At 40.8% G+C, this 144,179-nt stretch overlaps 3 protein-coding genes across 5 annotated transcripts; all 3 read left to right on the top strand.

Annotated features, from left to right (window-relative positions):
* The first annotated feature begins 7,473 nt into the window (after positions 1-7,473).
* LOC143411830 (acidic leucine-rich nuclear phosphoprotein 32 family member B-like) lies at positions 7,474-17,896 on the top strand. Its single transcript, XM_076872701.1, has 2 exons — positions 7,474-7,488; positions 17,321-17,896. The coding sequence occupies exons 1-2, from the start codon at positions 7,474-7,476 to the stop codon at positions 17,894-17,896; spliced, it is 591 nt and encodes a 196-aa protein (XP_076728816.1).
* A 32,432-nt stretch (positions 17,897-50,328) lies between these two features.
* Spata13 (spermatogenesis associated 13) lies at positions 50,329-130,651 on the top strand. 2 transcript variants are annotated; one of them, XM_077110675.1, is made up of 12 exons: positions 50,329-52,078; positions 69,815-70,180; positions 72,863-73,007; positions 108,369-108,505; positions 110,607-110,786; positions 111,146-111,331; positions 113,815-113,994; positions 115,970-116,202; positions 118,913-119,042; positions 120,491-120,863; positions 123,283-123,357; positions 126,718-127,027. In XM_077110675.1, exons 1-12 carry the CDS (start codon positions 50,387-50,389, stop codon positions 126,891-126,893), a joined length of 3,873 nt encoding a protein of 1,290 aa, XP_076966790.1. In that variant the 5' UTR covers positions 50,329-50,386; the 3' UTR covers positions 126,894-127,027. The 2 variants fall into 2 exon arrangements, with proteins under 2 accessions (XP_076966790.1, XP_076728249.1); XM_076872134.2 differs by lacking the exons at positions 50,329-52,078; positions 69,815-70,180; positions 72,863-73,007; positions 108,369-108,505 and having other exon boundaries at positions 110,604-110,786; positions 126,967-130,651.
* A 715-nt stretch (positions 130,652-131,366) lies between these two features.
* Positions 131,367-143,955, top strand: C1qtnf9 (C1q and TNF related 9). Of its 2 annotated transcripts, none has more exons than XM_076871932.2 (4): positions 131,367-131,604; positions 138,852-139,039; positions 140,813-140,875; positions 143,029-143,955. In XM_076871932.2, the coding sequence occupies exons 2-4, from the start codon at positions 138,874-138,876 to the stop codon at positions 143,799-143,801; spliced, it is 1,002 nt and encodes a 333-aa protein (XP_076728047.2). In that variant the 5' UTR covers positions 131,367-131,604; positions 138,852-138,873; the 3' UTR covers positions 143,802-143,955. The 2 variants fall into 2 exon arrangements, with proteins under 2 accessions (XP_076728047.2, XP_076728046.2); XM_076871931.2 differs by lacking the exon at positions 131,367-131,604 and adding an exon at positions 133,081-133,188.
* Positions 143,956-144,179: the final 224 nt, after the last annotated feature.

Genomic DNA, 144,179 nt, shown 5'->3' with positions numbered 1-144,179 from the left:
CTTTTGGAAAGTGCCACATGTAACATTTTGTTTTGTTTCTCCAGGGGACCTGCTTTGTAATTATATTTATTGCCAGTTAGGCTTTTCTCCCCTTTGTGTAGTTTAATATAAGCTTTTTCTAATGATGAAGATTGAAGTACACTCTGTGATATGTGTTTGTGGTACTCAGAAATGCTGGTTTGTATTATAGACCAGGCAGAAACTGCTATATTCTTGCCCAGCACATGTGACAGGCACTCAGTAAAGTTTATTGCTTGCTTTAAGAAGGATTTTCATCATTAGGCATTTTATACTGCTGTGAGCATAGGTGCCTATAATTTAAATTTTCCTGATTCAAGGATGTAATTTATTCTAAAGCTATCTGGAGATCCATTCAGTAAAAAGAAAGTCTTTGCAGAGAAATTAACGGATTGAAATTTGAAAGGTCCAAATTAAGGTATGACTTTTATATTACCTCTGGAAATAATTGCTCTCTTAACTTAAAATCCATTAATAGCCTTCTATAATTTTTTGACATCATGATTATTGGTAAGTCTTTTAATATGGTCTCATTTCAGAAACCTGAACAAATCATTGGTTTTAACATAAGAGGCTTGGTGTTTTAAATTTCTTACGATGTGTTTTATTGAAAGTTTCTAATTATCTGGATTTAAAAGAGTAGACAAATAAATGTTTTCTTTCTTGATCCCTGTATTAGAGTTCTACAGAGAAAAAGAAAAATAAGTTGTGTGTATGTACGTGTGTAACAGGTTGAATATCCTTTTCTGGGATTTTTAAAAAATTTGGAATATGTGCATATTCTAATGAGATATCTTAGGATGCAACCCAAGTCTGAACATGAAATACAGATAGGTGCATATATAACTTATATTCATAACATGAAGTTAATTTTATGCAATATTTTTAATAATTCTGTGCATGAAGCTGTTTGATGTGGAATTTTCACTTGTAGTACATGTTAGTTTTTCTGACTGAAGTCCAGTTTTCACGGTGAGAGGGCCTCTTTCCATTGACTTGTCACCTCGTGGTGGTTGCAATGTTGGGAGCAAAGAATCGGTCTCAGAACAGGAAGATGGAGTGGCTGGGTGGGGCTAGACTCAAGCTTGTATAATAGTCCTGTCAACAGAACTAACTAAATCCAGTGAGAAATACCTTATTCCTTCCGGAGGGCATGTCCCCAGTGATTTAAGGACCTCCTGTGAGCCCCACCTAAAAGCTCCACATCCACTTCCCAGCACACCTATCCTGGGGACCACACTCCCAACAAGTGAACCTTTGGTGAAATGCAGACCATGGCATGAGATCATGTCTATGCTCAAAATGATTCAGATTTTGGAACATTGTGGATTTCAGAGTCTCAGATTCTGGGTACTTGAGAGAGGGAAAGAGAGAGGGAGGAGATATTGCTGGATTTATAGAATTGACTCATGTGATGTTAGGGGCTGACAAATTCAGAATCAGCAGGGCAGAGGAGCAGGCTGGAAATTCTGACAGGAGTTGATATTTTAGTCTGGAAACTAAATATTTTTGAGGCTGAATTTCATTTTTTACTGAGGACCTCTGCCTTTTAAAGGATTCCACTAATTGGAAGAGGCACTCATATTATGCAGGGCCATCTGCTTTACTCAGTCTCTAGATTTAACTGCCAGTCACATCCAAAAAACACCTTTACAGTGATATCCATATTCATGTTTGACTAGAGAACTGGGTACCCTGGCCTGGCCAAGCTGACAGGTAAATATAGTCACCAAATAAGGAATGTGGATGTTTCTGCAAACATGATTTCATAGAGAAGTCATCTTTTCTTCATCTACTCACATGATGTAAAGTAAATTGCAAAGTTAAGGCAGAAAAGTAGGAAGTTTGGGAGAAGCTATAGGAAAATCTAATACTCCACCAGCAATTTGGAGTTCCTGCTATGGCCAAGGTCAGAAGTTTATCTCAGGGATACACAAAGTCCTGTGTCATATTTGCTGGGGGTTGATAACAGTCTTCAAAGAGAAAAGGTTCAGGGAAGGGGAACAATTGTAATGGCCTAGCAAAACTGATGACAGGGTACCCTAAATCCCAGAGCAGAATAAAAATAGGTGGCCAACAATGCTCTCTTGACTCAAGAGTCCCACTGAAATGGTTTCACAGTGTCCTCAGGGGATAAGTCTGTGCTAGGGCCAATAACTGAAGTGGCATTACTTACTTTTCAATATTTCTCAGCCTTCAGTTTCAGGAAGCCGAAGCGAAACATAGCAGTGTTGCAGGCTTATCAGGATTTTTGTTGTTGTTATTCAGATACAGGTTTTAGAGAGAAGGGCTCCACAGGGTAACTGTTTGGAACATAGCTATTGAAGTCATCAATCCAAATGAAAATAAAAAAGGAGGGAAGGGAATAAAGACCAAGAGGTAGATTGGAAATAGTAGTGCATTTAGATTTTGTATATCCTCAAGGAATGCTAATTGGCTCACTTATCAAGAAAATGGTTTCATTTCTATAAAGTCACACTTAATATGCTGTTTAGTTAAAAAGAGCCTTCATGTGGGTTAAATGTGTAGGTGTAGGTTTATGCAAACTGAGCAGAACCAACAAAGAGACTCTTATTAATCCGTTTCTTTGTAGAGGCTATTGCAGCTAACACTAGGTTGCATGTTGTGATACTTGGGCAAGAAAACACTTTTTTCACAGCAGTGTTCCCTGCTGACTTCTTCTTTGTAGACCTTGTACTGTCACTGCTGTGCACTACCAGACTTTTATAAACCATGAACTCCTCTGCCAACTGAAGAAAGGAGAAAGTCAAAGGCACAACTAGGTCTGTTTTTCTCTTGCAGTTGTTCTGGCCCAAAGTCATGCCTGAGTCATTGGAGCTTTTCAGTGAAGGAGGTATAGTTCCTGGTTGTCAGGTTGCTGATTTCTTTTCTTTCTTTTGAGTAGTCCTACCTATCTCCATTTCTCAGTTAGCCTTTAACACACAACCATTGCCCTATATGTCACCACTTTTCTCTTTCTAGCAGTTGAGTGGGGCACAGAATACAGCTACCTCTTTTTTACCAGGCATTTATTTCTGAAGCCCTTGCCTTTGAGGCATTCCTTATCAGGAATGCAAGCAAATTCTGAGCTACATAGTGATTTCATTTTTACATCATTGGGTATTTCTTGATTCTCTGCATCCCTTGACATTGTTAATATCTCTATCCTTCTTACAATTCTGTATGGGGACTGGGACAGCTGTTTCCCTAGTCTTCTGTCCGTCCTTCTGCCTCTGCACAGCTCCTTTTTTTCCTCCCTCCACTAAGTGTAGATGCCCCACAGGATACTCCCTCCAACATTCTCTTCTCACCTCCAGCCATTGCCAAGGCCACACCTTTCTGAAATCTTGTCTCCACTGATCCCTGAGTGTCTCTTTTGAGTCAAGGTCTGAAATTCTGTGAGAATGGAATAGTGTGAACAGAGTCAAGGGAGCAGAAGTCACTTTCAGAGACCAGCAGGCCTGACGGGTTGACTGAGGCCTGCAGCGTCTGGGCTGAAGTTATGTGCCATGAAATGATTCTTACACCAAGCATGGTGCCTTGCGTATTGTAAGCCCTCTCAGGAGTTTGAGAATCATTCAGAGTAAGGATGATGTGAATGATGAGGGCCCTGAAGGCAGGCTGAGATGATTGGCCTTTTATCTAGGAAGGACGGAGGGCCATTGAAGTCACTGATGAGGATGCTGACTATGACTGGGGGCCCCTCAGGAAGCCTCCCCTGGCTTTTGGGCACTGGATGGACTGGAGAGTAGAAAAGAAGAAAAATGAGAAGCTCTTGAGAAGTAACAAAGCCTCTGGGGAAGGAGAGAGAGAAGGGGAATAGACAGGATGGACCAACCGGTCAAACAGGGACAAACAGGTCCAAAGACCTCAAGGGGGACTTGAGTGGGAGGTAGGTGAGGATAGGGGGAAAAGATAAAGAATGCCAGTACAGACAGTTTCTGATTTACAGGGTTTGACCTAACATTTTTAACTTCATTGTGGTGTACATGTGATACCTATTCAGTGATAACCTGTATTTTTTTGGGGGGGCATACAAGGGGTTGAACTCAGAGGCACTTGACCTGTGAGCCACATCCACAGCCCTATTTTTTATTTTATTTAGAGATAGGATCTCACTGAGTTTCTTAACCCTTGCTTTTGCTGAGGTTGCCTTTGAACTTGAGATCCTCCTGCCTCAGCCTCCTGAACTGCTGGGATTACTGGTGTGTGCCATGGCATCCGCCTGATAATCTTGAATTTTTTTTTTTTTTTTTTTTTTAGAGAGAGAGAGAATTTTTTTTAATATTTATTTTTTTAGTTTTCGGCGGACACAACATCTTTGTTTTTTGTATGTGGTTCTGAGGATTGAACCCGGGACGCACGCATGCTAGGCGAGCCCGCTACTGTTTGAGCCACATCCCCAGCCCAGATAACCTTGAATTTTGAATATGGGTCTTTTCCCAAGCCAGCACTATTGAGATCTGATCCTCTTGATGCGAGGTTGCAATAGCAACCACTCTTCCCAGTTAGCCCCATGGTCAAGAGGGGAAATGACACCATGCAGTGTACTGTGCTGCTGAGCTAACATGTTTGCTAAGTTAGGTTGATTCAATGCATTCTTTTTTACTTGATATTTGCAACTTATGGTGGATTTACTAGGTTATAATCCTGTTGCAAGTCGTGGAGCTCTGTATTCCGGAGATTGTGTGGGGTGGGGGGCTACTACTGGTGGTGTTGACAGAAGATGGTGTGAGGTGTTGTTTTATTGGGAGGCTGGTAAGAACAGGACATCAGCTTGGTTGGGCTGGAGTGCAAGGGATGAATTCTGATAGGGATGCTCCCTGGCTGTTAAGAGCTGGAAGAATAGGTGACATTGGTTACTCAGGCACATCAAGTTACCTGGGGAAGCAAATTGAGTTTGGAACCTTGGGAATGGGCAGAGAAATTGAGGAGATCAGAAGGGACTGAAAAAGAACAACCAGGTAGGGAGGAACAAGAAGACTCCTGAGATTGGCATGCTCAGAAACCTAGAGACAATCAGTAGTTATACCATCAAAGGCTTCAGGCAAATTGAATTGGATTCTTTCTGAAGAGTCCTTTTGATCTGGCACTTAGCAGTGCATTAGCAGAATTAGCAAGCACAATTTTAAGAACATAGGGAGGCAGAAGCATGATTAGTGTGACAAGGTGAGTTCTACACATGTCAGACCTTGTGCTAGGTGATGGAGCCACAGTGATGAATGGGATAGATGTGAAGTCTGCAAGTGGTGCACAGCAAGAGAGGTAATCAGGGGACTCTTTATACATAGTGTAAGTAGAGAAATCCAGAAACACAAAGAGAAGCAAAAATTTGAGAAGAGTTTGCAGAGGAGACTGTACAGGTTCATAGCTATTCAGGTTCCAGGTCCATCTTACCATCTTTGCATCCATGGTTCAGTAGCAGAGTCCTTGGGGGTGCCTCACTGATCTCTGCTGCCTTACAGTTAATGAACTGCAATAGTATCACCCAAGGACATTGAGGGGCTTTATTGCAGTGCTACATAGAGTTGCTAAAATATAAACTCTGTAAGATAAGTGTTAATATATAAAATTATTTATGTTTGCAATAAAAAAAGTCCCAAACTTTGCATCCTTTAAAACATGTGATTGGAGAAGTTGTTCATGCAGTTAAATTATATTGAGATTTCTCTTTTACTTGGAGTCTATTGGAGTAGGACAGAAATTGGACAGGAGAATTCCCAGGCTCTTTGCAGGTTGAGTTGGAGAAACATGGAGAACCACCGAGAGAACAGGCAGCACTGTGACATACAAGAAACAAAGCAGGTAGTGAGGTAGGATGGGTACTATATTTGGTTCATGTGAACATTAACCCACTCATCATTCTTGAACAATTAATGGATATGGATTAATGATTCTCAGTAGTTCTATCCCCCAGGAAAAATCAAAAATAGTTATTTTACATCCTGTTAACCTGTAATGGTTTTAGAACTTGGGATCCATTATGCTATTGCTGGTAATTGCATAGTAAGCATGTTGTAGATTTTCACTCAGCACTTCCCAGCCTAACTGGATCTGCTCAACTCAAGAGGAAAGACAAGCATTTCTTCTTTTAAAACTCATCATTTTCTAATTCTGAGTTATTTGTGCACTATTTAATATTCTGTTTGAAGGTGTGTAGAATCTGGGCCTCATCTGCAGGAAATTAATCAACAGTTTCATTGGTATCTAGTGAGCTCCACCATGGTCTTTTTATCTGAAGGACAGTTGCAAAATGCTTGTTTATTGGAATAGTAGGAAAACAATTCATGTTGTATGGTTCAGTTATGACTAAATTCATGGGAAGTGAACAATATGCTTTTAATTTTATTTTATTTTTTGGGGGGGTGAGTGCCAAGGATTGAACTCAGGGACACTCAACTGCTGAGCCACATCCCAGCCCTATTTTGTATTTTATTTAGAGACAGGGTCTCACTGAGTTGCTTAGCAACTCACTTTTGCTGAGGCTGACTTTGATTGAGATCCTCCCCTGCCTCAGCCTCCCGAGCTGCTGGGATTACAGGTGTGCACTACTGCCCCCGGCTATAATATGCTTTTTAAAAAGAGCTTTCTTAAATATGATTTAAATACCATGAAGTTTATCCATTTATGAACCAACCTCACCTTATTTAATTCCAGAATATTTTTGTCACACCAAAAAGAAACCTGATACCTGTTTGCAGTTATTCCTCCCTTTTACTTCCCCCAGCCTCTGGCAACCACTAATCTACTTTCTGTCGGTCTCTATGTATTTCCCTATTCTGGACATTTCATATACATGGAATCTAATATGTGACCCTTTTTTATTTTATTGATTTTATTTTTTTATAGATACAAGACAGCAGTGGAATGCATTACAATTCTTATTACACATATAGAGCACAATTTTTCATATCTCTGAATATAAACCGCGTCCACGCCAATTTATGCCTTTATATATGTACTTTGTTTTTTTTTTTGCATTACAATTCTTAATACACATATATACCACAATTTTTCATATCTCTAATATGTGACCTTTTACAATTATTGTCTTTTATTTGGAATAAATCAAGCCTCATTGATGGTGTAGCATATATCAGTACTTCCTTTTTATGACTGAAGATTATTCAGTTATGTGGATATAACATATGTTTATCCATGCACCCGTTGATTGGTATTCGGTTTGATTTTACTTTTTGACTATTAAGAATGATATTGTTATAAACATTCATTCATGGGCAAATTTTTGTGCATACATATGTTTTCAGTTCTCTTGGGCACATCCCTATGAGTGGAATTACTGGGTCTTATAGTAACTGTTTAATATTTTGAGGAACTACCAAATTACATACCCACCACCAATGTGAGAGGTTTCTGGTTTCTCCACATCCCTGCCAACACTTGTAGTTGTTTGGAACAATACTGCATTATATCAGACTCTTAATTATTCAGGAGATGGTTATCTGTAAGGTGAGTTTTCTAGTAGGGTTTTTGTTTCTCTTGTCTCCAAAGATTCTGATTTGTTGGTTTCACTTTAATATCTAGTTTCACTTCCTTGGAGAGAGGAGGCTGAAGAGTACAAGGGAGAACTTAAATTGGTTAATGTAGCTACATATTAACACCTGTTAACAAGTTGGCTAGGAAGGCTTAAGAGGGAAAGGCTGAATTTATTAGCTTATGTGATGTTTTGGATTAATGGCGAGTGGACCTGTAGAACTGGAGATAGTCTTGGCTTTCATGATAATTAATATATTTGTGTTTTTGTTTATTAAAAAACTAAAAGTTTATGTAAATATGTTCCATATTATCTGGATGACCACCATATATGGACAGCTATAAATTTTTAGTGACTTTTTTTTTCTGTTGAGTTTAGTATCTTGATGCTAAGAAATTCAACTAATGTGACAATAACTAACTTAATGCAAAGTTTTCAGAACATCTTAGGGGATCTGGTATAATTTTTCTAAGAACTTCATATCTGACTCAAAACAAATTTTTTTTCTGACTCTGGTTTGGTGAGGAATATCAGTCAGTATTCAATGAGTGACCTTTTCCCACAAAGCGATTATCATTGTAAGAAAGTGGGCAGGTTCCCAGGGGCTAGAGACTTAGCATGAAGTGGCCTGTCACAAGTCAATATTGCTTTCAGTATCACACTCAATCTTTTAAATTTCACATGAATTTATAGTGTTTCATAAACTCTATTCATATGAATATTAATATTTTAATATTAAACTCTTAAATTGTATTAAAAAATAGCCACACTTTCCTCTGGCACACTGAAAACTGTTCTAATTCGTGTGGAATAGATTTTTACTATCCTTTTCACACCATCCATTCATCCAATAATTGTTTATTGATCCTTGCACTGGGGATATAAAAAATACAAGGATGTTGTCCATTCTTTTTAAGATTGTACAAAGCACATGAGGAAACAGTATGAAGTTATGATATAAGAAATCAAGCGCAAATCAAATATGAAATGAAAGACTCAAGGATGCTTTGGAAGAGATGTGAGGGCAGGATGGTTTATTATTGGTGAATCAGTTATTGAAGATGACAGTTTAACAGCTAGAAGGACCTGAGTTTATGTTCCATTTCTTAACACTCATTGTATGACTTCAGCCAAGGTACCCATTTACCCTTTCTGAGCATCCCTAAGGGATCATGCTTGGTATGTTCATATTGGTAACTTCAAGAACTAGATGAATGGGCTGGGGATATGGCTCAAACGGTAGTGCACTTGCCTGGCATGCGCGGGGTGCTGGGTTCGATCCTCAGCACCACATAAAAATAAAATAAAGATGTTGTGTCCATCGAAAACTAAAAAATAAATATTAAAAAATTCTCTCTCTCTCTCTCTCTTTAAAAAAAAATGAAAGAACTAGATGAGTTTTGAAAGTCAGTGTAGTGTGGTAGAGAAGAAATCAAATTGTTATCCCATGGCTGTCCAACTCAAACCCACTTTGTATGGCCTTGGGCCACTCTACAAATGTCTATGACTCAGTGACCTTGTATGTACAAGAAAGATTATTGAAGTTGCAGTTGGAGAGACAGAATAATTAGTCCCTTCCAGGTCTTTTTACATGTGTACCATTTGATATGGAATCTGGAGAATGAGTAGAACAAAGAGAACATAATAGAAGCTGTAGAAATAATAAATAAACAGGTCCATGTAGAAAATCAAAAGAGAAAAGATAAAACACACTTAGTGGGTGGAAAAATAGAGACAAAGAGAAAAGAGACTTTTGAAATGGGTTATGTTTTTAGAGCATCATGGAAAGATTGCACTTCATTTAAAAGTAATTTTGATAGAAGGAAGACCAATAGAAGAGAGAAAGGGGACTGGGGGGAAGGAAGAAGGGAGGTATTAGGTAACAAAATTGACCCAATTTTGTAATTCTGTTGTATGCATGTGTCAATATGTAACTGTGAATCCCACTACATGACTATAATGCACAGTTTAAAAATACCCAGTTTTAGTTGAGTATAGATAACACTTCTGATGGGTGTCCTAACAGTTCCTGTTTGATTATGTATTACTTCCTACCTCCAGTCCCCTTTTCGTAGGCCTCAGCCCACATATATTCTCAGGTAGTCCATAGATATTTCTAAACCCTATTGTCAGGGAGGCTGGGTTTGAGACTTGCTCTTCCATTTGTTGTCTTGTGAATAAAGTCTTTCAAGAAATTCTTCATTTTAGTGATCAGTATATTGCATGGTGGACAAAATGGGCCTATTTCGACAAAATGATTAACAAACAAGCCTTAGGAATAATATGCAGTTCTTGGAACAATATTTAATTCCTTGGAAAATGCCCTAGTTTGATCACACCACATTAATGTGATTCATCTCCTGGTTGTGAAGTTATGAGCAATTTTTGCTTTCTTATAGGTTTTATGTAATATATGTTTGATTTTATCGGTTAAAATATCTGTAGAAAGATCTATCTGCATGGAGCTGGTTGCATTGGGCAACTCTAGACTGTTGGCTGGGGTCAGGGTCAGAGTGAGACTGGGTCCTGTGTACCCCTTTGCAGTTTTGCATTTTTGAATCAAGTGAAAGTATTAGTTTTATTAAAAAAAAAACAGTTTAGGGCTGGGGTTATGGCTCAATAGTAGATCGCTCACCTGGTACATGTGAGGCCCTGGGTTCGATCCTCAGCACTACATAAAAATAAAATAAAGATATTGTATTCGTCTACAACTAAAAAATAAAATATTAAAAAAACAGTTTAAATTAAAAATTGGCAGCATAAAGAGAACAATTTTGGTTCTTTGTCTATTTGTTCACGTACACAAGTGGTCTGGTACAATATCTCAGGCTTAACGTTCAATACATATTGTACTTTTCTGAAAAAAATAGCAGATGAGTAGTATATTTCAAGAGAAAATGATTAGCATGATTTTTAAATTAGACTAGAAGTGAATTGACTAGAAAGAAATTACCCATTTGAGGAAAAATAAAGGATGAGAAAGTTTGAAATGAGCAACCAGCTTCTAACTCTAAGGTGAGGAGCGATTTCAAGTATATTGGGAAAGCAGAACTTAGTTCTTTGGAAACTAGCTTTATGGCAAAACTTTTGTTTCAGTTTTTTTCCCTCCAGTCTGTAGAAAAGACTTATTTTAGGGATGTTTTTGTTCTTTAAATCCTTCACAGGTGCTATAGTATCTGTAATATTTGTCTGATAAAGTAGTTAACAGCATAAAATAATAGTGACATAAGATTTTTGCCATCATATAGGCTGATGGGAAAAGTAACGAGTCAATACTGATTAAGTATAGAATAAGCATATCAGAGTGGAACTATCAAAATGTGAAAACATGACTCTCCTGTAAGTGTATCATGAACACATGTCAAAGATCTGCTTAGCTCTTTAATGAGGGAATCTACAAAATGTTGCAGCTGGCTTAAAAATTATTGAGGAGATTTATATATGCTGTTGGGAAAGACACACTGAAAGATTTGCTAAGTTAGAAATAAAACTAGTTAATGTTCTGTAGGGCAGTAAAACCATTACTTCTTCAGTGAATTTTTCTGAAAGGTGGAAATTAGTTGCGTCATTGCTGGACAAGAAGAAAAAAATAATCTATAAATTAACCTGTAACTTAACTAATCAGTAGTAAATAACAAGTTACAACAACATCCAACTTCTTAGAGAATGAAATAATCTTTGGGTAGATCTATTAGATCAGCTCTGGCATGGTTTTGAAAGGTCTTCTGGACATCTTTGCCTTATTTCCATGTTCTGGCTAATTTTAAAAGTATACTTTAGGATATTAGAGAGGGACCATTAATACCAACAGAATTGTTGGGCTACCTTGGACTCTCCATTGTGGGCCTCAGGTCTTCTAAGTGGGCATGGAGTTTCCTGAGACAGATTTTTCTCCTGGGCCAAAGTTCCCCCCCAAACTTGTGCAGTCAGCCCTCCATAATGGTGAGAATCATATCCTTAAATTCAACCAACTGTGCTGCAAATTTAGGAAAAAAAATTTGTCAGTACTGAGCACAAATAGATCATTTATTCTTTTAAAAATGTGGCATAACCGCTATTTACATGGCATTTACATTGCATTAAGTGTTATTGTGAATAATCCAGAGATGGTTTAAAGTATACAGGAGGAACATTTACAGTATACCTTATAAAGAACTTGAGTATCCATGGATTTTGGTATCCATGGGCAGGTGGGTAGGGAGGGGATCCTAGAACTAATCTCCTGCAGATACCCAAGTGGTAGAGTGCCTTCCTAGCTTGTGAAAGGCCCTGGGTTTGAACTCTAGTGCTGGGGAAAAACAACCCCCCCCAAAAAAAAGCCCACAAACAAGAAGAGCAGCTGTTATTCTTATAGCTCCTCACTTTCCCACTCTCCCTTGCCTCATTTTTTTTTTCCTAAATTCACTGGACTAAATAGCAATCCTTATTACCATTTTCCCCTTACTCTCATACAAACACAAACTCATAGGAAGTCACTTTATAATAAAGCAGAAAGCCCATTTCAGATACAAATTGCTTCTCTGAATGTCTCAGAAATGAGAAAAAAGAAGTCCAGAGATTTCTGAAACATCTTTCCATTAAATCCTTCAGACCTAGTTAACACAATTCACATATATGGCAAAGGCCTTGTTGAGTTTGGTTTGGGGTTACTCTAGAGGTATTCTTCTTTTTCATTCTGCTGGCAGTTCATATCACTTTCCTTAGTGAGTATCAATTGGAATTTAAAGCTGGGTGTATGGTCAAGCAAGGAGGTAAGTTTTGTTTTATAGTCTCTCTTTCTTGTCCTTGTTCTGCAAAACCTGGATATTGTATGAGCCTGTCTCATGTGTTGTCATTAGGATGCGGAAAGTTCAACAAGTGAGGTGAGTACCAGCAATAGCAAATTGTCAAATAATGATTAGATGGTACTTCCTACTAAAGAAGTGGAGAAGAATCTTTTCTGCTTCTGATATAAGGATTTAAAAATATGTTGTATGTTCTGAGAATGATAAAATCTTAACTCAGAGGAACTTGTATTCAAAATACAGAGGAAACCTCAGAGGTTTTGAATCCAGTCCCCATCCCATCTGCAATCCATGACCCCATTCTCTGAGCCCTTCTGGGGGTGGGGGTGGGGGTGGGGGTGGGAGTGGAGAGCCTGAATTTGCTAGACAGTATATTGTTTGTGAACAACTTTGATTCTTAGTGGATCCTCTGCCACAGGGTGAAAAAGTCTCATCTTGCATACTGATCTACCAGAGAGTGTCCATCTGAGTAAATGTCTAATCTTTCTTCCAAAGGAAAATTATTGTCATCTTCCTTGGAAGCTGTGGTTTTAAAGTTGGCTGCCTCAGGACCCTTCTACTGTATGCAAAAGGATATAGGTGGCAAAAGCATTGTGCAAACCAGTATGCACTTTGTGGTCCTTGGAACTGAATAAGGCACATTAGTGTATTTAGTGTGTGAATTTGGAGAGGGATGGGAAAGACTTGCCTCTTTTTTTTTCAGTATTTTTTTAGTTGTCAATGAACCTTTATTTGATTTATTTATATGCGGTGCTGAGAATCAAACCCAGTAACTCACACATGCTAGGCAAGTGCTCTGCCACTGAGCCATAATCCTAGCCCCAAGACTTGCCTTTTTTGATCTGAGTTCTACTTCTGTTGTTTGCCTGGACTAAGAATTCATTGGAGTTTTCAATAGGTACATGATAATATCAGATCACATTGGCCATCCAGGTCACCATATTTTGGGGTTCTTTTTCATATGAATTGCTTTCATGTCAAGCATTCCCATGATGGCCATGTATGGGTAATTTTAACCTAATCTTTTAACCTTAGCTATGAATACTTAATTATAACAACAGACAACACTTTTAATAACAATATTTGTCTTATCAGTGTGAAAGAATAGGATGGTGGTTAAGGGCTTAGACCTGGAATCAGCATATGAGTTGAAATCCCATTTCCTTTGCTTATTACTATGTGGCCTTAAAATGACATGATGATGCCTGTAAAGTTCTTTCCATGGCTCCTGGCAAATGGTAAATAATCAACAAAGAGAGCTGTGCTGTTATTTTCTTTGCCAGACTTGTACTAGAGGTCTTCAATAGGCATTTTCTTATTTAACCCAACTACAGCTTGATGAATACTATTGTTATTCCTCCTTTGTTTAAATGTGGGAATGGAAGCACAGAGTACTTATGCAACTTGTTCATTGATATGGAGTTACTGAGTGGTGTGGCAGGAATTTGAATACAAGTCTCTTTGATGCTGAATGATCTGACCCATCTTTAACATTTGTTTGTGTTTTAAAAGATGAATTTTACTAAGTATATAATTCATGCAAAGAATGTAACATGTGTAAGGGCAGAAGCTGAAATATAAAATGCACTACAGAAGCTGAAATATAAAATTCCATTGTTTTTGAATGTCTCAACTTGTCCTCAACCCTCTCTATACCAAGAGGTAACAGTCATTCTGATTTTGAGAATTGTTACTCCCTAATTCTTCTTTATTGGTTTTCCACATATAAATATACTCCTATATAATGTTTTTCTTTATGCAACTATTTATTAGAACAAACATAAGGTCATAAAGCATGAGCTATAAATACCAAGCAATTTCATTTTATTTTTTTCCCTTGTGGTCTTCTTAAGTTACCTATGTGTTTAATTCTCCTATTCTGGATGAAAACTCAAGCAGGCCCTATGATTCTTGTGGTCACTTTTAGATCATAAAAATTTTAGTCACTTCAAGTTAAAAAAAAATACAAAACCAGAAAACACTCATTTCTGCAATTAAAATGTTCAATTTTGTGTAACAATCAAAGCGATAATCTTGTTTTAAAATCATGTCTTTAATATTAACAGGGCATGTCTTATCTTCTTTTTCTTTTTTTCCTCTCTCAGAAGTATTATTGGTATTCCAAGCCTTCTGTTCTTCCACGTGAAATTTAAATTTAATGAAAGTCACATATACACACTAATGCACACACAGGATTTAGAGTTTGATTGGAGATACCATTGTCTCTCAGTATCTATGGGGAATTGGTTTCAGGATCCCTCCATAATGGATGCCAGAATCTATGGATGCTCAAGTGCCTCTCTTTTTAAAAAAAATTTGTTGTTGACATGATAGTCAAGTCTCTTATATAAAATGATATCATATTTACATAGAAACTACACAGTACTCCTGCAGACTGACTTTCATGCCTCCCTTCTGCCCTTTCTCCCTTCATTCCGCCCACCCACCCTCCCTCCCTTCCTCCCTCCCACTGGGGGATCAAACCCAGGGCCTTATGCATGAGAGGCAAGCACTATACCATTGAGCTAAAATTCCAAGCCCTCCCATATACTTTAAACCATCTCTGCATTATATATCTGATACAACATGCCTGCTATATAAATAGTTGTATTGTTTAAGGAATGATAATGGGGAAGAAAGTCCGTGCATATTTAGTACAGATGTATTTTGTTGTGATTGTTTTTGATCTGTGGTTGGTTGCATTTGTGGAAGCGGTACCATAGATATGGAGTGCCAGCTGTATTTTTGAGTCTTGATGGTATTAGTTTTTCATCTGTCTTAGTACAGTTAATATGCTTATTAACCCAAGGGATAAATTTCTGAGAATTTCCCTAGACAAGCTGGGACTCTTTGTGCTTTGTACAAAGTTCTAGATGGCCTGAAATTGCCACTCACTAATTAGCTGCTTGGTATTTAAATTAATAATCAGTATTTTTTAAGAACAGTTTTAGGTTTACAGAAAAAATTGGTCAGAAAGTACAGTTCCCAGTGATCCCTTTCCCTTGCACACACAGATTTCCCTATTGTGAACATCTTTTGAGTCAGTGTTAATAACATTGTTAACTAAAGTCCATAGTTGACATAAGGGTTCACTCTTGGTGTTGTTCATTCTGTGGATTTTGACATATATCTCTCATTACATTATCAAATAGTATTTTCACCCCCCATCCTCAGTACTCTGCCTATTCATCCCTCCCTGCTTCCAACCTCTGACACCACTGATTTTTCTGTTCTCTCCATAGTTCTGTGATTTTCAGAACGTCACCTAATTGGAATTATAGGATATGGGTGTTGAGAGCCACAGCCCAAGGGGCCCCAGCAAACTTTCAGACTTCCAGCTGATGACTGGCTCACGGCGGCCCCAGCAACATCTAGCTGATAGGCTCCTCTGCGGTGATGCTCATTGGAGATGCTCATTGAGCTGTTTCCCCGTCTTCTCGATCACAGCCATCCAGGTAGGTCAGCTGGGGCAGGAGCCTGAACACACTCTCTCGGTAATCATTCAGATTAGTGACTTCACAGTTAAATAGATCTAGGCTCTTCAGACAATCCAGCTTTTTCAAAGGTTCCAAGGTGCTGATGTCTTTCAGTTTATTTCCACTTAAATTTAGATGTGTGAGATTTGGAAGTTTTTCTGCTAACATATCCAGACCTCCATAGATTCTATTGTCACTGAGCAATGCCGCAATCTGGCTGGGCACAATTCAGGAGCCACTTGTCAAAAGAAACTAACTTTATTTTTAGAACCACACACGCCAAACAAAACAGCTCCTCAGGAAAAACCCTCAGAGCCCAACTGCCACCACCGGCTTCCCACAAGCCTCTCCCCCCACCACCAGCCTCTCCGCCTCCCACAATCCTCCTGCTCTTGAGGTCAATTGGCTGGGTCGCGTGGGCAGAGCCAAAAAAGTCCCCCAATGAGCAGCTCCGTGGCCTGAAAGGGCAGGGAAACAGTCCAATGAGCATCACCGCAGAGGAGCCAATCAGCTAGATGTTGCTGGGGCCACTGTGAGCCAGTCAGCAGCTGGCAGTCTGAAAGTTTGCTGGGGCCCCTTCGGCTGTGGCTCTCAACATCTCCCCCTCTCTGTTTAAACATCAAGCATGTGGCTTAGGGACCATGCCTGCCTTAGGTTGTCCAATAGTACATATGGTCCTTACCCGTTATTGGATGAGCTGACTTCAAGGCGTCAGCCTCCTGTCTTAGGTTGGTACCATTGCAAGTGGATCTTACCCGTCACTGACTACCGGTCCAGTATACAGCCACACCTGTGGATAGGTCTTTGTACCAGCTGGGGGGTGAGGTTCTTTGCCTCACCTCTGTTGGCCCCCAAATTTTAGCTGAACGATCATGACAAGCAGAAGGGAGGAAGATACACCAAGCCAGTTGACGGCTCCTTTTGGAAAAATTGTACCACCGATGACATCATCAGCAAAAATACCCCAACACTACCACAAGTCACTGCATCAACAGATAGTTCACAATGCATACAAGTGAGTTCACAATGCATACAAGTGATACATAGTCCAGGCAAGTTCTGCAAGCAGTTCAGTGATGGCTATCGCAGAAGCTGTAGATTGGTTTTATCTTCGTCTTCATCGGCACTGGGATGAAGATAGGAATTCTGGCAATAATGGCTAAGGAAAAAATTATGTAACATTCCAGAAGGCACTAAAAGAAAACAATTTTCTTAACAATTTACATTGTCTTGAAGAGAATTATTAAATATAATGAAAAGGAAAGGTGAAAGGAGGATTGTGGGAGTCGGAGAGGCTGGTGGTGGGGGGAGAGGCTTGTGGGAAGCCGGTGGTGGCAGTTGGGCTCTGAGGGTTTTTCCTGAGGAGCTGTTTTGTTTGGTGTGTGTGGTTCTAAAAATAAAGTTAGTTTCTTTTGACAAGTGGCTCCTGAATTGTGCCCAGTCAGACTGCGGCATTTGGTGGCCCGTACGGGGAATGAACCCGCGACCTTGGCGTTATCAGCACCAAGCTCTCCCGCTGCATGCCTCCCCGCCAGTGCTTGGTGTAGCTGCAGGGCCGAGCCGAGCAGTGCTGTGCAGGGCTGAGTGGAGCCGAGCAGCCGCTAGGCTGCGTCGCCGGTTTAAGCGCAGTGCAGGGCCGCTGCCGGGGGGCGGCGGTAGTGAGGCCAACGCTGCGCTCCAGCCCCCTTTTCCCTCCATGGTTTCTCTCCGAACTTGTCTTGGACAATTGCAAATCAAATGATGGAAAAATTGAGGTCTTAACTACTGAATTTGTGAACTTGGAGTTCCTCAGTTTAATAAATGTAGGCTTGATTTCAGTTTCAAATCTCCCCAAGCTACCTAAATTGAAAAAGCTTGAGCTCAGTGACAATAGAATCTATGGAGGTCTGGATATGTTAGCAGAAAAACTTCCAAATCTCACACATCTAAATTTAAGTGGAAATAAACTGAAAGACATCAGCACCTTGGAACCTTTGAAAAAGCTGGATTGTCTGAAGAGCCTAGATCTATTTAACTGTGAAGTCACTAATCTGAATGATTACCGAGAGAGTGTGTTCAGGCTCCTGCCCCAGCTGACCTACCTGGATGGCTGTGATCGAGAAGACGGGGAAACAGCTCAATGAGCATCTCCAATGAGCATCACCGCAGAGGAGCCAATCAGCTAGATGTTGCTGGGGCCGCCGTGAGCCAGTCATCAGCTGGAAGTCTGAAAGTTTGCTGGGGCCCCTTCGGCTGTGGCTCTCAACATATGGGTTTTTCAGATTTTTCCCCCCATTTAGCAGAATGCATTTCAGTTTCCTCCTTGTCTTTCTATGGCTTGATGGCTCATTTATCTTAGCACTGAATAATATTCCACTGTCTGGATGTACTATGGTTTATCCATTTGTCCTCTGGAGGACATCTAAGTGTGGACATCTGGTGGCTTCTACTAAGAGCAAGAGAATGAGGATAGGTAGCATTTTCAAGTTAGTTGTAAATGGCTCATAGAAAGGAGAAGAAGCCTGGGAAAGGAAAAGAGGGGAATAAAGGTGGGCATAAGGTGATAAAAGAGACATTAGGTCAGAAGAAACGCACAGAGGCAAGAACAGGAGGATAGGGATTGGGTTTCAAAACCCCAGACAAAATCAAGACTTCAGAAAGTCCCAGCTGGAGGTGCATGTCCGCCTGTGGGCTGTAAGTCAGAGTGAGAGGACGTGGGAAGGCATTCCACAGGGTTCAGTAATGGAATTCAGGACATCTGCCACGCAATTGCTGTGAATGGTATTTTTTTCCAAATCTGAACCACAGTGGTGTGCTTGGACTCACTTGCCCTGAGAGCCTGGTGTACATATGAGAAACCTGTCTGCCTTCTGGATCAACACTCAGGCTCTATCCAGGAAACTTTTTCTTTTTCAATGAGAGCTCTTTCTGTGGTTCTAATCATTTCAAGTCCAAGGAACGAGGTTTTCTCTCCTGTGTAACTTAAGGTTGTGCCATGGAGGAAAGTTGATATCAAATGGCAAATTGAAAGCTTCCTTTTAAACTCCCTAAAAAGAATAATAGAAAAAACATCAAAAGAGAATAAGACCATTTTTAGAGCTCACTGGTGATAAAGATAGCAGAGTTGTACAGTATGCTACAGAGTTTTTGAGTTGTACTGAAAATATTGAGGCAAAACAAGTTTGGCTTTTCTTCTTCTAGGCTCACCACATAGATCACTTTCAGGCCCCCCAAATCTGGGGATTTCTCCCCACCAGGAGGCAAGCCATCTATTTTATAGAGGCGCTCTCATTCAGTTCAAGTCTGATACTATTTGCCTGGAGGTAGCACCACATCCCACAGGTTGAGGGTCAGTTCTACCATACTTTCCCATTTCAAACCCAATTTTAGTCCAGGCCTCCAGAAGGTCTGGAGCTACAGATTGGGATTCCTATGTCCTTTTCAGCCTTTATAATTTTGCTACAGCATCTCATAAGAATTCAGGGAAACACTTCTATTTACCAGTTTATTTTGAAGAATAGTTTAGAGGATATAAATAAAGAGGCAGATAAAGAGACATATAAGGAGAGGATTAGATGGGTCCTGAGCTCAGGAGTCTCCAGCTCATCCCCGTGGCATTGGGTGTGCCACACTCCTATATTATGGGTGAGTTCTCATTCACCTTCCTGCAAGCCTCCACCAGTTCAGCTGTCCAGCAGCTCTCTGAACTCTGTCCTTTGGAGTTTTAATGGAGACTTCATCACATAATCATGATTAAAGCATGGCCAATGATGGAGAAATGTGACTGAACAAAAAGGATATGATTTAATGTTAATAGACTTGAGTGGGGAACCCAACCAGGCTTGTCGAGATTCTTCTTGGCCTCTCTGTGCAGCATTCTTCTGAATATGAGACAGGAGACCTTCTGAGAAGGAATTCTTATCATCTACTGTCAGACAAAGCAAGGTAGAGAATTTCTTTGTGACCAGCTTCAGGATGGAAAGGTGGGGTTAGGGAATAATGTATGACCTGCTATATCAATCAGGGTTCTCTAGAGGAACAGAACCAGTGGTATAGTTTGTATGTGAGGTGTCCCCCAAAACTCATATGTGACACAATGCAAGAAATTTTAGAGATGAAATAATTTGGTTATGAGATCTTTGACCTAATCAATGCATTAACCCACTGAAATTAATTAACTGACTAGAAACTGGCAGGCAGTAGTGGCTGGAGGAGGTACCTTACTGGAGGCTTGTCTTTAGGGTATATAATTTGTTGCTGGTGAGCAGAGTTCTCTCTCTCTGCTTCCTGTTTCCTAAGTCCTGAGCTACTTTTTTTCACCACATGCTTCCGCCATGATGTTCTGCCTCCTCTTGGGCCCAGAGCAATGGAGTTGGCTGTTTATAGACTGAGACTTCTGAAATTTTGAATCCAAATAAACGTTTCTTCCTCCACAATCATTCTTTTGGTCACAGCAGTGAAAAAGCTGATTCAAACAACCGTAGAATGTATGATAATTATAAAAGGGGATTTGTTACATTACTTACATGATCATAAGCTGGACAGTCTCACAGTGTTCTTCTGCACACTTGAAGAGCCAGAGAAACCATTCAGTCCAAGAAACTGAAACCTCAAAACAAGAGGGACTAATGATACATCACCAGTCCAAACCTGAAGGCCTAGAAACCCTATGGAATTGCTTCTGGGAATCCATGTAGAATGGCTGAAGAAACTGGGGTCTCATGTTCATGGGTGATGTTGGCAACAAAGGACACAACTGCTCAGGAAAAACTGGGCTTGCATGGCTGGCTGGCTGGCTTCCTCATCCTGCTTTTGTTCCATCCAGGTCCCCAACCTATTGGACAGTGCTGCCCACCCACGTTCAGCATATTCAGGGTGGGCCTTCGCCCTCAGTTCCATGACTCAATTATCTCTGGAAACAATATCACAGACACACATAGGTGTGCTTTACTAATTTCCTAGGCATCTGTCAATACGGTCAACAATCAAGATTAACCATCACACCTGACTTGGGGAAGAGACATTCTAATTTTGGGAGAGAAAAAGAAGCAGGTAGAGGGAGGGCAGGAGAAGGTCAGAGAGGGCAGTTTTGCTTTCTAATGCTGCTTCTGGGACCTAAAGTGGCCAGTGTTATAACCATTTGGCACTTTTATCATTCTGAAACTGTTTTAGGGACCAAGGACAGAAGACTGAATGCTTTAGCCTTACTAATCTATAGTCATTTAGAAAATGACAAGGACTATTATGGGAGTTATGAGCCAAGAACCAAAAAAAAAAAAAAAAGGAAATTATGTAATAACATCACAGCTATGGATTTGGGAAATATTACATTGTGACTCTTCTGCAGAAATCTGTTACTTGTATACTTAAAAACATGTTTTCCTTTGAATTATGTGATCTGTTGTCTAAATACTCATAATGTTTATCAGACTACTAATATGGTCATTATGATTAAGATTTAGTTTTTAATTTTTAACAGTTTAATGAGATGCAGTTTATATACCATGAAATATACTCACTTTAATTATACAATTCAGTGATTTTCAGTACTTTTCAGAGGTGTGCAATCATCCCTATAATCTAATTTGAGAATGTTTCCATCATTCCCCCCCTAAAAAGACTGGTGTCCATTTATATTTTTTGCCTGATTCCTCCTTCAGCCCCAAACAGCTTCTAATCTGCTTTGTGTCTCTGGGGACATGCTCTTTTTGAACATCTCAGTGTGTCTGGAATCATATGGCATGGGAGTCTTCATTCTTTCTCTTATTAGCCCAAAGCTTTTGAAGTTCATCCATGTCATGGCTGTATTTAATTTTATACAATAATAATAAGTTGTGTTTAAGAGAATTATTTTTTTTAATTCAGAAAGGTGTTAATCACCTCATTCCATAGAAGAGTTTCTTCTACCCTTGAACCCCCAAACCCACATTTGTTCACAGAGCTGTGCAACCACACTGAATAGGTAGCCCAGGAACAGTAGCTATTCTCTTTTGTCATGGGGGGTATTGGGAATTGAACCCAGGGGCCTTTGATCACTGAGCCATATCTCCAGGCTCCCCTGTTCTTTTTGAGATAGAATCCAGCTACTTTGCTTAGAGCCTTGCTAGGTTGCTGAGGCTGGCTTTGAACTTATGATCCTCCTGCCTGAGCCTTCAGAGTTGCTGGGATTATACTGCCTGGCCAGGAATAGTAACCATACTACTTATCAACATAAAGGGCAATTTGGGTCCTGCTTGAATGACACACTCTTGAATCTTACCTGTGGTCAAGTGCAGGGCTTGAATTTTCTGGTCCATGAGCAGGTCAGACACCCAGCACTGGCCTCAGTTCCTATTTTTTATTTTCACTTGTACTTTAAGATATAATATTAGAGAGCTCATGTGACTTTTTTTTAATCTGTAAATTGGGGAAGAAAATTAGAATAAAGGTTTAAAAACTGAAGGGAGTAGGAGGAAGGAATCTTGCAAAAATAATAGATAATAGATCCAGCATTCTGGAGACAGAAGAAAGAACTATCTCATTAGGCAAGGTTCTTCTTTTGTCCTTCATCTCTTTTTACATTTCTTATTTGAGGTAAGAAATTTCCATTAAGCAAAGGTAGCCAAGCACTCCTTGGAGATTAGAATAATGTGATGTGCACCATTTATTTTGTGTAATAAAAATGTTACAAAGCCCAAGCATTTCACTCACCTGCCCCATTGAGGGGTAAAAGTAGTTGAGAAGAAATAGTAAAATGCATCCTAGGAAGCGATTCAGAGCTCCCAGGTTTATGGTGGGTTTTTTTGTTGTCAAGATTTCTGAAGTTTGAAATTAAGTTTGCCTCTTTTTCCACATCTCCTCCCCCAAATCATAAAGGAACATTATGCAGAGGATGTGACGTAAATTAGCAGCAGGGTAATTATACTGATAAATACAGCATTTCAGCTTCTACACATCTCTTTTCCACAATCCAAAGGGATCTTGAAAAGCTAGTACATTTTATAAAGTCTGTTTTGGTAACTGGCTAGTTGGTCAAGTGTTTGATCAAGGAAAAGGGCAGAAGTCCTGTGACCTTTCACTTTTTTTTTTTAATTTGCTCTTGAGGGTTGACATGATTTGTAGTTCTCACTGCGCAGTGTCTAGGTGTCCAGTTGCATGTGTGTATTCTGGAGAACGTGACTTCAGTAATAGGGCCTTGCAGTCATTTCATAGCTGATTCTTAAAGGCAAAAAGTATGATAGGGTATTTTGGGGGGCTTAACTTATTTGGGCCTTCCAGTTCTCAAATGTGTTCTTTTTTTCTTATTGGTATATGGAGAAAATACTGGATGTATTTTTTTTTAATATTATAAAGTTCAGATAATTCAGAAGAATTTTTGTAGCCTCCCACAGAATGATGAGTTTACTTTGTAGACATTCAAACTTACTGTTTACAAAGAGGCCCTGGAAGTTACATCAAATATTTATCAAGCTGCTATTAGGTGCCAAACTCTGTGCTATATATATGTATGCTGTGACTAAAGATGACTAAGACAGGTCCTGTCTTTATGGAGTTTGTTTGGATCAGTCATGAAAAAGAGTAACTCGCCCCCACCCTCACTGCCCCAATACTGAATCCAGGGATGCTCTATGACGGAGCTGTATACCTAACTCTTTTTTTTCTTTTGAGACAGAGTCTTGCCAAGTTGCCAGACTGGCCTTGAAATTACAGTTTCCTGTCTCAGTTTTCCCAAGTTCCTGGGATTACGCATGTACCCCTGTGCCCAGCAAAAACATAACTTTATATCACATGTGTGTGATCCATGGATTGTGGCCCAACATCATGATTAATACTGGAGTTGTCAATGTCAGGAAGCCATTAGGGGAATTTCACTTCCTGAAGGTTCTCAAACTGAAGCTCATAGACAAGTTGAAATTGCCTATGGGAGATAACGCAGGAGGCAGATCACAGGGTCTTAAAATAACAATAAGAGATTGACAATAATAAATATTAATAACAACAATTATAACAATATTCTGTAATAATGTTATAAGAATGCGGTCTGTCTTATCTGTCTTTCTCAAAATATCTTAGTTGCCATCTCAGTTATCAGATAGATTGTTACTGTGACTAACGATGACTAAGACAGGTCCTGTCTTTATGGAGTTTGTTTGGATCAGTCACGAAAAAGAGTAACTCACCCCCACCCTCACTGCCCCAATTTCATTTAATCAAGTAACCCTATTTCATTTAATCATGGCCCCAAAGCACAAGAGCAGTGATGCTGACAATTTGGATATGCCAAAAAGAAGCCAAAGAGAAGATGTGTTTTCTTTTATATTTTTTAGTTGTAGATAAACACACAGTATCTTTATTTTTATGTAGTGCTAAGGATTGGACCCAGTGCCTCACACATGCGAGGAAGGCACTTTACAACACTGAGCTACAGCGCCAGCCCAGAAGATGTGTTTTCTTTAAGTGAAAAGGTGAAAGTCTTCTGCTTAATAAGAAAAAAAGAAAAATCATATTCTGAGGTTAAAAAGAAATCATATGTCCTATGGTAAGAGTGAATCTTCTATCTGTGAAATTGGGAAGATGAAAGAAATTCATGTTGTGTTTGGTGCCTAATTGACTGCAGGCTACTGAAAATAGAAAATGAAACCTCAGAATAAGTAGTGGGGAAAGCTGACTACTGTAGCCTGTCCATCTGTCTGTCTGACACACTCTTTATCACTGTCTATCCATCTCATCTATCTTTCTCAATCTCTGTCTATTCATCCATCTCCCCCTTCTCCCTCCCCTCACTCTCTGTCTATCTGTCTATCCATATATGAAATCTATTGTTATCAGGAGTCATGCAGAGGAAAAGTCTGATCAGCACTGTCGAGTAGGGAGCTGTGAAAGAACTTTCAGTAGAAAGGTGACACGCCTTGTTCTTGTCAAAATTGGCACAACAATTTGATTCTGAAATTGCTTTGTTGGCAGGCTGTAGGACGGCAGTTAATTCCATGTGAGGCTCAAAGTTGCTGAATGTGTTCAGAATCAAGCACCTGGTGGCCTCCCAGATTAGTGAGGGAACTGGGAAGGGTAACTTGATTCCAATGGTTACTGTAATTGGAGCATCCATTGTCAAGCAGGCTAGATTGACCTGTGCTCCGTATTTCTTTGGAATGGTGGTTCCCATTCCAGATCACGTGGTTGTGGAATCAAATATAGAATATGGTATGTTCCCCGGGAATTTTGAAGTTAAAGAGTATATAATTTCATTGTCCTCCCTTATTGCTGGAGTTCTAGGGGGTGAATGTAGGTGGAGCCCCAGTCTCAGCCATCATCCCTTCTCCTCTGGATGTTCATATTGACTTCTCCCCAGCTGGTTGGCTAGTCATGCAGGTGTGGAATTCCTCTGTGTGTGTGTGTGTGTGTGTGTGTGTGTGTGTGAGAGAGAGAGAGAGAGAGAGAGAGAGAGAGAGAGAGAGAGAGAGAGGGCTTTTTGACTGATCTTTAGCTGCCATAGGTGTAGCCCAACTTTAAGTCTTTGACAGAGCTTCTTTTTTTTTTTTTTTTTAAAGAGAGAGAGAGGAGAGAGAGAATTTTAATTTTCTTTTTTTTTAGTTTTTGGCAGACACAACATCTGTGTTTGTATGTGGTGCTGAGGATCAAACCTGGGCCGCACACATGCCAGGCGAGTGCGCTATTTGCTTGAGCCACATCCCCAGCCCCCAGAGCTTCTTTATCACAAGAAATACCTCACATTTCCATTTATTAACTAGTTATTTTAAAGTAATTTTAAAAATTTTTTAGTTGTAGTTGGAAACAATACCTTTATTTTATTTATTTATTTTTATGTGGTGCTGAGGATGGAATCCAGGGCCTCGCACATGCTAGGTGAGTGCTCTACTGCTGAGCCACAACCCCAGCCCCTTAACTAGTTTTACTCAGCTGTCTGGAAAAGATTGTTTGTAAGTATAAAGAGAAAGGAGAAAATTAAGAAAACTTCAGCTTCTTCAGAAATTATTGTGCTTGGTTTAATTTAAAGTCATTAGTCACTCCATTATTGAGAACTGGATGCCCACACTTTTCTTTTTTTAACCTGAAGTTTTCCAAAATTATGTGGATAATGCAAGGGTCCTGGAAAATAGAGATAGCTAACTATGATTTTGTTGTCATCATCTCCTGGAAAAAGATCCCTGGTGGTAGTGGCTTTCCAGGCCTTGACACTATGGTAAGCTCTTGGCATAGGAGTGGAGACTGTTATGACAGGTACTTAGGAACAGGCTGTCTTAGGAATTTAATTTGAAAGTGAAATCTTATCTTAAGCCTCTGCTAGGCTTTCAGTTGTCTTAGCTGAACTGAGGTGTAAGACTTTTAACTTCATTTCATTTTTAATTTTCAAGTGTCAGTGTTTTTGGTGAAAGTAGATTGCTACACTTATGGTAGTATGGGGTGGGGGAATTAGAAATGAAAATTTCTTGCCAAAGGTTATTTGATAAAGTTAAAAGAGGCTTTCTGGTGTATTTGCACCATGTTCTTGGAGTGCCCAGAGCACCTGAATAACAGGTATAAAGACAGGAATCCTGTAGGCTTCCCAGGAAATCCACCCTGTGTGGTTATTAACATTTGAATTCCCTCTCCTAAGTAGTTTGTGTCTATCTGCTGAGGTGTTTCTGGGGCCACTACACTGGCCTACCCCTTCTAGTTCTGATTATTGTCGAAAGTGACAGGATTACTTTGGATCTGTGTGTGATTGCCAGGCTTTTGGTCTACTCCAGACCCAGAATATATCTTAAGCTACCTCCTGGACATCTTCACTTGCAAAGACAATCTGTTTATCCGACTACCTACCTTCCTGCCTATGTGTCTGTCTATCCATCCATCTATCATTCCATCCATCTAGCTATCTAGATATGTTCAGGATATTTTTTTCCCTTAAAATTTGCCTAGTTTTATTAAACAGAGACATGAGGTGGGAGGGAAAGGGAGAGAAAAGGGGAATTGCATGGAAACGGAGGGAGACCCTCATTGTTATACTAAATTACATATAAGAGGTTGTAAGTGGAATGGGAAAATAAACAAGGTGAGAAATGAATTACAGTAGAAGGGGTAGAGAGAGAAGATGGGAGGGGAGGGGAGGGGGGATAGTAGAGGATAGGAAAGGTAGCAGAATACAACAGTTACTAGTATGGTATTATGTAAAAATGTGGATGTGTAACCCATGTGATTCTGCAGTCTGTACTTGGGGTAAAAAAGGGAGTTCATAACTCACTTGAAGCTAATGTATGCTAATGTATGAAATATGATATATCAAGAGCTTTGTAGGGTTTTGAACAACCAATAAAAAAAAAATAAAGTACAAAAAAAAATTTGCCTAGTTTCATTGGGGATAATTGACAAATAAAAATCATATATTCTCAAGACTGGGGATGTAGTTCAGTGGCAAAGTGCTTTCCTGATATGCACAAGGTCCTGGTTTCTATGCCCTGCAATATATAAACATGTGCAAAACAATTGTATATATTAAAAGTGAACACCTTATCTTTTTATATAAATACAGATTGACGATCACTAATTTATGTCAATCAGATATTGACATAAATTAGTCACCTTATAGATACCAATTTTTGGAATATTTAAGATCTTCTCAGCAGATTTCAGGCATACAGTACAGATTTATTAGCTGTAGTCACCATGCTCACATTAGATCTTTAGAACTTACTCAACTTAAAACAGAAACTGTACTCTTTGGCCAAGATCTCCATTTCTCTCACCACCCACCCCAGCCCCTCGCAACCATCATTCTACTTATTGCATATGTGTGAGGTCATGTAATATTTGTCTTTCTGTGCCTGGCTAATTTTACCTAGCCTAATATCCCCCATCTCCATCCCTGTTGTCACAGATGGCAAGATTTCCAGCAGCTTCTTCTTCTTCTTTTTTTTTAACAGCTGAATAACATTCCATTGTACACATACACAATATTTTCTGTATTCATTTGTCTGTTGAAGGACACTTCGGTTTCTTCCATATCTTGGCTCTTGTGAATAATGCAATGAACATGAGGGTGCAGATGTCTCTTCAACATCATTTCTTTTAAAATATGCCTGATAGTGGGCTTGGTGGATCCTCTGGTAGTACTGTTTTTATTTTTATTTTTTTGAGGAACCTGCATACTCTTTTGCATAATAACTGTGCAAGTGTACAACACTTCCTAGCATTGTACAAGGGTTTCTTTTCTCTATATCCTCACCTGCACTTGTTATCTCTTGCCTTTTTGATTATAGCCATTCTAAGGAGTGTGAGGTGATATCTCACTGTGGTTTTGATTTGCATTTCCTTGATGTACAGCGTTGAAGACCTGTCCACATACTTGCTGGCTATTTGCACGTCATCTTTACAAGACTGTTGAATCAAATTCTTTGCTCATTTCATAATGGGTTCATTTGCTTTTATTGTGGATGAATTGTTTGAATTCCTTATATATTTGGGGCATTAGTCCCCTGTAAAGGATATATAATTTGCAAATATTTTCTCCTATTCCAAAGGTTGCCTTTTTTTTTTTTTTTTTTTTTGCTGTACAGGACCTTAGTTGATATATAGTCCCATTTGTTCATTTTTCCTTTTGTTATCTATGCTTTTTATTGCATATCCAAATACTCATTGCTACAACCAGTGTCAAAGACCTTTCTCCCTATATTTTCTTCTAGGAATTTAATGGTTCTAGTTCTTATGCTCAAGTCTTTAATCCATTTTTAGTTGATTTTTGTGTATTTTGTAAGATAAGGAACCAGTTTTCTTTTGTGTGTAGATGTGCAATTATCCCAATACCATTTATTAAAAGAATATCCTTTCCCTATTCTTTGCACCTTAGCAAAGATTAGTTGACCATATATGTTAAGGTTAGTTTCTTGACTCCCTTTTCCTATTTCTTTCTTCAACTTTTATGCCCGTATCATGCTGTTTTGATTACTATAGTTTTATAATATTGTTTGAAATCAACATAACAATATGATATAATCAATATACTATAATGTCTCCAACTTTATTCATTTTTCTTGAGATTGCTTTTTTTGGTCAATTGGGGGTCTTTTATGGTTCTGTGTGAAGTTTAGGGTTTTTTTTTTTCTATTTCTATTATAAATGTTATTGGAATTTTGCTAGAGATTGCATTGAATCTGTGCTTTGGGTAATATGGACATTTTGACCATAATAATAATTATTTTTACTTTTTTATTGATACATTATAGTTGTACATACTGATATAATTTATTGCTGCATATTCATACATACACACAATCTAACAATACAGATTGACTGATATCACTCTCTAGTACTTCCCCTTTCCTTTACCAACTTCCTGCCTTTGATCCCTTTCCTCTACTGATCTCCCTTTGATTTCCATGAGATCTGTTCCCCTTTCTTGTCCTTTTTCTCCTCTAGCTTCCGTATATGAGAGAAATATATGTCTGTTGACCTTCTGAATTTGACTTATTTCACTTAACATAAGTTCCATCCATTTTCCTGAAAATGACATAATATCATTTTTTCATTATGGCTACATAAAACTCCATTGTGTATATATACCACATTTTTTTAAATATACATTGAACATTTGATGGACACCTAGGCTGGTTCTGTAGTTTGGCTGTTGTGACTTCTATGGCTATAAACATGGGTATGCAGTTATCACTGTAGTATGATGACTTTAATGCTTCAGGATAAATATCAAGGAGGGGTAGAGCTGAGTCATGCTAGTTCCATGCCCAGCCTTTTGAGGAACCTCTGTACTGATTTCTGTAAGTGGTCCTATTAATCTACAGTTTCACCAACAGTGTAAAAGTGTTCCTTTATCTCTGCATCCTCTCCAGTATTTATTATTGCTTATATTTTTGATGACTGCTATTCTGACTAGTGTGAGATGAAATCTCAGTGTAGTTTTGGTTTTCATTTCCCTAATTGCTAATGATGTTGAACACTTTTTCATGTATTTGTTGGCCATTTGTATTTTGAGAAATATCTTTTAATTCATTATTTATTAATTGGGTCATTTGTTGTTTTGGTGTTAAGTATTTTGAGTTCATATATATATATATATATATTTATTTATTTATTTATTCATTCATTCTAGATGTCAATCCTCTGTTTGCAGGGTATATAGCAAAGGTTTTCTCTCATTCTGTAGATACTGTCGTCACGTTCCTAATTGTTTTCTTTGCTGTGCAGAAGCTTTTTTTTTTTTTTTAATGCTATTGCAAATGAGATTCTTTTTCATTCCTTTTTGGATTGAAAATTTTTCATTTTTAGTGTCTAGGAAAGCTACTGATTTCCATATATTGATTTTATATTCTCCAATTTGGCTGGCTATTTATGAATACTAACAGTCTTTTGGTAGAGTTTCTAGAGTTTTCTATCTATAAGATTACTAGGTTAGCCAGCTTTTCATTGCTGCAACAAAATACCAGAGAAAATCAACTTAAGAAAGAAATATTTATTTTGGCTCTTGGTTTCAGATGTTTCAGTCCATGGTTACTTGACTGTGGTGAGGAAGAACGTCATGTTGGGGAGTGAGTGGTGGAACAAAGGACTAACCTCATAGGGTCTGGGGAGGAAAGAAAAGAAGGTGCTGGAGACAAAGTATCCCCTTCAAGTTCACGCCCCCATGACTGAATTTCCTCCAGCTAGGCCCCATCTCTCAACAGCCTATTAAGTTATGAATCTATAAATTATTAATTGAAGTCAGAGCCCTTGTGATCTAATCACTTCCCAAAGGCCCTCACCTCTGAACACCGCTGTATTGGGGACCGAGTCCCCAACACATGCGCTTTTGGGGCGACATTTAAAGACCCAAACCATAACAATCCTGTTCTGCAAACAGTGTACAATTCACTGTCTTTTCTTTTTTCTGATCTCTTAATTTCTTTTGCTTGCCTAATTGCTTTGATAGGACTCCCAGTGCTATGTTGAGTAGATGAGGTGAGAATGGGCATCCTATCCTGTTCCTGATCTTAGAGGAAAAGCTTTGAGCTTTTTACCATTGACTGTGATGTCAGCTGTGTGCATGTCATACGTAGCCTTTATTATGTTGAGAACATTCCTGTGTGTCATATTTATTGAGAGGTTTTTTTTTTTGTTTTGTTTTTTGTTGTTGGTTTTTTTTTTTAATCATGAAAGGATGTTAAATTTCAGGAAAAGCTTTTTCTGCATCTATTGTAATCATATGATTTTTATCCTTCATTTGTTGAGGACTTTTGCATTTGTACTGATCAAAGGTATTGGCTTGCAGTGTTCTTAAGTAAGGACATTTAAAACTGGTCTCCTCGTCTTCCCTCCCTACCTGCTTTCCTACAGGCCTCTAATTCTGTAAACTGCATCACAGTTTGATCTAGCTTGATATCTGGAGTCATGACTGTATCCTATCCCCTACCCCTGTCCTAGGGGTCAAACCCGGGGCCTTGCACATGCTAGGCTTTCCTTCATCCCATACACCTGTTTTCAGGCCATTTTTAGTAAGTCCATGCCACCACTGTCTGGCAATGGCAGCACTGAGGCTTTTCTGATGCTTTTCTCAGTCTTGCTGCCTTCTTATCTGCATGGGCCACTTGTGGTGGAAACCTTTGCTGAAAGTTCCTATGGTCCTTAGAGTGAACCCCAAATCTGTGCCACAGCTGTTGAAGACCCAGTCTTTTTCTGCCTGTCCTCCTCCAGCTGGTGCTTCTGTCTCAGGTTCTTAGTACACTCACCATCCATCATCTCTCTGCCATTTAGTGTTGAAGTCTCTTCTGGAAACCAGTTCAGGCATCATAACACTGCTCCGACTTTTAATTATGTCCATCCCAGTTGTTTGAAGCTCTCTGATGACTTATCTGCTTTTCGGTGTTCTTTCCTGAGTGTGTCTACCCTGATTCCACCCAGACAGGAATGTTGCTTGCTTGATTGATTGAACAATGTCTCATATGAGGCTCATTCTTACTAAAAGATGGAGAAAACAAAAACCACAGGAAGCTCATTTCAATGGAGAATGACAGTATTCCTTTCTAATTTATATTTGCTCAAATGATGACAGGCTTGCTTGTCTTTGCAGGTGTTTTTATCCACAAGTGGCCCTACTGCTTATGCAACCACCCCAAGAGCTCTGAGGCAGTGATTACTACTAAACCGCCAGACTCTGTTACATCAGGACCCTGGGTCCTGGAGGGACTATCGGGACTTAGAGAGTTGGCTGCCATGTCATTATAGTTCTGAAATTATAACTGGAAAAGAAGTGAGCCAGCAGACTTTGACAGACTTGGCTAGGGTGAAACAGGGTTGTTTTTAAATGAAAATTGAATATAGTTAAATGGGTTACATTGCAGCACACGCCAGAGCAGCTCCTTTGCCAGGTATTGAAAAATGAAAGACGGGCTTTGTTTGATGTGTGGGCAAGCTGAAATTACAAAGCTTAAACTTGTGGTAAGTATTCTTGTGATGTCACTCCTGTCCCTAAGCACTAAAGTGACTGCCAACATGAGAAACATCAACAAACAGCAACCATACTAGTAAAATTAGAGATATCATGAGTCTAAGGCACATGGTGGGTAGTTTAGAGGAGCCAAATCTCTAACCGGTCTGACCTTCCTAGTGAAGTAGCACATGACAGCAGAGGAAACTACAGCAAATTTACTTCTGTATGCTGGCTGGCGTGGGTTTTCCCCCGACTCTGCAACATTAAGGACAGATCCCTGGACTGAGAAGCTAGAGGAAGAAGGTGACTAAGAGGCAGAAGTAAACACTTATATTATGGATTGGGGTGCTCAGGGCAGATGTACAGAGAGGAAGGCCAAAAGATGCTAAAGACCTATTTCAAAAATATTGCGAATGGTCTTTTTTTACTGGAAAGAGAACACAACTCTGCTTCCCTCCTTTTCTCTCCATTCTGTTACTATATGAACTTCTATACCAAAGACATCAGATTCTTCTTTTCATAGGACTACTATTCGTGTGCTTGGGTATATTGCTAATGAATATTATTAATATAATGATCCTATTTTCATTAGTAACATAGTTTATTTACATTATGAATTAAGTGGGGGAGAGGTAAAATGAACATTTTTATAAGAAAATGTGTCTTCAAGCGTGAGCAAATGATTATAAATAGATATGTTGAATATTAATTGTTCAAAAATTTGAGGCATCTAATATATCACACTTAACAGTCAGGCTGGGGGTATAGCTCAATGGTAGAGCACTGGCCTAGCTTGCTTTAGGCCTTGGGCTTGATCCCCAGCCAAGTTTAAAATGTAAAAAAGCAAAAAAGGTCAGAGACATTCGTTAGGAAAAGCAGCCACATTCTTCCACTCATGCCTAGAAGCTCATCATGTCACCTGGCTATGACTTTAAACAAGCAGGATGAATATAGGGAGGAGGAGCTGCTTCCCTCTGTGGATCACAAAGCAGGTCCACATTAAAGCAGCGATCTGTCCATGTGGGTGCATTTTCTGCACCCCTATAGGTCATCTGGAATCTGATACTTCTGCCTGAGTCCATATATATATATATATATATAAAATAAGCTTAAATAAAATATATATATATATATATATATATATATATATATATATATATATATAAATAAAATAAGCTTAAACCTGTTGACTTTCCAACAGTCCAAGATTGAGGGGCCAGTGAGGACCTTCATGCTATGACATATTATGGTAGAGGCATCACATGGTGAGAGAGATTGAGAGGAGACAGCACATGTGTGCCAGAGGAGGCTGAACTTTACACTTGCAATAACGATGTCATCCATTCATGTGGGTGGATCTCTCGGGGTCTAATTTCCTCTCCAGTGCCTCACCTCTGAACACTTCTTAATGCCATGCCAGCTTCAACATGAGTTTTGGATGAGACATTGCAATGACGGCAGTTGCAGATGTTATTGATCCTTTTGCAGTGAGGCCTTTGCAGGGCCAGCACCAAGAACTATGCCCACACTCTCAGCAGGTACCCTAACCCCATAAACTCAGTGATGATGGTACAGCTCACATGTCCCCATGGAAACTTCTGGCCACAAATCTTTGTGGGGACTCCTAGGGAGTCACTGAGGAAACCCCTTGACTTGCTGGTGAATTTCTTTATGCAGGACAACTCTGCGAGAGAGAAATGGGAGCTGGCAGCGAAGGTCTGAGAACTGTGTGACATTTTTCTCCCTGTAAATTTCCCTTATGGAGCTTCATTGTGTTTCCCCTGCTCGGGTTTTCCTTATAGTTGAGGCCCATTCACTCTTCCATTCAGGAGAGGGAGTGAGAATGTGTCTTCTTGATGAGCTGCTAGAACTTTCCTTATGTTCAGACAAAATGTCACCAAGGATGAACTGATGATAAGAGCCTTCATTCCTAACAAAGTGGCCACAGATCCCCCTGTCACACGTTTCACAGGCAGAGGTCTGAGCCACCCAGTAACAGAAGGGGTCATCGTTGGGTTTGTTCACTGGTGACATCATCGCTTGTCGCTATCAGCTGGCTCTTAAATGAGGATGTTGTGCCAAGAGACATGAAGAGCTTACAGGGAGAGAGTATCCAACTGTCAGTTCAATTAGAGGAAGACAGTTTAAACTGGACAGCAGAAAGCATTTGAGCAGTTGCTTTAATGTGTAAAACTAATTTTGAGAATTTGAGATACCTGATAGAACAGAGCCGGGGAAAGGCCTTTTCTGGACCTCTCTACTTAATGATGGCAGAATGGGCTGCTGTGACGTTACCTGAATTAGGATCTCATTGGCTCCTGGATGGAAACTGAGTTGAAAGTTGATCTCTGCTTGAAAATACATTTAATGCAAAGAACAAAAACAAAAAACAAGACTAAAATAGTTGTAGGGACAGTATAGCATGGATCTGTGCTCTTATGAACAGTTATCAGTACATCTCATTAAATGCTTGGTGTGAATGCTGCACTGCCCCTCTGAGGGTTTTCTATGTTGATTGCACTGTCAGGGCATCTGAGCCTGTAAACCCAGTGACACATGGACCCAGATTCTGACTAGTTTGCCTCTAGCAAGCAGGGACATTGTTTTTGCTCCAGTGACCTTCAAAGTGCCTGTAAGATTAGGGCCGGCCATCTGGAAAACTTTGATTGCTTTGAATGGTAAAGGTGGGGGAGGCACAGTCTCCATGGTGACATCAGCCTTGGCACTGGTTGCAGGCATTAGGTAGTCCTAGCTGTGAACTTTGGTGACTGCTATAATCTTATTTGCCATGAGGCAGGTGGAGGACAGGGCATGAGCTGCAGTAAGTCAAGACAAAGCTATCTTCAGAGCTGCATTTGGCAGCCTTCCAAGGTTCTTTGAACCCCTAAGTTGATGTGAGAGTAACAGAAGAGGGGATGAAGAGGCTGCAACTTAACTGAGCCTTGGAGATAATGCAGAGGAGGACACCACCTGAAGCTCAGGTGCAGACCTAGCTAGCCTTGTATCTCATGCTACATTTGTCTGACCCCTAGTTTCAGAGACAGAAGGAAGATTTTCTTTGGTGTAAAGCCTGCCTTTGCAAATATTCATCTTCCCCTGCCTCACCCCCTCCCCAACAGGCTCCAGTGTCACCCTCTAGGATTGACAAAGCAAACATCCATCCCACTGGGGAAACACCATTCTTACCCACAGGAATGTGGTTTAGCCCAGTAGCCCAGATACGTCAAGCCAAGACATTCATGTGATTGTATGAAATTGTCACCTTTCCTATATGAGCAATAATTCAGTCTTATCCACAGTTACCTCCATTTGTGTTTTTAGATATTTTTTTCAATTTACAAACATTTAACTTAAATGATTGTTCTGTCTCCTTTGAAATATCCTCCCTATCTTTGCACAGAAGAGACACCGAAGGTACCTGATCCAAGAGTGAGGGTCTTGCCTTTACTGGGGTGTATATGTTGGATGCGGGAAGGGAGGAAACTCACTGCGTCACTAGAATTAGGACATTAAATGCATTCTCCTATAAGTGTTGTGACTTGTTAAATTAAATGATAGCATTTTATATAAGTTAAATTTAATTGAATGGGCTGATCTAAAATTATAATATTTAGACTCTTTTTGTAGGGAAATAGGATTCTCATATAAGTAACCTTCTGGAATACTACTGTTCTTAAAAAATATGGAGTTTCAGGATTTACAGCTTCCAGATAGACTCCTGATTTCAGCAAGGTTTCAGAAAGATGCTGGAATGAAGGAAAGACCTTCCAGAAATGGAGAGTTACCAGGCTTGTCCTGTACAGGAGCAAGATTTATCACTGTGGGACTTTTTTTCTACTCTTCACCAAACTGTAATTAATTAAAAATGAAATTTTATATAACTGCAACGATGTAACCCATATGTTGGTGTCAAGTATTTTGAGTTTTAGTACTTACCCAAGTACATTTTACTACATGATTTTTCCCCCACAGTTATTATGATTCAATGATAGAAGTTTAGTAATTAAAATACTTTGATTACACAAAATATATATTTAGGTTAGGTTAATTAATGCAACATTATTTGGGGTGAAATGGAGACCTTATTCTCAACCTAAGTATGAATGTGTTTGATCTTAATTTCCTGGATAAAGAGATTCATAAAGTACTACTTATTTCACCTGCTTAGTTTATATGCCATTTTACTTTTGTTTTACTATTTTATAAAGTTAAAATACTTTCTTCAGGCAGAGTAAGAAAAATAGAAAGGCGTGATTTATGTTAAATATTTCTAAGATTTATATTATACATATATATATATATATTTATATTTATATTGATTTGAGTTTTGGGTTTTTGGTACTAGGGATTATAGCCAGGGGCACTCTATCAGTGAGATATTTTCCAGTGGCCCCGCCCCCTTTTTCTTTTTCTTTTTTGAACGAGGGTCTCACTAAGTTGCTGAGGCTGGCCTTGAAGCTCTTCCTGCTTCAGCCTCCTGAGTGGCTAGGATTATAGATATGTGCCACTGTGCCCAGCTTTGATTCCAATCTTTGAACATTTTTATTCAGAAAGATCTGACTAATCAACATTAGGACAGAATAAAGTATATCTTATCAATATCTACATTTGAACATTAATTTTAAAAATAATATTTTAAGGATGATAAGAAACATTTATTTATAAAATTCCTAATTCCCAGCTGAACATTCAGATGACTAAATTTTGGTAGATAAAATGATTACCAATTAAAATGAGATATCTGTAATGGTAGTTAGAAAGTGGCTAATTAAATATGATTATAAATATGTCAGTATTTATCACCCTATGATATTAAAATTCCTTTTTAACTAAATATTTTAAAAGTCATTTACAAAATCAGATACTATTGCCATAAGAAAATAGCCCTTAAATTGAACTTCTAACCACAGGAACTATAACAGTGACCATTAAAAATTTTTAATAGTAGTACTGTCAAACAACAAACAGAACATTTTGTTTTATGACTAGAAATGATAAATTTCAGTAGTTTCAAAGATACTCTTCAGAGACTAATCAGTGATACGCCCCTGGTTTTCAGTGCTTTTTCTTTATTATGTATCCTCTTCCTAGTGGCATCAGTGGTCACCATTCATGCCAAACATCCATGAGGACCAGGCAAGTGTCCATAACAAAGAATTATTCGGCCCCAAGTGGCCTCAGTTTGATAAACTGGAGTTCTACAGAACAGTCATTTCTCCTCTCTGTTCACTGGTCACTCAGCTCACTGAGTGTGAGAATACAGAGCAAAATCAGAAGTGGTTTCAGCTTTCAAAGAACTTCTCAGACTCTTCAAAGAGGTTAGTGGAGAGATCAGACAAGGAGAGCAGAGGGCCAGAACAGCGTGGGGAGTGCTAGAACTGAGCTATGCATGAGGCCCTGGGGCCCACAGAAGGAGCATCTGAAGGGACAGGAAGGAAAGAGTTACTGTAGGGCAAAGTTAGTTGAACTAATAAAGCTTCCTAAGGCAAAGCAGATGTCAGGATAGGAATAAGGCATTTTAAACAAAGAAGATCTAATAAAGGAATATTTTTATACAGCTGGGAAACAAAAGATAATGAAGCAATTCAGCGACAAGCAATAGCAGAGAGGTGCTACCAACCTCTTAGACTGGAGTGATAAAGAAAAGAGGTGGAGTCTGTTGAGCCAGAAACCGGTGTCACCTTTGGGACCTCACACATGGGAGGAAGGAACTACCTAGCTGAGGGAGAAGCCAAAGCAGAGACAGCAACTACTGAAAATGCTCACTAAAGAGACCCAGAGAGAGAGAAGGAGGAGAAAGAGGAGGAGGAGGAATAATAACAACAACAACAACAACACTGGTTCTCCCTTCCATTCACACATCATCTTCTACCATTGCTTCCCACTGACCAAACTGGGAATTGTGGATTCCTATAATCCAGAGGGATAACAAGGGCGAGAGAAAGAATCTGAAAACAGGGAAGGAAATAGGCAGAGGCCCAACAGTATGGAAGAGGATCTCTACGAATAATCCAGTATTACTACAGTGAAAGGTGATGAGTGCTAAGCTGAGGAGATCCCACATTTTCTCAAAGGTCCAAAGGCAGACACTGGGCTCGGTGATAAAGCTTCATTTGCAGATTGGGAAGGACACTGTCAGCAGAGTGAAGGATGGGTTGTAGGTGAGCCAGACCATTCACAGGGCCAGAGAGGGGCCAGGAAGCCCAGGCAGTTGTCCAGGTGGAAAGTTCCTCAGGCTGATGGTAAGGCAGTGGCAATCCCACACTGTGCAAAGATTGATGAGATGAGCATTAAAACCTGTGGGAGGCCAACCTCGCGTGACTGAGTTAACTCCCCTGCTGGGCGATGTGGCGTCAGGCACCCTTGCTGCTAGGCTGCCCCGCTCTTCTAGGGTTTGAGTGACTTGTGTCTTCCTACCCAGGCTTGTCTTCCTACAGTCCCATGGGTGGAGCTATGCTCACCTGTTCCTTTGTAATATTACCCCTTGCCCTATTTAGGATAGAATGTTCCATGGAAGTGCCTTGTGTGTGTCCCCTTCTCTTACTGTGCCCTTGGGTGTAGCCTACCCGGATGTCAAGTCAACCTGCTGACGGTGGACATCATGAAGATAGACTCAGCCCCCTGAAACGTGACCCCTTGCCTCATTTGAATAGCTTCTCCTCAATAAAAGGGGTCAGCGAGTGCTATCTCTCTCTCTTCCTGCAGACCCTTAAGGTCAGAGGAGCCGTCACAGCGACCCCAAAGAAAAAGGTATTTGTGTCTCTTGTGTGGTTATTTTGCACAGCCCAGTTAGCCCACTTTACTTGAAGTGACCCCTGAGCCCTTTAGTTGCGAACAGAAACCTGGCAAGAACCTCTTAGACTTGGTGATCAAAGAGATTGGCAGAAGAAAGCCTTATAGGATGACCCCAGTTTATGGCCAGTAGATGGCAGTGTTGGGACTGGAATCTTGTCCTGCTCATTACCACCCTCTGGCACTTTTGCTAATAACAGTGTAGTAGTTCCCCATATTCACAGGGGATATGCTCACCAAGACTCTGGTAAATGAATGAAACCCCAGCTAGTTGGATCGGGAGGCTGAGGCAGGAGGATCATGAGTTCAAAGCCAGCTATAATTAAAGCACTTTGCAGCTCCTCTTTGGCATGTTTGAATTGCTAGCATCACTACTCTTGTGCTTTGAGGCCTTATTAAGCAAAATAAGAGTTAATTGGACATAGCACTTTCACTCCGTTAGCCAGTAAGAATTCAATGTGTTTTCTTCTGGTGTCACTTTTTTCTGTAATTTAGGTCAACAATTACAGAAATCTTCTTACTTGCTCATGTAACCTGGTTACATTCCTGGATTTCAAATTTAAGTTATAATTTAAATTTGCTGGTCATAGTTGTTTTTAGAGATTTCTCATTATGACTGGGAAGAAACTTCTAATCTGAAGTTCATGCAACCCAGAATCCAGCTTGTAGTCAATTGGATTTCACAATATAACATTCTTTCTTGTAGTTCTGTTCATAAACATCTCTGGCAGAGCTCCCACGATTTATAAGACTTGGTATAAAACCACTAATTGAATTGCAACCCTTGTTAGCTAATAGAGGTCAAAGTATTAGTTCTAAATAATGCAACTTGGTATGTTACTCAGAAATTCCAGGAAAAGTCTTTTTCCACAGTTTTCAGTTTCATTCTAAGCAGTATACAGCAATCCCATTGTTCTGCTCATGAGCAAAATAGTAAGTAATTAGTCTTCTAAAAAGCATGTTTCCCCAATGTAGAAGCTCAGGTTTTCTGCATAATTTTTTAACAGATTCTGAATTCTAAAGCTTAAGTAAGTTTTAAGTAAATGCTTATTAGTGTTATAAAATTTAAGCATCTTCACTATAAAAAAATGTAATGGTATGTAATGATGATTTGTTACCTTGGCACAGGCAGGATAACATGCAATTTCACATCAAGATAAAAAAAAAAAAATTTCCTGGGCATGGTGGCGCACACCTGTAATCCCAGCCTCCTCAGGAGACTGAGGCAGAAGGATTGCAAATTGGAGGCCAGCCTCAGAAATTTAGTGAGACTGTGTCTCAAAATAAAAAATAAAAAGGGCTGGGAATATAGCTCAGTGGGTAGCATATCCATGTTCAGTTTCCTGTACTGCCAAGACAAAAAACAAATAAACAAAAAGCTAAGTTCAAGGGATCCTGTTCTTGTGCTCTGAGTATACAGTCTTAATCTAAAGGCAGCCATGTTAAACTATTGTTATAATGTTTTGGTGATACAATTTAGACCCTATGGAATACAGAGTAAGGAATCTTATTTCAGGGAAGGAGTTCCAAAGAAAGTTACACCTACCGTTGGTCTCAAAGAATGATTAGGTTTTAGACTAAGGTTATACAGGCTTTTCTAAACCCATTTTCCTCTTAATATCCACTACTTCATTATAGGGAGCTGTGCTTCTGACTATGTTATTCTACTTATATATCAAGTGCTTTTCTGCAGGCCTTGAACCCTTAGGGTCAGCTCAAGACAGGTATCCTTCTTGATTCCAGAAGTTCTCCTATACCTTCTACTTGTGGGTCTGTAGTTGTTCAGTTGAATTATGTGGCAGGAATCATGCCTTGTCCTGTTGTAACAGGGGTTGTTCACTTGATGCTTTGACTATATTCCTTGCAGTTTTGAAAGTTACATGCTTTTTCTTTTTCCGCAATCTTCTTTTCCTTAAACTTCTTCTCCCTGATCTTCTTTTCCCTAAACTTCTCCTTTCTGATCTTTGTCCTTAATCTCATTTTCTTTGAATCACCTCTATAAAACCCTCTTGTTACTGAGGATGGGCAGAACCACAGCCTTTGGGACAGGAGTCCTCTGTGTTTCTCCTTTGCTATCAAAGCAATAAACCTTTTTTTTTTTTTCCTTTTTATCAAGACCATGTCTTCCTTATTGGATTGGCATCAAGGATGAGGACCAAGCTTTTGGCTGCACTGTGTGTCTAGTGCCAGTCATAATTAGACCTTTCCAACTTCAAGTGTAGCCAATCAGCACCTGTGAACTGGATTTGAATATTCAATTAAACTATTTGGTACATTTCAGCATTTTGAAATGTTGAAACAACCCCTATCCCTCCCAGAATAGGTGAGGATAGAGGTGAATAGTTGGACAGAGTTGGTGAGGATAGACAGGTGATACTGAATGTAGGACTTATTTTGGAACTTGTCACAGATTTCACATCCAGTCTCAGTGTGGAGATGATTCTAGACTTTGCCTATTTGACTCAAATGCAATCCACAGCCCTTCAGATCCCCCTCATGTCTCCATTAGAACATTAAAACTGCAGAGGGCATTTAGTAGCCCATCAGTCTTTAGATTAGTGTATTGACTGATGCTGGCTGTCAGTGTAGCCTCCCTGGTCCCAGATGAAATCAACCCTTTAACCCTTTAACCATGGCTCTTCCTGGAATCCTCCTCACTGAATACTAGGCAGGGGCCAGTAAAAAACTCACCAAGAAGGTAGGACATAGAGGACACATACTTTGCTGGAGGTCAAATTCTGCACTTGTGAAGAGTAAACTACTTGGAGATCTAATCTCAAGGTCTTTCTACAACTTCCTCTTACTTCTTCCCTCCTGCCTTGGGGGTAATGTCCTTGACAGGCCTGTAAAGATTGTTGGAACTTGATTTGTCAGGGTCATGACATGCTGGAACTGAAGACAGATGCTTGGGGTGCAAATCCCAGCTGTGCCTCTGTCTCTGCTCATTAGTTTAGTGCAGTGGAGACCAGCATAGGCACTGGAGAGGCAGCTGCAGGACCCCCAGACAAATGGCCTGACCTTCCCAAGAGTCCATTTGATTGTCTGTAAAGTGGAAATCATGGCTCAGGATGGTGGCACATAATCCCAGTTACTTAAGAGTCTGAGGCAAGAGGATTGCAATTTCAAGGCCAGCCTGAGAAACCTTGTGAGACCCTGTTTCAAAATAAAATAAAAGGACTAGTGATGTAGATCAGTAATAGAGTATTTGTCTAGCATGTGTAAAGCCCCAGGTTCAATCCTCAGTAGCGCAAAAAACATAAAGTGGAAATCATCATGTTGAACTCTTTGAGATTTGCCTGAGTACTCAGTGGCATCATGTTTTTCAAGACCTTAGCATAGGATCCAGACATGTAATGAGCACTAACTAAATGGTAGTATCTTGTAGTTATTATCTGTCATTCATTCACTAGTGATTTATTGAGAATGTGCAGGCTGTGATGTTTTTAAGCTATCCTATGGAAACTCAACAGATCTCGCCTGATGAGGGGGGAGATTAAGGGTAGCACAGATTTCACTTTGGTGGGGCAAGGAGGGCATGGGCATGTGGGGGGGGAGTGTGGAGACAGGTGCATGTGTGGGGAAGTACATGGGCCAGGTATGTACAGTTGTCTGGGCATGTGAGATGAGGGAAGGGGGTACAGTATTTGTTTAATTTGAATTCTTAGGTCTGAATTTTTAATACTCCAGGCTCCGCCCCACATCTCTTCATTTTATGGCCAGTTAGAATCTGTTGAAAAGTCTCTTTGCTAACTGTGTTTTCTTTACAAAGCCTTTCCTCATGCTTCCTTGGTTTGGTCCCTCCTACCCATGTGTCCATGCAGCTTTGTGAAGCTCTCACTTTCCTGGTGCTTTACAGCCCTCTTTAGACAGGAAGTAGCCAAGAGCATCCTGGTCACCATCATACTCTGAGCAGCAGTATTCCATGAACTCTGCTTGTGTATTGACTGCATTGTATTTAACACAGGCTAGCTGGCATTTCAGTGTGACACATTTTGAAATAGTTTTGTTTTTGTTTTTAGTATTTGATAACAAAAGACTCAGTTCAAATAAAGAGAAGACACAATTTTGATTATTGCCTTGACAAGTTCATTCCAGCAGTTTTTTTTTAATTTTTATTTATTTTATTTTATTTTTTTATTGGTTGTTCAAAACATTACAAAGCTCATGACATATCATCTGTCATACATTTGATTTAAATGGGTTATGAACTCCCATTTTTACCCCAAATAAAAATTGCAGAATCACATCGGTTACACATTCACATTTTTACATGATGCCATATTAGTGACTATTGTATTCTGCTACCTTTCCTATCCCCTACTATCCCCCCTCCCCTCCCCACCCATCTTCCCTCTCTACCTCATCTGCTGTTGTTCAGTTCTCTCCTTTGTTTTCCCCCCTTCGCCCTCACAACCTCTTATATGTAAATTTGTGTAACATTGAGGGTCTCCTTCCATTTCCATACATTTTCCCTTCTCTCTCCCTTTCCCTCCCACCACTCGTCTCTGTTTAATGTTAATCTTTTCCTCATGCTCTTCCTCCCTGCTCTGTTCTTAGTTGCTCTCCTTATATCAAAAGACATTTGGCATTTATTTTTTAAGGATTGGCTAGCTTCACTTAGCATAATCTGCTCTAATGCCATCCATTTCCCTGCAAATTCCATGATTTTGTCATTTTTTAGTGCTGCGTAATACTCCATTGTGTATAAATGCCACATTTTTTTTTATCCATTCATCTATTGAAGGGCATCTAGGTTGGTTCCACAGTCTAGCTATTGTGAATTGTGCTGCTATGATCATTGATGTGGCAGTATCCCTATAGTACATTCTTTTAAGGTCCTCAGGGAATAGTCCGAGAAGGGCGATAGCTGGGTCAAATGGTGGTTCCATTCCCAACTTTCCCAGGAATCTCCATACTGCTTTCCAAATTGGCCGCACCAATTTGCAGTCCCACCAGCAATGTACAAGTGTACCCTTTTCCCCACATCCTCGCCAGCACTTGTTGTTTGACTTCATAATGGCTGCCAATCTTACTGGAGTGAGATGGTATCTTAGGGTGGTTTTGATTTGCATTTCTCTGACTGCTAGAGATGGTGAGCATTTTTTCATGTACTTGTTGATTGATTGTATGTCCTCCTCTGAGAAGTGTCTGTTCAGATCCTTGGCCCATTTTTTGATTGGGTTATTTGTTATCTTATTGTTTAATTTTTTGAATTTTTTGTATATTCTGGATATTAGGGCTCTATCTGAAGTGTGAGGAGTAAAAATTTGTTCCCAGGATGTAGGCTCCCTATTTACCTCTCTTATTGTTTCTCTTGCTGAGAAAAACCTTTTTAGTTTAAGTAAATCCCATTGTTGATTCTTGTTATTAACTCTTGTGCTATGGGCATCCTATGAAGGAATTTGGAGCCCGACCCCACAGTATGTAGATCGTAGCCAACTTTTTCTTCTATCAGACGCAGAGTCTCTGATTTGATATCAAGCTCCTTGATCCATTTTGAGTTAACTTTTGTGCATGGTGAGAGAAAGGGATTCAGTTTCATTTTGTTGCATATGGATTTCCAGTTTTCCCAGCACCATTTGTTGAAGATGCTATCCTTCCTCCATTGCATGCTTTTAGCCCCTTTATCAAATACAAGAAAGTTGTAATTTTGTGGATTGGTCTCTGTGTCCTCTATTCTGTATCATTGGTCCACCCGCCTGTTTTGGTACCAGTACCATGCTGTTTTTGTTACTATTGCTCTGTAGTACACTTTGAAATCTGGTATCGCTATACCTCCAGATTCACACTTCCTGCTTAGAATTGCTTTTGCTATTCTGGGTCTTTTGTTTTTCCATATGAATTTCATGATTGCTTTATCTATTTCTACAAGAAATGCCATTGGGATTTTGATTGGCATTGCATTAAACCTATAGAGAACTTTGGGTAATATCACCATTTTGATGATGTTAGTTCTGCCTGTCCATGAACAGGGTATATTTTTCCATCTTCTAAGATCTTCTTCTATTTCTCTCTTTAGGGTTCTGTAGTTTTCATTGTATAAATCTTTCACCTCTTTTGTTAGGTTGATTCCCAAGTATTTTATTTTTTTTGAGGATATTGTGAATGGAGTGGTTTTCCTCATTTCCATTTCAGAAGTTTTGTTGCGTGTTGATTTTATATCCTGCCACTTTGCTGAATTCATTTATTAGCTCTAGTAGTTTCTTTGTAGACCCTTTTGGGTCTGTTAGATATAATATCATATCATCTGCAAATAGTGATAATTTAAGTTCTTCTTTTCCTATTTTTATGCCTTTAATTTCTTTTGTCTGTCTAATTGCTCTGGCTAGTATTTCAAGAACTAAATTGAATAGAAGTGGTGAGAGAGAGCATCCCTGTCTTGTTCCAGATTTTAGAGGGAATGCCTTCAGTTTTTCTCCATTTAGAATGATGCTAGCCTGAGGCTTAGCATAGATAGCTTTTACAATATTGAGGTATGTTCCTGTTATCCCTAGTTTTTCTAGTGTTTTGAACATAAAGGGATGCTGTACTTTGTCGAATGCTTTTTCTGCATCTATCGAGATGATCATGTGGTTCTTATCTTTAAGTCTATTGACGTGGTGAATAACATTTATTGATTTCCATATATTGAACCAGCTTTGCATCCCAAGGATGAATACTCCTTGATCATGGTGCACAATTTTTTTCATATGCTTTTGTATTCGATTTGCCAGGATTTTATTGAGAATTTTTGCATCCAAGTTCATTAGAGATATTGGTCTGTAGTTTTTTTTCTTTGAAGTGTCTTTGTCTGGTTTCGGGATCAGGGTGATGTTGGCCTCATAGAATGAATTTGGAAGAGCTTCTTCTTTTTCTATTTCTTGAAATAGCTTGAAAAGTATTGGTATTAACTCTTCTTTGAAGGTTTTGTAAAACTCCGCTGTATACCCACCCAGTCCTGGGCTTTTCTTGGTTGGTAGTTTTTTGGTGGCTTCTTTTATTTCCTCCTTTGTTATTGGTCTGTTTAAATTGTGTGTATCCTCCTGACTCAATCTGGGCAAATCATATGACTTAAGAAATTTATTGACATCTTCACTATCTTCTATTTTATTGGAATATAGGGTTTCAAAGTACTTCCTAATTATCTTCTGTATTTCTGCAGTGTCCATTGTGATATTGCCTTTTTCATCCTGTATGTTAGTAATTTGAATTCTCTCTCTTCTTCTCTTCGTTAGCATGGCTAAGGGTCTATCAATCTTATTTATTTTTTCGAAGAACCAACTTTTAGTTTTATCAATTTTTTCAATTTTTTTTTGTTTCAATTTCATTGATTTCCACTCTGATTTTAATTATTTCTGTCTTCTACTACATTTGCTATTGTTTTGCTCTTCCTTTTCTAGGGTTTTGAGATGAAGTGTGAGTTCATTTATTTGTTGGTTTTTTCTTTTTTTGAGGAATGAACTCCAGGAAATGAGTTTCCCTCTTAAAACTGCTTTCATTGTGTCCCATAGATTCCGATATGGTGTGTCTGTAATGTCGTTTATCTCTAAGAATTTTTTGATTTCCTCCTTTATGTCCTATGTAACCCATTGATCATTCAATAACATATTGTTCATTTTCCAGGTGATGCAGGATTTTTCCTTCCTTCTTTTATCATTGATTTCCAGTTTCATTCCATTATGATCAGATAAGGTGCATGGTATTATCTCCACACCTTTATATTTTCTAAGAGTTGCCCTATGGCATAATATATTATCTATCTTTGAGTAAGATCCATGTGCTGCTGAGAAGAATGTGTATCCACTTGATGATGGTTGATATATTCCATATATGTCGGTTAAGTCTAGGTTATTGATTGTGATGTTGAGCTCTGTAGTTTCTTTATTCAGCTTTTGTCTAGAGGATCTGTCCAATGGCGAGAGCGGTGTGTTGAAGTCCCCCATAATTATTGTGTTGTGGTCTATTTGACTCTTGAACTTGAGGAGAATTATTTTTATGAACGTTGCAGCACCATTGTTTGGTGCATATATATTGATAATTGTTATGTCTTGTTGGTGGATGGTTCCTTTTAACAGTATATAGTGTCCTTCTTTATCCCTTTTGATTAATTTAGGTTTGAAGTTGATTTTATTTGATATGAGTATGGCCACTCCTGCTTGCTTCCGAGGGCCATGTGAGTGGTATGATTTTTCCCAACCTTTCACCTTCAGCTGTGTATGTCTTTTCCTATCATATGAGTCTCCTGAAGGCAGCATATTGTTGGATCTGTTTTTTTCATCCAGGTTACTAGCTTATGTCTCTTGATTGGTGAATTTAAGCCATTAACATTTAAGGTTACTATTGAAATATGGTTTGTACTTCCAGTCATGTTTGTTTATTTATTTATTTATTTTAGTTTGGCTAGTTTTTCCTCTTTGGTTATTTTTGTCCCCCTTTACTGAGTTACCTCCCAATGTTAGTTTTGGGCACTATTTTTAAATTCCTCTTCTTGTAGTTTGCTCAAAATGCCTTGCAGTGCTGGTGTTCTGGCTGCGAATTCTTTTAGCTTTTGTTTATCGTGAGATATTTTAATTTCAGTGTCAAATCTGAAGCTTAATTTTGCTGGATACAGTATTCTTGGTTGGAATCCATGATTTTTCAGCGTTTGAAATACGTTGTTCCAGGATCTTCTCGCTTTCAACGTCTGATGAAAAATCAGCCGTTAACCTAATTGGTTTACCCCTGAATGTAATCTGCCTCCTTTCTCTCTCGTAGCTTTTAATATTCTCTCCTTGTTCTGTATGTTGGATATCTTCATAATTATGTGTCTTGGAGTTGGTCTATTACGGTTTTGAATGTTTGGGGTCCTGTAGGCTTCCAGGATTTGGCAGTCCATTCCATCTTTCATCTCTGGGAAGTTTTCTAGGATTATTTCATTTAATAGGTTATCCATTCCTTTGGTTTGAACCTCTATACCTTCTTCTATCCCAATGACTCTCAAGTTTGGTTTTTTTATGACATCCCATATCTCTTGGATAGATTGCTCTTGAGTTTTAAGCATCCTTTCTGTGTTGATTATATTCTTTTCAAGTTGATAAACTTTGTCTTCATTATCTGATGTTCTGACTTCTACTTGATGTAGTCTATTTGTAATATTCTCGTTTGAGTTTTTAATTTGGTTTATGGTTTCCTGCATTTCTAGGATTACTGTTTAATTTTTTAAAAAAATCTCTATCTCCTGGTAGAGCTCATTCTTTGCCATTTGAAGTTGTTTATTTAATTTGTTTTCAAAATATACTTTCATGCTTGGACTTGCTGTCTCATGTCTTCTCTAATATTCCATTCCATCTGAGTTAGGTATGCCTTGAGTTCTTTCTCTGTCCATTTTTCTGATGCCTCTAGGTCCTCCTGTAGATTTAAGTTGTCCTGCATTGTTTGTAATCCTTTTTTCCCTTGTTTTTTCATGTTGTTCACGTTACTTTCCAGCTCTGTTTGACTTCTGTGTCTCTGCTTTCTCCTATAAATTTGTTTTGGTTTTGTATATCTCTGTTGTCTCTCCTTTGTGGTGGGAGACTAAGCCTAGAAATGTTGGGCTTTATTGTACTTTAAAGCTGATTCATTCAATTCATAAAAGGCTTCCAGATTCTGTATGCATATAGTGATTTGTTGTTTGTTCTTAGGACTTTAGGTTAGGTGCTATGAAGGTATAAGGGTTAGTATGTCTTGGCTACTTCAGAAGATTGCTCTACTGAAGGGGGATATTAACAGGCGATTGGATCAGGGTGTTGGTAGTAGCTAGGTATTTAGGATCCCTATAGACAGCCTGGAAACATTCACCTATTTGCATTTAGACAATTACACGTAATGGAAGACGTAATGCTTGGGATGAAAGTTTCGAGGTAGGGGAAGGAAGGTGCTCTTAAAATGAAAGAAGGAGAGAGAGATAGATAGATTAGAGGAGAATGGAAAGAACAATAAAACTTGAAATGGGAAAGAAAGAAAGAAAGAAGGAAAAGGGGAGAAAAGAACAAAGAGAGAGGAAAAAAAAGAAAAAATTGAAGTCTTAGAGATTCATTTTCTTCTCTTCTAGTAGGTGAAGCTGTGCCCTCCGAGCCGAGCTTCTGTCCTCTATGTGCCGACAGCAATCCCTGTAAGGCGGCTCCTGGGAGTCTCTCAATCCTGTTAGTCCAGAGCTGTTTCACTTCTCCGGCCCCTCCCCCACTTTCTCCTGCCAGCCAGGTCCTGTTCACCGGAGGCGGTTCCCCAATGATCTGGTTACACTTGCAGCCCCACCGCGTGTCCTATATCCCGATCGACTGAGCACCCTCTCTGTCATTCATCTAAGCCCCAGTGCTGTGGTGCGGTGATCTGGGAACCAACAGTTTAATTTTTCTGGACCCCTTTGGTGGGCACGCCCCCAGAAACTGTTGGCTAAGACCTTGGGTGTCGCCACTGGTGGTAAGGGGAGTTGGGGATCGGGAATCCCCTCTGCTTCCCTACAGACACGCCCCTGGAGAGATTCCCGAGGTTTCCTGGCTGCTTATATCTAGAGGGGGTGGGAGTCACACACCTGCTAAAGTGGATTCCACTGGGAAGGAATTCCATTGGCTGAACTCTGGTGACGTCATCTCTCTGCTATGGCGGGCCCCAGGCTCCTTGCCGGAGTGTCCAAAGGGAGGGGTGGGACTGGTCTGTCTCTGGTTGGTTTCAGCTCCCAGTTCGCTATTTCAAGAAGGCTTGGCTAGAGATCTCTTCCTAGTGTCCCTGCGCCGCTCCTGCTGCACTGCGCCTCGGAGGCTAGCCGCCCAGTCTCGGGGGCCACAGGCGGGCGGGCAGCCGATGGTTGCCGAGTCGCGCGGGCAGCGGCTGGTGGGTCTGGACCTCTGCACCGCGTGGCAGAGATTCACTCGTCTGGGGCAAACTGTCACCTCCAAAAATCCTACCTACAGTCTCTCTTCAGTGGAATTTTGCTAGAGTTTCTCAGCAGGTAGAATCTATGTGTATCAATGCATCTCTCTGACCCCGTTATTGAGGAAGTACTGAAAGCGCTGCCTCCCCGCCCACCGCCATGTTGGATCCCCCTCCAGCAGTTTTTTAAAAAAACTTTTACTTAAATAGGTTTCAGCAATTCAGGCGTTCTTCATAGTAAACGCACCAACCCATAACTATCTTTTTCTTTTTTAGGACTATATGTTTGCATTCTTGCCTTGATTTATTATGAAATGAAGTGGAAAAAAAAAAGAGAAGTACAACTTTAATTTAGAAGCAGTTCTTGTTTGATTGTGGGACTTGCCTTTCTTTTTTTTCTATTAGCAATTGTTAAGCATAGTAATTAGACCCTGATTATAAAGGCTCCTCTGTGGGCAAGATGGCTAACTGTCTGCTTTCTTTTCTGCTGCAGGCAGTGGCCACCTCTGCAGAGACCCATGAACACAGTAGTTATGAAGGCCAGGCTGGTGGCCCTGGAGATGAAGGTCTGGAGCTGGGACCTATGGACACAGATGTCTATGTGGGTCTGAAGCACACTGCACTGTGGCCACGGGTGCCCTGCCCCAAGAACATGACAACAGCTCAGAATGGCCATGGGCAGGGTGTGGCAGCCACCTGTTCAGCCTCAGATCCAAAGGACCCCAGAATGGTGACTGTCCCGGCATGTCAGAATGGAAGCTGTAGGAGCAGCCCTAGCAGTGACACTGAAGCTCCCGAAGCCAGAGTCAGCCCTTCCAAACTCGTGCGTCTTTTCACTGTGAGCCGGAAAAGAATGAGTGCCAATCCTGAGAGGCCCCGTTCCATGGTCCTGATGGGGAATTCTTCAACATGGAATGCACTGGCCTCCTTCCGGAAAATGGGATCTTTTAAAAAACTGAAGTCCTCTGTCTTTCAAGGAATTCAGAACCGGGAGGGCTTAGGTGCCTCAAAGGAAGATGCATCAGAACATGACCTGGGGAAAGCAATCCCTAATGGTGCCGTGGTGGGAATTGATGCTAGCAGATGTTCCTTGTTGGGACAGTCATGTGACCCCCACAGGGCAGGGGAAGGAGGTACATCGGATGGCTCTGACCCCGAGGACACAGACGATGCCTTCCAGAGGAGTACCCACCGCTCCCGCAGCATCCGTAGGGCCTATGGTCTGGGCCGCATCAATCTACTGGATTCTGAGAAACATCACACCCCTCAGAACCATGTTAGGCCCCTGTCCCCCATCATTCAGGAGCCCACCCTGTGTGAAATCCTAGTGAAGGACTCTGAAAACAACAGCATCATCTACAGGAGGAGCAAGAGCACAGACAACTTAAACTTTCTGAAGAAAAGTTCGTTCAAACGAAAGTCCACCTCCAATCTTGCAGACCTTCGAGTGGCTAATGAAAAGCAAACACCCCAACGGACCCTGAGCAGTTCATCTGCAGACTCTGAAAAACTTGGTGGGTCAGAGAGAAGGATGAAACGCTGGAAGAGCCCCATAAGGGCCAAGGACTTTGACAGAGTCTTAAAACTTATGAGCAATGTGACTGATGCTGCCTGGAAGAGAGAGGGTTCCAAGAATGGGGTCCCCTCCCCCAGCGAGGCCAACCTCAGGCTCCGGCTGCACAGCAGGCTGCATGATGACTACTCACGCCGCGTGTCCAGCAACACTGAGCAGGACAGGAGGCGAGGCGTGTCGCTGGGGCACAGTGCTACTGCGTCCTGCCCCACAGCTCCTGGCTTGAGCTCTACCCCTTCTCAGGAGCCCCGCCTGGACGTTGACACAGCAGTGTTTCCTCTTGAAGCCCAAAGCTCCCGGGCACCAGAAAGTGATGGTCCCTCTGCCAGCAGCCCCTCAAGTCCAGTTGACTCGAAAGTGTTGAGCAAAACCTCCAGTGAGCCAAATGCAGGCAGCCAGTTTACATTTGACCCCAGGCAGCCTCCCATCCCTCTCAGGCCCACCTCGCCCAAGCCCCAGAGCCCTCAGAGCCCAGGGACCGGAGGCACCAAGTGTCCCAACAGTCTCAGTGCATTGTCACTGAGTTCAGTGGAAAGTGAAGAAAGGACAGAAGATTCCACTCAGAGAGAGCCAAGGCCTGTGTCCTTCCAGGACTCGGTGCAAACCACATGTGGTGACGAAGGTGGCAATGGAAGTGGTAGTGGCAGCCACCCTCAGCTGAGCCTTTGTGGGACAGCCAGTCCCAAGGAAAATAAGGAAGAGGTAAGGGTCCAGGTAGAGGTCCCTCCTGTAGGTGGCCTTGCTGAGTGATCCGTGCTTGTCCACTATCAGTCTTCATCTCAGCTGGAGATTTCCATGCTATTCAGGGGTGTTGCTCTTGGTCCTTAACTGTCATAGTGACTGGTGGCCCTATGCTGATCATGTCATAGTTATTAGTGGGGATGGGAGTTGTCAATTTGCTCTTTACCAAGTTCAGAAGTAATTTCTATCTCTTTTTTGAAATGAATTGGTAATGTATCAAATTCCTTGAGGTAATATTTACCATCCATTCATTTTACTGAGTCTGCAGGGGTAGGGACATTCTATGTGGCTATTAGGTGTTCTCAGTTTTTTGCATTTTTGAAACAAGTTTTATTACCCAAATAGTTCTTTTTCACATTTTAAACTGTTTCTGTATCCTTTCTAACAGAGTTCTTATAAATATATTATTTGTGTTAGGAGACCATTACATGTTCTAAGTCTGTTTTATTTCCTAGGAATGAATTAGAAACATGTAGTTCAGTACCTGTCAACCCACAGATGATGTTTGTTCAAAGTGATTTTTATGATGGTTATTGTTCTTATTTTTAGAATAGAACTTAAAGTATCTCATGAATTCAATCAGCTAATAAACAACTGTCAGGCTACAAGAGCAATGTTTTTTTCACATTCTGTCACACATCCAGACAGTTTACTGTACTGTATAATTTTCACTTTATAAGTGCATTCAGTAACATTACCTTGCATAACTGAAAGATGGGGAAATGCATCCGTGTGTGTATATATTGCAAATAATTCTTCACATACATCGTCAGAGTATTTCACAGGTATGAATTGGCTTGCCATGGTGTGGGGGAACCCTAGAAACTGTTCTTTCCCTCTGATTTCTGGAGAGGATCTCTGTTTTGTCTGACTGTTAGAAGATGAACACCTAGATTTGCAAATACACAAGCAGCCAGTGGGACTGTCTAGTTTTGACCTTTGTTATCCAAAGATACCTAGAGGGTAGAAACTTCTGGAAAAACCCACAAAGTAGAATTTTTGTAGAGTACTTTCAGGAGATCTAAATCATCTTAAAGGATCCTTGGTGCTGGGGATCCCTGGGTAGCTAGAAAAGTGAAGCTGCCTCATAGTATGATTCTAGGTTACAATGGAGACCTGAAGGCCTGTCTGCATTTTAGAGCTCTCTCATATTGATGACCATTTGTTCGTTTGCATATTTTGAAAAAATCCTGTGGAATAGTTGTAAGACATAGAACTAGTTGCCAACCTTGGGAAGGGCTTCCAGTTCAGCTGGCTGTGATTTTTTTAATTGACCAAAACTTTTATTCATTTCTGAGTGTGTTAGTTAGCTTTGAATGACTATAACAAAATACCTGACTTAGGCTACTATGATGTCAAGAGAGGGTTATTTTGGCTCATGGTTCTGGAGGTTTAAGTCTAAGATTGGACAACCCTGATGTTTTGGGCTTCCGGCAAGGGTGCCATATCCTGGCAGGAGTAGGTGTCAGAGGGACATCTGAAGCCAGAAAGCAGGGAAAAGATGAGTGGGTCCCACAATTCCATTCTAGGGCATGTGCCCAGTGCTCTAAGAACCTCCTACTAGCCTAGCCCACCCCTTAAAGGTCCATTATATTTCCCAATACCTTGGGACCAAGCTTTTATATTGAACCTTTGGGGGGGCATTCAGTATCCAACTATAGCCTTGGGTAAGGTGAAGTATAATATTTCTTCCACTAGACACCCTGTTCTGCCCCACTGATGATTTGGAGCCCTGCCTCCCTAAGAAAGAATTTGTCTGTCTAGAGAGTTCTTTGTGTTAAAGATGGGATTTTATTTCATTTCCAAAATTAGTTAAAAAAAATAGTTTGAATATTTTATTCCTGCTGGGTGTGTTGGCACACATCTCTAATCCCAGAAACTTGGGAACTTGAGGCAGGAGGATCACAAGTTTGAGGCCAGCTCGGACAGCTTAATCAGGAAACCTTGTCTCAAAGTAAAAAGTTTTTTAAAAGGGCTTGGATGTAGCTCAGTGGTAGATTGCCCCAGGATTCAATCCCCAGTACTGAGATAAAAAGAAAAGACAAAGAAAGAAAAGATTTCATCCTTAAGCATATATTAAATAAAGATAAGCAAAAATAAGCATTACTTGCTTGGGTGATTTTGGCCATTCTGTATAGTTACACATGTATATTTGCTGATATTAGTTAAGTATATTTGATTTCTACTCACAAGGGATCACCAAAGACAGAAAGTAAAAGAAACACTGGTATTAAAATTCAGTTTATTAGAAAGCTCAGATGTTGATGATTCTGTAGATTTGCCTCAAGATGTTCATTGCATTTTTAGATTGCATTCATGTCCTCAAAATTCTTATGTAGCATATTAAGCTTCTTCTTTTACGCCTGTGCGCCCCCTCCCCCCCCCGCAGTGCCCCAATAAGGGGGATTGTAATAATCTAGGGGTGCTCTGCCACTAAGCTACATCCCCCAACCCTTTTTATTTTTTTATTTTGAGACAGGGTCTCCCTAAGGTGCCAAGGCTGGCCTTGAATTTGTAATCCTCCTGCATTGTTAGGATTACAGGTGTGTATCACCACACCCGGCCCTCTTCAATTTTTAACAAAAATGTCAAAAAGAGAAAAACATAGGGAATGGAAACTCAGTAGTAGATACTTGCCTATAATGCTTGAGGCCCTCAGTTTAATCCCAAGCACCACAAAGAGACAGAAAATATAATGATGGTTTACCCAATTTGTATCTTATATATTGGGGATCATCAGTATTACTTACAGAGAAGTACTTGTAAACTGTGACCTGAAGCCTTTAATTTTGACACCGAGAAACCGAAAACAAAGTGGAACAAATAAAACACTGCCAACTCCAAGGATTCTAACCTTCATGATTTAAAAGCAGTTTTTTAAAAATTTCATAGCATTACAGAAAATTGAATTTTAGTCTTTACTATATTTTGATTCATGTGGTGTTACTTGGTATTTTGTTCATTGCAAATATGATTCTAGTTATAAGTTTAAAGCAAATTTAAGCAGTGTTTATTGTTAAATGTACAAAGGTTGAAATCTGCATGTATTATGCTGTTATTGATAATAAAAATTATAATGAACTCTCAATAAGGAAGAGTAATATTTAGAATTATTTATTTGTAGCATACCACACTAAAAATGACAGAATCATCTTTTGGAAAATTGTAAGCAGTTTGACAAGGTGGTTTATTCCTGTGAAAAAGACCTGGGGAAATGTCATGCTGCTTTCATTTATAAGACACGTTCTACTCCTGCCACCTAGTGGTCAGCTTTGCTGTAATAACAGTTGACTAGGTCTCTAAAATTGTTCCTTAGTTTAAAAGTGCAGTTTGAGGGCTGGGAATGTAGCTCACTGGTGGAGCTAGCTTGCCTAGCATGTGCAGGTTCCTGGATTCCATCCCTCACACCACAGAGAGAGAGAGAGATCCTGGCAAGTAAATGACCATTGGCATTTATAGTGCTACCTGTTCATTTTAAAGGTGTAGGCACAGGTAAGCTATAATCTTCTGGTAAATTCTTCTAGTTTGAGATTTCAGTTTTGTCATTCAAATAATACTTAATCTTGGCCAACTGGGAAAACTTGAATATTTTCTTTGGCTTCATTTTTCCCAAGAGTAGAATGTGGAATTATCTGTATCTGCCTCAGAGGGTTATAAGAACCAATGAAATCGTGCCTGTTAAACAATTTAGCTTAGCATTTTAACACTGGCTGCCACTGTGTGGTTATCAATATCCCTTTAGATGATTTGTTCACTTCTCATTGACCTGGCCTTTTGTTTGTTTGTTTGTTTTGGGGGTCTAATGCAGGGGTACTTAACCATGGCATCTCATCTCCAGCCCTTTTATTTTTTATTTTGAGACAGGGTCTCAGTAAGTTGCTTGAACTTGAAATCCTTCTGTCTCAACCTCTGGAGTCACTGATTATTGGTGTGAGCCACTGTATCTGGCACGTTGACCTGGCTTGTTAAGACAGAGTGAAGTTAGGCTTTTTTTTTTTCCATATCTCTTTTTTGATATAATACTATGTTATAGTCTTACAGGGGATTGAGAAGTAGTTTGGAGTCACTTTGTTTTATTTTTGTTTGTTTGTTTATTTTATTTATTTGTACTGGGGATTGAACCCAGGGTTAATTAACCACTGAGTCACATCCCCTACCTTTTAAAAAATTTTTAATCTTTTCTTTTAAATAGGATCTCACTAAGCCTTTAGGGCCTTGCTAATTTGCTGAAGCTGGTTTTGAACTTGTGATCCTCCTGTCTCATCCTCCCAAGTCATTGGGATTATGGGTGTGTACCACCATACCTGACTGATTTTTTTTTTTTTAATGCCCAAGAGTTAAGCTTCAGCATACCCTAACATTGATAGGTTCATTCAGTAATGCACCAAACCAAATTTGTTGAACATTTTCAGGTTCAAATGACCAATTAGCTATAGCTATATTAAAGCAGCGTGGGTGATGTCAACATGATTAAGCCCAAATGTATGTATACCACAGGACAACTATGTAGAATGAAATAAATCCCACCAGAGAGGTAAGCAAAATGCTGCGAATTTCAGAAAAGTTTCAACTCTCATCCAGTTGTATCAAATCAGTACCATTCAATAAAGACTTGTGGATGATCAAATTTGATTTGAATACATGGGATTTCTACCAGCAGTTATGAAGAAGACAGGGGACAGTTTGTTAAGGAACAGAAATTTGGGCAGGTGTGTAGACATTTCTGTTATTGTAGATAACAGGATATAATATAATTTGGTTCGATATAGTAGAATAATCCAGTTAAAGCCCGGTCACAAACACTTAAATTCCAGAGCAAAGTATCTATACAGTTCTTGGTAAACACTGAGAAGTCAGTAACATTTTATGAACAGAGATGAGCCAGGCTCAGACCCGTATTTAAGAAATCAATCCACCTTCAGTAGAAAAGGGAATTAGAAAAGGGGGGGGGGCATTAGATTAAAAAAAAGAAAAAGCTGTCAGGAGCCCAGAGGTGAAAAGAGCTTGAAATTGTTAGAGTTGACATGGGATAAGTAAAAAAGGAACAGGAGTGGATGAAACTTTGGAAGGCAAAGAACACATAATAAATAGTGAGATACTTTGTCAGTTAACACCTGCTGTGTGCCACATACAAGAAAAAGAGCAGTTAGAAAAAAAAGCTACAAAGCTGCCCTTATTCTCCTGGGTTCATAGTCTAACTGGCAGACTGCAGTGTATGCAAATTAGCATGATAATAGTGATAAGGGCTCCTCCTGGGAAAGTACAAAATGCCACAGGGGCACCAAAGGTTAGTAACTCTGGGGCAAAAGTGGCACAATTAGACAGAGACAGTCAAGGGGGGTCTTGAAGAAAGGGTAGGATGGGAGCACAGGGGTAGCAGTTGAGGAGTGGATGGGCCTTCCAGGCTGATGGGAAGACATGGAAGGAGAGACAGTCCCTGGACCTCAGCCCTGCTGCTTCCTATGTCTCTATATTTCTTGGCCATAAACTTGGGACTAGCAAAAGTTCCTACTGCACAGGTTGTTTTGAAGGTTAAATGAGGTGGTGCATGTATTTAGCACCCCTAAATATGCTCTCATGGGAATTCAGCAGAGTGACTAATGTGTTATGCTCAGTGTAACTCTTACATGGGGTGGATGGGTGGGGAAGCAGGAGATAAGAGTGGTCTGCTATGATTAGGAAGGATCCTGCTTGGACCAGTGGACTTGGACTTCACCCTGCAAGCTGTGGAGAGCATTTGAGCAGGGGCCACAGAGGGACTTGTGGGGCTGAGACTGACCAGGCAGCTGTGTAGGAAGGGGTGAATGGGGGCGGCCAGGATCACAACAGTGATCCTAACTAGTCTAGTCCAGAGGCCTTGAGACCTGTACTAAGGCTGTGGAAATGGAGAGGAGGGAATGGGTTCCAAAAGTACTTAGCAGTTTACATTTTACATTTAAGTGTATGAATGTTTGTGGGGAGAGAGAGGGCAGAGATGACTGTGACCCAGAGGTAAATTGTGTTGGGATGCCAGTAGTCAAGCAAGCCATCATCACTATGGTCTGGAAAGAGAAAGGAAGGGATTTTTATGGTACTACTGCAAGCTACAGTATCATCAAAATAAATTCTTCCTTCTGTGTATAGTAATAGAATGATCCAGCAGGTGAACAGGGGCTGGATTTGTATTCAGGCCTGCTTCCATTTTGAATGAGCATTGTGGAGTTTAAGGATGGTGATGGACACTTCAGATACAATGATAGCTCCAAGGTCAAGGTGCTCATCCCATAGGTTGGTCAGAGGTGTAGATCCATGATACAGTGTCAGCTAGGCATTGCAGTTCAGGTTGTTCAGATTGCTAGTTGGGAGATTAAACAGTTGAGAAGTTATCAATAGCGATTTTACTATTCCTAGAACCAGAAAGACAATGCTGCATTATAGAAGCAGAAAGTCTACTCCAGAGTTTAGTAGATTTATGGAGGTAGAATTTGCATAACGTTAAATGAATCTGTTATAAGTTTGTTGATTTTAGGAAACGTATAACCGTAGTCAGTTAAAGGACATTTATATCTCCATGAAAAGTTTTGACCCTTTTGTAGTTAATCCTTATTCTCACCCCAAACCAGGCAACTACTGATCTGCTTTATGTCTGTGTACTTTTACTAAGTGAACAATTCAGTGACATTTAGCTAATTTATGGAGTTGTGTAGCTAGTAGCATTATCTAATTTTAGAAATTTCCACCACCCCAGAAAGAAACCTCATGCCCATTTGCAGTCCCCTTTTATTCCTAGACAACCCCCATCTACTTGTTATCTTAATTCTGGACACTTCCAAAAATAGAATCATGTAATATGTGATGTTTTAGCACTAGCTTCTTTCACTGAGCATATTCTCAAGATTTACCTGTGCTACAGTATACATCAGTACTTCATTGCTTTTTTTGGCCAAATAATATTCCATTATATGGACAGAACACTTTTGTTTATGTATTCATCAGTCAGTACAGACTGGGATTGTTTCCACCTTTGGGTTAGTATGTATAAAGCTGCTATGAACATTGATACACAAGTTCTTATGTGGAAATATGATTTTTCTTTCTCTTGGGTGGATGCCTTGGAGAAGAATTGCTGGATCATTTGCTGATTCCAATTTTGACCATTTAAGGAACCACAAAAGTTGTTTTCCTAAATAATGGACCATTTTTGATTCCCACCAGCAAGATAGGAAGACTGTAGTTTTCCCACATCTTTACCAGTGCTTGGTGTTCTAGATTCTGACTCTTCTAGTAGGTATATAGTGGGGTTTCCTTTTGGCTTTACTTAGCACTTCTCTAGTGACTAATGATGTTGACCATCTTTTCATGCACTTATTAGTCCTTTATATAGCTATTCAGATCTTTTGTTCCTAACTTTATTACATTTTTTATTGTCTTATTATTGAGCCACTGAGATTTCTTTAAATATCCTGGATGCAAATTGTTTGTCAGGTATATGATGGATTAGAGTTCTCCAGAGAAATAGAACCAACATATGTGTGAAATTTACTGTGGGAATTGGCTGATGTGATCATGGAGACTAAGTCTCACCATCTGCCACTGCAAGCTGGAGTCCCAGGAAAGCCAGTGGTATAGTTCATTACAAGTCTGAAGGCCAGAGCGTGAATGCAAGGGTGAGGATCCAGCATGAGTTGTGGAGTTAAAGACCCAAAACCCAGGAGCTCCAACATCCTGGGGCAGGAGGAGATGGATGACCTCACTCAATGAGAGAAGGGAATTCTCCATCCCTCAGCCTTTTTGTCCTATTTGGGCCCACTAACAAACTGGATGATGCCCTCTCCTGTTGGTGAGGGTAGATCTTCCTTACCCAGACCACTGACTTCAATGCCAATGTCTTCTGGAAACATTCTCAAAGACACACCCATAAATAATGCTGTACTAACTATATTGGGTATCCCCTAGCTCAGTCAAGTCAACACATAAAATTAACATTATATAAATTACAAATATCCCCTCTTAGTTTTTCTTGCCTTTATTTTATTCAATCATGTCTTTCAAAGAGTAAAATGTTCCAGGTTCTCAAAGGTTGTAGGTTCTCAAACATTCTCTCTCTCTTCTTCCCTCCCTCCCTCCCTCCCTCCTTCTCCCTGTCTCTCTCTTTCTTGTTTTATAGTAGTATTGGGAAGGGAACCTAAGGCTTCCAACATGCTAAAGCAAGTGCCCTACCACTGAGTCACACACCTTCATCAAAGTTTCTAGTTTTATTAAAGTCCAATTACAAGCTTTTACTGTTTAGAGGTAAGAAGTTTTTGATATTCCCAAGGTCACAGAGATTTTTCTCCTAGATTGTCTTCTGAAAGTTCTAAGGCTGCTCCATTTTTAGTGATTTTTGTGTATCCTGTGAAGGTTAATTCTTTTAATTATGGACATCCAGTTTTCTCACCTTCACCTAACAAACTGCCTTTTAATGCCACAGAGAATGCGAGTTCTCATACTGTATTAGGTTCTCATTCATTTTCTCTGACGAAAATGTCCTAGAATTTGAATCATAGTAATTGCATTTGCAATTGGAAAGAGCACTTTAAAATATAGTATTAGTGCATTTAAAAAATACTTAGGGGGGGATGTTGGGAGTATAGCTCTGTGGTAGATTCTAGCATGCACAAAACCTAGTTTTGATCCCCAGAATTTACTGGCTTGTATTTATACATGCGTGTGTACGCACATGCGAGCACACATGTATGAATTTAACATTTTGTTACAGATACATGTGCTGTGACTCTCAGTGTAATATTTCCTAAATACACACACACACACATACACTCCTAAATAGCAACCCTGAATGGGAATTCAACAGATATTTTTCTTTCATGGGTGCATTTTAGTGGGATTTGAAAACAAGTAACATGGTTTCTATTAGTTATCTTTGTGTTAGCTTAAATTTAGCTTCTCCTAGAGTGTTTTTAGTTGTGTGGTATGTGTGTCTGTCTTTGTTTTCCTTTTTCGTTTTGCAGGAAAAAAATTCCTAATATGAAGAAGGATCTCTTGTAGAAATCAGAAATCAGAAATTCAGATCATGAGTTTAAAGGGAAAAGTAGCCTTTTACTTTAAAAATTGAGTCATTTTCTAACTCTCCTTTTTAAAAGCAGTTTCCACTTGCTCTGAAAAGGTTTATGCTCATTATTACATACAGAGACATTCTTTTTCTAGTGAAAAGTTTCAAAGTATTTCTGAATGGGTTCTCTGCATTTGACACCTTATAAATTTAAAAACCTATCCTAAGATTATTTTTAAAATTATAAAATCTAAAGGAAATGATAATATACGCATGTAGTTTTTGAACCTTACAATGGCTCATTTCTAGAATAGCTTTTCTCTAGTGAATTATCAAATAGAATTTTCTCATTAAAAATAATGGGAAAAGGAGATGGAATCACATGCCTGAACATCTAAGTAAAAGGCTCTTTGCTAACTTTTTAAAATTCGCATATAATGTTTGTACTTACTTATGGGATATAGTATTATAATTTTTCTCTCTCTCTCTCTCTCTGATTATTGAATAATGATAATTCCACTGCCAACTTTTCTTTTTTTTTTTAAACTTAGAGACAGGACCTTGACCAGTCATGTTGATGCAGTCTCAGCACTTCAGGAGGCTGAGGCAGGAAGATGGCAAATTTGGGGCCAATGTTGGCAATTTAGTGAGACCCTGTCTCAATAAAAAGGGCTGGGAGTATAGCTTAGTTACTGCTACTGCTTTTGCTTGCCTAACATGTTTGAGGCCTTCGATTCAATCCCTGTGCTGCCAGAAAAGTGAGAGAGATGGGCCAAGATTGGGGGACGGGAGTCCTCACTTGGTTGCCCAGGCTCAAATGATCCTCCTGCCTCTATCTCACTAATAGCTGGGATTACAGGCTCAGGCCACTGTGTCAGGCTTGAGAGTTCTTTTTACTCATTGAATGAAGTGGCCCTTTGCTTTTTTTTTTTTTTTTTTGGTAGTACTTGGGATGAAAACCAGGACTTCATGCTGCTAGGCAAGTGTTCTAACCACATCCCTCCTGTTTTTCCTTTTTTCAGTTCAGGTGACATTGCTCACTTTTATAGAAAATACTATAATAACTATTTTTAATCAGGTATAAATGATATTATACATCCTGTGTGTGCGCACATGCACGTGTGCTTTAAAAAAAATTTTTTTGCAGTGCTGGGGAATCAAACCCAGGACCCCAAGCATGCTAGTTAAGTGCGCTACCACTGAACTACATCTCCAGTTCGGCATATTATGGTGTAATGCGTGATAAACATTCTGAAGTTTTTGAAACACTGGGCTAGGGGTGTTGATCAATATTTGAGTGTTTGCATAGCCTGCGTAAGGTCCTGAGTTCAATGCTCAGGACTGTAAACTAAACAAATAAATAAATTTTCTTATTTCTTTTAATTAGGGCCTTGTTTTAATTTTGGAGTAGTGAAAGGCAAACTAAGATCATAATGCACTAATAAAAACATTTATTAAAATAAAGATATACAAAGAATTTTTAGAATTTTGGTAAAATTCTAAAATACAGGAAATTTTTAGAATTTTGGTAAAATTCTAAAATACAGGAATGTGAATGTCAGTATTCTCTGAGGGAAATTTTAGCTTGATGATTAAGAAATTGGTTCCAGCATATCTGTTTTTCTCCTGTTCTATTTTTCTCTCCCCAAGCTTCCCTGTAACAATTAAGATCAAAGAGTATTCAGGATGGGAATTAATTTCCAGCCCTCTGGGTGACAGATGTGCATTTTGATGTGTCTGCAGTGATTATTGGAAGGGATACTGTAGGTTTCATTGACAGAGAGGCAGGAGTATAAAGGACTGTAGGTCACTCTGTAACCTGAATATCACCTGTGTTTCTTGCACCTCTCACAGCATGGGGAAAAGGCAACCATTTGGCATGAGTTTTCCCTTTATATAGAATGATCCAGTGCCGCCCAGTGAAGAGAAGTTGGGGAGTTAATTGGTGCAGGAAATTAGAGGGAGGGACTGGCTGTTGGCATGATAGTCATTAGGGCTCAAATTTCTCTTTTTCTGAATATATAAACATATCCTAATTCTTGCCTTTAACCCTTCCAAATTGGATAATTTATCTGAGATCTTATGATTATTTTTCTCAGCCATTTAAAATCCTGGGACAAAATAAATAAATAAATAAATAAATAAATAAATAAATAAATAAATAAATAAATGAATAAAATCCTGGGACGTATAGTTGCAGTACACACAGAATGGGCCTATGCAGGGTTTTGCTCATTACAACACATTAATTTTCATTTAAGGGGAATTAGGTAATGAGCTGTACAGGTTGAGCATCCCCAATCTGAATATCTCAAATCCAAATGTTCTAAAAGCTGGGCATGATGGTGTATACTTGCAGTCCTAGTGATTCAGGAGACTAAAGAAGAAGGATCACAAGTTCAAGGCCAACTTCAGCAACTTAGACATTGTCCCAAAATAAAAAAATAAAGAAAGGAGGTCTGGGAATATAGCTCAGTGGTAGAGTACCTATGGGTTTAATACCCAGTTCTGCAATATATAAATAATAAATGGGGGCAGGTGTCTAGCTCAGTGATGAAAGCACCCAAGTCCAATCCCCAGTATGTGGGGAGGGAGTTTACAAGTACTTTCAAGTTGGGTATGGTGGTGTATGCCTGTAATCCCAGCAAGTGGGAAGACTGAGGCAGGAGGATTGCAAGTTGGAGGCCAGCCTGGGCAACTTAGTGAGATCCTATCCCCCAACCAAAAAAATAAAAAAGGATGGTGGATGTGGTAGCCCAGTGATAGAACATTACTGGGTTCACTCCCCAGTACTCCAAAAAAATTAAATCACCTTCTATTTGTAGAAGGTATATATGAAATACAAGTGAATTTTGTATTTATTTTGGTTTCCATGCTTATATATTACAAATATTCCCAAATCAAAAAAATACCTGGAAGTTTTGGAGTCAGGCATTTCAGATAAGGGTTACTGGTAGTTCTAAATAATGAGCTGCTACTATTTGGATTTTAAAAGATATAGGGACTCAGGTTTCATTTTTCTGAAATTGGATCACATGCCATTATCACCAGCTTCTTGTAAGTGGTATCTAGTTGTATATAACCTAGTTGTATACAAAGGTTCCATGGAGAGAAATTAGGGAGCAGAGATTTTATTTTTATTTTCACTAACCTCAAGCTAAAATGTAACATTTCCTTCTGTTATGAATGTTAAAATCCAAGAAGAACAATTTTAACAATACCTGTGATATTGTCAGATCACAGATCTTTTTACATTATATAACATTCTTTGCTAATATCTTGAAACATCTCTGCTTATGCTCATCAATATGATGATGAGAATATGGCAGATATTAGACCAACACTAGTCCTGCTATTCATATCTGATATTTATTACTATATAATATTTCTTTCAATATTTTGATAACTGTGGTACAAAGTCCTTGACTTATTTTGTCTTTAAAAATGGGCTTCTGAGAAAGGTTCTGTAGGTTTCTCCAAACTACCATTTACCTGTTATCAGAGGCTCTGATAACTGTCGCTCTCACTCCTCTTCCTCAAAGTATTTCTACATCTAAGTTTGTAAAAGCTTAAAAAAATAAAGACCTCCTTTCTTTATTTTCTTATTTTTGGACAATGAAGGAAGATTTAAAAGTTCTATTTTCCCTCTTTAAGTATGTAAGCCAACAAAGCATGTCACAGAATGGAAAGAGCAGAGATTCTGAAATCAGATAGCCTGGATTATAAGATAGACTCTACCAATGTGAGCAAGTTATTTATTTTAACCCCAAGGTCTTAATTCAGTAAAATGTGTCAAATAGTACCTGCCTCCTAGTTGTGAAGATTCAGTAAGCTCTTGTGCAGGCTTGGCATGGATCTGGCACCTTGTAGGCCTTCAAATTTTATTCCTATTGTTGTTGCATCCTTGCATCCTCTACAGCATTAACTGTCACCTCCATCTCTGTAACAATACCTGAATTCCTTATGGCATCTGGGGCTGTTGAACCCGACGGGAAATAAGGCTAGCTTATTGCATTAATATGCATTTTGGGAAAGCCCTTTCTATCACAGTCCCTTTGCTTTAGTTCAGTTTTTTGTTTTTTTGTTTTTTTTGAATCTTCACAATGCATCTTTAATTTCCTTGCTTGTAATATTTCTTTCTGAATTGTCTTGTTGTACTAGTTTACTATGGTTGTCAAAATAAATTACCAGAAACTAGATGGATTAAAGCAACAGATAATTTTTCTTTCACAGTTCTGGAGGCAAGTTCAAAAATCAAAGTATGATGGGCGGGGCCAAGATCCCTGCAAAAGTCTTCAGGGGGATCCTTTGCCTTATCAAGCTTCTGGAGGTAGCCAGTGAGCCTTGGTGTACCTTGGTTTGTCAGTGCATCAGTTCATTCTATGCTCCTCTCATGGCTTGCTCCCTTTCCTATTTGTCTGTGCCTTCCCTAATTTCCCTCTGCTTATAAGGACAGCAGCTATTGAATTAGGTCCCACCTAATCCAGGGTGATCCCATTTTAACTTGGTTACATCTGCAAAAATTCCAGTCTACAAATAACATCACATTCACATGTACCTTGAGGATATCCTTGGGGGGACACTATCAACCCACAACCTTTGCTGATCGATCCTTTATGGTTACTGTGGGTCAAGCTTCTGAAGAGATGCATGTAAAATCCAGGTGCTTTATAAAAATTTTTTTTATTTTTCTTGTGTTCATAATTTGCTCTTATCATGATTTCAAAAAGAATTTGAAATGTCTAGCTGGAGATAACAGCCTATATTAACTTTGCATTTTTGTAAAGTTAAAAAAAAAGAAATCTTGTATAGAAAGAAAGTGTATCATACTGACTAGGAAAAGTACATTAAAAGTACACGGAGAAGTAAGAGTTAAAAGGGCAGTGACTACATTGCAAAGTCTGTTTACAAAAGTTTATGACTTGGGTGTGAATTGGCCACTCAAGCTTATGGAGCCCTGGAGTGATCCTAGCTGAGGCTGCTGGATTGGACCAGGCAGGGCTCTGGCCTGACCATGTAAGCCCCTGATTACAGGGCTTTAAAGGCAAGAAAAACTCTAGAGAACATGGACATGGTCAACTGCTTGTTTCTTCAGTGTGTCTGTGGGCTGCCCTTGCCCATGGCCAAGTCAGAGGTAGGTTCTCAGATTGTAGAAGTTTGTTGCTGTCTGTGTTTTCAGTTTCACAAAAATTCAGTCAAATTGTACTCCCTGGAATGAGCCTGTACCTTGAAGCCTGTACCTTCAGTATTTCTGAAGTATGTGAATTTTGCTAAAAACAAAACTAAGATTTAGTTTGTTCTGGGGATGCGGCTAGCTCAGCAGTTGGTTACTTTCCTAAAATGTGCAAGGTATTGGGTTCGATCCCTGAACCACACACACACAAAAAGATTTAGTTTTAGAATATCCCTCAGAGTGTTTTGTTTTGTTTTTAAATAAGGGATTTAACTCTCTTCTGCCTGAGATCAAATATGTGAATGTAAGCTTTAATCTGAAGCTTACATCCTTCTCTCTGTACTTCACTGGGCATGAAATGGATATGTCCGTTTTAGTTATGTGTTGTCCTGTTAACTAAATTTTGCAGTTCCTAGAACAATCAATGCTTCGTTTGTATCTTCAGTAGAACTGTATAAGCACTGAAAAATCAAATTATAGTTTGTTTTTATATGTGTCAAACACAATAGCTGACACTGAGGTGTGATGTGTTGAAGGAATAATCTTGTGCCCCTTCACCTGCTGTGTAATGGCCTGATTTAGGCACACCTACCTTCATTTAGCCCTGATCACTTCCTGGAGTATTTCCTTATTTTCAGTATCAGTAAGAAAAAAATAGCAAGTTGCATAAGTGCCAAAACAAACTAAATTCCTTTGACAAAAGGAAAAAAATAGCATATTGCATAAGTGCCAAAACAAGCTAAGTTCCTTTGACAAAAGGAAACAAACAAACAAAAAACAAATAAAACCTCACATACAGCATTGAATAGACTATTTCTTACCTCTGATTCTGTTCTACTTCTGTTTTTCTAGCATGTTATTTCTGAACCTTTTTATTGCAGTGTTATAAGTGGGTTTATTCTCACTATGTACTTAAATTGTGTCAGTTGATTTAATAATTTATTTCAGCTATCCATTATCATTTTTGTGTATAATCTGTTATATATATTTTGTATATACCAGTTGTAATATTTGTTTGTAATTCAGAAAATAATTGCAACTTTCATGGTTTTGCTTATATCTTTCCATGGTGGCATTGAGGAGGAAAACTTTTCCTCTACCCTCTTAGGTGCTGTGTTTGGAGATCTGTGCATTAAATTGACAAACAATAGATTAGCAAAACAGATTTTTTAATTCTGGTATATGTAGGTTTGTAGGGATGCACAGAAAAATGTGGCTCTAGTGGGTGATTGGAATTTGAGGTTTATATACCATCTTGATAGGGAAAGGGGAGGGGGAGAAGGGAATTTAGAGGAAAAGCAAATGTCCTTTAAGAGAGATAAATGGGCTTTTAGGAGAAGAAATAGGAGATAAGATAGATGTCTATTTAGGCATGGATTTTCCTTTGGGGAACCTCTGCTTTTAGGCAGGTAACAGTTCAGAAACAAAGCCTATTCTTCAATGCCTTGGACTCAGAATAATTCTTATTACATAGTAACATAATCTGGGCCCCTTCATAGTGCCTTGATGTAGAGGCAGCATTCTAGCAGTGAGAGAGAATCAGTGGAGAGGGCTAGGGTATATATAGCTCAGTGGTGGAACACTTGCCAAGCATGCACAAAGGCCTAGGTTTGATCCCTAGCACTACAAACAAACAAACAAGAAAAGGTGGAGAACAGGGTAAGTGAAGACTGCTAGGATCCTCTGTGAGACTGCTGGAAAACTTGTGGGACAGAAATTATGAGATTCCCTCTTCAGGGTCTTTGTTGCCACGAACTGGCTCTGTGACTGGGGCAAGTCACTGAACATCTTCAGGTCTCAATGTTTCTAATTTGAAAAATGAGGAGGTTGAAATAGAATATCTACTAATCCCTTCCTGCTTCCTTGGCACTTCACCAAATTTTCATGGTGCATGATCTTCTTGAATGTTCAAACTCATCAGACTGGAAATCTTAGGGCCTACGGTTCAGATCTTTGTTGTCACTGGCAGGAGATGTGCCTTCTTGGGCCACCACCATTTAGCTTTCTTCAGATCCAGCCAGTCTTGTGGGTAAGGACAGGGTGGGGATGCCTGAGGCTACATCCTCAGCCATTGCCTGCCTTACCAACTTACTGTCTCTGGGTGTTCTCCTTGTCTTCCCTGTGCCTGGGGTATGACAGCCTTTTTCCTTTGCCCCAGGATGGAAGAACTGAAGGCATCAGGCCTGACTTGCAGCTGCTGCTGGCTCTGCTCCAGCAGGTCTTTGGACTCAAGTGTCCAGACTTTGAGGGAGTTGCTGAGATAGCATCTGTCTACCTCCAGGCAGGAGTAAACCCCAGGGATAGGACATACATGGCTTTGTAAGAGTGACCACTAACTCCAGCTGATAAGGCCTATTACCATTATCACATTTCATCCCTGCAAGGACCTATTCTTCCCCTGTGTATAGTTAGGGAGCCAAATGGGAGACATTGACTGACTTCCCTGAGATTACAAGGCTAGCTGGTTGCCCAGACAGTGACTAGCACAGAAGTCTGCCTGATTTCATACCTCTTGTGTTTTTCTGACCATTTCATTGACTCTGAAGAATTGTTTCAAAAATGAAAAGGGGGTCTGGGGGTGTAGTTCAATGGTAGAATTCTTGCCTGGCATGTGTAAAGCCCTGGGTTTGATCCTCTGCATTGTGACCAAAAAAAGAAAGAAGGTATTGCTTTATTGAGGGTTACAAAATTTTGAGCCGTGAGATGTGTCCAGTCTAATATCTGAGATCCAGAGAAGTTAGTTGTGACTTGTCCAAGATTACACAGCTACTTAGTCACCTGATCTAGTTCTCTCAATCTTAGTTCAGTGCTCTTCCCCCATCAAACTGCTGCCCAGAAGCTGCCAGCTCCAGCAGCAGGTCCTTGCCAGGTCCAGCAGCTAACACCCTGGATTTAGTCTTCTGTTTTTAAGTAATGCACATTTTTTAAAGAAATACCTTAGGGCAGCCATGTGTAGCTTTACACGCTCATTTCAGGTTTGAGCTTCCTCCATGCTATTATTTTGTATATTTGGGACACATTAACTATAGTTATAAGTTCATTTTATTAACTCAAAATGGTGCTGGTTTTCTTAATATTAACTGTGGTTATTATGATGTAGTGGTGTTTGGCCACGGTTTCCTCCCTCCCTCCCTCCCTCCCTCCCTCCCTCCCTTCCTTCCTTCCTTCCTTCTTCCTTCCTTCCGGCAGTGCTGGGGGATTAAACCCAGGGCCTCACTTTCTTCATGCCTTATTGTACCTTACCATTAGCCTCAAAATATCACTACTTAAATTACAATTTTAAATCAGCCTCAAATGACAGATGGATTTGGTTCTTCTAATACATGTGTTAGTTGTATCTTCATTGTCTGCTACACAAATAATAATTGTAAACAAGTAAATCAAGGCAACCCCAAGTGGTGCTGAGGAAAATAGTGGGGAAGGAGACAGATAGCTTGTTCTTTGTTAATATCTTCCTGGATCTTGGAGCTCACCTAACATGTTCACATTTGAAAAGGTTGTGACTGGTGATTCCTGGAGGCCAGGCTCATCCCAGGATGAGGAGAGGACAGAGGTGCCAAGGATCACCAGGAGAAGATGGGGCTCCGGGAAGCGATCCAGACCGCGGCCACTGTCTGACTATGGCCAGCTGGCCAGCCGAAGTTTGTCCATTCCTGAAGACTCTGTTGCTGTGGACCCCCAGAGCAAGGACTGTGTGGATGGGCCCCCCCAGGAGAACATGTCCTTCACTGGTTCTTCAGACAAGAATGTTTCAGCCAGCTGTACCAAAGGAGGTCGGAGAAGACGCCCCATTTCTGTGATAGGAGGGGTCACCTTCTATGGCAACAAACAAACAGAGGAAATCGAGAATCTTCTAACCCAAGTAAGATCTGGTGTGTTGCTACCATAGCCGGCAAAGAACTTCCAGCTTCCAGGCCTTTGTTCTCTCACTGCAAACTAAACCAAACTAAACCGGAAGCTGCTTTTGCTTTCTTCTCTCTTCCTGGAAGATGATGCATCTCCTCACAGCCTTTTCCTCCTGATGTTGCTTGAAAACTTGCTTGAATTCAAACTAACCCTCTGACACCTGGTCACCTTTTTCCTAATCTTTCTTTCCTGAGGTCTCTAATGATTTGTGAAACAGGTTTGCCTTTTATTTCTAATCAACCTGAGATTTTAACCAGGGGAAGGGTAACAGGATACAACAGAGAGTGGTCTATTGTTAAAATGGAAAGATCAAAGAAAATAAAAAGAAATAGAAGGGCTGGAGATAGAGCCCCATGACAGAGTGCTTGCCTAGCATATGCAAGGCCATGGATTCTAACCCCAGCACTGCAGAAAAACAAATAAACAAAAAATGTAAGGAGCCAGTTGCACACCTGTAATCCCAGTGGCTTGGGAGGCAAGAGGATCCTAAGTTCAAAGCCAGCCTCAATAAGTTAGTGAGGCCCTAAGCAACTTAGTGTGACTCTGTCGCAAAATGAAAAATAAAGAAGGGCTGGGGATGTAGCTCTGTGGTTAGGTGCCCCTGGGCTCAGTTCCTGATACCAAAAAGAAAAAGAAAAAAAAAAGGTAACGAAATGGTAGGGGAAAAAATGCACCTCTTATCACATTTAAAAGAAAATCTGTTTTATCCTGTGGGGCAGGGGAAGGGGGGGTTCTGGGGATGGAACCCAGGGCCTCACATGTGCTTGGGCTAGTGGTCTACTACTGAGCTACCCCGCCCCCAATGTCTCCAGTCTTTACTCTTTTCTTACCTTTTCTTTTTCTTTCTTTCTTTCTTGGTTGTTTTTTGATTTGCAACTGGTTTGACATTGGTCCCTTGGTATATTTTAAATTCAACAAATATTTATCAAGTGCCCAGTGTACTCTGAGGATATAAGACTTTTAAATAAAGACGCAGAACTAAAGAAATTTTATATGTGTTTGGCGAAATTGATATCCTGGCTGTGGTCAAATGTTCACACAACAGTCTTTAAGTAATGTATATGCCCAATTTTATTTTTAAAACTTGCGGGATGATGTCTTAAATAGCACATAAATTCTCTTAAAAGGGAAATTCTATATTGGTTTTGGATTTAATGTTGACATTCTCCCTGTGAAGTCCCAGCACAATGCCTTGTTTGTAGCAAGCACTCAAAACCTCTTATTTAACTCAATTGAGTTAAATTGAGTTCTTAAGGTAAAAGCAAGTCAAATTGAAGAATATCTCAAAATCTCTAAGATCCTTCCCCAAGATATTCCACCAGTTAGAGGAAATAATTTGAACTAAAATACTTTGTACTCTATTATAACCTGAAATGCAGTATAGAGACAATCTAAAGCACTTAAAAATATTTCACTACAGATTATCCAAAAAAAGTATGGCAAAATAATTTTCTATATCATAATTTTACTTAGGGAGTAGGGTAGAAAAATTCTTTTAAGAACCTAAGGAAGGCTGGGCACAGTGGTAGATGTCTATAATCCCAGTGACTTGGGTCTGAGGCAGAAAGATTGCAAGTTTGAGGCTAGCCTCAGCAATTTAGCAAGGCACTAAGCAACTCAGTGAGACTCAGCCTTAAAATTTTAAAAAGTCTGGGGAGGTAGCTCAGTGGTAAATCGCCTGTGGGTTCAATCCCCAGCACTAAAACAAATAAACAAACAAATAACTTCTTCAGTCAAATCCAAGGAAAGCACAAACCAAGTGAGCCTTTGATGCACACTTATAGGAGTCATACATATGGAAAATAGGAAGGTACATTATAGATGATTCCAAAGAGACCTGGGTAAATATGTAGGAAACCATCTTTTTTTTTTTTTTTTCAGTGTTGAAGATGAAACCTAGGGCCTTGCACATGCTAGACAAGCGTTCTACCACAGAGCCATATCCCCATCCCTGCATTACTGGTGATTAAACCCAGCAGTACTTTACCAGTAAGCTATATCTCCCACTTTTTTTTTTTTTTTTGAAATGGTCTCACGAGAGTTACTGAGGGTTACCTGGAACTTGTGATCCTCCTTCTTCAGTCCCCCTAGTAGTTGGGATTACAGGCATGTGCGACTACACTTGGCAAAACCCAGCTTTTTATAAAAGCTCAGCTGTTATGTAAGCAATTGACTTTAGGTCCACAGTCCTGTGGGTCTTCAGGGATGGGTAAAGCTGCTGTCTGTGACCCTGGCTGGGCCTTATGTCTACATCTTTGCTTCCTCCCCAGAATCTGCTCTTGGGAAGGCATCTTCTTCACCCTGACCCTGAAGCTGTGTGTGGGCATTCTATCATTTCCTAAATCCATCCTGTTCTCAGGCACTTCACTTTTGCTTACTATTCCCTGTTGACATGTCTCTGACAAATGCAATGAGATGTGATCCTGTGAGGTAGAAGCCTCTGAGCTGATAATGACTGTTAAAGTTTTAGATTAACACATTGCCACTGAGCCCAGTGCAGCCTGCAGCTCTTGGCAGGATTTGGAGAAGCCATTTCACATCTGTGAGTGGCTTTGTGGTGAGAAGACTGTATAGCCTGCTGCTTGCAGGAGCTGCCACTTCCTGGCCCCTTCTTATAGCTTTTGCTTTCCTTTTGTAGCCAACAGCCAGGCCACCCGTGCCCGCTCACCAGGTGCCACCCTACAAGGCAGTGTCGGCCAGGCTCAGGCCCTTCACATTTTCCCAGAGCACCCCCATTGGACTAGACCGTGTGGGACGTCGGCGGCAGATGAGAGCATCCAATGGTGAGTCTCAAAGTGGCCTCCTATGGAAACATCTGTTTGTTGCCAGGTGCCCAAAGTGTCCAGGTGATTTTGCTGCTTTTCTTCTTCCTCTGGGTCAGGGTGGTGCTTGCCTGGCCTTGAGGAAGTTTCTTCTCAGGATGAGGGTGTGTCATTTGCTGTTGGGCGGGTGGGTGCTTTTTCAGCCAACCTGGTGAATTGGAGAAGATTGACCTCCTTGTGATGATGTCTGCATACCTAACCTTCCATCAGGCACATCCCAGTGAGAACCAAGGCCTAGGCTGGAAGTCTAAGATCAGAGTGTGGCAGTGTTTGTTCCTTCATGTTCCTGTGGCATTCTCCGGGTACATGTGTCTGTCTCCTGTGTCCACATTTCCCCTTTATAAAAGACACCAACTTTACTGCATTTGGATCCACCCTAATGACCTCATTGTAACTTGATCATTTAAAAAGATATTGTTTCCAAATAAGGTCACATCTGTGGGTCCCAGGGATAAGGACTTCATCATCTCTTGGGGGACAGAATTTAACCAAAAGCATATATCATGACTGTATCAGTGTACAACCTGCACACACATGGTCAAAGAGTTACAAAAATTAGGGAAAACAGAAATGGTTTTGATAATGACATGTAGAGGATTTCTCTTCTAATCCCTAAACATATGCAAATAGCTTATTTTGTGCTTCCTGTAGAATTAGTTTTTTGTTTTTGTTGCTTTTACATTTTTTCATTTTAGCTTTAGGTTTTTTTCATTGAAAAATACTAAAAATTAACTGGCTAGGTTAAGCAAAAAGGGAATGTATTGGAAGGATGTTGAGTGCTCCCGGAATTGATGGGATGGTTGGGGAACCAGGCTAGGATGTAGAAAGCAATCAGGGTTGCTCCCAGGAGTCAAGGAGCCACAAGAAGGACTGACTCTGATGCCATCACAGGGAAGGAGTGAAGTCCAGTTTGTCCTCTGTCAGTCACCCTAGAGTCAGAGTCCCCGGATGAGGATTCAGCTCTCTGAGCCAGGTGTCATGTCCACCACCTGGTAGCACTGGTACAGGGAGAAGGAGGGGGTGCCTTCAGGCCTCCTTGCCTTCTGTGCTTGAGTTCTTTGTCCACCAAGGCCAAATACAATAGAGGAGGGTTCATTCTCCTAGAGGAAATCTAGGTTGTGTTAGGAACAGGAAAAGATTGTACAGGTTGTAGTTTGCTCTCTCTCTTCACTGATTCATTCACCATCGAGAGCTTACCATGTACCAAGTGACAGCAGTCAGCAGAACAAAGCCTCTTTAGTCACTTAAAATTTAGTGAGGAGAATAACAAGTAAATATTTAACAGGGCAGGTAGTGCTACAAAGGAAAATAAAGCTGAACACAGTGGTCCAGGCCTCTAATCCCAGCCACTCAGGAGGCTACCTTAGCAACTTAGTGAGACACTGTCTCAAAAAATAAAAAGGGCAGTGGATTTAGCTCCCCTGCCCACAGGAAAAGAAAGAAAAGAAAGCTGAGTCGTCAAAGGTTCTTATTGACAAATAAGCAGTACTTTTTAAAAAATATTTTCCTACCTAAACAAAACTGTCTCTAATGTTCTAAACGGTACTCTTATCATGGTGCACCTATTCCAGATATTACTGAAAACCCTCCTCCTTACCTAGTGATGACAAACCAAAGACTCATCAATTATAGCTGACACCTCCAAGTCTAAGAGGGTGGAATTAGAATTCTTTCTTCTCCAGTTCTGTTAGTGTTTTTAGCCTGAGATAAATTTAAGCAACACTGTATCATGATGGGAAGTAGGAAAAGGAAGGGCATAGTAAATAAACTAGTGTATTATGAGCACATGACATCATAAAAGGAAACTTCTCTCTCTTTTTTTTTGGGGGGGGGGGTCTGGTTACAAGGCGGTAGGTGGTAGTTTTAAACTGCACAGATATTCTTCCCATTGGCTGCTTCCTGGCCTCTCCCAGTATCTTACCTGTTAGGGCTCGGTGCCAGAGGAGGTGATCCTATCTACTTCCTGTTGGTCAAAAATCGGTTACTCTATAAAAATTAATGGGGCATCAGCTATGACCTAGGTACTGTTTTTATCATTTGAGATATAGCTAAGAATTAAAGTATTACAACAAGTTAATAAGTGGCCCTTTCTATCTGAAGGTTCCACATGCACAGATTCAACTAACCACTCATCAAAAACAATCAGGTGCTGGAGGCACAGCACAGTGTTAGAGCCCTTCCTAGCATACATGAAGCATGGGCTTGGTTATTAGTACCTCAAAAATAAATAAATAAAAATTTCTGAAAATAAGAGAATTCAAAAAAAGATTGCCCCCATACTGAATATACTCAGACTTTGTTTCTTTCCCCCTGTTGCTAGGGATCAAATCCACGCAGCCTCTGTATCACTGAGCTACACCCCCAGCCCCAGACTTTTTTCCTTGTCATTATTCTCTAAACAACCATTATAACTACTATTTACATGATATTCTTGTTGTTCTAGGTATAGGTAATCTAAAAATAATTTAAAGTATACAGGAGGATGTGTATAGATTTTGTGCAAATACTGTGCCATTTTATATAAGGGACTTGAGCATCCAAGGATTTTGGTATGTAAGTGAGGTATCCTGGAACAAGATCCTCAAAAATACAGAGGGAAAACTGCACATTCTAGAATTTAAATAGATCCCATAAGCCAGTAAGGATTACCTAAGGACCTGTGATTGCTCTGCATAAGATGAATGAGGGTGAGGTGGTAGAGAGTAGGAGTGGGAGGTGACACTGGAGTAGAGATTCCAAAGATGAGTAGGAGACAGTGAGGCAAAGATTTGGAGGAGGAGAGGTCCCAGAGGAAGCAATAGACATCCAAAGATAGGCAAAATCTTGATATATCTGAGGTTCAGCAAGGAGGCCAGAATGACTAGAGCTCAGGGAACAGGGACAGAAGAAGATGCTACAGTCAGAGAGTTCAGCTATGGCTAGACAGAAGGGCACTGCAGGTCACAAGGATTGGGGGTTATTTTGAGTGCAATGGGAAATCATTGCCAGCAGGAGAATGATAGGTTCTAATTTCTGCTTCAGAGAGAAAGGAGTTTGCCGGGGAAAGGCAGAGGAAGGGAAACTGATGTGAAGGCCATTATATGAGTCCAGTTGAGAAACCATGGTGTCAGTGACCACAAGGCCATCCATGTTTTCCTTGGGTGCTTTTTTCCCCAGTGGCTAGAAGATGCTATAATGACCAGGCTTACTGGGTTCTAATTCAGCAGAGTCAGGGCTGGGAACTCCAGTGGAAGTACTTCTCCCTTGTGGGTCTAAATTCAGTTTCAACAGAGTAGTTATTGGATGGGGGAAGAAATATTTTGCAAGTGTGTTAAGAAGTCACCAAAAAAACTTCTGTGTGAACAAGTGGTTTCCCACAATAGGTGAGCATTACCCAGTGACATCAGTCATAAGTTCAGAGCATGTGTCTCCTGCATGGCAGCATCAGGATGTGTCTCCAAGCTGCCTCTGTAATTTTGATCCAGAAAGCTGTGATTGAGCAGGAGATGGTCACTGGGGAGAAGCAGTGCTGTTTGAGATGCCACAATGACAGTCTGGGCGCCTTCTTCACCAAGACCCAGCAGAGGTCTGGTGCTGAAGGAAATGCATGTCCAGCACCAGTGGTTTTTCCAGTAAGAACAAATCATTTTCCTCCTCCATTATAACAAGGGCCCATTGTAATCAACTTTCCACAAGTAGTTGTCTGGTTCCTACAAAGAACCATATCATTAAATTGGTTGAGGGGAAGGTCTTGTGGTTTAGCCCAGGCTCAGCATCTATTTCTGCCTAGAATGAACCCACTTAGTAAACCATCAGGATAAGGAGGAAAGAAGATTGACTGACATCTACACAGTGGAAATAAGGTCCACATGATTATTAAACAGCCACTGTTGCTGTCAGAATTTACATGGAATGGTTATCTTCTCATATTTCGGTTTTCTGATATATCCAGTTAAAGGCTTCATTTATTATGTTCTTTCCACCTTTCCCCAAGCCATTCAGCCAAACATTTAGTTCCCAGCCATGAGTCCACACAAGCTAAATCCTTCCTAAGTCCATTTCCTTCCAGTCAGAGAGATTATGTTTTGCCATTGGGGTTTCCCAATGATGGAAGGCCTCTTTTGAGGAAGGCTAAGAAGACTTGCAGTAATAGATGCCTACCCAAGATGACCTGACCTTTGCATCACTGAGACTTTGAGCCTGGGAGTTGAGTGAGAACCCTGGTTGTTTCTTTGTTATACCGGCTTAGGTCAGTTTCTGCTCACCAGACTTGGAGATTTCCTGCTACTTAAATCAAGTGATATCTTAATGGAGTTTCTCATCAGTTTTGCTCCTAAGGATGCCAGAGATCAGTTAGGCACAACGAAAGACCTCATGGGTCAGATCATTCCAATAATTTGAGCTTTCCCTATTGCTGGGGCAGTAATAGTGTCCACTTCCATGAAGATGCAGATCTTTAGTGCAGTGGAGGCATTTCTGGCTAGAATTCAAGGCTTATAAAACTCCTGCCACTTTCATCTTCTGGTGGGAATTGGAACTCACTTGATAGACCATTTCCAGTGCTTCTATCTCCCAGGCTTAGGGTTTCTTTTTTTCCATATGATATGTAATTTTTGGTGTACATATCACCAGAGTGCTAGCATCAATCTCCTTAAGACCATAATTAGTTGCAAAATCTAATACAGATGCCACCCAGAGAGCTATGTTTGGTTTAATCTAAGTTATATTCCATAATGTAATGAGTGAACTTTGTTTAGATCTGATATCAACAAACCAGTTTTGAACAAGATGATTTTGAGATGAAAGGGGAAATTTTCAAAGGGATTGAATGTTTGGTAACATGAAAGAATTGTTATTAATTTGTTAGTTAGGATAATGATAGTTTTAAGTTCTTTTTTTTTTCTCCCTTTTTCTTTGGTGCTGGGGATTGAACGCAGAACCTTGTACATATGAGGCAAGCACTCTATTAACTGAGCTATATCCCCAGCCCTATTTTTAAGTTCTTGTTATTGACATACATTGAAATATTTTTTGCATAAGATGATATAACAGATTTGTTTTAAAATACTCCAGGAAAGTAGGTGGAAAATAGTTAAAATGGGTAGATTTTTTTTGAGGGGGGGTTACTGGATATTGAACCCAGGAGTGCTCTGAGCTACATCTCCAGCCCTTTTTATTTTTTTTAAGTTGTTAGGCTGACCTTGAACTTGTAATCCTTCTGCCTTGGCCTCTGGAGTCACTTGGATTACAAGGAATGTGCCACAATACCAGGCTTAAAAAAAATCCACCCTTTCTAGCACTTGGCATTTTTCTCTCCCGCTCTATTTAGTATACAAGTCTTATCTCTTATGAGCCCATGCAGTGTGTGAAGGAAGGTCATTTGAACTGACCACTGCTTGTCAACCTCATGGGTGTGGTATTTAAGATAACAGAATCAAGATAATGAATCACAGTGGCACTTACAAGTGCCTTTATAAAGTTCATGTATAGAAGGCTGGTGATCTAAAAATGTTATGGGTTTATTTATTTACTTAGTGGTGCTAGGGATTGAACCCAGGATGTTGAACATGGTAAGTAGGCACTCTAACACTGAGATACATCCCCAGCCCAACATAATTACATTTTATATCTGTGGCTTCATATTCCCTGGGTTTGGCCTTATTGAATTTATCTATCTATCTATCTCTATTTATTTATTATTTTGGGCGGGAGTACTGGCATTAAATGTAGGAATGTTCTACTATTGGGCTACACTCCCCACCCTTATTTATTTATTTGAGGCAAGGTTTAGCCAAATTATTCAGGCTGGCCTTGAACTTGTGATTCACTTGCCTCAACCTCCCAAGTAGCTAGAATTACCTGCATGTGCCACTGCGTGTCCTGCCTAATTTCCCCATTCTGACTTCTGGGTTCCACTCATACTTCTTTCCTTAACTGGCCTATATGTTTTGTCAAGAAAATTTGATGGCTTTTCAGAATTCTTATTTTCATGTTCATTCACTTTCTCTCTACTGGTCCCATCCATCAAGTTCAGATTATTTTACTCTTATGATGAACTTCCAATTAACTTAATTGTCTCCCAGAAAAGAGAATATGTAGTTTTCTTTGATTTTAAACTTTAGTAGATTTTTGTTTGTTTGTTTTTGGTGTAGAGGGTTGAGCCCAGGCAGGCTTAACCACTGAGCCACATCCTCGGCTCTTTTTATATTTTATTTTGAGACAGGGTCTCACTTAGTTGTCTAGGACCTTGCTAAATTGCTGAAGCTGGCTTTGAACTCAGGATTCTCTTGTCTCAGGCTCCCAAGCTTGGAATTATAGGCATGTGCCACTGCTTAGAATTTTTATGGATCATAAGCAACAGATAAAAGTATGCCCAGGTATTGAAGTCACTAGATTTCGGTAGTCCACTTTCAAAAAGAAAAAAAAAAATCCTTTCTCTCTCTCTCTCTCTCTCTCTCTCTCTCTCTCTCTCTCTCAATTATTAAACCCCCATCCCCCATCTGTTATATATATTTTATATATTTATATTGGGTTTTGTGTGTGTGTGTGTGAGAGAGAGAGAGTGTTGTGATGCTGGGGTTTGAACCCAGGGCTATGTACATGGTAGGCAAGTGTTATACCACTGAGCTCTACCTCCAACCCCTATCTTATATTTTTAGAAAGCACTGTAGGGTTGAGGATGAAGCTCAGTGGTAGAGAACTTTCCTAGTGTATACAAGGCCCAGGATTCAATCCCCAGCGCTGCTTTAAAACAAACAAACAAATTAAAGCACTTTAGTTAATCAATACATCTATATTAGAGCATTTAGTAATCATGCCAGATAATTCCATCGGGGGCAATGCTGTTCTAAGTGGGTACAAGCATGGCAAGTTGACTTTTTAATGATATTTAAAGTTTTTTCTTACACTAATAATTGCTTTATTTAATTTTTGTTTTCACATTTTAGCTTTTTGTGAATATAGTCACTCTGTCTAAGCTGTGAAAGAGAATTAAATTGACCCAGTAGCCTTCTGACCGAGGACAACTCTCTCAACCTGAATGCTATGAGTTGCTCACACCAGATTGTAAAACTAAATCATATCTGATTCATATTTTTCATTACGAAACAACTAAAATTCCCGTGCTTTAAAGGCATGATATGTCTTGTGGTCTACAAAGGACAGCATGACCCAAATTATAGGCAGACCTCTGTATCTACTTGTTCCCCATTCCATGGATTCAACCAACTACAGATAATATTCTGAAAAAAGTTGCATCTTTACTGAATATATATATTTTTGTTGCCATTAGCCCCTAAACAATACAGTATAATGACTTTTTAATAGTATTTACATTGTATCAGGTGTTATCAGTCACCTAGGAGTAATTTAAGGTGTACAAGAGGATGTGGGGAAATTCTTTGAAATACAGCAGCATTTTATATAAGGCACTTGAGCACCCTCAGTGTTTGGTGTCCCAGGGGATCCTGAAACCAGTCCCAGCCAGATACTGAGGAAAGACTATGCATGATGACCAACCCATCTGTGAAGCACATCAGAGCTGGTCAATGACTGGTGAAGAAACTTATTTTGAAAACCTCCTAGGTTTCAAACATTCCAAGAAAGCAAGCAAAAAGTATTACAGATGCACTGATACTGATCATTGCTTTTGTTTTGAGACACACACACACACACACACACACACAGCGGGGGAGGAGAGAGAACAAACATGGGTCCTAGTTAGTAGTTGGAAGTTCCGTTAGCTTATGGTCTTTTGGAGCCAACCATTCATACGGGAGGTGCCATAATTAGATAAATTTATGCAAGCTGCGCTAGGATGTTAGCGCCTTCCCGGGCCCTGGCTTAGCCTGTGACCTCCTCCGCTGAATTGGGAGCTGGTCCTTCAGGAGCTGTTTGGGGAGCCCTGGAGTGCTCCGCAGGGAAGGGCGGGGTAGCACCTGTTGGACCTCTGTCCTGAGCCCCCCATGATGAGAAAGGTCTAAGCACATGTGACATCATCTGCCTGAGCTGGATGGGCCTTAGTGGGTCTTGAAGGGCCTTGTAAACGGAGGAGCAAATGGCCCTTGCAGTGCTGGCCAGGCTGCAGGCCTGAGCGCAGCGCTGGTTGGACCCACGCTCCACCCCTCCATCCGCGAGCGGAGGCGGCTAAACGGCCCCCAGAACTTTCTTCTTCTGTTAAATGTATCCTGCGCTGATCAAAGGTTGGTTTATCTAAAGAAAAAAAGAAACGTGCCAAGACATTTTCCAGTATGTTTAAGACCTAGTAGTTTCAAAACACAGTGGGGTTTATCTTTCATAGGGGACATTCTTTCTGTAAGTGCAACTCCTGATTCTTCTATTTGATTTTGTAGTGAAATGTATTCGTCACTCAGAAATAGAAAAGATCCACTTAAAATATTTGTTTACTTTTCCCTAGTAAGGAACTAGTATTGGTTGTAAAAGGTACATTGATTAAATGTTATGGCACTTTGATAAGTTTGTATTACTAGGAAATGCTTCAGGACATGCTATTAGGACAAAAATTGATGTTATTTAAAGAAATACCCAAGCTGCTCTACCTTTCTGAGTTGGATTTGTCTTGTTTTTATGATGTTGGAATTCAAGCATGGACTTCATGCATGCTATGCAGGGACCACTGAGCTACATCACTATTCCCAGATTTTATTCAATTTTATTTATTTAGTTAGTTTGCTTTTGTGTTTTTTTTTTTTTTTTTTAATTTTTGAGTTGGTTTTTAAATGTGTTCTTGGTTTCAGAGATACTTCCATGGTTAGGAATCTATTTAACACATATTTTATGCTCCTGTTATTAATGAGGCATTTTGCTAGAGACTAGGTGATCATGAAGAAACTGGAAGGTGTTCTCACACAACTGCTAGTGTAGATACCCCTGTGGAGTTTAATCAGCTCTGGGGGGTTCTGGTAATGAGATCTAATTTGAGAGTTGATGAGGGAAATAGTCCAGTTTGTTGTTAAGAGTTATTCCTGGCGGAGTGAACAGCATATGCAAAGAGTGGAGACCAGAGAAAGGAGAGCACATTGGAGAAACCAAGAGCAGGGTGACACAATGCAAACCTCAACCCATTTCCACTTCTCAGATGAGAGCTGCCCTGCATTGCCTCTGTGGAGCAACCTGACTGAAGGCCACAGCTTGAAGAATGCTTGTTTCCCTAAGCTGTTGTTTTCTTACATGAGTTCATGCTCAAGGTCATGACCCCAAGCCTATTTACAGCAGTTATGTTTACTATTATAATTAGGGAACTTACTTAGATATCATATATGCTGATGAAATGTAAGTAGGAGACCAAAGAGTCTTTGAGTCTATGAAAATGAGTTTGAATACTTTGGAGAGGCTCAATAAACATAGATTGCTAGGCTAGGGATGTAGTTCAGTGGTAAAAAGCTTGCCTAGTGTGCACAAGACCATGGGTTCCAATTCCCAGCACTGTTAGCACAAGGTGCACAAATGACAGAGCTGGGGAGCAGACTTCAGGTCAGGAAGCTCTTCTTTATAATCTGACAAACACCTGATGTGGCTCTTTTTCAGGGATAAAATGGCTACTGATCATGAGGTTCCTGGTTTTATATATAGTAACAGGAGTTAGTTACTTTTGGCAGGTAGGGGGCAGGCCCAGACTATGGGAGGAGTTTTGGTGGCAGGATCATTTAGGGCCAGGCAGGAGGTTAGGTAGGTAAACCATATCCTTAAAGCACAACTGAAAAAAAAAAAAAAAATCTGTCAAACTAAGGAATCTTTTACCCAGATTGCTTTGTTAGTGTCTCTGGTTTTATTGCTGTACTTTAAAGAAGCCAGAAATGGGAATCATAAATGAAGCATTGTGGATGTGGATTATACAAGAAAGATGTAGAATTTGTTTCAGACAACCATACACTAAGAGTCCCTCTCTGTATCATGACAAAATGAATAATTGCATCTTTACATGTTTTAAGTTAAAATGTTTATGGCATAAATACTTAAATTGTTTTTTCTGGCCTTTTGATATTTAGGCAGGTCCCCTGTGCTCCACCTCAAAGCTGTAGGTCCCTGAGGCTATGGCAAGATGAAGGTGAGGGGGAAGGGCTCAAAGGCCGGTCTAGACTGGAGATCCAGCTACTAGAAGGAGAAGGAGCCTGGGGCAACCAGGAACCACTGAAGTGTTTTAAGTGGAGTGAGATGGTTAGATTTGCATTTTAGAGAGATGATTGGATAGATTGTGGAGCTAGTGGGAGGAGTCTGTTTCTTAATCTAGTGGCTACAGATACCTGAACTAGAAAATGACTGTAATACTGGAGAAATGAAGAACTTGGAGGTCAAGCAAACTGTCTGGATGTTTTGGGCAAAGGAAAAGGAGGCCATGCTGTCACCATGCCTGGGTGACACCAGAAGAGCACATGGTTGGGGAGCTGTTTCCCATTCAGGTGGGTGGAATAGGAGCCAGTTTTCAGTTCAGTTGTCATCACCTTGGATTATAAGGTCTGCTGAGGGGGAGGGAGACCCAGGCTGGAGGTATAATAACATGGGAGTCATGGGGGTGGGGAAGGGTGAGCAATGAGAAGAGGCTCTTTGGGGTAGTACTGAGGATCAAGAACATTTGCGAACCAGTAAAAGGAGAAGTTGAAAACGGTGATAGAAAAAGTAGCCAGAGAGGTAAGTAGAGTCCCAGATATACTAGGAAGCCAGGGGCTTCGAGTGGGTGAGTTAGGCAAATGCATAACTAAGTGTCAAAGGCAGCCAAGACTTTATGCCTGTCCTTTCATCTATTCGGAAGGCTGAGGCAAGAAGAAGACATAAGCCAAGAGCTCCAGGGCCTTAGTGATAACTCAGCAAAACAACAACAACAACAAAAACATCACCTGAGTAAAAAATACCCTTGGGATTCTGGGTGAGGAGGAACCTGCCTGGTGACCTTGATTAAAAGTTTGGGGTCAGCACCAAGGTGGGACCAGAACAAAGTAGAAGGCTATGGGAGGGGTCAAGGCTTTAAGATGGAAGTATTTTATTTACTTAGCTTAATCTGTGTTGATGGTTTTCGGACTTTATGGCTGAAAATATCCCATATTGCTAAGGATTAATTAAAAATGATTTGGTTTTGCCCTATCTGAAAGCTCATTAAAATGAATGTGCCAATTCTTATCAAATGGTTTTGATGGAAATAGCAATGTTACCTTTATATCAGAAAGTTCCCTTCGTTGATTTAGAATTATTTAATATACCAACATTTAAGAAGTTAGAGGAATTATTAAAAATACTGAGTGCTTATATCATTTCAATTCTCTACCACTGAGCTACATTTCCAGTCCTTTTTTATTATTTATTTGTTTGTTTGGTATTGGGGATTGAACCTAGGGGTACTGTACCCCAGTGAGTTATACCACTGTTCTTTTTATTTTTTATTTTGAGAATGTGGCTTGCTAAATTGATGAGGCTGACCTCTAACTTGAAATCCTCCTGCCTCAGTCTCCAGAGTTGCTGGGATTATAGGCATGTGCCACCATGCCTGGCTTCATTTTTTTTTTTAAATGAAAGTGAACCATAAGAATTACCAAAGCATATTTTTTTGAAAAATCTTATAGTAAAGTTAAGAAATTTATTAAAACTCTGTGTTTGGCGCTGGGGTTGTGGCTCAGAAATAGAGCACTTGCCTAGCGTGTGTGAGGCACTGGGTTCAATTCTCAACACCACATAAAAACATAAATAAAGATTCAAAAAAAGTGTCCCTGCATCCTCTTCTCCTCCTCTGCCTTAGTTTTTTTGGTGTTCATTGTTTTAAAAATTCCTATTTATATTTTAGGGCTGGGGTTGTGGCTTAGTGGTAGAGCACTAGCCTAGCATGTGTGAGGCACTGGGTTCGATTCCCAGTACCACATATAAATAAAATAAAGGTACATTGACAACTAAAAAAATTTTTTTAAAAAAATTCCTATTTATATTTTGTTAGATATAACAGATTTACACATTGATAGTTCAATTAGAAACAGATTGTAGCATACTTGTATTTTTCCTTAGGAGGACCACCTGAATAAGGCACTAAAAATTCTGGATACAGAGAATTAATGAATCACTAAAGGGTGGGGGGTCTTAAATAGTTATTCTGGCTGCATATTGTTGTAATTATTTTTGTGAAAATTAATTTTATTAACATAACTTTGATGGGCTGGGGATGTGGCTCGAGCGGTAGCACGCTCGCCTGACATGCGTGCGGCCTGGGTTCGATCCTCAGCATCACATACAAACAAAGATGTTGTGTCTGCCGAGAACTAAAAAAAAATAAATATTAAAAAAATTCTCTCTTGGCTGGGGATGTGGCTCAAGCAGTAGCGCGCTCGCCTGGCATGCGTGCGGCCCAGGTTCGATCCTCAGCACCACATACAAACAAAGATGTTGTGTCTGCTGAGAATTAAAAATATATATATATTAAAAAAAACAAACCATAACTTTGGGTTAGAAAGCCAGAGCTGAATTTTAATTTTCTGTTGACTAGGTGTCGAACCCTGGGCAATTTAGTTACCTACAGTCTTTTTTTTTCTTTAATATAGAATGCAGTGATATTTAATATATTTACAGCATTATGCAGCCATCCCCATTATGTAATTTTAGACCCTTTTCATAAAACCCAAAGGAAGCTTACTACCCAGTTTTTCTTTCTTCCCAGCCTTTGGTAACTACTGATCAGCTACAGAATCTTAAGTGCAATGGAGAATTTTTTTTTTTTTTTTTTTTTGGTACCAGGGATTGAACTCAGGGGTGCTCTACCAATGAGCTACATCCCCAGTCCTTTTAAATTTTTTTATAAGTTGACCAGGCTGGCATTGAACTTGTGATCTTCCTGCCTCAGCTGGGATTAAGGCCTGTACCATTGGACCTAGCTGCAATGGGAGAAATTAATTAATATTACCTACCCCACAGATGTAGAAGAATGATCTGGTTCACAGAAAGTATGTAGTAAATAAATATTAGTAGCTAATCAGGAAAGCATTAATTTGTGCAGGGACATGGGTAGTGATGGGCAGTGAACTGTTTCCATCCAGAGTTCTAATTATTTATTTAACCACCCTAACTAATGACTTAACCCTAGATAAGTCATGTAATCTAACAAATAAAGCCCTAGAGGGCTAGGGGGCTAGGAGACTATCAGGAACAATGTTCTCTCTAATTATTATACCAATATATGTTAAACAAATTTACAATATATACCCTCATATTATTTAAGGGGAAAAAATTTAACCAAATCTTTTCCATTGATTTTCTTGACCTCAAATTGCAGTCATTATCCAGTGTTTTCAGAGACTCCAGTAAACATTTTGTTACAAGTATGGGAAAAAGAAGAAACCACAACAGATGTTGAGGTGCACGTGTGTGGGTGTGCACATGCACATATGTTGTGCCTTTGTGATAATTGTGAGCACACCATTAAAGCTTTCTGTTTGATCTCCATTTCTTAGATCATCACTTTATGTTTTGTTTATTTAAATCACTTTTCAAAATTTTTCTTTCAGTAATGAATCACAGAAAATATCAAATTAGATCTTACTTGCTGAGCACTATTTTAGGTGATAACAGAGCTCTTGGAAAGCTGGTTGGAGTGTTGGTGACCCAGGGTTTTGATTGTTAGGTGTGAATGTCATGTGTCTTGTCCAGTTCCTTCTTCCTTTCCATTTACACTTTATATGTTCATGCCAAGGAACATTGGGTGTTGGTTGTATTTATCTCTAAAACAAGTTGGATTTGTTTACTTATCTTTAGACAAGTACTTGCAGTAAGAGTATTTTCCTGACTGCTAAGATGGTACACAGCAAAGTCACTGTCTTTTGAGCCTGCTGAGAGATAACATAGATTCCACAGAGTCCAAGGCATTTAGAAATTATGAAAGGCTTCTGTATGCAGGAACAAGGATTACAAGCAGGGACATCAGTGCCTGAAACTATATTGCTTGCAAGTCTTGGAGATTACATTAGCTCCAATAGCAGTTCTCTTCACTGGTATTTCATGTCTTATCATTGCCTATAATCAGGGTTGTTTTTTTTTTTTTTATAGGAACATAGTGTTCCAGTTCTTGCTCAGAAAAACATGATAAAGTATTTCACATTTTCCCTGCAAACTCATGAGATTTCATTTAAAACCTCCATTTTAAAAATTGAATTTGTTCAAATCTTCCTGAACTATTGAAGAATGAACCTTCTTCCAAATATCACGGGTCTCCTTACCGAGTTTCAGACAGTGGATTTTAAAAGGAGAGGAAGGAATGATAAACATAAGAAGAGGGAGAGTTAAGCGCTCTGGACACCTAACAACTTCCAAGTATCAGTAGTCTGTCTGTTACTGGCTTGTTGCAAGAAGTCTGAGGCTTGAAGGTAGTGGGTAACCTTCCCTAGCTCAGCTAAGTGCAGCTGAATAGTAGATAGTGGGGCTGGCGTCCTAACCAGGTCCAACAGTTAAGAGAACAAAGACGACTACAGAAAAGCAGAGATATATTTATTATATGACCTTGAAGGATGAAACCTGCACACGGAGGACAGGAAAGTGCTGGCCTTTAGTGAAGAAAGTGCCTTGTCTTCTAAAGGACAGTTATGATTTATTTGTTTCTGCATTAATCCAGGTTCTAGTCAGTGCCCAGGTACAGAATGTCTTGTTTGGAGCAGTTTTTGGAGCACATAGGCTATGGGTGGGGGTAATGATGGGAGGGTTCATTTAAGCCACCGAGAGCAGATTTTCCACAGTCTTATGTATTCGAGTCCACATGACACTAGGATGAACAGCTATAGCTTTGAAGGCACAAAGGCACTTTTCCTTTATCATTGCTTTCGACGCATACTGGATGCTTTTCACAGTTTGTTCTTCTGACTCCGGCTTCGTTTCTTCTGTGCTGTAAGTGATTGAACCCTTTCCTTCTGTGGCAAAGAGCCTGTACCAGTCAGCCTGCCATCACCATCAGGAACAGTCGGTGTGCTGAAACAGTGGCTGCTGTTGAATTCAGTGCATGCTAGAAAATGGTATGTTGTACATGGCATTAAATGTCTTTTAGATTTCCTTAGAAACTGGCATAACCGACCAGGAGATTAATAATGCAATGTCTGTTTTTAATCCATTCAGAACTAAGGAATCACCCTGGGTACTCAATTATTTATGCTAATGGATAAGGGAATATTGGTCTGAATAACTGATAGCAAATGTTGCAAATTATTTCCTGTTAAGGACATCTGCCATCCCAGCTTTAGAAATAACAATCCATTTTAGCTGTAGGAGATGGCTAATGAGTGTCCATAGATCTTGGTTATGTTCCTCTTGGTTTTGGGTAGCCATTGCTGGTGTGGGAATTGGCACCATTGGTCAGTCCAGCCAGTGATTACCAGAGGTAGGGGTTTCTTGTTTCTCAACTGAGGTGATAGCTGTCCTTGAGCAGTGCTGTGCTCAAAAATAGCATTGTTCTGCCCTCCAGGACCTTCTACTCTCAGCGCCTGCCTTGTGGCTCTTGGGAATAAAAGCATGTCAAAACCCAGGGGAAACAAAGTTCCTAGGATATTCCTCCATTCTGGATATCTCTATGACATTGGGAAATTACTGCTTTGAGGAAACAGCAGCAGTTGGGAAACTTTGGTTGCTAAGTAGGTATGCAGTGGTAATTCTATACATCATCAGAAGGTGTGCATGTAAGAACATCTGTACCATATTATACTTAAGATACCAGAAATTCAGCTTTAATGACTACCTACTCAATCTCAGGAAACAATCCTGGAGGGGTAGAAAGGTGGACTGCTTTTAATTTGACGTATTACTACTAACTTACCTCTCCAATAGCCTTTCTTTTGAATATGCATGTAAATACATATGGGTCTTAGGCCCACTTTCTCTAAAGTAATTTAAATTCCTGCTTCTTCTTTTTTTTTTTTTTTCCAGGGGGGTGGTGGTCGTTGTGATGGTAGTGGTGATGTTGATGCTACTGGGAATTGAACTCAGGGGCATTCTACCACTGAGCTACATCCCCAACCTTTCCTCCCACCCCTTCATTTTTATTTTGAGGCAGGATCTTGCTAATTGGCCTAAGCTAGCCTTGAACTTACGATCCTCTGCCTTCCAAATTGCTAGATTACAGGTGTGCATCAACACACCAACCTTAAATTCCTATATTTATAGAACAAAATGATCAGAACAATTCATGTGTTTTCAACATTTACTTTATTCTGATTGATACATATTTGATATTAATATATAATTTGGCTCTCTTCACTTCTGGGACTGACTCTCTGCTTCCTTCTTGTGATGCCAGTAATAAATGTTTCTAACTGCCCAGTCCCAATAATATATTGTAATGATCTCTTACCCAAAGGAATTTGGGAGGGGAGCAGGATTTTATGACTTCTTTCCACTATCCTTAAGTTGTTTTTGTTTTTGTTGGTTCAGGGCATTGAACCCAGGGACGCTTTACCACTGAGCTATATCCCCAGCCCTTTTTTGTTTTCTATTGACAGGGTCTTACTATGTTGCTGAGGCTAGCCTTGAATTTGCAATCCTTCTGCCTCAGCCTCTTGCCTCACTCACTGTAATTGCAGGCATGCACCACCACTCCTGGCTGCAGAAGGTTTTTGTTGTAGTATTTTTATTGATTTGGCAAATATAGGCTGTAATCAGTGAACTTTTTTTTTTTTAACTAGAGGTCAAACTTACTTATTCTATTATACTCTTTTCTTTTTAGTAGTGGCTTCTTCCAAAAATAGGTTACTAGGTAAACATCCTTAGAGAAGATACCACATTTCAGTTCAGCATTTGTTTATGTATCATTTTTTTTCTTTTTTATCTTTATTTCATTTGGAATGCCCCATAAAGTTAGTTTATTCCTCTGTTCTAAGGTCCTGAATTCTCAGGGCTCCTAATCTAGTACCCTGACCCCATCTCTGGACTTAGAGAAAAATCTCTAGGAAACAGAAGCTGTCCTGTACCAGACGCTTGTGGAAAGTGAAAGTGCAAACAGACAGAACAAAGGACCTGTGGCAACGGAGCTTTTTCTTTTTGAAAACCAGCAATTTTAAGAAAATGAAAGTGCTGTGGAATTTATTTGCCTTTGTTAGAATGGATGCCCATAAGAGTGAACTCCCACTTCTCGCTGCTTTGCTTCTCAGTGTTGGGCATTTTATCTCTTCAGTTGACTAAAATCATGCCTTACTCCTTCCTTTCATAGTTTTCTTTAGTTTCTGAATCAATGAAAGAAGCACACTGGTATTCAGGATTTTGCCTCATAGCAGGGTTTCTCAAGGAATGTTGCACAAGAACAGTGGACAACACCAGAAAGTTGCCCAGAACAACAGTTCTCACAGCTGAGTGTGCATTGGCACAACCTGGAATCTTGTAGAAAGGCAGATTCTCAGTCCACAGAGCTGGGCCCAGCAATCTTCATGTCTGACCCGCTCCCAGATCTTGTGAACACTGCTGGACTGCAGGTCCCTCAGTGAGGCTATAGACACTCTCTTTGGAGTAGTAATGTGTTATGGTAAAAAGAAAACTCTGACCAAATAAGGTTGGGAAGCTCTATGTTAATCAAGATTAAACAACAGGCCGGCTGGACTTCTTATGCCTGTGATTACTGATGAAACTTGTGGGCTGTCCAAGCAGTAGATAAAGCATACAGTAGGTTTCAAACTTTTCATAGATCATCTTAGGCAGCTAGCATTCCACAAGGTAGACTAGGAAACTTTACATGACATTCATCTGCTATTAAAAAAAGGTATCTTGGGGCTGGGGATGTGGCTCAAGCGGTAGCGCGCTCGCCTGGCATGCGTGCGGCCCGGGTTCAATCCTCAGCACCACATACAGACAAAGATGTTGTGTCTGCCGAGAACCAAAAAATAAATATTAAAAAAAATTCTCTCTCTCTCTCTCTCTCTCTCTCTCTCTCTCTCTCTCTCTCTCTCTTTTTTAAAAAAAAATAAAATAAAAAAAATTAAAAAAGGTATCTTTTGAGTCTATAATTCAATAAAGCACCATGTTTATTGAGAATAAACGTACCCCTGTTGTATGAACTATTAATCATTTTAAATATTTGACTCTTAAGTTATCTTTTAAAAATATTTGTGAAGGGCCTGGGGATGTGACTTCGTGGTAGAGCACTTGCCTGGCATGGTGGGGCCCTGGGTTCAATCTCCAGCACCGAAAACAAATGTGAAGGAAAAACTTGAAACTGATTTAGTTGCTTGTTTTTCCCAGTATGTGTTTCACTTTTATTGTGGGTGTGTCTGCTTGTTTTTTAATAGAGAAAAAAAATGTATTTCTCCCAGTGCTAGAGGCTGGAAGTTCCATGTCAGGTAGCCAGCACCTAGTTCTTCTCACTTCGTTATACATGGCAAGAGGGGGAGTGCATCTCCTGTGGGGTTTTGAAATTATGAGTTCCCCAGAAAACCTTACTTAGGTGGATTCAAGCATGGGATAGAACATTTCAATAGAAACAACCAAAAATATTTGAAGATTAGAAAAGCCTTCAACACAGTCAAAACTGGTATTATAATTGTGTAGCTTTGCATTCTGAGTTTGTACATGAGTTTTTATTTTGTTGTATTTTTGTGGTGCTGGGATTGGAACCCAGGGCCTTGCACATGCTAGGCAAGTGCTCTCCCACTGAGCCACACCTCTAGTCCCTGGTGCTGTGATTTCTATGAGAGCTGGCATGTTAGTAGGGACCTCAGTGTTTTTCTGTGAGACAGTAGCAGCACAACAGCTAAGATTTACTAATTCCCCATGCTGTTCTGAAAATAGTGTATTCTTTTTTTTTTTTTAAGAGAGAGAGAATTTTAATATTTATTTTTTAGTTTTCGGCGGACACAACATCTTTGTTTGTATGTGGTGCTGAGGATCGAACCCCGGGCCGCACGCATGCCAGGCGAGTGCACTACCGCTTGAGCCACATCCGCAGCCCTGAAAATATTGTATTCTAACAATCCAATGAGGATTATTGGTACTCCAGTCCCTCTTCCCCTGTACCCCCTACAGATGAGGAAACCGAGATGCCTAGTGGAAATGTTCCCTCATTTAGCTGTGGTCCACCAGGTAGTCATGATGCAACAGGTTTTTGAACATAGGCTCACCACTGTAAAGCATGTATTTTACTAATTGGCACTATGGCTTTTTAAACCCACATTTATGACCTTGTGATCATTACTTTGCGTATATTATCTCATTGTTCATAAAGTTAAAAAGGCAGTGGCTTCCTGTCATGAAGAAATTGAAGGAAGCACACTGTTTGTCAACAGTGTCACAATGTAAAAGAAGAACCTTGCTCATTGTAGACAATTTGGGAAATACAGAAAAGTACAGAGGAGATAAAAATAACCCATAATGTTATCTGGAGAGAACCTCCTTTAAAACACATTTTTTCATTAGAGAGGAAAAATAATTTATTTTAAAAAATTCTTTAACTGCACTTTATAGCACCTCAACTTGTTTGTTTTGTTGTTTTGTTGCAGTGCTGCGGAGCCAACACAGTGCCTGACTTATGTTAGGCAGGCACCCCAGCACTGAGCGCTATCCCCAGGCTAGAGGATATATATTCTACATAGTAACATATACATATTACTTGCACAGAGTAGGGTGTACATGTACTTATTTACTTGTTCATCTTTCAAATAAGAAATCCCTCTTTTAAAGTGGTTTTATAAATTTGCAGTTAGCATAATACAGTATCATAACTCAAATTTTTGGCATACCATGATGTGAAATCCTAACTCAATTTTTGAACCAAGTGACCTCTGTGCTTTTCCCTGATGAAATAAAAGCCTCTGGAAAGGCTCTGTGAAAGTCTAACTCAGGTTTGGAGATTACAGTTAAAAGCAGCAAACACATTTCTACCATAGTCACCAAGGCTCTCCACTGCCCCTGACAGGCTGTAAGTGTGCTGGGGTTTGGTGTGTGTAGGTTTTGCTTTAGTTTAGAATTTCTTCCCTACAGTCCTCGCGTTGTGATGTCGCTGGAGCAGCTAGCCCTGGGTCACACAGTGTGAGCTGTCAGTTTCTGGGCAGACTCTGGCCAGGAATCCACAGGGCAGCGGGGAAGCAGTGAACAGCGATTCTGCAGTTCCCGAACTGCCAGCCTGCCTATCTTCCCCGACACTGGTTTCTGCCACACCCTTGACCTGCCCTGAATGTTGCTGTTTTTCAGTCGCAAGGATGGTAGCTAGAGGGGAAATAGCAAGATTTTGGAGTCTGGAAAGCCTTCACATGGGTATGTGTACAGAGAATGGATCCTTCTGTTCAGGAGACTTTGCTGTCTTGACTCTCTCCAAGTTGCAGTTTGTGCACTCTCCCTTTCCCTCTCTCTCTCTCTCTCTCTCTCTCTCTCTCTCTCTCTCTCTCTCTGTGTGTGTGTGTGTGTGTGTGTGTGTGTTCTGGTCAGGTGTGAATGTGTACAATAAAGCTCATTCCTCCCAGGAAAGGGTCCTGAGGGGAGGTTTCATTGCAGACATAGTCCATCAAAGAGATTGACTTTGTTCATGGCACAGTACTTAGTATAAAAGAGAAAATAGTAAGAGTTAAGCATGGTCTTTTTTTTCTGTAAGAGCCGAGGGGTCTGGTCTTGGCTACTGGTACTGTTATTGATTGCTACTTATTCTACTTATTCATTTCATGAAATTTACTTTATTTAAGAGGTTATAAATACATAAAAATGTTCCTTTATTTAAAAAAATTTCTTTATTTAAGAGGTTGAAATACATAAAAATGTTCCTGGCTAAATTTAGGAGTGAGGTTGAAGGTTGTGAATTGATTTTGGGAGAATACTGTTTCAAAATTGATATTGCCTAGTCTTCGGTTATTTCACCGTCTCATCACACCCTTTTTTGTATTTTTAATTTCTTTATTACACTCACCCTAACTTAGTTTTTCTAAGTATTGACTACTGGACTAGTCCCTATCTGAATGCAAAAGAAATATTATGCTAAGAAGTTATAAAGTATAATCCCTGTATTCTTAAAAGAATCTGTGTATTCTCTTACTTGCTTAAATAAAAAAAATTACTACACAGAATTTTCTCTGCTGTAACAGATACAGTAGGATGCTTTAAAAACAGATCTTGTCTCTGTTTTTGCCTTAAATAGACGCCAGTAGCTTGCACTGAAATGAATGAGAATCGTAGGTGACAGCTTGAAGGCAGCCTTGGGCCTTGTCAGAGCAATGCTGTTTGGAGTTTGTGCTGTCTTCCTTGTTTTGATTGGTTCCTCTGCTGGCCTGGAGAAGACAAGGATGTGGTTATGGCTTCTGTCTCTGGCTGATTGTCAGAATCAGACTGGTGTTCCATTGTACTAACCCAAATTTAGAAAAAGGAAAAAGAGTTGCCCCCAGATTTCTATATTGAGAACACAAACCCTACCTTCACAGTGGCCTTGCTGGTCACTCAAGTGGCAGGGCTCAGTAATGCCAGCATCCCACACAGTACCCACTGAGTAAGGCCAGGATGAAAGGAGGGGGTGAGCTGGTGTCCTACTCTGGGAGTTGTTGCAAGGGAGGGATGGTGGCCTCCCTCTGACCTGCAGCATTCCTCCAGGCCTGGGAGATGATCTGGAGCTGCTTCCTCCCACATTCATGTAGAGACCCAGGGGACGCCTGACTCAGCCTCTCAGGGGAATGCTCTGTGTTGCTGAAGACTCATAGCATGTCAGAAGATTTCCTTGGAAAGCTTGTCCTTTGGAAATGGATTTTGAGGACCTGTTCCCCTCCCCATCATACCCTTACGGAATTGGGAGAAACCTGCTCCTGTGCCAGAGCACCCCTTTCACCCTGGGCTCAGCTTCAGTGGACTGGCCCTGGCTGTAAAGGGCTGGCAGCTGTCTCCTAGGCCTCCCTGCTGGGAAAGGCCAGCTATGGAGTTGTCTTCACTTTCCTGCTCCGAAAGTTCCCTTGAGCAGTGTGTTCCTAAGGCAGGTCTGTTATACTACATGTACATGTATGGTAAAATGACAGGTGCTATGTGAATTGACTGTAAATGATAAACTAATATAAAATAAGGAATAAAGCTCACCCATGGTGGGTTTTCTTTCACTTGAAAAAGCTGGTGAATGTTTGTGAGGCCCTTTGGGATACTTTGGTGATCCTTAGGGGAACGTCCAGTGAGAATAGACAGGGAGCCCTTCCCATTGATGTGAGCTAAGTGAGGCCAGAGGCGAGGCAGACTCCCCAGGATTGTTTTGGAGCATACACATCTAGTCTGAATCCAGCCCTACCATTGGGAGTAGTTAACATCTTTGAGCCACAGTTTCCTCCTCAATAAACGAACAGTAATAATCCAGAATGCTGTGAGGCTCACAGATGATTTATGTCAGGCTGAGTATGATGCCTGGAGTACACTATAGCTCACTCGGGGGATGCAGTGGAACTGGCCGGAATCTTGCTGGGTTCCTTCCACCAGTTAGCCAGTGAGAGGCAACTGTGGGAGCTGTAAGGGCTGTGAGACGCTGGCTGTGAGTGAAAGAAAAGAGGAGGCTTCCAGCACAGATCCTCAGGTGCCAGAGAGGATGGACAAAAAAAGCCGTCATCAATGCCAGAAACCCAAGGAAGAACAGCAACTAGCTGAAAAGAGGAAACAGAAACCTAGGGACAAGCCAAAAGTGAAACCAGAGGGCTTAGTGGGGTTTGGCAGCCCACACTTGTAATCCCAGCAACTAGGGAAGCTGAGGCAGGAGGGATCACAAGTTCAAGGACAGTCTGGGCAACTTAGACCCTGTCACAACATAAATAAAAAACTGAAAAGAGCTAGGGATGTAGCTCGATGGTGGAACACTTGCCTACCAGGTGTGAGCCCCTGGGATTCAATCTCCAGCACTGCTTTTAAAAAGAAAAAAAAAGAAAACCTGAGGGCTCAAAACAAGATGCAGAGAAACCCCAAACTTGAATCCTAGGTCTGAATAGGAAACAGGATGGAGATCAACCTAGAGTAGGAGGAAGCAGAGCTGCTGGGCTGGTGGTGTGTGGGGTGGGTGGGTGGGGGATCCTAGAGGTGCTGGCTGCCCAGTCTCCTGGTGCAGACCTACCCTTGCAAGTCCCGTGAGACCCATTTTACAGATGAGCACTGTCAGGCTCTTTCAAAAAGTGATCTAGAGCATATGTGAGGCAATTTTAGGGTAAGTTTTCATTTTAAATTGAGAGGGGGGAAATTTATTTACTGGTAGTTTAAGACTTTTATACCCTTTTTCAGAGGTTTGCTACAAATTTAGTTTAGTCATAATATAACTGGCTTCTGTCTGTTCTGGGCAGCCAAAGTCAAACATGGCCCCAAGTGGTATGCTGATGTAAAGCTGTATATATTGGGAGAACCATCTTATTTTTTGCAGTACAGGGGAGTGAACTCGGGCTCTTTCTCTCTGAGCTACATCATTTGTTATTTTTTTTATTTTGAGACAGGGTCTCACTAAATTACCCAGGCTTGCCTTGAACTTGCAATCCTCCTGCCTCAGCCTCCCGAGCTTGAATTATAGACATGTGCCACCATGTCTATAATGGCTGGGAGACTTATCTTTAAACAATCCTTAGACTTTATGAGAGGTATCAGTGAGGGCACTTATGTTCGTTGCTGGGGCCCTTTTTTATTATATTATAATTCAGTATTTCTAAAGATTAAAAAATACTATTTATGGAGAATGATTTAAAAGTCTACATTGGGCTTAAAAGTGACTTAGGTGACAGTGATATTTTACATTCTAGAGTGTGAAAGATATTTCATGCTGTAATTCATTCAGCTAGCACTGACTAGTAAGCATGTTCCTCATCCTTGAGAAAGTCAGTGGGAACAGCTATAAGCTAACTTAAGTGTAAGAACTTGAACATACACATGGTAAGTATTTTGAAAGAGGTAAAGCTGATGTGTTTCTAGGACATTGAAGACAGATTGTTACTGTAGGGGATCAGGGAATAATGTGAGAAGAGAACTGAAAAATCATGGAATTCATCACCAGGAACTGACAAACTTTTAAAGGATGATTCGGAAGTTGACAGGCTGTTTTGGGAGGGAGGTTGCTGCATGTGGAGAAGTCAGCAAAAAGATCTTTCTCTTTTTATTGGAACAGAGAATACTCTTTGGTACCAGATGGCTATAGCAGAGCTTTCTGTGCAATCAGAATCCATTTCTCTGCAACCTGTGGCTTCCTGCATGGATAGGCAGTGAAAGACATGCCTCTTGCACAATCCATTCTTGTTATGTAGTTTAAGTAAGGTTAGTCTGAAAGTCCATTGGTTTCCAAATTTGGCCAGGCATCAGAAAGAATCATTTCAGGGAGCTTTTTGAAGACAGATTCTCAGCAAACACTCCCACCCACCCACCTTGATTCAGTGGTCCTGAGTGGGGCAGGACCACTGAACCAGAATGAGAGTGTTTGCTGAGAAAGCTTTTCTAAACATTCTCCATGTGATTGAGTACCCTAGGTGTCTGGGAACCATTAACGAGGAGTGGGTTGGGTGCCCTGGCAGCCAAGTGGCATGCTTTGACACTGCTTGTTCCCTCTGTGTGCATCTCAGTGGTTTGAGGGTCACTTTCTGGGTTGAGGCATTCAGCCATGGTTTTAACCCTTGGAGCAGCTCCCTGTGAAAGCCACTCAGGTCTGTGCACACAGCTGCCTGCCTCTGCCAGCCATTTCCGCTTTTGAGATGGGAAGTCCGAATTGCTTATCTCAACCTTGAGGAAGTCAGTAGGGTGATCAGCAGGAGGTTTCTGAAGTACATGTTTTTAACAGATTGTTCAAAGCCTGGGAATGTCCCCAAAATAAGATGAGGGAAATCCCCTCTGAGAAGCCTGCTGGCTGGGAGAGGGTGCTGCTCGTTAGCTACTGTGCTGGTAATAGCTGGCCCATGGTGGAAGTATTGTCTTCAGACCAAGCTCTGCTGAAGTTGAAGTTTGGCATCTTAATTCTCACCTTCCATCTGTTTAACAAAAATGCTCCACATCTGCCTTCTCATCCCTCCACCCTCTCTCAGCTAGCTATTCAGGGCAGGGACGTTTTCCTCTTTTACAAATGAGAAAACAGAGGTCAGAGAGGTGTAGGCCTTTCCCAAGATGGCCACTCTGGGACTCAAATCCAGATCTTGGGATTTCCAGTCTAGTTCTTTTAAAATCCTGGCACTTAAGTGTGTAAAATATAAGCCATATGGGAAAGAGACCTTTTGTTTGTCATGAGGACAAAGCTCCAACAGGCTGTGGGCAAATAGGAAGGTGTTGTAGAAAGCAGCACTGCATTGTTGGTGCCTTTCGTGAATCCTGACCCCCAAGTTCATCTTGAATCAGTTGCCAGGTATGATCCTCTTATCTTTATTTATTGGTTTTGCAGTGTTAGGGATGCAACCCAGGGGTGCTCTGCCATTGAGATCTATCATCAGCCTTTTTAAATTTGAGTTGCTAAGTTGCCCAAGCTGGCCTTGAACTTGGTGTTTTTCAGCCTCAGACTCCTGAGTTGCCAGGATTGCAGGCACATGCCGCCATGCCCAGCCAGGTGTAATCCTTTCACACATGTAAAACCTGAGTTCAGACAGAAGAATGTTATTTGTCTGAGGAGTGTAGGGGCTGCTTATTGTTGGCTTTTTTTTTTTTTTCCTTATGTCTTCTTTACTTGTAAAAGTCCTACTGATGTAAGATATGGCACATCCTCTGTGGATACAACACTGTTCTGCATTCTTAACTCCTGAGGCCAGCTCTGGCCAGGACTGGAAATATGGACGTGTGAACTCTGGGAGGTGGTGATGGTGAGTTCTCCTCAGGTGGCAGCCGTAGCTGGTCAGTTGGTCAGTTCATCCAGGAAGTACACAGACTTGGAGCATAGAGGAGACCTTTGAGGCTAAACCTCAAGATGCTGCCATGTAAGGGGCAGGGCTAGGAAAGGGGCACATGGTGCCTTGGGATGAAGGTTGCTCAAGTAAGGTGCTCAGGAGACTTGGGAGGATGGCATTTCCAGGAGTGATGGCTGCCAGTGATTGTTAAATGAGAGTGTTCACTCACTGACTACGTGTTTGGAATTGGCGGTACTCTGTGGAAAAAACTCATTCTAGCCAGAGGTATGTGCTGACGTCAGTATGGAGAGCTTTAGAAGATAAAGGGGACTCTTCCTGCTTGGCTGAAGCATTAAGAAATGCTGTGCAAGGAGAACTCTGGCTGCTGTCATGTTTATGATAGCTAGAAGTTTAGGCTTTTAAAGGTGATTTCAGTTTGGAGCAGAGTTGGCTTCGTATTTACAGCAGCATTTTAAAAAATGGCTTTTCCATACTTATTTTCTCCAACAAAACAGTAGAGTTATCATTGAGAATGCAGAGAAACTACATCCCATGCTCTGCTGGTAGGAATGTGAACTGATGTAGCCACAATGGAAAACAGGATACAGCCTCCTCAAAAAACTAACACTACAAAATCACCCTGTGCTTCAATTTTTTTCTTTCTAGGTGTATAACTGAAACAATTCAAAGTAGAGTCCCCAAAAGAAATTTGCACACCCACCTTAATGGCAGCATTATTCATTTTAGTAGAGATGAAAGCAATCCAAATGTCCATCCACAAGTAAGAAGATAAGCTGAATGGGGTGTATACATAAAAATAGAATATCATGCTACCATTAAAAAGGAAATTCTGGGGTAGGGGCTCAGCGGTAACACGCTTGCCTGGCATATGCGAGGCACTGGGTTCAATTCTCAGCACCAAGTAAAAATAAATAAAGGTCTATCAACAACTAAAGAATTTTTTTAAAAAAAATTCTGACACATGCTACAACATAGATGAACCTTGAGGACATTTTGCTCAGTGAAACAAAGGGACATACTGTATGTGATTTCACTCATAGGAAGTATCTAAAGTAGTCAAAATCAAAGGGAAAGAAAGTTGAAAAGTGGTTGCCCAGGAGTGGGGACAGGAAGAGAGGAAGTTGTACTTGATGGGTATGGGGGTTTCGGTTTTGCAAGATGAAAAAGTTCTAGAGAGCTGTTGCACAACAGTGTGAACACACTTAGCACTTCTGAACTGTATCATTAAAAAGGGGGGTGGGTGTTTGTTTTATCATAATAATTTCCCCAGGTTTTACTGAAAAACATTGAGATTGATTGATTGATCGATATATGCATACATATTGAGGATAGAACCCAGGGGCATTTTACCACTGAGCTACATCCCTTAGCTTTTTTAAATTTTTTATTTTGAGACAGGGTCTCGCTAAGTTGCTAAGGCTGGTCTTGAACTCATCAGCCTCCTGAGTTGCTGGGATTACAGGTGTGCATCACTGTACCAGCTTGAGAACTTATAATTGTTCTACATCACACAAAATTCCCCTGAATAAAGGGTTCCCATTACTAAATTTCAGCTTAGCTGAGGGTTTTGAAGTCCTTTGCAGTTGGTAAGGAAGTGACCCTGAAGAGGATGGAGACGGCAGCAGCCTAGGCCTGTAGGTCTGGGTCATTTAAAGAGGTCTGTCTCTCACCAAGAGGTAGGTGTGGGTGTTGGCACCCAGTGGGTACACATAGGGTTTTCATTTAAACTGCAGGTGGGTGTTTCTCCATCAGCAATTTGTAGTTCAGTTTAAAACAAAAACAAACAAAAAAATAACTACTTATTGCATGTGTTTGCCACACAGAAGCTCCTTTAAGTAGAATGGAATCAGATTACAGGAAGGCCTTGGAATACCTCGGAATACTGACATGGAATACTTTCATAATGCAATAGATAATTGCTGTGTAATTTCTTGTGAAATCATGAAACCACCATTTTAAGTTTACCTTGGAAGTATTGTATAGCTTGTCTCAGGGAGGGAGACAGGAGCCCCAAACACTAGCTGGAGAGTTTTCTAGCTAGGATCTGCGATGAACACTGGTGAGAGTCGGGGAGACGTGTGTTTCCATCCTGGCTCTGATCCAGCACTTGTGTAGCTCAGTTTAATAACTTAACTTTTTGGAACCTCAATTTCTTCATGGGCAATTTGTAGTTCAGTTGGAAAACACTTATCGAATGCTTTCTGTATGTCAAGTATTATGATAGAATCTAAAAATAGATTCTGTCCTCCCCTGAAAGGAAGTCACTGTCTTTAAAGGGAAACAAAGATAAGGACAGTGAGCACAGATGCAGCATTATGATACAGCACCAATTTCCCTCTAATCTAGACACATACTGAAAAGTCAGCTCTATAAAACACATCTAAATTATAGGATAAAAACACAAGAATCATTAGCTTAGAAGGAACTTAAAGTCAGGAATATAGTTAAGGTCATGAAGGGGAAAGGATTAAAACAGAAAACTGCATCAGGTCATTGACAGGCCCAATTGAGAACTGTAAGCTGGGGTAGGAAGCAAAGCTTAGCAAAGCACCAGAGAATCAGCAATTATGGCTATTCTCCAGAAGGGTATAAAGTACTAAAGTTTTAGGGCAAGGGGGTTTAATATCTGCCTAGTAGTTTTTGTCTGGTTACCAACAGCAGAGGGACTACAAGGGAGGTAGTACTGCTGGTGGGTAAAAGTGAGAGGCCCGATGCACACAGCTGGATGTATTGGGACTTCAGTTTACTTGTCTGTAATTGGGTACCCAGTTATAGTACCAACCATATAGCATTGCCAGGAGGATTATATGAGTTGATACACCCCAAAAGGCTTAAATTGGTACCTGGCACATCAAGCACCACATTAAAGAATGTCTGGTGCTTCTGTACTGTTTTTTACTTTGCAAAGTGCATTTAAACATCATCATTTCATTTGAGGCTTACAACAGATCAGTAACAATTACTGTTGAGAATTTACAATCAGCCCTGAGAGATGGGTATTTATTATTATTCACATTCAATGGATAAAAAGACACAGAAAGTCCAAAAACTCACACTCAAATAAATAAATAAAAACTTTGCAGCACTGTCATTTGAAGGCAGGTCATCTGACCCCCAAACCATGCTTTTAAGTCAATGTATCATATAGCCATGCATTACTTAATGACTAGGGCACATTCTGAGAAATGCATTGTTATGCAATTCTATGATTGTGAACCTCCTATAGTGTTCCTACTAAGACAGAATAATATAGCCTAGGATACACCTGAGCCTTTGCTCTTAGGCTATAAACCCATACAGTGTGTTCCTGTAGTGAATACTGTAGGCATTTGTAACCATGAACCAATTTTATATCTAAACTTAAGAAAGGTACAGGAAAAACACGGAGAACTTTTCTACCGCATTTTAATCTTTGAAAAAAAAATGTTTTGTAGTTGTAGATGAACAACATGTCTTTATTTTGTTTATTTATTTTTTGTTATTATTTTTTTGCTACCAAGGAATGAACTCAGGGGCACTTGGCCTCTGAGCCACATCCCCAGCCCTATTTTATATTTTATTTCAAGACAGGGTTTCACTGAGTTGCTTAGCGCCTTGCTTTCGCTTAAGCAGGCTTTGAACTCAGAGATCCTCCTGCCTCAGCCTCCTACACTGCTGGGATTACAGGCATGTGTAATTGCGCCTGGCTCCGTTTTGTTTATTTTTATATGGTACTAAGGATCGAACCCAGTGCCCCACACATGCTAGGCAAGCACTCTGCAATTGAGCTGAAGCCTTAGCCCCTCCATTTTAATCTATGGTACCACTGAAATGTAATTATGTAGTTGACTGAAATGGCCATTTCCTCCCATTTGTCTAGTATTTATTGGGCACATAGGTGTGCCAGAGAGTTGTCTAGTTACTAGGATTGCAAATAATGATAGATCAGATTAGTTATTACATTGGTAACTTTTATTCAAGCCAGACAATAAAATGTAGTAGATGGTGATGTCTGCTACAGAGGGAAATAAACTGGGGAGGATGATATAGTTTTAAATGGGATGGTCCAGAAGTGCTTGCTGGGAGGGGTGCTGGGTGCAGAGGCAGCAAGCCCTGGGCAGAGGGCAGTGCCTGTTTTGTTTGTAGTCAGGACACCAATCAGGGCCAGAGCAGAATGGGAGGGGTAGGAGGCACAATGTGTGCCTAGGGAGGGCCTTGGGACTTTGGCTCTCTCTTCTGTGACTGGTTTTGAGCAAAGTAATACCTGAGACTGAAGAATGATGTAGCACCATTATTCTGGCTGCTTTGGAGAGAATCCTCTGTTGGGGCAGCCAGATTGAATGAGCTCCAGCCATGTACCCAGGCCTGGTGATGGGAGACCAGTGAAAGGTGGTCAGATTCTGGCTACCATAGCTACCATAGAAGTCAAAGGCAAACTTAGTTTGCTGGTGAGTCACACGTGGGATGTGAAGGGCAGCAGGAGGAGAATGACCTGTGAATATACAAAACATGTAAACCTGCTCAACTGCAGCTAGATGGGGAAAATTAAAGTTGAAAGAGGTCAAGTGACTTGCTCCAAGGGCATTTAGCTGGAAAGGCAGTGAAGCCAGGATATTTATTTACCCAAGTATTTGTTTTTAAAGTAAGTAATTTTATTTTGAATTAACAAGTAACAATTGTACAATCCTACATAGGATACAGTATGATGTATAGGTGCATTTATTGTGTTATGTCCAAATGAGGCAGTTAGAGTATTCATTACTTCTAGCATTTTTTATTCCTTTGTTGCATCCAGGGATTTTTTTATTCTATCCTTTCCCTTTTGCACACTGCCTGTCTCCCACCCCAGGCCCCTGCCCTGCCTCTCCCAGACAGTAAGGTCCAGTGACTACCTTTAATGTCTGAAATGTTATTATGCTAATGTTCTGAGTCACCTGATCTATGTGTTCTTGCACCTCCTTTCCACAGTGCTCAGTAGATACTCCTCCATGGTGTGGAAACCACTGCTAGAAATCTTTCTCATGACCCACCTCGTTCTCCTGTGTTTATGGTAGCAGCTCAGAGGTTTCAGTGTTCCAGGTCCATGTCCAGAGGGTTCCATTCTCATATCTCCTGTAAAGTTGAACGCTTCTTCAATGGGTTCTCTTCTCATTAGACTTGTTTAAATTGTGGATTGTGCACAATCATTACTTTTACTGATTTTCACAGCAACAGTCAGATTAGATGGTAGGACCCTCCCTGGGCAGATATTGTTTGGTTCTGTGAGGGAGAAAGTGCAGTTATCAGGGCTCTGCTCTGAGTGGGAGACCTGACACCTCTATTTTTACTGAGCTGCTGCTACTCTTCCTCTTCTTCCTCCCTCCCTCCCTCCTTCCCTTCTTCCCTCTCTCTTTCTTTCTTTCTTTCTCCCTTCTTCTTTCCTTCCTTCCTTCCTTCCTTTTTTTTTTTTTTTTTTGGCTCAACTGCAGCTAAAATGTGATAAGGAAAAATGCTGTTGGTTCCAGGCAGTGCCAGATCACTGTTGGCTGACATCTGAAGATTCCTGCGGCTTTGGGCCTCTTACAAACCTTGGTTTTGTATATATTGTGCTCAGCCTGGAGCACTAGAACATTTCAGACATTAAAGATAGTCACTGGACCTTTCTGTGTGGGAAGCTGCCAGGATTGGAGGAGGCTTTTAGTTTTAGTGCTATCTCTTTTTTAGGCTAAGATGTACTTGTGTGTGGAAAAAAATTATACTTGCTTCCCCAAACTTTCTTCCCCTAGCCTCCTAAAACACAATACCCCAGGAAAGTGCACTAGTCAAGGTAACCTCCAGTTCTTTTTTTTTTTTTAAAACATTTTTTTTAACACAATGCCTTTATTTTTATGTGGTGCTGAGGATCAAACCCGGGTCCTGCCCGTGCTAGGCAAGCGCTCTACCCCTGAGCTCAACCCCAGCCCAAGGTAACCTCCAGTTCTGACCTTAGGGGAGAAAGCGGAAGTTACACATTTTAAAAGGAGCCCTCCCTATGCTTGGTACAGGCTTGAGTATGTTTCTCTCACCTACACGCACACCCAGAATCAGACTGCAGAACCACCACCAGCCCTGCACTCCCTGGGGTGAGAAGTTCCAATAAGAAAGAGGGGGTGGGGAGAATGGAAAGTGGGTCCTGCTAGGTGGTGTCATCCTTGCCACCTGTTGGTTCAAGAGACAGACACAGAGTGGGTTCCCTGCCTTTGTCCTCCCTGCACTTCTACTGGAGTTCCACTGACCCTGCTGGGCCCCTGACAGTGCTGTCCTCTCTCCCTTGGTGAAGCAGGGAGAAGCGAGGGCCCAGCCAAGGCTCTGGAGGGCTTCCCATTTTGGTGCTCAGATCCAGGAACATCCCTTTCTCTGCAGCCCCATGTCTGAGGCATTCCCTTTCAGTTTCACTCCCCAGTCCCTGGGTAAGATTAGGGATGGGAACAGGAGTGGGGGGTTGAGGCGGGGAAAAGATGCTAGGCACCATGCACCTGCCTAGAACCCCAACTTGGTCCCTACTGAGAGCTGGAACTGGGCCAGTAGCATCATCAATTCATCCAGGGTTCACTGACTTTTCTGTATTCGCTGCACCAGCCTAGGCAGTTACACTCCAGGGGCACAGGTGTGCAGACCAGTGGGTACAGCTGGCTCATCCTAGGCTCACTATAGGGCTCTGGAAAGGAGGTGACTGCAGCTATGTTGTGGGATTTCCAGGTGGCAGGGGCACCCTGCAGTGGGGAAAGCAGTTAAAAAGCATGGGCTCATCAGTAGACGTGTCTGGTTAGAGTGCCCCTGACATTGTGTTCAAAGCTTGGGCACACAGGACAGGGGCAACCAGTGGAAAAGTAGCTGGAGCAAAGTGTGAAAGGAGTGGCTAGGGCCAGGCTGGGAAAGGCCCAAGCTGGCCAAGTAACCACTCAGTCACGGCTCTGTCTACCCACCATCTGCTTTGTGAGCATGGTGCCTCTGCTTTTCCAGCTTGAATTCTTTATCATAATCTTTATCCTGTCTGTATTTGGAGAAGAAAATCTAAGAATCCAGCACATGAAATACAGTTCACGTGGTTAATTTTTCAGAGTGTTTATAACCCCCATTGTTGCAAAGTCCTTCAGTAATTTTTCCTATTTTTAGTGTAAGAATTTGAGGCTTTGCTTAAAAATCCATTACTCTCTACAACACAGCCAAAGTGTTGAGGGAAGGAGAGGACTGAGGCAAGTAGGAAGCAGGGAGGAGGTCCTGGGATGGTCCAAGGCTACATGTGGGTCTGCAAAGCTACTGGGATGTATCCATCCAGCTGTGATGGGCTGGGAATAGAAAATGCACCTTGGATTTAGCAGCATATAAAAAGTTTTTTTAAAAAGTTCTTCAGTATAGAAATAGGCTTGTTCACAGAGAGTAAAGTTAGTAGAAATGTAGATTTGCAAGTCCAAAGTCAAGCAGAGCACAGCTGTGCTCTGATCTGTCAAGCCCTTCCTCCTTCCTTCTGTACTAGTTTTCTTCCTCTGGTATTCCTTTTTTAAATCCTTGTAGGAGCTTGGGGTTTTCTGAAATCATGTTGACTTCATCCTCTTTCTCTCTGCAAGCTTGAGCTTAACCTCTCCATCAACCTTGGACTTCAGTCCCCACAGCCCTTTCCCCAGTGCTTCACCTTGTTGCCACTGGCTCCTTCTAATCTCATTTCTCCCAGCTGGTTTCTCTGGCTTCATTCTCCTCCCCCTCCTCCAATCCTTCCTTCACATTATAGCAAAGTTGTTATTTAGCCCAGCCCTTGTCACCTTCAGTGCCATCACCACAATAACACTCTTGCCAAGCCCCAGCTGCTCATCAAGGATGCTAGGAGCTTGACGCATGTTCTGTCACTACATTCTTCAAAAAGAAGTGTGTGAAACTCAGAGAGATGAGTTGCTCAGGTCCAGGACCATGCCTGTAGAGGGTGAGGGCTGGAACTTAGCCCACACCTCAGCAACACTAGTATCTCCTCCCTCTACAGCATCAGCAGACCTCTATTCAAAAGCTGTCACTCCCTGGCTCAACCCTAAGAAAAGCCCCCATGGCTTGCTTTAGTCCTTGAGAGAGCCTCCACAGTGAGCCTCTCTCACCCTGCCCCCTCACTTTTCAGTCTCATCTGTCATTCCATGCATGAGTGAATACCATGGGGGATAATTTCCAAGACCCCCAGTGGATCCCTGAAATCATGGGTAATACCAAACTATGTTTTTTCCTTATATATGCATACCAATGAGAAAGTTTAATTTATAAATTAGGCACCATGAGAGATCAACAATAATGACAAATAATAAAATAGAGCCATTGTATATTGTAATATTATAAAACATGAATTGTTTTTCTGGAATTTTTCATTTAATATTTTTGGACTGTGGTTGACCATAACCTGGGAAAATGGAACTGCAGATAATAGGAGAACTTCTATACTACTGTCTGTGTAGCATGTGCTTCAGATTCCACTCTTTTGCTCTCAGTCAAAAGCCATCTGAGTATCATGAATAGATAGCCACTGCTTCTGTTTTTCTGTTTTATTACCTTCTTCCTGAAACTCTACCCTAGCTTACCAGAGTAATGTCCCTGGCCTGCTGAAGTCAAGGAGTATCCTTTGCTTAATTTTTTTGTCCCCCAGCACCTGCTACTCATCCCATTACAGAAAATAGTGATGGAGACATCCCTCAGCTTGTACAGAAGGTTCAAGGGTATCAATCTCAAAGAAGAAACATCTCCATTCAGTGACAGATGATTAGTTAGCATTGGTGAGAGAAAGCCTTTGTCCCAATATAGAAAATCTTGATAGCAAGGTAGTGAAACCAAAAATTCTACATGTATCCTTAAAAGGTCTGTCTCACCCAGGCAGGGTGGTGCATGCCTGTAATCCCAGCAACTCAGGAAGCTGAGGCAGGATGATAAGTTAGAAGCGAGACTGGGCAGCTTAGTGAGACCCTCTCTCAAAATTAAAGATAAGAAGGGTTGGGGATGTAGCTGAGTAGCAGAGTGCTTGCCTAGCCTGAGTTCAGTCTCCAGTACCACAAAATAAATGAATGCATAATAGACCTGTCTCTTGTAGTAAAGATACCATGTAATTCCAATTCTGAGAGTTCCAGTCCTTTTCATATGTGGACAATAGTAAGAATGAGCTGGGGATTTAATAGTACTATTGCCTTGCAGATGGAAGCAGAATACTTTTTAAAAGTGATCATAATTTTCAGTTTCTTTACTTCCTCTAGTATGTCATCATATTGCTTAGAAACATTATATCTGTATTTTTCTGTTTTGAGGCATAAATTTTCAACTAAATCACACATAGTTTACCTTAGCTCACAAAATAATTGTATTAGCAGTGCTCTCTGAAATGTCCCACTTCTCACTTAACAGAACCCCTGACTCCAGCTCCTCAGAATCAGTTGCTATTTCTGGATTAATAAATATGTCAGTAGATGTTTTCTAATGATTTCTTACTTGAGTAAGATGAAACTGATAATTTTCCCTGAGGAGTATGTTATCAAAGGTAGTTTATTTTGTCATATGAAAAAACTTGTTATCTATGTTTTCTTTTATTTTGTTATTATCTGTGCCTTTTCAACCATGCCCTTCCTCTCTCTTTCTCTAGTTTCTTCAGATGGAGGTACTGAGTCCTCTGCCTTAGTCGATGATAACGGTAGCGAGGAGGACTTCAGCTATGAAGAACTCTGTCAGGCCAATCCTCGGTATCTACAGCCAGGCGGGGAACAGCTGGCCATTAATGAGGTACCAGAAATCCACACAACAGTGACATTTATTGGACACTGGATTTGCAGGGTCCAGAACTACTTCAGAGGTTGCTATCTGATTATTTTTTGCTAAGCATTTTCTAAACCCTAGAACTCTGATTCCTATTTTGGGGATAGGGGTGTAGTTTGGTGGTAGAGCACTTGGCCTAGCATGTATGAAGCCCTGGGTTTAGTCCCCAGCTCTGAAAAAATTGGCTGGAGGGGTAGCCCAATGGTAGAGCATAAATGAGGCCTTAGGTTCAATATCTAGCACTGAAAAAAAAAAAAAAAAAAAAGCAAGCAAACAAAACATACCAAAAAAATAAAACCATGCATATACAAGAACAACACTGTGTTTTTTGCATTCGCCAGAAAAATGTCTGTGATCAAGCTTTCCAAGTAACTGAAGCTTATCCTTTAAGTAATTAGAGCAGCAATCGTTAGCACTCAGGTCTTGCTTTTTAGTTTATGAAATGCACTCCCATGAGCCAATTACATTGGCTCTTGTAATTTTCAACTGCAATCTAAAATGTAAAAGTTAACATTAGTAATGCCCTGAAATGGATTTTGTAGCAAATGATAAAGCTGGAATTAATCATGTGATTCTCACTCCCAATCTAATGTTCTTTCTACCACTTTGCAGCTTTAATTCTTTTTACAGAAATTTTTCTAGAAGGCAGGCACCTCAATCTTCGAACACTCTTAAGCAGAGTGTGTGGAGTGTAACTGAGGTCTGTTAGCCTCCCTACTGAGATCTCCTGTCATTATTCTAAACATGATATAAGCCAAGTATCCCTAAACTTAAACCCCCAAATCTGAAGCTCTTTAAGCAATAACATGACATTCAAAAAGCTTAAGATTTTGGATTTTGGATTAGAATTATCAACCAGTAAAGACTATGCAAATGTTCCAAAATCCAGAAAACTCAGAAATCTGAATCACTGCTGGTCACAGGCCTTTTTGTCTGTAAGAGCTAAGGGGAGGCAGAATCAACTCTTCCCAGTGAATGAGCCATGTCTGTTCTTGACTTTTTCAATAACTGTTAAATATCCCAAGATCAAGCCATTGTCTTTAATTGTAGTAAACTATAAAGTTGAATATCGAATTGGGAATTAGTATGAGTAATACACCTCTGGGAGAACATGTGCTGGACTTCCATTAACACATACAACTAACATTAGGATGCTAGGCTCCAACATCTGCAGAAACCAAATATTCCAGATATTCAAGGTTTTTAGTTAACTGACCTAGAGCTAAGTGAGCTGTTTATACAGTCCCCAATTTACAATGTTTCAGCCTTTTTTTTTATTTTACCATGATGTGAAAACAATACTCATGTATTCAGTAGAAATATACTTTCAATTTTGAGTTCTGCTCTTTTCAGGCTAACAATGCATTCCATCCCTCCATCCACCCACCCAACCAACCATCCATCCATCCATCCATCCATCCATTCTTTTTCACTTTCATTTTACAGTGTTCCGTGTATTACCTGAGCTATTTAACATATTATAAAAGGGTTTGTTAGATAATTTTGCCCAACTATAGGCTAACAGGAGTGTTCTGAGCATGTTTATGTTAGGGCAGGCTACGCTGTGATGTAAGGTAGGTTAGGGGTATTAAATGCATTTTGGATGTAGGATATTTTTAATTTACAATGAGCTTATGCGGAGGTAACCCCATTGTAAATCAAGCGGCATCTGTACATCTTTTAAAAGTGGATTTGGGGGCTGGGGTTATGTGGCTTAGTGGCAGAGCATTTGCCTCGTACGTGTGAGGTATTGGGCTTAATCCTCAGCACCACATGAAAATGAATAAATGCAGATATTGTGTCATGTATAACTAAAAAAAGTATATTAAAAAAAGTGGGTTTGGATTTTCTTTTAAGAACAGGTTGGAGATGCCCACCTGGTGCTTTTCCCCCAATATGTTTTCCTCTATTGATTTTTGTATAACCAGTGAAAGTAAGGATTGACTGGACGTCACCAGGTGTCTGAACAAGAACTAGGAGAGGTCAGGGTCACCAAGATAGAGCCCATACAGCAGCTCCCTTGCTTCTGCCTGTTCTCAACATGAAGCCTGTCCTGTCTCTGTTCCAGCTGATCAGCGATGGCAGCGTGGTCTGCGCAGAAGCTCTCTGGGACCATGTGACCATGGATGACCAGGAACTGGGCTTCAAGGCCGGGGATGTCATCCAGGTCCTGGAAGCCTCGAACAAAGACTGGTGGTGGGGCCGGAACGAGGATAAGGAGGCCTGGTTCCCTGCAAGCTTTGTCAGAGTAAGTGTGTGGCCCTTTGTGCTTTTTGGAAGTATCTGTGGTGGAACAGCGGACTCCTTTCAGGCAGCTCTCCCCCTTATTCAGGTCTAGCTCTTTGGTGATTTTTTGTTTTCGGTCCCACATACCAGTCAAACCTGTAAGAAACCAGGTTAGTCCAAATAAAAAATTTAATGAAGGTAAACAAATTATTTGGCAGTGCTGCTGTTTCTTGGAGTGTGTTGGCAGGGCTGTGGCTCTGCTAAGGCCATAAAGATGGAAGCTGTGACCAGATCTCATAACTGGTCACAGACAAGTGGGAAGCCATGAAGTCTTCACCTCCTCCTTCCTCACGTCACCTGTCACCTGTGTGTGCACTGCAGCTTCGAGTCAATCAGGAAGAGCTGTCTGAGAATTCTAGCGGTACACATGGTGAGGAGCAGGAGGAGGATACCAGCACAAGCCACCACAAGCACTCTGAGAACAAGCACCAGATGCGGACAAATGTCATCCAGGAGATCATGAACACTGAACGAGTGTACATCAAACACCTCAAGGACATCTGCGAGGTAAGGTGCAGGCCCCAGGGCCTTGCTGTAGGTCAGAGCCCATGGTTGCAGGACACGACCCCACCTCCTCCTTACAAGCACACTTTCCTATACTTCTCATTTCTCCTTACCTCTGCTCCTGCCCATCTAGCCCCTGCCCAGATCCATTAAACACCTGCTATCTACATTGCTGAGTTTAATGGGCTGTGGCTATTTTACCTGCTCTTGCAGCCAGTCCTTATTTATTCGCATACATATATAAATGAATCTATGTATACACAGAGATGGGGGTCTCGCTGTGTTGCCCAGGCTTGCCTCCAACTCCTGGGCTCAAGGGAGTCTCTTGTCTCAGCCTTCTGAGTAGCCAGTCCTCTTTAAAGGGCACTTTGCAACTTTTTCCTTCAGGACTTAACTCCTGGGAGTATTTAAAGTGATTGAACCCACTTGACTTTACAGTTGAAGGTTGTCACTTTCTCCAAGCCCCCAGTGTCTAATCACTGACTCATAGATGAAATTCAGAGTCGTTAGATATAAGTGAAAAAATTTTAAGCTTTATCCTAGGCTATATTTTATGGTGTCATGATATTCTCAGCTATCATTTATTTTATGTTCTTGTCCTAATTTTAGAGAACTGAACTTTAGCAGATGTGAGTCTGCAAGGCTCCTTTCTTCCCTATTGCTATGTGTCTTATAGACCTTGTCTGAGTATTCTGCTGAGCTCTGGCCTGCCAGGTCTGATCATTCCGGCTGTCCTACTGTGAATGCTGAGATCTGCACTATCAATTCAACTGTGACCATTCAGCACTAGATACAAGCTAAGGCAGAGTACTGTCCATTCTGTACTTAGACAATCTGCCACATGGACCTACTGATGTTTTGCTTACTTGTGCCAACCTTCTTATTCTGTGTCAATGTGTGGTGAATGAAGTGTCTTTAAAGTAACATATAAAGACCACCGTATGACTCAGCTATCCCACTCCTTGGTGTTTTTCAAAAAGATCTAAAACTGACATATCACAGCAATATAGACACCTAATGTTTATAGCAACACAATTCACAATAGCTAAATTATGGAATCAACCCATAGCCTTATCAGTAAATGAACTGATTAAGAAATTGTGTTCAGGCGTGTTGACTCACTCCTGTAATGCCAGCGTCTAGGGAGGTTGAGACCGGAAGATCTCGAGTTCAAAGCCAGCCTCAGCAAAAGTGAGGTGCTAAGCAACTCAATGAGACCCTGTCTCTGAATAAAATATAAATAGGGCTGGGGATGTGGCTCAGTTGGTTGAGTGCCCCTGAGTTCGATTCCCGGTACCAAAAAAAAAGGAAAGAAATTGTGGTGTATGAATACAATGGAATTCTACTCGGCCATAACAAAGAATGCAATAATGGCATTTGCCAATAAATGGATGGAAATGGCGAATATCTTGCTAAGTGAAATTAATCAAATTCAGAAACTCAAAAGTCAAATGTTTTCCTTCATATGCAGTAACTAGAGTAAAGTAAAGGAAAGGGGCAGAGAAAGATAAGATTACATAAGGAACCAATCAAATATAAATAGATAAATGAAATAAAGTCTGAAGGAGAAGAAGGGAGGGGAGAAGAGTAAAAGGGGAGATCATGAACTGAAATCAAATCCCATGCACCCGACTACTATATGTAACTGTAAAGCTCTGATTAAAAAAAAAGTCACAAAAAATAAAATGGCATTTTAGGAAAATCAGAATAACTGCTAATCATTGTCAAATATTTATCATGCTCCATTTCTTTGCCTCGATTAACTCAGTTACTAAACATTTTTATTGGGCAATCCTGTTAGCCCTCTAATGCAGATAAGGAAACTGAGGCAAGAAAGTAAAGTGGTAGAGTTGGGATTTAAACCTAGGCAGTCTGTCCCAGAGCCTGCACTCTGAACTATTGCATTGTGTTATTATCCTGTTAAAATTCATACCAAAAGTAAGTGGTATGTATTTTATTTAAAGGTCAGTTCTGGGACTGTGGTTGTGGTACAGAGGTAGAGTAAGAAAATTAATTAGCACTCTTAGTTAGGGCAGTCCTCTGATTAAAGTTGTACACATTTTTGCTGTATAGTGAAAGTGGAATCCTTGTGTTAGATGTCCTTGGCGTCTTGCCATGATTGACAATGAGCAGAGCTGCATTAGCTATTCAGCAAGCAGTCACATTCCATGTTTGACAAGGGTTCTCAGCTGTGCAATGGAATTAGGGATGGGAGAATGATTGTCTTTAAGAATTTAGATTAGTGTGACAGTACTAATTTTTAAGCTCTGGTATTTGAAACTAGTTTCTGGAAGCTTTAAATCCAACCACATGAAACTTTTCATTTTTCTTTTTGTGTTTTTTTTCCCCCCTAAATATTTATTCTGGGGTGGGGATATACTCAGTTGTTGAGCACTTTCCCAGCCTGTATTAAGCCTGGGGTTTGATCCTCAGCATTGCATTTCTTTGACCTTTCAAATAAAAAAGGTTTCTTTTGTATTTTGCAGGGCTATATTCGACAGTGCCGCAAGCACACGGGAATGTTCACTGTTCAACAGCTAGCCACTATTTTTGGAAACATTGAAGACATTTACAAGTTCCAAAGAAAGTTCCTGAAAGACCTTGAGAAACAGTATAACAAAGAGGAACCTCACTTAAGTGAAATAGGATCCTGCTTCCTTCAGCATGTATGTTACCGATGCTTCTTTACTAATAACATCTGGTTAAGTAATAATTTTAAAATGCGACTCCACTAAAAATAGGAGTCTTTTTTCTTTATTTTGGTTTGTCGCTGTAATTGTTTGCTTGATTAATTTTCCGTAGAATAGAGATGTCACTTGTAAAATTAGGTTGGGTGGTTTCTCAATACCCCAAGGCAATTTTTTCAATATCTTTTTGTTCAGTTTGGGATTATATTTGGAGTAATAGTATCCGTTAAGTGTCTGTTAGGTTTCAAGCACTGTTTTTCGAGGTTTCTCATTGGCTCCTCTACATTCATTAGGTTGATATGATTATCTTCTCCATTTTACAGATGAGGAAACCAAGGCCCAGAGAGTAAATGACCCAAGGTCACACATTACTAAGTAGTTGGCATGTGACATTGTGATTGTTTCAAAACATTCCACTAACAGTGACATGAGTTTATCATTATTTACCAGTGATTGGCTATTACTATTTTATATACTAAGATTTCAGGAAAAGACAATTTTATTTCCAGCCAAAATATCAGGGAATAATCATAGTAATAATGTTAGTGACAGCAACACCACTTTTTCAGTTCTTGGGTTCTGGGCCTGAGAGCTTTTGAGCTGTTTCCTCAGGGTGGGTAGACCTTAAATCGCTGATCATCATGTTTTGGTGTGAAGATGGGCCCTATGGGTACCTGGAGCTTGTCTAGGGCATTATAATAGACCTGTGAGGTCAGAGTAGCAGGTCCTTGTAGAGGAGAAGTAAGAGAGGCTTCAGAGGTGAGGGAATTAACAGGAGAGCAGGCTGGTGAGTGTCCTGAGGGCTAGAGAGAATTGCTGCTGCCACCAGGGAGGGTACTGGTGAGGGACTGGGAGATGGGAAAAGAGATATATCAGAAGGGGTATTTTTTAGGAAAGTGTGACAAGTGGTTATAGGTGACAAAGAAAAAAACATTAGTCAGAACTGCCTTACAGGGTTTTGAGTCTCAAAAATTAACAAGTAGCTTAGGAAAATCTGTTTTCTAGGGAAATAGGGGCTTAGTTTGACATTCTGTGTTTGAGCACACTCAAGCCTCCACCATCCAGCAGGGCAGGGCCAGGCATGGGAAGGAAGGAAAGGCAGCTCTGGTGGGGGCTGAACACTTGTGAGTATACTGCCCAGTGGGTGAGGGTCAGGCAAAGGCAACATTCAGGGATGTGGAGCAATGCCCAGGGACAGGGCCTTGAATGCAGATACCCTGTTGACCCAAAAGGGTGGAGGAAGGGAGGGAGCCCACAATACAGAGAGGAGAAAGGGAAGAATGCAGCTCTGAAATCCAGAAAGGTAGATGGTCTTGATGGTCTTTCTTGAGGCAGGAAAGTGACACGTGTGAAAATCAGGCCTGGGAGAAGTAGGCAGAATTGTGGGGAGGGGAGGAGGTGAAGGAGGCATGGAGTCAAAGAGTGTATCAGTGAGCCGGGCACCGAGAAGCATACCTATAATCCTCGCAACTCCAGAGGCTGAAATAGGAGGTCTCAAGTTCAAGACTAGCCTGAACAATTTGGCGAGAACCTGTCTCAAAATTTAAAAAGGCTTGGGGGGCTATAGGTATAGCTCAGCAGTAAAGCATTCATGCGTTCAATCCCCAGTGCCCCTCAAAAATAAAAAGATCTTATCAGAGAAGTAAAGAAGAGCTGGCTAGAGAGAATCGGGTTTCCAGCAACACTTTTTTCTCTGCCACTTCATCTACAAATCCAAGCTGGGTGAAGAGGGGATGGCAGAGGTCCTGCTCCTCCATCTTTCCATGACAGAAGCCAGAGCCTTTGCCAGTGCCCATTGCTGTTGCCCAGGTGTGGAAGCCACTACACAATGGCGTAGGTCACCTTGTGTCTCATGACCTGTCCTTGCTGCAGTGATCCTTCCTCCTTTTCAGGAGTGTCCCCTTAGATGACCCAGAGTCACCCATAACCTGATAAGGCTGCTTTCCCCCTCCAGCAAGAGGGCTTTGCCATCTATTCTGAGTATTGCAACAACCACCCAGGAGCCTGCGTGGAGCTCTCCAACCTCATGAAGCAGGGCAAGTACAGGCACTTCTTCGAAGCTTGTCGCCTGCTTCAGCAGATGATTGACATCGCCTTGGATGGGTTCCTCCTCACGCCAGTGCAGAAGATCTGCAAATACCCTCTGCAGCTGGCAGAGCTGCTCAAGTACACCACGCAGGAGCACAGGTGAGGGAGCTGCCATGGGACCTTCAGGGCAGATGGGCAGAGATGGCATTGCCCTGAACCTGTGCCTAACCAGTGTTTCTGCAGTGGCTGGGACAGATGGATATAAATGGCAATCTTTAGAGCTGTTGGTTTTTAGGGTAAAGGTTAGTTATGTTTATGACTGTCAACTATTGAAAATTCTAAAGAAAAAAAAAAAAAAGAAGAAGCCTTATAGAGTATTTGAAGAGGCTCCAGAATAGGCATTTTTAGAGATATAAAAACATAAGGGTAATTCTTAAACTGTGTCATGAGTGTGTGCAGGTTTTTACTATATTGTTATTTCTTACCATTTAGAAATACTGGATGAATATTTTTTCGTAGTAGTTAATGAATTCATTGGTTAAGTAGACAGGTGTGACTATAGTGGTCGCCCTGTATCTGAGAGGGAGACATTCCAGAAACCTCTATGGATACCTAAAACCACAGATACTACTGAACCCTATATAGATGCATAGACTATGTTCTTTCCTGTATCTACATATCTGAAAAAGTTTCATATATAAATGAGGCACAGTAGGAGATTAACAATAACAATAACAAAACAGTTATAACAAAAATACTATAATAAAAGTTACCTAAAGCTTATGAATTATTTCTGGATTTTTTCATTTAATGTTTTCAGAGTAAGGTTGACCATGGGGAACTGAAACCACTGAAAACAACTAGATAAGGAAGGACTGATTAACCTGGATAAGGAGGATCACTGTACCAACCTGCAGAGTATAGAGTGTGAATCATTCTTTTGCCTTCTTTGCCTCTGAATTCTTGGAGAGACCAGGCTTAAAAAGGGAAGCTTTTATAATAGATTGGAAGGTGAAGAGTAAGAGATGGCCACTGAACACTAGGCCTAGGTACTAGACCTAGTTTAAAGAATTAGAACCAAAGTGTGTGTGTGTGTGTGTGTGTGTATGTAAGCGCACGTATCTTTCTGTCTCCAGTGGAAAAGTCAGAAAAGTTCAGTAAGAAACACAAATGTGGATGTCAAGAGAGAGCCACTAATTTGTGAAAGTGTTTTTTAAAAGAATGAACAGGCATCATGACAAGGAGCTAGAGAAAATAGATAATTCAGAAGCAAAGCCTCCTTGAAAAATATGCACAGGCAGCTTACTGCATTCCAAGGTAGAGAAGTTGTAGTCCAAGTTCACCCCACTCTTCAACAGTGACTTTTCTTTTTCTTTTCCTCTTTTGTACTGGGGATTGAACCCAGGGCACTTTACCACTGAGCTATGTCCCAGATGTTTTATTTTTTATTCTGAGATAGTATCTTGCTTAAGTTGCTTAGAGCCTCAAAATAATTTATAAATATATATATGAACTGTTCTGCACACACACACACACACACACATATATGAAACAGATTAACAAAATATATGAAATAAAGTGGCAAAAAGCCCATTTCTTTGTCTTCAGTAAAACAGAGCAAAAATTCTAAAGAAAAAGAGAAGCCTTATATTCTACTTTTTTTTCCTAGGATTGTACCAAAAAATTTACTTTGCACCCTTTTTCTAAAGACCTCTCTGGGGCATTCAATCCTGTTATTTTGACAGCCCCCATGTATCATTTTTGTTCCTCTTTTCTGCTCTGCTTCTGTGGGAATAGTCCTGTGTAAAGACAGTGAGATCTGCTTTATGGCAAATGTTGGTATTTCCAAAAAAAAATCTAAAACTGACATATCATAGCAATACATACAGTCACATAATGTTTATAGCAGCACAATTCACCATAGCTAAATTATGGAATCAACCCACAGCCTTATCAGTAAATGAATGGAGTTTAGCTGTGTTCTGTAGATAGACAGCAGCATCTGCTTTCAAGGCTTTTCTCCCTTGCTGTGCAGAAGGATTCTAATTCAGTCCATTTGAGTTAACCCTGTGGCAGTGTCTGTCCTGCTAGTCACCATAAGAGACTGAAAAGTTCAGCCGTCAGCTGGATGGTTGGTTTACATATCCCCAGGTCATCAACGCTAAGCTAAACCTGACTGTGACACTTTCAGACACCGCTGTGTTGCATCCTGTGTAGATTAGAACTGTGGTTTCAGTGTTTTCAGTACTTATGGTTTTAGAGGCATGGGGATGAGGACTAGCTAGGAGGTTATTTTAGTTTGACTGCAGCATCCAGAAAACACTTCTTAGTGTTTTCTAAATGAAGACCTACTGGTGAGACAAAGGTTCTGTGAGCACAGACACAATTCCTCACTTAAGACTGTGGCTTGTATCCTCTCATGGCCCTTCCTGAATAGGGGAAAGAGAAGACAGTACTCTTGAAATGGTTAGAGTGATTTTTAAAGTACTTTGTATAGCAGAACTGGCTATGTCAAAATCAAAGCAATAATGAAGACCATTCTTTCTGTATTATCAAAAATAACCCCTAGTCACCATGACCAAAACTTAAGTTTTCTTGTGGCATTTACTTTCATTCATTGTGATTTCTGGGAAGTGAATGAAAACATTCTTATTCCAAAGAATTCTGAATTGCATTCCGTCAGCTTCCTTAACCTATGCAAACTGTAGTCTATTCATGGGGAAACAAGGAGAAGGGAACAATGGCTATTATTTAAATGCCACTTTGTCTAGACTATTAGTGTACAAATCAGGGATCCAAAGCATTATTTTGTCAGTCCTCATTTGTGAGTTGTGTGTTATGTGATTGAAATTAACTTCCCATTTTGCAGTGATTACAACAATATAAAGGCAGCCTATGAGGCCATGAAGAATGTGGCCTGTTTGATCAATGAGCGTAAACGCAAGCTGGAGAGCGTCGACAAGATTGCTCGCTGGCAGGTGTCCATTGTGGGCTGGGAGGTAAGTGGACTATCTCACACACACAAACACACACACACACACACAAAAAAAAATGCCCCTCCACTCTTTCCTGCACCTTTGACCTGGTGATGATTTACTTGAACATCCTGCGATTGACACTTTGTTTTTGGCTTTAATGATATACATTACTATTAATGGTCCTTGTATTTTGAGGCACTGTTGATTCCTAAGTTGAGAAGGAAATTGTTACCTACCCCATATGCCACTATGGGCGTTATATAATACAAATGTACTGTCTGTTTTAGCCAATAATAATCATCTAAAAAATATGCCTGCTGTTTTATTTATACATACCTATGTTAAATACATGTATGCTTGCAAATAGAGACAGTAGTTAGAGCCTGTATTTTATTTACCTCATGTCTGGCACTGTTCTAAGCCAGTTACATCTATGAACTCATTTAATCCTCTTAGCAGTCCTATAAAGTAGATAATGTTATTACACCCAATTAGCAGAGGAGAAAATGGAGCACAGAAGGGTTAAATGTCTTGCCTGAGGACACAAACAGTAGAATTCAAACCAAGCAGGCACCTGGCTGCAGAGTCTTTGCTGGTAACCACTGTGCCATAGCTCCTACGAATAAGCCAGCCACACTCAGATTGTTTTTAGACCAAGAAGAATTCTTCCTACAATCTCTTCATTGGTCAAAAGAACTTATTCTCCCAGAGGATTGAGAGTTTGGAGTGAGGAGTTAGAAGTTTAATGGAAGTAGACTGTAACCGTGAAAGTGGGAGAGAAATACTTACGTTTCAAAGACTTTTTTTTTTAGATTTTTTGAAGTTTGGACAGGCCTCAGACTCCCTTATTTTGTATGTGAAGAATCTAGGGCACAGAGTTGCTTCAGGCAAGTAAATAGAAGAACTATTTTGGAGTTAAGCTCTTTTGCCTCCAAAAAATATTATGTATGACTGGGATTAAAGGAGAGTAAAATCTTATAAAACAAAGACCAGTGTCATACCAAATATTATAAAGTAACATTGGATTAGATCCAACCTAAATATTGTGGAAGTGTTTTTCTTTTTCATTTTGGACTGACATTTAGGGAATAATTTAGTGTCAGAAGTTTACTAATTACTCAGTGGCAATTTGCTGCCTGACCTTTGTTTCCAAGACCCTAGACAAGTCAGGGAGCTGTGATGTTTCTGACTCAAAAGCCTACAGGAGTCTGTGGCACCACACTGTGTCCCTGTACTGGAAAAACCTCCTTGATGCTTCCTTATTCTTGAAGGATCAGTCTTATTCAGCTATCACTTGAGATCTGAAGCTATCACTTCGGGGGTCCTGCCTGCCTATCTGTGCAGACAGGCAGTGTGTGGTCTCTGGATTCCCGTCTCTGGAAAATCCAAGAGAGATTATAGGTCTGTGTCTCAAAAGACTCAAAGGAATCAGAATTAGAAGATCTGAAAGTGTGTTTTCATCCTTCCAGGGATTGGATATTCTAGATCGAAGCTCAGAATTGATTCATTCAGGAGAATTGACCAAAATCACTAAGCAGGGCAAGAGCCAGCAGCGGACCTTCTTCCTGTTTGACCATCAGTTGGTGTCCTGCAAGAAGGACCTGCTACGCAGGGACATGCTGTACTACAAGGGTCGCATGGACATGGACGAGATAGATCTTGTGGATGTGGAGGATGGGCGGGACAAGGACTGGAACCTCAATGTGAGAAACGCCTTCAAGCTGGTCAGTAGGACCACAGACGAGGTTCACCTGTTCTGTGCCAAAAAACAGGAAGACAAGGCAAAGTGGCTGCAGGCCTGTGCGGATGAGAGGCGTCGGGTGCAGGAGGACCAGGAGATGGGTAAGCAGCCCTGGGCACCCAGGGCTTATCAGCCTCTGCTTTCTAGCTTCATTTTCTGCCTCTCATGCTTGCTGTGTTCCCAGCCCACTCCCTCAGAGCTAAATCCCACCATTGGGAAAAAAGAAAGGATTTGCAAATTCTAAATACTTCTGACCCAAGATGACAGAAGTGGTTCCTGCAGACAGTATTTATTAGATATTTATGCATGTTACTCTGTTCCACATTTATAGAGATTGTCTCTGAAAGACCTTGGGATGTGGTTGCTTTTATTATGCCATTTTTACAGATGAGAACTTGAACCTAAGGAAGCAGCCCACTCTTACCATGTGGCACAGTAGCATTTAAAACCAGCTTAGCGTGATGTAGATACCGAGTGTACTATGGCAACCCCACCCCTACCCCCCACCACCCCAGGCCATTAGAAGTACCAGATGATTCTTGAGGCTTCAGCAGTGCAGAACACTTCAAATTTACATTGCTGACTCCATCTATCCAGACCCAATTCTGCCTCTTATGTTTTTCTGTTGTTGTCACCTACGAAATATGCTCCATACGTTGCAGTTAAAGCCATGTTTGTTCATATTTGTTATGCTTGTACAGGTTGAGCATTCTTAATTTTAAAATCCCAAATCTAAAATGCTCCAAAATTAGAAACTTTTTGAATATCAACATGACGTCACAAGTGGAAAATTCCTCAGCTGGCTCATGTGACCTGTTGCACTCAGAAAGCAGGAACACTAAAAGTACTATATAAAATTACCTTCAGGCAATGTATGAGGGGTTTATGAAACATAGTGGATTTTGTGTTTATACTTGGGCACTGTCCCCAAAATATGCCGTTGTGTTTGTGCGAGTATTGAAAAATCTGAAATGTGACACATTTCTGATCCCGAGCATTTCAGGGATACTCGACCTGTACTGCTGGTTTGTCTTCACAGTCTCTCCTGATCTTGAGCTATTGCATGGCCCCATGAGACTGAAGCTTCCATGTGGCCTTAATGATGGTAGCACCCACAATCTCTAAACCCAAGTTTCAGAGTCCCCCAAACACTAAAGTCGTGAGTGCACCTTACTGAAGGGAAGTCAGGGTGCTATAGGGACTGAAGGTCCTTAAAGATGAAATTGGTGAAAGAAAATTGTCTCTGCAGCCCAAGTCATTCCAGACTGCAAAGATCCTGGGGTCCAGGATGGAGCTCAGGGGCTACCCCGCTCATCCTCACCCGCTGCTGGGAGGGAAACCAAGTCATCCCCATGTTGCATATAACCAGTTGCTGTCTTGAGCCTTGGCTATGGCTTTGTTCTCACTCATGGGAGGTTTTTTGTGGGTTCTTGTTTTAGAGTTGAAAGGATTTACAAGTCAGGCTAAGCCATTGTCAGAAGCAAGAATATATTCAGAGAGAAGAATGAATGAGGGGAATGAGTAGGGGGATGAATGAATGAGGCCAGGAAGGTTGTGAACTGGGTGCTTATGGGATGAAATGGGATCCAAGCCTCTGCCCAGGACATTATGCCAGTCTGGGTACATGATACTTGGGCAGACGCTGAAGGGGGAAATGCCAAGGGGCCACAGTATCTTGCCTGAAGGAGACATCAGTACCAATCAGGGACAGATGCTGGTCATGGGAAGGGAGGGTCATGCAGAGTTGGAGTCTGGGTCCCAAGAGTGACTCAGGGCTTTATTCGTTGTTTTTGGTAGTAGGGGTTGAATTCAGGTGTACTTATCACTAAGCTACATCCCCCAGCCCTTTTTATCTTGAGACAGGCCTCAGTAAGTTACCTAGGCTGACCTTGAGAAGTGAAAGCAGAGCCCAGATGATGTCCAATCAAAAGAAGTACCTGCCTCCAGGGGGAAGGCTTTCTGCTTCCTGCTCCCTGCTAGAGAAGACAGGGCCAGCACCAACTGCTGCTCAGTCTTCCACCTCTCTCTGAATCTCCTCAGCTTTTCTAGTGTTGCTTATTTTCATCCAGTTCACCTAGAACCCAGACACCAGACACCCTTGTTCCTTTGCTGCAGAACTTGAGCATAAAGGACACTCAGGGCACACATGCACATAGCTGGAGTAGAGTCCAGTACCCAGTCCTCCAACAGCACTTTTGTTCAGGTAGAATCAAGGCCTTATAGAACTCCCTCTGCACACAGGGAGCAAACCCTGGGCCCCTTGGCTGCACTGTCTCCTCCTAGGGCCTTGTGCAGTAGAGTGGTGAGGGCAACCACTTGTGAACACTTGCCCAAGAATGTCTGGCTTTACACAGAGTCTCTGTGGTTATTCATAGCAACCCATTTTATTCTTGGTGATGTCTGGCTTTGGAGCCACCCTAGGACAGTCTTTCTACCCTTGATTTTGCTTCAGATTGTGGTGCAGGTGTTGCTCTGAAACATCACGTTTTGAATATAGATCATATTTGTTTCTTAATACAGGAATGGAAATTTCAGAAAATCAAAAGAAACTCGCCATGTTAAATGCTCAGAAGGCAGGACATGGAAAGTCAAAAGGTAAGGCTTGAAGTAGCGTTGATCTCCTGAATGTGCATTAGTATCAGAATGAGAGAAGAGGGGGCAGTTATTAACTTCTGTCAAAGGGACAGACCCAAGTAATGGTCAATTGGAGATGGTCTGTATTTGGTTTATGTTGTTTGGGTTTTGGTTTTTTGTTTTGCTTTGTTGTTGTTTAAAAATCTGGGGGTACTTTACCAGTGAGCACTTCTCTGCACCCCCTCCCCTTTGATACTAGGGGTTGAACTCAGGGGCACTCTACCACTGAGCCACATCCCCAGCCTTTTATTGTATTTTATTTAGAGACAGGGTCTCATTGAGTTGCTTAGTGCCTCGCTTTTGCTAAAGTTGGCTTTGAACTCATGATCCTCCTGCCTCAGCCTCCTGAGCTACTGGTATTATAGGTGTATGTCACTGCGCCCAGCATTTTAAAAATTTCTATTTGTTCTTTTTAATTACATACGACAGTAGAAACTATTTTGATAAATTTATACAAACATGGAATATAATCTTACTCTAATTAGGATCCCAGTCTTATAGATATACATGATGTTGAGATTCACTGTGGTACTATTCATATATGAACATAGGAAAGTTGTGTCCAGTTCATTCTGCTATCTTTCCTATTCCTATCCGCTCTCCCTTCCCTTCATTCCTTTGTCTAATCCAATGAACTTCTAGTCCCCCCACCCCCCATTTTGTGGGATTGTGTATTTCACTTAATATGATAGTCTCTAGTCCCATTCATATACCAGCAAATGTCATATTGTCATATTCTTTATGACTGAGTAATATGGCATAATATATATATATCATATTTTCTTTATCCATTCATTTGTTGATGGGCATCTAGCTTGGTTCTATAGCTTAGTGATTGTGAATTGAGCTGCTATAAACATTGATATTGTTGCATCACTGCAGTATGCTGATTTTAAGTTCTTTGGATATATACCAAGGAGTGGTATAACTGGGTCAAATGGTGGTTCCATTCCAAGTTTTTTGAGGAATCTCCATACTGCTCTTTAGAATGGTTACACCAATCTGCAGTCCCACCAGCAATGTCTGAGTGTACTCTTTTCTCCACATCCTCACCAACATTTATTATTACTTGTATTCTTGATAAGTGCCATTCTGATTGGAGAGAGGTGAAATCCCAGTGTAGTTTAATTTGTATTTCTCTAATTGCTAGAGATGTTGCATCCCAAGCCCTTTTAATGTTTTATTTGAGACAGGGTCTCATTAAGTTGCTCAGGGGCCTCACTAAGTTACTAAGGCTGGCCTTGAACCTGTGATCTTCCTACCTTATACTCTCAGTGGCTGGGATTACAGGTGTGCACCACCGTGCTTGGCTGAAGTTGATTTTGAATGTGGGTGCAGCAAATGTCTCTGAGCTGGTACCTGAGGTTCTGCAGACCTCATAATTCCTTGTACCCTTCAGAGAAAGATGCTGATACCCACCAGGTCACAAGAGACTCTTTCCTCTCTGGGCATGAGGAAGAAATCTGTACATTCAGAGCATCAAGAGAGTTAAACATAAAAGAGTGAGTGGAGTTTATTCAGTGTGAGCCTCTTCATATAATGCACATTAGAATTGCCTGGCAGGGACATGAGGACATCCACACCAGACCACACACCTGGGTCCTGATGCACACACACAGATTATTCCATAAAGTACTAAGGATTTAACCAAGGGTACTTTGCAACTGGGCCATATCCCTAGCCCTTTTTTATTTTTATTTTTTTGGTACCGGTCATTGAACTCAAGAGCACTCCACTACTGAGCCACATCCCCAGCCCTGTTTTGTGTTTTATTTAGAGATAGGGTCTCACTGAGTTGCTTAGTGCCTCGCCATTGCTGAGGTTGGCTTTAAACTCGGGATCCTCCTCAGATCCTCAACCTCAGCTTCCCCAGCCACTGGGATTACAGGCATGTGCCATTGCGCCCAGCCCTTTTTTATTTTTTTGAGGCAGGGTTTCACTGAATTGTTAGGTCCTTGCTAAGTTGCTGAAGTTGGCCTCAAATTTGCAACCCCCCTGCCTCAGCCTCTTGAGCTGCTGGGATTATAGATGTGTGCCACCATGCCCAGCCATTCAGTATTTTTCTACTTGAGAAGACAAAAGCAAGATCAGTTAAATCCAGTGATCTGATAGGCCCTCAATTAATTGGCTAAGATTACCAAATGACACTTAGCACTCCCCTACTTTCTCTGTGCACGTTTTTCCCCACTGAGTATCTTCAAGGCAGAAAATCCATTTTATTTTTTGTATCTCTCGTAGTGGCAGGTAACTAGAAAATATGACTTGGTTAGAATATGTTAGTCTCTCTCTCTGGATGTTCTACAGGTCATTCTCGGAGCAGCTAGGTTTCTAAAGACTGAAAGGAGCACTGACATTTTTGAGTGAGATTACCATATTGGGCACTTCTCCTGGGTTCTTCTTTCATCCTCCCCATCTCCCTGTAAGATAAGGAAAGCCCTGTGACAAGCTGGGGCAGGAGTGGATTCTGAACCAGTCAGCTTCTGAAGGCTCTCTTTTATCATTTTATGTTGACTTACTTTCTTACCTTTGATCTTTTAGTTAATTTTAATAAGCCTTTTAATGACCTCTGTACAGATATAAAATACATACCCTGATGAAGCAGGGTTCAAGTGACTAGGTATCCCTCTTTGAAACATTTTACCTATATTGACTCATTTTATTCTTTATAACAATCTGGTACTGTTGTCCCCTTTTTAGAAATTAGGGAACTATGGAATAGACATCACAATTGCTGTATGTATATAGGTGAACGTATGACCAATGTGATTCTGCAATCTGTACAATCAGAAAAATGAGAAATTATACCCCAGTTGATTCAAATGTATGAATTGCCAAGATCATTGTAATGTCATGTGTAGCTAATAAAAAAAAAAGAAATTAGGGAACTAAGGCACAGAGAAGTCAAACTCTTGCCTATAAATAACTGCAACTAGTCGGTGGCAGAATAGGCTTTTAGCTGAGGTGAGATGAGCTCCAGGTTTTCATTTAAAGCATGTTTTTGCTTTCCAACCCAACTGGCAGCCCAGTTCTAATTCTTTTAACTTACTGCTGTGTGACCATAGGTGATTTACATAACTTCTCTGGGTTTCAATTCCCGTACCTGGATGGTATTAAGAGGATTAAATGAGATAATCTATGCCAGGCTTCCCACGTGGTATTTGAATGTACCATTTCTTAGGATAGCTATTCGGTATTCTTATGGTTAATATGAATTAAAAATTAGCTAAGATCTTTGAGTCTTGACACTTTTCTTTTTCCTTTGTGGTTCTCTTGAGTGACTCTCAATCAATGTTCTATCTTCCTCCCCACCCCCGGGGTTAGACTATAGCGGATGCCCTGTTGCCCCACCGCACCAGAACCTGCATCCCCTCCACCAGCGCCACATCACCGTGCCTACCAGCATCCCCCAGCAACAGGTGTTTGCCCTGGCAGAACCCAAGAGAAAGCCTTCCCTCTTCTGGCATACCTTCCATAAACTCGCCCCTTTCAGGAAGTGAGCAACAGGCCCATACTTCCCCCGAGGGACTGTGAAGAGGAGAACCATGCTCATTTCTTTTGTGTGAAATCCAGGGAAATTCACTTCAGAGATCCTGCTGCTTTCGTGGAAAGGAGGAGAAGGTCATGACACATAGCGCTGCCCTGCATGAGAAGCCCCAAGGGGCACTCTGAGGTGGCTGGGACTTTGGAACCAGGGTCAAGTTATACAGGAATGCTGCTGTGGTAGCTCCACAAGCCCCACTAGTGATGTGGACACTCCTGCAGTTTCAGAGCACCGAGAGCTTTTCAGTGCTAAGGAAATGACTCAATTAGAGGATTGAGTCTGCATTTGATTTTGAAGAGAATCAACGATGGGGAGTAGCTATGATGCTGCCTCTCCCTACCATGTGTCTGGTCACACTTAGAAGGTGAGCTTTTACTCCCTCTGGTAGTATTAGGGGATCAACAGCTGCTTGGAGATGACCAGGGTGTTCCCTGGTGTCACCTGTGTCTGCACAGTTGCCAAATGCAGGCCTCATCTTGCAAGGTGCCTCTTCTTCAAGCTAGTCGGGAAAATTACATCCGTCTCCTGGCAGCACAGCTTGAGATGTGGGGACAATGAGGCATCCTCCAGGTCATGCTACTTTCAAGGCCAGCTTGTTTGTCCTTGGCAAGTCGGATCCTCACCTGCCTGTGTGCCTTGTGTAACTCCCTGAGCAGAAATCACATCTCACTTATTCATCCTAACCAAGAAACAGCATTCGAACAACTGTTTGCAATATAAAAGCTTATTTACTTAATTTTTTAATGACACGAGAATGCACCAGTTGGAAAGCATTCTTTAAAACATCCTGCGCATCTTCCAACAGTTGTCTCCGATGTCTTCATCAGTAAAATCGCAACTCGGAAGAACCCATGAAGAAAACACAGGGCAGAACAATCCTGCTTCTCTGGGGTTTAAAGCTGCCTTTGTTCTATAAACTCAAAACAGTGGAGATTCATTGCCTGTGCAAGACCCCTTAGCAAAATATCTAGGCTCAAAGATAGGAGTCTTTTTTTAATGGAGGCCACACAGGTTGATGCCTGCAGATAATAATCTCCTTTTCTTTGCCTATACTGAGAAGTATGATGAAAGTAACTTTTAAATAGTCTGGAGAAGACAGGCTCTGCACTCAGTGTGCTAACTAGGGGATATTGTGTCACATAGTTTGTGGATTTCTGTTTGAGAAGCTCATTTTTTTGTATGCTATTCTTGCAAAGTTTCTTCCCCCAAGTTTCTTCAGACCCAAGCTTGAGAATAAACAAGTCTACAAAGTTAAAGAGGAAGATGTTAACTTTAAGGATGTAGTTCCTTCCTTCTCCCCTGCCTTGCCATATGCAGAGTTATTCATGCATCAAGAAAACATAACTCTGGACCTCTCTGCTGGGCCCTTAGGGCATTTTGTGACTATTCAAATGCCTGCTTACATTGGCTTGCTGAGAGTTTGCCTTGCCCTGTGGTTTACAGCCTCAGGGTTGCTTCTTTCTCACCATAGGTCCCTTGACAGAAGAGGTGCTATGGCTTCATGCATTGGTTGTGTTTATATGTGTGTGTCCATGAATAACTGTTTCAACCTCAGTTGCATTTATATAACTGACATTTTTACTAACAAAATGTTATGATATATTTTGAAAACTACTTTTCTGTGCTAAATAGAGTTGTTTGTATGTACAGCAATTTTGAATAGGTTTTTGTTGTTTTTAATGTAATATAAGAGAATTGCTTTAAGGTAGTAAAGAATATCATTTACTTATGTTACATTTTCAGTGAGGATTCATTCGAGTAAGGAGTCAGAGGGCTTCCATTTGCTAGTATTGGCCAATTAGCAGTGAGCAAAGGCTTTAAGGTTTTGTGACCAGTCTTAACATGTTTCCCAGCTGAGTCCTAACTTCCAGTTCCCATCTACCTCCATGGACTCCCTAACAGAGAATCCTGAACACCAGGACATGTTTTGATTAAGTCAGGGTCAGTTCAAGACCTGGGATTGTGAGAATCAGTTTTATAAAGCGTGATGGTCATTTGATGATGTCATTTGATTATATACCTGGCCTGGGTGGATTCTACTTGGATTCTGAGGTGATTTTGAAAACTGCTAACATATATATTTTTTTAAAGGCTAGAACATCCTTTGACTTCTTAAATATGTCTAGCTTGGGTTTTACTACTAAAAGAACAGAAGGCCTCAGGTATTCTTGTTTTCAGCTTGCCATACTTCCTTTTTGATTTAAGTCATGTTCTACTTGGAGAGAAAAAAAGAGGCAACAAAAAGCCCCTGCCTATGTGAATTTTATTGGGAAACCCCACCTCCACCCACTGCCCAATCTCTCTATCTTCTCCACCCCCAACCCTGGGTGGGCCTTTTTATTTTTTGGCCTTATAAATATGTACAATTTTTATGATTTTATGTACCAGTTTAAAAAATAAACTTAAATTTCTTTTAAAAGTCAGGCTTTGATGACTTCACTGGATGACAACATTTGGATGAATTTCATTAGTGTATCACAATTTGCTAACTCGGTGAAAGACAGTTGAAATGGCCGTGAGCAGCTTTCTCAGTTTTGATATACCTAAATGGATGAGAACCCTGCAGTGAATTGTAAGCAATTCTAAACAATATTTGAAAAGTCCTAGAGAAGGAACATTCTTGGTCTTTGGCCTGCTAACAAGGAAGAGGGTAACAAGCAGTTTGCCAGCACTGTCAAGGGATACTGTGCCCATGGTTTGTTTTCAGTAAATCTGGGTTTTGTCTCCGGTTGGTAGATATGATTTTGTTATTGAAAACATATCACCACCATCAATGCCATATCCAAATATTGTACCCTTTTATACCTAATCTATTTGAAGACTAATGCCACATCCTATGTTGTTATTGTATAGCAAAAGTGTTTTATTTCAAAATTTACTTCACAATTGAAATCTTTTGTAAAAACCAGGTGATTCAGCATCTGGCCAGGTAGAAATCTCTGCATGCCTAAATTGCTGATATTCCTGAATACAAATCAACCTACTTTCCTAGTAAGAATAGAAGAGCCTGATTGCCCAGAGCTGGGGGAGTATACTGCATTATTCTTGCATGAAGGAGAGGAAAACCAGTGAAGTGTCTGTAAAAGGACAGTGCCAACAAGTGTGAATAAACATCTTTTCAATGAATGGCTTACAGACCAGGGATGTTGGACCCAACTTATAGATTAAACTGCTAGCAAAGTTTTCCCTGTAATATGCTTCACCTAACTATTAGCAACTATTCTTGCTAATCTTGTTTATTTTCAGGATGTAATGCAAATGGAGTACAAAAAATTTGGGGAAAAAGTGGAAATTTTTAGCTGGTCTTGGAAGGATTTAAAAAAAAACAACAGAAGCTTAAATGTTTCATGTAAATTTACCTAGTAGAACATACTTTTTATTACTGCTTTTAGTTATCACATTGGCATTGTCATTTGTATTTAGAAAATACTTTAAACCAACTCTGTAATTTAATAATTAGTCTTTTTGTACATAATAGAACCCATTGTGTATGACTTGCTTACCCACTTTGCAAGGCTTTGGTAATTTTTAACTCATCCATATAAAGATGATGTTGTCTGTATAAGTCAGTGATGCTTCCAAACTGGTGGATTAGCTTTGACAGCTAAAGTCTGGTCTACAAGAATACTGTAACTTGATATGTATTTTTGTTGAAATTCTTTTTGTAAAAGAAAAAATTATTTACAATGTTATTTGAATGATTTATTGTAAATGCTGTGAATCTATATTTGTTGTTTTGTATCTGTATATTAAAATTAATTTCCCAAACTGGTCTTAGTAATTCATTTGAGTAGTAAAATAAGATGATGCTCTGTTTAAAAAGAAGAAAGAGGCCATGAATGCCAGGAGTCTGAGATGGGAAGACCCTTTTCTGTCCTCATTTCTTCTGGCAACAACTCATTAATCAACCAGATCAAACCTCTGGGGAGGTGTAAGAGAAAGAAGGCTCTGAGGGGAACCACGAGGGGCCACTTGACTGAAAAAGCCACAAACCAATGGAATCAGACTGATGTAAGCAGAATAGGAAATAGGAAGTCCTAGTTTGCTTTTGCTTTTTGGTTTTGGGAGCTGCACCCAAGGCCTCCCGCATGCTCTTCGCAAGCTGCGCTCCCAGCCTGGAAGTCCTGGTTTGTTGTAGCAGCTTTTTCAAGGGATGGAGAATGGGTGGCCCAAATGTTCCCCCTTGCAACAGCTACAAGGCAAGATCCCTCCACTAGGAGGTGACTTGGGGTCCCAGGATAACCCTTTGAATGTGGGGTGGATACGAATTTCCTTATCTAATTAACAGCTCAGAAAAACCAAGTAAATAGCCCATTGTTTGCTGTGACTAATCAGAAAAGGGTTCCTAAGAAAGCTGCCAAGTGCTTCTTGCTGGTTGTTTACTCCTAGGTCCACCTACTTCAGAGTTAGCTGCTGGCTAAGGGAAGGCTGTGGGTGGGTGGGAAGCAGGGTGGTCTACAATGGTACCATACATAGGAATGGAAATAATTGAAGGACAACGGCATGAATTCACATGTATCAGCTGCCTGCTCTATGCACTGGGGAGCTAGAATGTGTGAATCTTCTGAAGGAGCTTGTGGGGTCAAAGGGGAGCATAAATAGGGAACTAAGCAACACCAGAGCTGCATAGCTGTTACTCAGCCATGAGAGTGGAGTCCTCTTCCAAGGTGAGTATCTTGCGAGGGGCATCACACACTGGTGGGGGAAAGGGTGTGAGCTCCCCTGGGTTAACCATGTCAGACAGGAGCAGAAATGGAGCTGAGACCATGGTCTCAGTGTGACCAGAATGGTAAGCTGAAGTTGGATGGCCAAGGCCCTGTGGCCCATGGTGGCATTTGTGATTTCCTAATGTGATCACACAGTTTAAGGGAGGTTGCAACAAAGATGTCCTATTTAGGAGCTGGCTGGGTTGCAGTGAAAAAGGGCAGATGTTAAACCAGAGGCAGAGGGATTTCATGGGAGACAGTTGCTCAGGCATAAGAACAAGGCAGGAGAGCAGGAGGTGGATGTGCAGGCTACTTGGTGGCCCTGGCAGCTCTCATAGGAAAGATGGAAGGACTCTGGTCAAGCCTGATGTGATGAGTGACTGGGAGTGCCATATACGGAGACTGAAGAGTGGCTTGGTAGTGGGACCTGGAGACTCATCCTTGCATTGCTAACCATCTGGCTTATCCTGTCAGCAAATGTAGCATGGATCTCAGGAGAGAGGTCAGGCTGGAAATAGGTTGGGGAATGGAGGAATCAGAGCAGGGTGGGCCACACACAGCCCTGAAGTCTTGTGTGGCCAGAGGATCCCTCTGGCAGCTAGACATTGCTGTTTGGAGCCCACCACATGAAGGGACATCAAGTATCTGGGTGTAGCAGTTAAGAGATGAGTGTAAGCCGTCGGGTGGCCAAGAAGCCAAGTCCAGGTAATGTATACCTGCAAATCCAGTTCCATCCCCCGGGACCTTATGTTAGTTTGCTGTACTGATGAGGAATGGAATCATTTGGAGAGGAGGGTTGGGGTGTTGCAAGCCCCTAAAAAGTGAGGCTTGTCCTCACTGGCATACATCCCCCAATGTGGCCTCTGCATTCAAGCCTCCTGCACCTCCCAGAAACAGACTTGGGGAATTTTGTCCTCCTGAAACTGTTTTAGATAAATGTTCATGGGCAGACTTAGAAGAAATGAAGAGTCAAACGGCAAGACATTGAAGAAAAGGTCACACCATGTTTTTCTCAGCTGCAGGTAGAGAAGTGTGTATGAAGGCAATGAACTCTGAATCCTTAGCTACCCAAAGACCTAACAGCAAAAGAAATTTGACCATAGTAGTCCTGGCTCAGGATCCAGCTGAGACCCGGTCACTGTTACAGTCTTAATTCTTGTCCTGTTGATTCACAATGGACCTTAGGTCCACTGAGAAGTTGCTTAGGAAAAGCCTGAACATCATTTTAAGGAAAGAAACCTGACATGGAGATTCCTTCCTTCGGATTCCACGTGGAGGAACACCTTGTTTTATTAAAATGGTGGGAGAAGGGAGTTTTCTGCACTAGCGAGTGCTAGTAGCTAAAGCTACCTTTCTCAAGCCTTGCCGTGAATTTTGAAGCTCTTCCAAGACATCTTGTGCCTTCCTCCATCCCCTCCCCTTCCTGCTATTTTGCAGTTATGTCCACTAGGGAATTGTATGGCAGGAAGATGTGATTTTCTTTAGTTTGCCCTGGATTCCTGATTTGCACAGCACCTGGGTCCAGCCCGCAGCCCTAGGGTTCAGGTAAGCACATGGGGAGGGGATTTCTTCACCTTCAGGTTAAGGCTTCTGGTCCTAAACAGCTGTTGTAATGTCAGCGAGAGTTAATCTGGCCTCATTTGCAAAATAGATGTCTTACAGAGTTTCCGATAGTAGGAAGGGGAATGGGATGTTTCAAAATTCATTCTTAAGATGGTAAATAAGGGCTGGGGCTATAACTCAGTGGCAGAGCACTTGCCTAGCATGTATGAGGTACTGGGTTCAATCCTTAGCACCACATAAAAATAAATAAAGCCATTATGTCCACCTACAACTACCAAAAAAAAAAAAAAATTTTAAGAGAGTAAATAGAAGAGAAAAGCAGATCTTGAAAAAATTTTAGAACTCTGCAAACCAGCTGAGAGAAAAGAGAAAAACCATATAATAATGTTCATAAAAATAACTGACCTTTCAGGAGAGCTTTCTAGAGAAGATTGCAGGCTAATTAACACAAATATTAATGTGTACATTTTTATATTTATGGCTATGCTAGTGTAGTAAATATTCTCAATATATGTTGAAGAGAAAATATAAGATGTACAATGCACAGAACACATGGAAGAAAATACAGTCAATAGAGGCAACTTTGAGATATTTAGATTCTTGGGCTGCCAAATGTGGGAGGGATGTCGGGGTGTTAGTTCATCTCTCACATTTTATGCACAAGGAGGCTGAGATTCTGGAAGCAGGGGCTTGGAAACCCAGTAAAAACCACTCAGCTGGTTTCTGGCAGGCAGATGTGTATTAAGTCAGCCTTTGGGGAGAATAGGATTTTTCTTTTTAAAGTGTAAAAGAGTAGTATTTATTCAAGTGAGAAGAAAAGAGACAGAGCTCCCAAAACGCAAGTAGGGGCCCAAGAGAGGCTTCCCAGAAATAAGAATCTTGAAGAGTAAAAACCCTTAACCTTGGCTGTGAGTTAGAGAAAATTAGTCAGAAAGGCCACTGGATAACCCTGTGTCAAGAGACTCAATAGTGAGAGAGAAATATAGGTAATAGAAGAAGAGACCCAAAAGTAAGACATTAAGTCAGAACCTACTTTATTTGGGACTAAAAACAAGTAATCCCAAGTCACTTGTAGTCCCTTCCATGTCAGAATACCAGGTCCAGATCACAGCATTCAGCAGGTGGCTGCACTATGGCTTGATGCTTTCAGGTTGCTCACCTTCATCTCAGGCAGTGGCTATGCCTGAGGGTCTGTGTGCCACGTGTCCTCAGCCACTCTGAGCCTTGGTCTGACTGTGGGTGTACACAAGCCCTCCTCGCTTCTGATGAGAGGCCAGACCTTGGGCAGCTGACACTTTGCCTTAGTCAGCATGTGGGCTTAGTTGTCATGTCAAAGATGGGTTGTAAGTGCAAGACTCATGCACAGAATCTAGGATTCTTCCTATGCCTAAACTGTTTCCCTCCTTGAGGAGTCCACCATGGCCCACCACCCTGTGTGCACCCATCACAGGAAAAGGAAAAGAACCCAAGGAATGACACACCCCTTCCCCTTTCTATAGTCCACAATTGCACACATCATTTTGCCATTCCCATTGGCCAGAATCTGGTTTCATGGTCAAATCCAAGGAGGAAGGGAGGCTGGGAAGTGCAGTCTATTGGGGGCAGCCAGGAGCCCAGCTGAAATTGCTATTGCCTGTAAGAAAGTGAGAGGGATGTTGGAGATAGCCAGCCATCTCCACCCAAAGACTGACAGAGCTCAGATTTAACACCCAGACCTCTCTTTAAGGGTTGAAGGGTTGTGGAGACACAGTTGGAACTAAGATAATATTTAATTCATTCACTCATTCTACAAATATTTGATGGTGGGGTATCAAAAATAATGAAATGAAAAGATGGAGTCACTACCTTCAAAAAGTATTAAACTTGATTGGTGGTTACTGATTGGTAACCACCTAGGTGAGGTATGGAGAGCATGTGAGGTGTAGGGGTGCAGCAAGAGGAGAGAGAGAGAGTGTGAAGCTGCTCACAGGGAAAGATTGGAGACTTAGAAGGGGTCCTACCCCCAGTGCCTTCTGGAGAAAGTCCAGACAGGAGTTCAAAGCTGAGGTGATCACTGAGGTTGAACTAATGAAGCTGAGCATTCAACCCATAGTTTTGTGAGAGGCACAGATGCCATTTTTTTTCAAAATAACATTAATAAAATTTCTGCTATATATACTTTTTTTGTGTGCAAACCCTCAATGTTCTACATCAAAGCGCAAGCCCTCATCTAAATTTTATTATACTACCACAACTTTTTTCATTGGTTATTTGGGAGCAAAGTGTGTTCAATTAAAAATATCCATTGAAGATTGTCTGTGTGCTAAGCACAGAGCATAAGCAAGTTAGATATTTTCTGCCTTAGTCAGCATGTGGGCTTGGTTGTCACCAACTATGCAAAACTCAGAAGAATTATAGAAGGACAAATATTTACTTTTATGTTAATTCTTCTCTAGCTGGTAAACAAAATGGAGTTTTTCTCACTTGACACCTTCATGATCTTGTGATCTTTTCTGCACTGGAGTGATAGAACATACCAGAACCTATGGAACACTGTGAAGGCAATTCTAACAGGGAAATTTATAACTATGAGTGGAATAACTTGTAATGCACAAACTCCCAACAAAGCCTGGTGACTGGAATTAAGATTTGACCACTATTATCAGTCACTTCTGAGTTACACAAAAGATGCAGGTGCAGGTTATTCATGGATTTGGCTCTAAGGAAACACAAGTCAGTTTCCAGAAATGCCATAAGTTTGTGACTTCAAAGGGAAACATCTGTATTTCCTTTTCCAAAAAATACTCTTAGCCTTAGGCTGAGCCCTGTGATCCTTAGAGACTTCCACAAGATGGCGGTATAGTCTTTTGTTTGGCAGAAGCTAGTTTTTTGTTTTTTTTTTTTTTAATTTTTTTTTCTTAGCATTTTTTTTATTAATTTTTATTGTTGGTTGTTCAAAACATTACATAGTTCTTGGTATATCATATTTCACACTTTGATTCAAGTGGGATATGAACTCCCATTTTTACCCCGTATGAAGCTAGTTATTTTGAATGACTGAATCCAAGCATCTTTATTTTAAAAATACTTACCTAGAAATATGTGTGTAATGCTATAAAAAGTTTTTAAACAGGAAAATATCCCATAACCCCACCATTTCTAGAAAAATGTTTACTTTTAGTTTAAATAAAAACATCTACCTTTAGTTTACCAATATGCATTTATTGGTTTATACCATTCTATTTCCTACATCACCTTCTGTTTCTACATGTTATTTAGTGTGCACCTTTTAACCATTGTAGATAAGGCTTTGGTCATCTCTGTGTTTGGCACACAAATCTTGGATCATGATGAAGAATTCTAGAGATGGGTCACAGATAGGGGTGTCTTTTGCTTTATACCTTTCCAAAAGGTTGGGCAGATCTACATTGCTGACAGCAGCACATGAAGATCTGAGTTATGACCAGCTGTACTAACCTATGTGTTCATTTTGCTTCAAGTCCTAAAATACCTACCATGATAATATTTGTTTCATTTGATAAGTATTTGTTTCAAGTTTAATACTGAGTACTGAAAATATAACGATGTGGGAAATCCTGTCAGGTGGGGAGCCAGAATTTTAATCCTACAGTTATGTCATCAAATGTAAAACCCCTACCATGATAGGTACCATGGAAGAGAGGCACATGAAACTATATGCACTTTCCTGTGGAGGTTGGATTTTGTCAGGAGTCCCATGAATTTGAGTATCCATCCACATTACTGCAGGCGCTTATATAATCTGTTCCCTTTGTTTGGAACACTCTTCCTAGTTATCTCTTCCTCCCTTGTTCACAATTCAGCCCCTTGAGGTTTCTTTGTCTTTGCTCCTGATGAGGTTCTAAAGCAAATCAAAGATCTGGGGTGGAGGGGGAGGGACACCATTTATACAGAAAAGGACTTGAAAATGCACTTCTCCCAAATTGTGTGACCTTTGTGTGTGTGTGTGTGCGCATGCATGCGCACATACACACATATGCGTGTGAGCAGATCCTTCATGGATCTACATTCAAAGAATATATTTAATCACAGTATGACTACTTGGAATGCTTTACTTTTTTCCTTTTTCTTTGAGACAGGATCTCACTAAAGTGCTTAGTGAAAAACCTCACTAAATTGCTAAGGTTGGCCTCAAACTGGGATCCTCTTGCCTCAGGATCCTCAGTTGTTGGGATTATAGGCATGATCCATTGTATCCACCTAATTTTTTAATTTAGTATGTTATTGTGGTAAAATATATGTTAACATAAAATTTATCACGTTAATCATTTTAAGTGCACGATTTAGTGGTATTAATCCATGTGGCATTATCATACAACCATCACCTCATCCATCTCTAGAACTTTTTCATCTTTTCAAAGTGAAACTCTGTACCCATTAGATACAAGTTCCTGATTAACCCTAATTTCCCCAATCCCTGGAAACCCCTGCCCTCCTTTCTCTACGTGCTTTACTATTTTAGATGCCTCCTAAGAGTGGCTCATACAGAAATTTGTTTGGCTAGCTTGTTTTTGCATAGCATAATATTCTCAAGATTCATCCATGTTGTAGCATGGGTCAGAATCCCCTTCCTATTTAAGACTGAACATTATTTCATTGCAAGCACATACCACCTTTTGTGTGTCCATCTATCTACTGATGGGCATGATGGGTTTTCCCACTTTTTGGCTATTACAAACAACGGTATTCTAAACATGAGTTCTCAGTTCAAATCTCTGTTTTCAATTTATTCAGAAATATTCCCAGAAGTGAAATTGCTGGATCAGATAGATGGTAATTCTACGATTACTTTATTGTTTATAATGTGCTTTTTTCATGTACATTATGATCAAATTTGGGCTTTTCATCAGCCCTGTGAGTAAGCATTCTTCTCTGGCTCCAGGAAGTGGTTTTATAGATTGGATACAAAATGTCCCTCAGAGGTCATGTGTTGAAGGTTTGGTCCCCAATGCAGTGACGGTCAGAGGTGGGGCTTGCAGGAAGTGAATTGGATCACGAGGACTTTGATTTCATCAGTGGATAAATCCACTGGTGTACTCTTAGCTGATGGCATTGTTAGGAGGTAGTAGAAACTTCAGGAGGTGGGGCCTAATTGGAGGAGTAGGTCATGGGGGTGGGTGGGGGAGTGGTGGGGGCATGCCCTGGAAGGGTATTTCTTATCCAAGGCCCCTTTCTCTCTCTCTCCTTCCTGGTTACCTTGAGGTGAGCATGGCCTTCTGCCATGTTTCTGCCTTGCCACAGCAGTGAAGCCAGGTTATCTTAGACTGAGGACTCTGAAACCATGAGTCAAACAACCTTTCTTCGTTAAGTTGGTTTTCTCAGGTATTTTGTCACAGTGACAAAATTGAAAAGATAAATAAAAGAGTATCCTGATCTCAAACTTGGCTTCCTCATTTATCATCACCATTAAGAATGATCCTAATTACTTATGTTACCTCCTAAAGACAATGTTTTCCTTATTGCAACCACTGTGGTCAGCTCCCAGCTTTCTACTCTCATCTGCCCTGACCATACTGTCCCTCGTCTGAGTAAGGATGGGCCCATTTCCCACTGCAAAGGAGCAGAGTCTGTGTTCACAGCACCAGTGACAAAGGTTTCTCCTTTCTCTTTCTGTTTCTGTCTTCTAGCTCAGACTCTGTCATCTGGACCATGAGGATCTGGTGGTTCCTGCTTGCCATGGGAGTCTATACAGGGAGCATAAACTCACAGGACACGTGCAGGCAAGGGCACCCTGGCATCCCAGGGAATCCTGGTCACAATGGCCTGCCTGGGAGAGATGGAAGAGATGGAGCAAAGGGTGAAAAGGGGAATGCAGGTACTCACCACTTGGTGGCTTTCTGCTGTCCTCCATTGATGCCGTCAACCCCTTATCACATCTGTTTATTCTCTGTGTGGTTTCCCAGTCACCCACTGAACCCTCATCATTCACATGTCAAACACTTATCAAGAACCCGCTCATATCAGATTTTGCACTGGGTGCTGGAATGGAGTGAGGACTGGACTGACATGACCCTGCCCTCACGGGCTTCTCCTCCACTGGGGATACTGTTTGAAGTTAGGCACAGTAAGACATTAATAATAGCTGATGATAAAATATAACATTTGTAACACTATACTGGGATAAAATTGCCAGCATCACTACTCTTGCCCTTGGAGGACATAAAATAAGGGTTACTTAAATACAAGAACTGTGATCCTGAGACAGTCTATCTAATAACTTAGATGGCCACTAAGTGACTAATAGGCAGGAAGCACACACAGGGTAGAAAAAGGGATGATTCACATTCTGACCAGGATAGAGTGGATAATGTGAGAATCCATCCTGCTACCCAATATGTCATGCAACTTAAAGCTACACATTGCTTATTTTTATATGGAGGCCTGACAATCTATTAAGTGGGCGGGGTGAGGCTGAAGTTTACCAGGAGGCAACTTTATTCCTTTCCAACCACCACCATGCAAACATACTCTGTGAAGTCTTCTCTTGAATAATATCTCTGGAAAATCCATGCTGTTTTAGTCACATTTAGTTATTAGACCTGTCTCATTTCTGGGTAGTAGAAAGTCCAGTGCAAGTTAATAGGAAAACTTAAGTCTTAATGAACCCAAGTATTTTATCCTCCCAGTGGACCACAATGGTGTGTTTGTTTTATTTTTTAAAATATGGGGTTTGAATTTTTATTTTAGAATATTTTACATACACAAAACAGATGGATGATACATAAGAAGGAATAAGGTAAAACATACAACCAATACAAGTTTCTTTCTTCCCTATTGAATCTCTTGCATTTTTTCTTCAGTTGTATCCATTCTTTCTAGTTTTACGTTTCTTAGAAGTATATGTTTTATATATTTTCCATATATATATATTGCATATAACTTTATTTCTTAGAAAAATATTTAATCATATTGCTCACACTAACAATTCACATATTCTTCATCTTTTCCTTTTAAATTGTTTGTATGCTTTATAATGAATGCATGTTTAGTACATGACCTGTCCACAATTCAGATGCACGTAAATGTGCATTGGTGAGGTCCACATTCATGCTTTGTTACTTGAGGTTGTGTGATTAAGAAAGCTTAGAGGTCACTGCTGGAGAGATTGCAAGAATTGAGAATTAAGCAGGGAAACAAAAGAGAAAGACTTATGGCTGGAGAGGGAGAAGAGGAGAACAGGAAAGGAATTATTAATGTAAGGATGATTCCCACTTGGAGGTCCCACAGTACCCAGGGCTTGCTTGGGAACATTGGCTCTGAGCTGCTTGGAGTCCCTCAGTGACCACAATTATGAACATCAGTGTCTCCAGCCACACATTTCTTTCTCAACCTTCTTTGTTGCTCATGTGTGGCACATCTTACAAGTGGATGCTTGGGAAGTGACCTGATTCATTATATAACTCACTCATCTAACACAGATAAGAGGCCCAGGTGCTCACTCATGCCTGCCTCTCTCCACCCAAGGAGGGAGTGCCCATTGGGGCTAGTCACCCCCAGCACTCTCCTCCGTACACCACCCATGGAGGCCAGTGGCCAGAAAAATCAGATTTGGAATTTCAACTCTTCTGTTTTCTTCTTTTCCACCTAGGAGAACCAGGACATCCTGGTGGCCCAGGGAAGGATGGAATGAGCGGGGAGAAAGGAGAACGAGGTCAGAAGCTGGCTTCCTATTTAACCATGCTCTAATGTGGAACTAACACGACTTCACCATAGCTATTATGTGCTTGCTACTATGGATAAGTCCTTATATGGCTCTGAGGATGTCCCAACAACAGAGGCCATTCAGTTCTTGCTCTCCAGAAGCCCATGACAAGCACAGGGATCCACAAGCTTTTTGTGTAAAAGGCCAGATAATAAAATATTTTCAGCTCTGCATCGTGTCTATTAAACTGTGCCATTGTCGTGAAAAGCAGCCATAGATGCTACATAAATAAATGTGGCTGTGTTTCAGTGAAGCTGTTGTGTATAAAGACTGAAATTTGAGCCCCTAGTTTTCACATATCACAGAATATTATATTTGAAAGCAGTATGGAGATTCCTGGGAAAGCTGGAAATGGAACCACCATTTGACCCAGCTATTCCCCTGCTCAGACTATTCCCTTAAGACTTTAAAAGAGCGTACTATAGGGATACTGCTACATCGATGTTCATAGCAGCACAATTCACAATAGCTAGACTGTGGAACCAACCTAGATGCCCTTCAATAGATGAATGGATAAAAAAAAAAAGTGGCATTTATACACAATGGAGTATTACTCAGCAATAAAAAATGACAAAATCATGGCATTTGCAGGGAGATGGATGGCATTAGAGCAGATTATGCTAAGTGAAGCTAGCCAATCACTAAAAAACAAATGCCAAATGTCTTCTTTGATATAAGGAGGGCAACTAAGAACAGAGCAGGGAGGAAGAGCATGAGAAGAAGATCACCATTAAACAGGGACGAGAGGTGGGAGGGAAAGGGAGAGAGAAGGGAAATTGCATGGAAATTGAAGGAGACCCTCATTGTTATACAAAATTACATATAAGAGGAAGTAAGGGGAAAGGAGAAAAAAATCAAGAGAGAGAAATGAATTACAGTAGATGGGGTAGAGAGAAAAGATGGGAGGGGAGGGGGGGGGATAGTAGGGGATAGGAAAGACAGCAGAATACAACAGACACTAGTATGGCAATATGTAAAAAAGTGGATGTGTAACCGATGTGATTCTGCAATCTGTATACGGGGTAAAAATGGGGGTTCATAATCCGCTTGAATCAAATGTATGAAATATGATGTCAAGAGCTTTGTAATGTTTTGAACAACCAATAATAATAAAAAAAGAATATTATATTTGACAATTTAAACACGTAAACCATTCTTAGCTTGTGGGCTGTTACAAAAACATAAGGACAGATTTGGCCAATGGGAGACAGTCTGATGAACCCTGACTTACTGAATAAGCACAAAGGAAGAAGAATTTGGACTCAGTGCATCTGGCCCCACTGCATGGAGAGGGTGGCCCTGGAATTGGGATGAATGCTGGCAGTTGGCTACCAATGGAGAGAAAGATGGTTCTCTGTATCTTGCTCTAAGTGCTTCTCATGTATGGACTCAGTGGCTACAAGAGCCCTGTGAACTTGGAAGCATTACTGTCCTGATTTCATAGATGAGAACAGAGGTGTAGGAGGTTTACTCATTGGCCTGACATCCCATGAGCACAAGGGATGGAGAGAGGATGGAGTCCTGGCATTGACCTCCAGAATCCATGCTTGCAACCACTATGTTCCATTTTGGGCAGAAGCAACTCAGAAGCACCAAGCATCTATAGAATAAAGAAAACCATAATACAACTGGTAGAATGAGCAGGCTGGGGCTGGACATTAGAGACGGATGAATGCCATACTCGAGACTTGACTTTGTGTCACAAGAAATTTCTTAGGGGGCATCACTTCACTAGGTCTGAGAAACTGTTAACTAAGTATCCTGAATCAATCTGCTGTCTGCAGTGCTGCCCTGCTCTGAAGAGTGTTTCTCTTAATGTTTGGCCTTGTTTCATGGTCAACATGGTGGACTTAGATGGTAAAGGGTTATCATTTCTCATTTAGGAGACAGGAGTCAAAAGGTGTTTTGTGTATGAGAGTGTACATGCATGTATGTGTGCACACATGCCTGTAATTTGGGAGTTAATTAATTTCTAAACCCTGAGAAGATACTGAACCTCAGCACTACTCCATCTCAATTAAATGTTCAATAACAGAAAAGCCAAAGTTGTTCACAAGGGAATATTTAACAAACCATTTCTTTTTTTCTCTTCCTCTATTCAGGAGCAGATGGAAAAGTTGAAGCAAAAGGCATCAAAGGTGATCAAGGCTCCAGAGGGTCCCCAGGGAAGCATGGGCCAAAGGGATCTGTTGGACCCATGGGAGAGAAAGGGCTCCAAGGAGAGACTGGCCCTAAGGGGCAGAAGGGGGATAAAGGTGAGGTGGGTCCCACTGGTCCAGAAGGTCTAACAGGCAATGATGGACCTTTGGGCCCCACTGGCTTACCTGGCCCTGTAGGTCCCATTGGCAAGCCGGGTCCCAGGGGAGAAGCTGGACCTATGGGACCCCAGGGAGAGCCAGGAGTCCGGGGAGTAAGAGGCTGGAAAGGGGATCGAGGAGAAAAAGGAAAAATGGGTGAGACTCCAGTCTTGCCAAAGAGTGCTTTCACTGTGGGTCTCACAGTGCTGAGCAAGTTTCCTCCTTCAGATGTACCCATTCAATTCGACAAGATCTTATATAACGAATTCAACCATTATAATGTAGCTACGGGGAAATTCACTTGCCACGTTGCTGGGGTCTATTACTTCACCTACCACATCACTGTTTTCTCCCGGAATGTGCAGGTATCTTTGGTCAAAAATGGGGTAAAAATACTGCATACCAAGGATGGTTATATGAGTTCTGAGGACCAGGCCTCCAATGGTATGGTCCTGGAGCTGAAGCTTGGGGATGAGGTGTGGATGCAGGTGACAGGAGGAGAGAGGTTCAATGGCTTGTTTGCAGATGAGGATGATGACACAACGTTCACAGGCTTCCTTCTCTTCAGCAGCTCATGACACAGAAGACTGTACATCTGCATCACCATTGGTCAGAATTAGCTTTTATAATTCCTTTGATTATTGTAATAATCTCTAAAAGGTGCAAATGGGAAAAATCACTTGTGAAAATGGTTCTGTGTCAATATTCCAAAGAGTAAATTTTTAAACAGTTGCCCTGTTTTGTTTTGTTTTTTTGTTTTTTTTTTTTTGCAGTACTAGGGATCGAACTCAAGGCCTTGTGGATACAAAGCAAGCAATCCACTCCTGAGATACATCTCCAGTCCCTGTTTAATATAATTTATTTAATGTTTTTCATCATTCCCATGATTGGGGGAACCCCTTGCGTGTTTCTGATAGGAAGAGTACTGCTACCACTCAGAGCTCTAAGGAGATGTA

The sequence above is a fragment of the Callospermophilus lateralis genome, chromosome 12, assembly GCF_048772815.1.
Source record: "Callospermophilus lateralis isolate mCalLat2 chromosome 12, mCalLat2.hap1, whole genome shotgun sequence".
NCBI classification, from domain to species: Eukaryota; Metazoa; Chordata; class Mammalia; order Rodentia; family Sciuridae; genus Callospermophilus; species Callospermophilus lateralis.
This window is presented reverse-complemented; position numbering and strand designations above follow the sequence as displayed.

Coding starts and splice junctions, on each gene's coding strand:
- Spata13 (XM_077110675.1), top strand. CDS start 50,387: ATGGACACAGATGTCTATGTGGGTCTGAAGCACACTGCACTGTGGCCA. Junction 116,203..118,912: donor TACACCACGCAGGAGCACAG/GTGAGGGAGCTG, acceptor CCCATTTTGCAG/TGATTACAACAATATAAAGG. Junction 123,358..126,717: donor AGGACATGGAAAGTCAAAAG/GTAAGGCTTGAA, acceptor CCCCGGGGTTAG/ACTATAGCGGATGCCCTGTT.
- C1qtnf9 (XM_076871932.2), top strand. CDS start 138,874: ATGAGGATCTGGTGGTTCCTGCTTGCCATGGGAGTCTATACAGGGAGC. Junction 139,040..140,812: donor GGGTGAAAAGGGGAATGCAG/GTACTCACCACT, acceptor TTTTCCACCTAG/GAGAACCAGGACATCCTGGT. Junction 140,876..143,028: donor CGGGGAGAAAGGAGAACGAG/GTCAGAAGCTGG, acceptor TCCTCTATTCAG/GAGCAGATGGAAAAGTTGAA.